Raw genomic sequence first — 130,335 nt, 5'->3', positions numbered from 1 at the left:
GCCTTTAATAGCGTAAAGAACTATCTAGTGTCTTTGTACAGCTCTGTCTGCTGTCAGACTGCCTCACAGTATCCCTGTCATACCTGGGTCTGCTCAGTCATCGGCTGTCTGAGATTCACACTTTGCTAAACTGCTTCACACCTTTTACCTGTGAAGAAGGATGCAAGATCCCCACTGCTGTTCTCATGTTGCCCAAGCTAAGATGTGCATCCAGAGAAAGCTGTGTGTGGCAAAGGACGTGCATAATTATACAACATGTAATCTGGCACCCAGAAAGCTTATGTTTGTCTGACACATCTATTTTTAGTCATTCTTTCTGTGGGTGCTTCCTTTAGCCTCAAAGGTGTCAGGCAAATGATTCCTTTAACATGGTCCCATTTAAACTACTTGATCTGGAAAAAGAATTAGACCAAGAAATTGTTCTCAAATATTAAGTTATCTAGAGGAAAGATGCTCAATATTAAATTGGAATCAAATGATGAGTCCGTTCTCTGCCTTCATAGTCCATTACAGGGAAAGGTCACAGAAACACAGAATCACAGAATGGTTTAGGTTGGAACAGCCTTTGAAGGTCATCTGGTCCAACCCCCTGATCAAGCAGAGCCACCTAAAGCTGGTTGCGCAAGGTCATGACTAAATGGCTTTTGAATATCTCGAAGGATGGAGACTCCGCAGTCCCTCTGTGCAACCACTGCCAGAGCTCAGTCACTCTCACAGGAAAAAAGTGCTTCCTGATGTTCAGAGGGAACCTTCTGTGTTTCAGTTTGTATTCACTGCCTGTGGCCTTGTCACTGGGCACCACTGAAAGAGTCTCCTTCTATTCTTTTTTGGTATTTACATACATTGGTAAGATACTCACTACTCTCCTGCTCCAAGCCTTCTACAGGCTGAACAGCCTCTGCCCCTTTTCTCATTGGAGAGACCTTCCAATCCATTAATCAACTTGGTGGCCCAATGCTGGACGCTCTCCAACATGTGCATGTCTCTCTTGTGCTAGGGAACACTGCGCTCAGCACAGCCCTCCAGGTGTGGCCTCACCTGTGCTGAGCAGTGAGGAAGGATCACCTCCCTGGACTCACTCGCAATACTTTGCCTAATGCAGCCCAGGATGCTTTATCCCTTCTGTTCAGCAAGGGCGCATCACTGGCTCCTGTCCACTGGGACCCCCAGGTCCTTTTCTCTCAAGTTGCTTTTTTTCTTTTTTCAGCACATGGAGTTGTTCCTTTCCAGCTGCAGGACTTTGCACTTCTCCTTCTTGAACTTGGTGAGATTTCTGTCAGCCCATTTCTCCAGCCTGTCAGGGTCCCTCTGGATGACGGCACAACCCTCTGGTCAGCCACTCTTCCCTAGTTTTGCTGAGGGTACATGTTGCCTCATCAGCCAGATCATGAATGAAGATTTTAAATGGGATTGGACCAAATACTGACCCATTAGGTAAACCACTGGTTACTGGTTTCTAACTTTGTTCCACTGATCACCACACTCTGGGCCTGGCTATTCCGCCAATTTTCAATCCATCTCACTGTCTAGTTACTCAGCCCATTCATCATCAGCTTTTCTATGTGGATCTTCTGGGAGACAGTGTCAACAGCTGAAGTCAAGGTAGGTAACATCCACTGTTCTTGACAATCATCTACCAAGCCAGTTATTTCATAGTAGAAGGCTATCAGGTTGCTCAAGCCTAACTTCCCCTTGATGAAAACTTCTTGCTAGATCATCTTCTTGACAGAGCAGCCTACCATGGGATTAAAAACTATAACAACACTATCAGAACCCATCAGCAACTTTTCAAGTTTTACCCAAGGTAAGGTATTTATATATAATTAGGTATTGTGGGATCAGGCCCTTCAATAAAGAGATTTCCTTTTCTTGCATTCAGTTCTCTCAAATCTTCCATGCCATTGTTATATCCCCCACAAGACCCCTATGAGCTATTCTAGTCTCAATGGCAAATACCCAAATGACAAAATTTCTATGCTGTCTTTCATTTAAGAAACTTAAGAGACTGTATCTTGGGTGAGTCTGCATTTTAGGCAGGTTTATCACCTAAGAGATGGAAGGGTTCCAGACTCACAGTTAAATATGTAATCAGAAAACACTTAAAGCACATTTATCCCCCATTCACCTTGGGGGTAAGGGATAGTTCTTAAATAAAAAATGTTTTGAAGTCTGTAGCATTAAGACCAAGAGGTAGGAATGGGATCTTTACAACATATATCTTCAACGGGATTGAATTCGGGGGTTGTTTATACACTTTTTGAAAGATAATCTCCATATAGTGAAAATCTCATTTTACAAGGCAATTGCTTCTTGTATAGGTCTGAGATCTCTTTATGCAATGGAAACACACACAACTCATGATAAGCTTTTCTGAAATCACTACTCGTAATGCAAGGCAGATGGGACTTCTACTTCACTTGCAAAGCAATCCACAGTCTCTGCACTAACATTCACTTTCTGAGAGCTGACCTTACTGGTGGCTTGCCCCAGATGTCTGTTTGATCAGATAAGTCCAAGTGGCAAATGGACTTTGTCCTTGTTTCCAACTACAGCTATTACTGCCGCTCTGCTTTGTGGTTTTACCTTGCTGCTCATCATTTCAGTAGTATCTAAATGTCTTACAAAATATGCAGACACTAACAAAGTCCTGAGTGGATTTTGAACTCCCACTTACAGCTTTCAAAACACTTCTCTGCCCTCCTTTGGGAATGCAGCGCTGACCACTCAGTGCTCAAGAACCAAAATCGTTTATGGCCTTTAAGCTCTATAGATCATTATAATCGTTCTGAACTGTCCTCCCAAGACGATTGGAGAATACATAATAAGGACTTTTCTACCATTTTTGGTCAGATTTTATCGTTATAAAGCTATTAATGATGTCCAAGGCCTGATAAATACTGTTGTAATTTTAAAGAGGACAAAAGAAAAGTTTTATTTTTGCCTTTTAATTCACTGCTGAGTTCAGTAATTAGTCAGGAGTTTGGAGGGTGCTTTTCTGCAGTGGATTCTGAGGCCATGCAATAAAACTGCTCATCATTTTTCCATAAAATTTTACCTATGTAAGCAGGCTGTATACATTGGTGCAATATTTGCATTGGCTACAGCAAAGCAGGCATCTCTGCAGCGCTGTCAGTATCTTGTAAGAGTGGGTAATCTGACTTGTGGCTGCAGCAGATGATGGTCTTCTGATGCTCCAGCCCTTGCCTTCTGTATTTATTTTGCTCTTCTCTCTTTCTCTACCCTGTTTCTCTTTGTGGTCTTGTGCATATTAGAAATAGCATTTGGGAGAGAATAGGCAGAACCAGTCAGCAAAGACTGCTTCCAATCTTGAAGCTAATGCTGGTGCCAGTCATTGCCTTCTTGCCTGGCATTCCAGATCAGCTGCACAATGAGAAGAGTAAATTTAATTGTTAGACTGTGATCTACCTTACTCACAGCAGCCACCTCTGGAGGAGAAATGTCATGTGATGAATGGTCTGCAAAAAGGGAAATTTTGGTGCCCAGAAGGCAGTTAACACCAGAAGCTTGGAGAAAACTGGAGCTTTATGTTTTAAAGAATAGGAGGAATTCCAGAAATGTAGCCCTGGTATGTGAAAGCCTCAGGATGTAAATGACCTGAGCACATGCAACAGCTTACTCTGGTTTTGGACTAGGCAGTGGTAAGTGAAAAAAAGTAATAAACTGAAATATTCCATGCTGGAAACCAAGAGCAGAGTAAATTCTGCTTAGATTAGAAGTTAATAAAATTCTGCTTGCCTGCTGTTTACCCTCAGCTCCAGGAAAGTCTCCAAGGTGTAATTATTCAGGCCTTTCTCATGTGAGCTGAACAGACTAAAGCTGCTCACACTCCCAGAGTGGGCAAAGCACGCAGATACCTGCAGCGCTGCAAGGCTCTGTAGTGCCTGGGACCCAATGGGGCAGGGATCAAGGGAAGCTGAAGCACAACACAGAGTGGTGCCAGCAAGCATAGTCTGATAGCCACAGAGACACAGCTAAAAGCTTTTCATTTAGTCAAAGCAATGCCTTTGCTGCTTATGAAATCAATTAGAATTTATTGCTTTTTAACACAGTTATTTCTGTGATCTTAGGCTCAATATGAAGGAAATAAAACAGGGAAACTTACTACAAGGTAAAATAAAATATCGGAGCTTAATGAAAAGGTGAAGGCTTCTTTCCTTCTACTGTTTGACTAGGGGTAATCTTTCAAACAGAAGTCCACGTGTAAGACTTTAATTGAGATTCAGTAAGATAGTCACTGTATCTATTTAAATAATAAATTTAAATCATCCTGGGTCTGTACTCTCTAGATCCTCAAGCTGTGTTTACAAGGGGACACTGAAGAGCAGAGAGTGAGGGCCCCTGGTTTCCTCTGCTGTAAGCAGTAGAAGATAAAATATTCCCCCCCCACCTCAATCCAAAACCCACCAGCTCTGCTCGGGTAGCTGCGACTCGGGCAAAGCCGTGCATCCACCTGGCCTTCCTCTGCCTCTTACTCACCTCCCTGTTCACAGCCACATAGGAGACCTCTGCGACGAGTTTCCTGTCTGTGCTTTAGGGCAAAAGCATTTCCTTGTGTGGTAAGAATTAAATCACTGAAACCCAGAAATAATGTTTCAGAAATAATGCTTAAATCAGAACAAGATTTAATATGCATGACTTTTTTTAACTTATTAATAAAATTATGGAGAAGTTTATGTATAGATATGTAATTAGTACATGGTTAGTAGGTCACAGTCTGAGGAGCAATAAACATCATCCACAAGCTTCATGTGGATGTGTAAAAGAAATTCTGTACCATTTGACACATGCAGACCAATAACAGAAGTTCTCAACCAAGCAAGAGATGAAGGTGGAAGAGAAATATCAGTAGCACAAGTCAAGTCTGCATTTGTACAACATAGCTGTAACTCTAACTCTCTGTCATTGGAAGATGCAGTTGGTCTGTTACCATCAAATGAGTACAGCCCAATAAAATAGATATTATCCAAGTATTTCAGCTGTGAAGTTTCAGTTCCAGCCTACTTCTGTGTTTCAAGATAATTCAACTGAAACAAAAGTACTCACCAAGTTAATGTCACAGAGATTTTACTTTTCTCCCAAATTCCCAAATTAAAAAAGGACAGAACACAAGCTGGAACTAATGGTTCAGAAGGGGTGCATTTGCTATGCCTAATCAGAGCCAAGCAAAAGGGAATGATGACCCCAGAGCAGGTACCTGTGTCATTGAGACAGTTTAGGATGTAGGAAATATGACCAGATTAATTAGAAAAAAATAGCTGCATTGTTCAGCACTGGACATCCACAGAGAGAGGGAGTCAAATCATATATAAAACCTGAGAACAAAGGTTTTAGTGCTGAGTGTGACAGTGCAGATGGACCAACTGCTTGTGCTCATCTAGTTAGGCAACAGTGGCTGAAAAGTAATGTCGTTTGCATTGTTTTTTTGCCCAGTCTCTCTGGGGTTTTACGTATAGAGAGCCATTGCTGCTGGAAGAAGAGATAACTCAATACTTTAAAATGTATTTTATGAATTTTGCCAGTATCTGGATCAGAAGACAACCTCAAAGATATAGCCTCTGGAGCTACTGGAAGTGCTACTATTAGTAGCACCTGGGATTCTGGTAGTTGCTTTACTGTCCAGCTCTTCACGAGGAAACTCACAGAAAACAGGCACTTACTACTTCAACAAATGGTCTGCAGTCAACAACTAAACTAGACTTAGGAACTTGGAACTAAGACATGAAGAAGTTAAAAAGTCACCTGAAAAACCCAAACAAGTCTGCAAGTAGCACAAGACCATATCCTCGCCAAACTTGGCTTCACAGCTGTTCAAAGAAAGATGAAATGGGGATCATATGATTCTATGACATGAGCCCACACTGCTGAGTTTGACAGAAGGTCTTCACAGTGATTGGTATCCTCATAGGGCTACAGCCAGGCTGGTCTGCCTGGACATGAAAACAACAACATCTGGCTACCCCGCAGCAAGAACTGATGCAGTTAACCTCTTCCACATACAATGTATTGTTTTCCCCAACCCATATGTGTGGTTATGAGTAAATGTCTATAAATATCTATTCAGCTCATTAAGTAAAACCATTTCCTAGTACAGCCATGGCAAAAGAAGTTTATCAGCATACTTTGCTTGCTTTATTTTCCAGGAGTGATGGTAATACAAGAAAAATCTGCCTTTTCTCCATGAGATGACAATTGATCAGATAGTGCCCAAAGTATCGAAATAGTTAGCATCGTCTTGCTGGAATTAGGATGAGCACAAGCCTCCTGACTTTTTAAAAGACTGTGTTAGGATTAGAACATTATAATGGTGGTGAGGCACTGGCACAGGTTGCCCAGGGAAGCTCTAGCTGCCCCACCCCTGGAGATGTTCAAGGCCAGGTTGGATGAGGCTTTTAGTAACCTGCTCTAGTGGGAGGCATCCCTAACCATGGCAGGGGATTTGGACGAGAGGATCTTTAAGTGTCCCTTCCAACTCAAACCATCCTATAATTCTACCATTCTGTAATTCTAAATTAACTTAATTTGTCACCTGTTAAAATAGATGCTTAATTACTGATTTAGGTAGTGAGAAACATTAAGCCAGCACCTTTCTTGCCCCTTTCCCTCGGCTCAGCTTTACTCCTCCACTCCAGACTCTTCTCCTCACTCTGAACGGCATGGAGGGTTTTCTCTGCTCTTTCTTTAATTTGCTTTCCCAGAGGCGCTGACTGCTTGGCTGATGAGCCTCTCTGGATCCTGCCAAAGGCCCATCGTGAAGCTGGCTGCAATCAGCTGTGTCCAGCATGGGAGAAAACTTGGCCTCCCGCATTCCCACCCCTAGTATCAAAACCTCTTCATCTACACCACCAGAACAAGCCTCTGAGCAACCTGTTTTTCAGAGCAGAACATAAAGGCCTTTATGAAGAAAATTAACTCCATCCCAGCCAGACTCAGTACAGCCTGTCTCATATGCAAAGCAAGTTTCCTGCTTGGCCCTACCAGAAGTAACTTTTGAAGGTATCTGCAGAACAGCTTAGTAACAGAAACCTCCAAAGTTAGGAAGCAATTGACGGGGAGAGGGAAAAGTGATGAACCCCAATCCTGCGGGTGAGGAACTTGGCACCAAAGTTCAGCCTCAGTCCTTTCTGGGTCTTGGCTCTACACCACTGTCTATAGGGAGAGCTTACTCATTAGTGGATCTTTGTATAAATGCAATAGCACATCAGACAGTGGCATTTCCCTGCCCAGTAAGGATTAGGGCAGAGCTTCTTGTAGGTAAGGCTCAAAAACGGTGGCAGAACTGAGGGGGAGAAGTAGGTGAGCTTTGCTCACCCTCGCCTGGTGCAAGCTGCAGTGGGGGAAGGGAACCAGAGCATCCACCTAAACATCCTGGTTCTCCCCAGGGCCTCTGCACTGCCAGGCTGCACTGTTGAGGCAGGAGACTTTACTACAATGTTTAAGCTACAGATGTCCTATGGAAACGCCTGCTTGTTAGAGCCCTTTCTGGCTTCTTCCTGTGAGCTTGAAAAGCTTTGTAGCTATTAGTAAAACAAAGTCCCTAGAAAGGAAGGATGTGAATGTGCACAAGCCTAACTAAAAATGAAATTTAATTCTTCCTTGAGGGTGAAATGGAAAGCTATTACTTTCTGTGCTCCTGGAGGATGAGTTTCTGAAGAGAAGATAATTTTCTGAATTGTCTTAAAGGCTTGAAAATAAAATGTTCAGCTTCAGGTTTTATTATAGTCTCAAGGTTCAGTAGGAAGTTGCTAAAACATTTCAGCAGTGCTGATTAAACATTCCAGTGAACCTAGTGGAATTCAGTTCTGAATATAAGTCGCATAAACATTACTCTCGCTCAGCTTTCAGGAAGCAAGCAAAATAAAAGCATAGGCTTTTGCTTGGTGTTACTGGCCATGTTCAGAGGGAATGGACTTGTGCTGTATCTAGGCAATATAAAAACCAAGGCACATGCAAAGAGTGATTTGCTAAGCCAGACACTGGGCTGAGCGGAAACCCTTCTGGATTCAGCTAACAGATAACTCTCAGCTCAGCAATATAGGTGTGACTAAGGCTGCTGCATACGGCACTTCCCACTTGGTTCCCTGTAGAGAAATGTCACAAGCAAGGTGAAGAAAAGGACAAGCAGGCCACTACAAAACAAGGACAAAGAAGGAGCTTGCTCAGCATGTCGGCAAGCAACCATATGCCCAAGTTGTAATCTAGTTCTCCTCATCAGTGGATCTTTTACGAAAACATGATAACCCACTATCCTGTTTTGTAGACAAGGAAATGTACTTAGAAAGGTTAAATCAGATACAGAAGGACCTTCACCACTGCCCAGCATGGCAGGAGCAAAGCCAGGAGTGAAGTAGTAGCATTCAGTGATCCGATGACACAGCCCAGCTCTACATCCATTAGTTGATAACAGCCTTCATAATTTCCAGCTGTTAGAGCCTAAGGCTAGTGGCTTACTACTGAAAATTTCAGACTTATACCTCCTGGCAAGGTATACAAAATGCAGCCACAGGGTTTTGGTACAGGTTGCAATCTAGTTTATTTGCCAGACCTGTCACTTGAGACTTGCCATTAACTCCCCACATTGCAGACACACACACCAACCGCTGCCAGCGTTACCGGCTATACCAGAGCCTAGTGCGTGAGCCTCTGACCTCAGCAGCTGGTTTCAAAACATTGCAAGTCTCAAAGCACTACATTATTTTTACCCCTCTTTTGTACCATTTATATTTAGCTTCTAAAAATAACAATAGAAAACAGTAACCACTTGTTGCTAGTCAGTAACTATGATTGTTAGGAGCACAACTATAGAATTTACAAGAAGACAAGTATGACCAAAAAGTACTTCCCATTTTCTATTTCTGTGGGGGAAAAGTCTTGCAGACCGGCATAAAGGAAAATTATCAGAAACAACTGCCTTTTTTGTGTGTGTTCTGGTAGAAGCAGATATTCGCAGCTGTGATTAAGTCCATTCATCCTAGCTTTGTGTTAGCTGTCAGTACCAGAGCTCAGAGAAGTGTCAAATGTGTAGCGATTCCCACTGGGCACAACTTCTGCTGCATTTAACTCTGGTACGGAATAGCACTGGGAAAAAGCAACAACAAAAAAAAGCCAAAACAGGCTCAGGCTGTCAAATTTTCCCAGTAGTCTCAGCACAAAGGGGAGAGCCATTCATCCAAGCACGATAGTATACCTGATTTCAGGATGTTTTGCTTCACTAAGATCTAAAGATCTTTTAGACACCAAAACCAGGACATATGAATCATGTGAATTTTGCCATGGGCTGAGGACCTGGACAACTGGCACAGATAAATCCCAACAGGCAATGGCTGTTTCAACCTTCCCTTCAGTGCATCACTTTTTGGCTGAACCATCATCTTGCACAACTGACGTTACTCCTGGCACAAAGAAGAGCCTTTTGCCAGTGCTCTGCTACCGATGGCTCTTCTCCATTTGTCCTAAACACCAGAAGCTCCACTCAGCTCCAGATCTCCTAATCTGTACCTCCATCACCTGCCCTTTCCCTCAAGAGGTACCTGGCTCCAGACTCAGCTCTCTCCCTATATCTGTACCGCTAAACAGAAACAGCACAAAGACTTGCACAAAAACTGCAGTGGTTACATTCCCAGTACCTAGACTTGGCCCCATATGTGCTCCGTGGCCCATGTAATGCTTTGTGGCTTTAAGACATTATTGGGACAGGAGTCGTGTTTTAATTCAAGACGCCTGAAATCATGGGACTTAGACACACCACATGATTTCAGTAGAGTAATCATTTTATAGTAAGCGCTTGTGAAATATAAGTCCTTGCAGAATGGCATGAGGGCATACAGGAGGGTTTGAGGAAGCGAGGCCGGGTGGAGTGTGGTAGGAGACTGAGGAGGCAGTCAGACACCGTGCAGTGTGTTCCGTCCTGGCTGCTAGGGATGGTCTCTGAAGCATCATCCTCCCCTAGCCACTCCGACTGCCAGTTGGCGCAGCCCAGCCATAGCAGGGAGTAACCTGCCAACTAAATGATATGGATAATTACTGTCCAGTGCTTAAGCTCAATAGCGAATGTTGTTTTATTTAGCTACATAGACACAGAATCTTATATCTAAAGGCTTTCCTGGAGAAGGGCCATATCGCAGCATGAGGGAGTAGCTCCAAAAGTGCAGAAAACCTCGCTACCCCAAGACACCTAATCTCAAGAATATTTTTGCCCTTGCTTTCTCCCTCTTTCAATTCTTCTGTCAGTAAAAGTGGATATTCACAAACCAAGGATGGGGCAACTGATTCACTGCAGTCCACAGAGCATTGAGAGGGCAATAAGTGCTAGGAAAAAGCAGGATCAGAAACCACTAGTTCTGCTTTCGGAGGAGGCTCAAAGAACACAGAGGAAATCCTGCTACAAACCCTACTGCGAATAACAAGAACACCCTACAACACATGAGACTGGGTCCTGTGCTCTGTGATGTTGTTTTTAGCTCCAGTATAGACACACAAAGGACATGAGTCAGTAACCCGGATTCATCCCACCACACTTCAGTCATGTAACTTCAATCAAAGAAGTCAGGAGCTCAGTCACCTCTGGCTTTACCACCAATGGAGAGAAATCATAGAATCATAGAATAACCAGGTTGGAAGAGACCCACCGGATTATGCACCTAAATCCTCAGTTAGGTCAGTTATCTGCAGTGGAGAAGGAAGAATCTAGAAGTGAGGGGTTGTTTTTGCAATTAAAAATGATCTTTTCAGAAAACAAGGTCATAGCTGAAGGATGCAGAGCCAGCAGCGTGCTGTACAAGAATGTGCCAGTGCCTATGGCCCTACAAAGGGAACAGGCAGCAGAGAGCCTATTTTAAAAAATTACAGAATTTGATTAGATTTTTTTCCAGGCAAAATGTAAAACGCAATCAGAGTAAAGCAAGTGAAAGTTTCTTACACTTTTCCATAATCTGAAATACTGTCTGCAATTGCAGGCAAGGGAGGCATTTACAAAACCCAATGCTGTCTCTGACAGTTACTGAATAGCATTTGCAAAAAGTTTTGAGCAGTCCTTTACTTGAGAACAGACCCACCTCAAAGCAGAGCTAAGTAGGTTGCTCTGTTGCAGGTTGTCACAGATTTCCTCGCCTGGTGTCACGTATAAAAAGACCAAAAGAGGGTATTGGTATTAACACTGAATAATATATTTGGATGTTCCCTGTCATCTTTTTGATATTGTTCATACAAAAAGGTTTCCAGAAAACAACAGAATTTTTTCCAGAGGCCATCTCCACTGAAATGGGGCACTGAGTAGGAAATGGTTGTGAGAATGAATAGCAAGGCAGAGAAGCATTTTGGGCACAATGGCTTTCTACATTTTTCTTTTTCTCCAAATGCTCTCAACAGATTTGTGTTCAATTAAAGAAATTACTTACAACAAGATGATGGGGGAAGAAGAATAAAACAATTACTTTAATTATCATAAAGAATTAATAATTTGTTAGGAAAAATGTTGTGCTACTAAACTTAGTTCAGAAAATATGAAACTTTCTTCAGAGTGTCTGTTAGAGGAACTGTTCATCTGTTGAAAGATTAGCTGCAGAAAATATCCTTGTTTGAGATCAATGATACAGACCTTCATGGCCAACCCAACAAAGTTAGATTGTGTTTCTAGATACCATGGGCTAAATCTATCCTTTCACTCTAAGTCTCATCTTTGATGAAAATAAAAACATTAATATAAATTCCTCACTAAAATGGTATTTGTTTCAGACACACGGGGAATTGTTTCATCTAATGCATGTCCATTGAGGCTGGTTACATGATTTTTATACTCGCTAAACATACATATTCATATAGATTCTGGGAAATACTGGTTAAACATACATATCCAAGTAGAGTCCAAGAAACGTGTTACCCATTCATTATATTCTGAGAACTCATTATCATAGTTTATCACCCAACTCTAGTATGTGCTTCACAGTTTCTTTGTGTCTTCAGTGGCCTCTGATGGTCTTTATCTTATCTCCTTCATCATTGTGTCCTCTTGGTGAGATCAGGTTTGTTCTTTGTGTCTGCCTTTTCCTTGGCTTGGAGCATCAGTCAGAGATAAACTTATTTAAGATACACAATACTTGATTTGTTGCTTGTTTCAAATAATAAACAAGCTAAACTCCTGTTACAATCACATTCTTTCTAACTGCAAGCTGGCCAAGATTAATTTAAGCTTATTCTTATTATTGTTATTATTGCTAGGTTAATTCATTCCCTTAACATAATGATTTATTCCTTCCTTCAAAAGACAGAAGCTGACCTCATAGCTCTCCTACTAAGTTCCTCTAGACTGGATCCTGGCTGTCAAAGCAGTACTTGCGCACAGCTCCAGTAACACTAATAAGCTGTAAACCTGTTCCAAGAAGCAGGTACACATTATCTCTGCATGCAGAAATCTTCAGGTGATGTTGAGAAGACAAGATAAACTCAGTGTGCTATTAATGCCCAGAGTACACACCCTGTAGGGAGAAAGTGCTTGCAGAAGGGCCCTGGGGAGATCTAACCAGCGAGCATCAGCTGGGCCAAATCAGAGGAGCATCAAAATGGTTTTAACACTTGCTAGGAGAACATCAGCATGCTGGGAGTCACAGAAGCTATACTTGGCCCCCTTTAAGCAAGTTAAATCCCTCTGTTGAGTACAACTCGGTCTATGTCTTAGGTTTCCCTGTCCTAGGCAGCCTGTTATCTCACCTTTAGAGACACGGCACCTGCAGTGCTAGCTCTATACAGCACAGGAGAGGTGCTTTGAATCATAGAATAACCAGGTTGGAAGAGACCCACCGGATCATCGAGTCCAACCATTCCTACCAAACACTAAACCATGCCCCTCAGCACCTCGTCCACCCGCACAGAATCACAGAATCACAGAATAACCAGGTTGGAAGAGACCCACCAGATCATCGAGTCCAACCGTTCCCATCAAACACTAAACCATATCCCTCAGCACCTCATCCACCCGTGCCTTAAACACCTCCAGGGAAGGTGACTCAACAACCTCCCTGGGCAGCCTCTTCCAGTGCCCAATGACCCTTTCTGTAAAGAATTTTTTCCTAATGTCTAGCCTAAACCTCCCCTGGTGGAGCTTGAGGCCATTCCCTCTTGTCCTGTCCCCTGTCACTTGGAAGAAGAGGCCAGCACCCTCCTCTCTACAACGTCCTTCCAGGTAGTTGTAGAGAGCAATGAGGTCTCCCTTCAGCCTCCTCTTCTCCAGGCTAAACAACCCCAGCTCTCTCAGCTGCTCCTTGTAAGACCTGCTCTCCAGCCCCCTCACCAGCTTTGTTGCTCTTCTCTGGACTCTCTCCAGAGCCTCAACATCCTTCTTGTGGTGAAGGGCCCAGAACTGAACACTGAGCCCTGGGGAACCCCACTTGTCACTGGCCTCCAGCTGGATTTCACACCATTTCCCACCACTCTCTGGGCCCGGCCATCCAACCAGTTTTCCACCCAGGAGAGTGTGCGCCTGTCCAGCCCAGAGGCTGACAGTTTCCCAAGCAGAATGCTGTGAGAAACTGTGTCAAAGGCTTTACTGAAGTCCAGTCCTTTGGTAACACACAAAGCTGCCACATACCAGCAACTACCCATACAAAAATGTTCGGTGAAGAATCAGCAAGCTTCGGAGATGCTTGAGGAAGATTATTCGCAGTGCGGCTGCGGTCTGCGTTATGTCCGACTCAAGGCTCCGCTGCAGGGCTGAGCACAAAGACTGAATGGGCCAAAAATCTTATTGCAACCTTTTTTTTTTTTTTTAATAGAAAGTATACAATTTTTGAGAAAGGGTTATATGATCTGAAGAGAAACTAGAGCGTGTTTCAGTCAAATATCGTTGTAGGTAAAGCTCTGCTCCTTTTTAAAAAAATATTTTCTTCTTTGAAAAGCCAAAATATAGATAAACTTGGCTAAGGTAAAGAAACCAACAATTTCCCTGCATTCAGTGGTGAAAATCAAAAAAACCACTGAATTTTATGAATTTTATTTTTAATTAGCTTTTTCTATGGAAGGAAAATAAATTCTCACCATCTCTAAGCTGGCATTCATTTCCCCAGCAGCCTTCTAGTCCTATTCTCACTGCTATAGCCATTTTTTCTCTTCTCCTTTCACAGCTAAGATTGTCACATAAACGTGTAGAGAGCAGAGACCAGTAATAGATTTAATTGGGTTTTTTTTTCTGAGAAGCCATGTATGACCAAAAGTAATATTGAAAATAGCAAAGAAAATGGGGAAAGAAGGAAAAGTACTTTTTGTGGTTCACATCTCCTATACGCCTCTCTGTTATCAACAGCCACCACACTAAACTTTCCTAGGCTATGTATCTATTCACAGCTATAAACGTTACAGCTCCCCAGGTTCCTGATACACACATGTAACTTCCATTTCTGTAACTACCATTTTCAGGATCTGTGAAAGCATTCTGGCAATGCTTCATCTCTCAAATGTGTAAGTACAGGGAACTTCAAGTTTTTTTTCAAGGATTCAAACAGTGGAAGCTCTATGAAACAGGAAGGATTTAAAAATCTGCAGCAGTTAAAATATGCAGAAAGTTAAAAAGTGCCAATAGGGCTAAATATTGTTCAGGTGGCAAAGCGCATGTAAAGTGACTTACAGAGTTTGGAAAACTGCACTCTGTTTTTGAAAAAGCAATATAATAAAAGACAACATAACCTTTTTATCTATGTTTCATGTGAATGAACAAGCGGATAGCTTACAAAACACAAATCTCATAATCTTTCATGTGGTCAGCCTCTCCTTCAGTAGCATCTGCAGTCATCTTGGCTGAGGTCAGGTCCCCAGGGGCCGACCTTCCTTGATCTTTCTTCAGTAAAACAACTTCCGTCAGACACCAAATGCGAAAGAAAAAGTGAATATTTTCTCAGTTGCACTAGTGAAGAGGAAGAATACTGCTTGGCTCTTGAAAAATTAAACCAAATCAATCCTACAAGCCAAGCCCTCTCCCTCAAGAGCAGGGTAAAATAAAAGCAGGGTTAAAACTTGTTCCTGTTGCAAGAAGTATGAGTTAGATCTACAGTATTGGAGACTAACCACAGACAGAGATATTTAGAAGGGATAAAGTAACATTTGGTACTACATTTCCCACGGAACTCACCACACAAGGTCCAAGACAAAGTTTTGCCCAGAACATATTAGTAATTATTTTTTCAACAAATTTTACCACTCTTGTTTTGGATTTTTGTTCAATTGTGGCTTTCTCTATCAACAAGTGGAGTGAAAAGCAAGACTATCTTTTTCTGTCACTTAGCAGATAACTGTATCTTTGAATGCACTTTCATTAATTCTCACACTTAGCACTACTAGAAGAATTACCTAGCGTAGTATTGGAGGGTGTGACATCAGACTGCAAAGTGTTATTAAATCCACTCAATAACAACAGTGGTATGAAACTAAGCATTTCTCAATTCACAGCAGCAGAATGTCAAATGAGAACAGTCAGCAAAGATCAAAGCTCACTTAGAGTGATGAGGTTCTCATTAAAGGATATTGAGGCTCAGCTGGGATGTGGCCTGAATAGGCTTGCGCAGCTACTCAAAACATAACTGAAAAAAGGTACATAGCAAGCAGGGGCTGCCAGGGGCTTTGGGGCACTGAAATATATTTCCTTTATTTGATCATGTGAGAATCAGGAGATCATCCTGTGACTTGTGAGCCGTGACACACCACCCATAATTAAAAAACAGGAGAAAAAAAAATCAGAGCAATAAAAATCTGACTGGATCTGTATGTTTGAAAGTAATTGCTCACATGCCAGTGGGGGGATATACATGCTGGACAGACTTAGAATAGCAGAGATGAAAAAACAAAACCACGATTTACTGTTGTAGCCGCTAGACCACATACTTCTCAGTTACCATTACTATTGATAAATATTTTGACAGCTCTTCAGTATGATAGATTTCAAAGGGGAGGCAGAAAGCCCCTGTCATAAATATAAGATCAGCCAGAGCTCACAAGGCAGCAGAGTCAGCAAGTGATACTCTAGGAGGTTCATGGACCAACTACTGCACTCTGTGACAGGAATGGCAGAGCTGAGAGATTTGAGAAACTGATTTCCACAGGGACAAGAGGAGATGTCCCTTGGGAGGTCTGTACTGGGAACACTGCTGTAGCCCAGCTTCCCTTTCTCTGTTTTTCTAGTGGTGAAGAAAAGAGAAAAAAGTCAGCCAGATATAACTGGATCCTGAGTGGAGGCTGGTGATGAGAATCTGCTGACAGCAAAGAGTTCTAAGGCATCTATTAAAAAGGAAAGGAGGAGGCTAAAAGAGAAGTAATGGAAGTTTGAGGTGTGAAAATCTGCATGTCTGTGTATTTATATAGATGATATTAGCAGGATCTAAAAAGAAAGAGTGGAAGCTGGAAATTCCTGCACACATTTCAGAATATCACACATTCACAAACATTATACTGTGTGTGAAGTTTTGAGTTCTTTAGCATCTCCAGCAGAAGTTTGCTTTAAGTGTTGCAAACTGCTGAAGATCCAGTCAACTGACTAACAGCAAATGACAGCTGGTTTTCTTATTAAACATTATGTAAAACACTAGCACATAGGCCTGCCCTGTTAAAACCTCCCTCAGGGTACTTGGCCTCACATGTGTAAGCCTAAAGCAGCTTTTGCTGGAAGCAAATGAAGCTAGCAAATCTATACTGCAACTACAGTCGAAAGCTAAAATACTAATGAGGCTTTCACAGATGCTGCAATCAGCCACAGCAATCGTCTGGCTGCTTGGCTCCTCTTCCATTCAGGATATTTTTTGGACATAATGAATTTATGCAACTGGGAAAGACATGGCAGGAAAAGCTACAGGGACTTGTCTGCAGCAGTGTAAGCCACCTGAAGAAGGAGTCCTACTGCACTGGTGATAAGCGAAGAAGGTGGTGTTGAGACAGCCCCTCTCACTCACAGGTCTGGAGATGGTAGGAGGGGAAGAGGGAAAGAGGTGGTGATCCAGGTGCTAAGGAGGTAAAAACAGCACTAGGAGACCCACAACCCTGAAGAGGAAGAAGACAGGAAAAATACTACAGCTCAGTCTTTGAGTAGAAGGGAAATAAAAAGAAATCAAAGCCAGGCATCAAGGGAGGGAACATCAACAGAGTTTGCACACATTCATTTGGTCCCAGTCAGCTATGGAAGCACTGGGGAGGGTGCAGGTTCCTTCTGGGGAACACTCATGAAGGGTCAGGATAACCTGGCTCAGGCAACCTACCAGAAGCCTGCAGGCTCTCCAGTTATTCCTTTGGGAAGCAGGAGGGTCTTAGTCCTATTCCTCCTTTGCTACAACAGTGTTTATGCAGGTCATAAACACCGGCAGAGAGGAAGAACAGAGCCTCACTGTTCCCGTTTAAAATTCCCATATTAAACTACAACGATAACAATATTACCTTGTGTATTTTTCATCAACAGGTCTGAAAATGTTTTATGGAAGGAAAATAACCACCCATTCCCCCTCCAGAAATACAGAAGCAAACTGGTAGGTGACTTTCCTGAAGCCAGGGAGCAAGTGAAGACAGTAGGAGAGCCCTGGTTAGGGACCACTCAGCCTCCTTCCTCTTTAACCAGCGAGGAGGCCACAACTCAGAAGAAGAACCCCCTCTTTGCCACTTCAGTTCTCATGCTGGTTTGCGTATCAGAAATGACCACATGTGGCAACAGGAAAGCCAAATTAAGTACAAACTGGTTTTGCTATCAAGGATACACCTTTTACAGAGAACTCATACTAGTCCTTTGCTGAGCAAATATTTGAATGGAGTGAAACCAATTGGCAATTGTCATGTGTTATTTGCAAGTGAATACACCAGATCTTTTACTGCACTGAGAAAACAAATAATCAGGCCCCCAAATTCATGTACTTTCCCTTTAGAAAGAGCCACGTTGTGTTGTTACATCAGCAATTGAAATATGACAGGGTGCTTGTGTTTATACTCGGAGAAGTCATATACAGATTCCATCTGTTCAACATTTGGAGCAAATTTGCAGTGATTACTCAGGCTGAAAATTGCTTTGGAGTTTTGTCTGCTGTTGCTTCATTTGAAATACATCACTGATGTGGTGCCTTACTTCTGAATACACTGACACACATGTCAAAGTGGGAGGACAGCAGATGAACTTTGGCTGTTCTGATGTGCAAGACATTCAGGTGTTGTTGACACTCACAGCATGGTTCTCTCATAGGTTTTGGAGAAATCAAGAAGAGCTGAAGCTGCTGCTGAGGCGAGGAATTAATTTCCTGGAGCTTTGTCTCTTCAAACTAAGACTCATTCCACTTTGGACATGTGCCATGGGCTCTAGGACAGGGATGACAATAGCCAGTCACATCACAGAGTTGCAGCTGCATTGCTAGAAGTGGTGGCTCAGTAGTCTGATAGAGGTATCAGTTAAACTGAAGTGCAGAAGATGCCCGGCTATTCAAACTCATTGGGTACAGACCTACATCCAAGCTTTGAAGCAGCAACCTCTCTCTGAACAAGACATAGCCAAAATTCTGGATTTCACCAATATCAAGAAGGATTAAGAAACTTTGGAGTTTGCTCCAGCTTCGCTGATAGGACTCTAAATCAGCAAAATAGAGAGATGAACTTCAAATTTGATCCTCGATATGGCCAAAGAGGAAACCACAAAGCAGAAAAATTAATTTCGGTCATTCAAACATAGACAAATATGTTCAGCTGTAGCTTCAGGGAGAAATCAGAGAGGAAGAGTTTAGCTGATTGGATTTTGAACCAGAAACAACTCCTGTTGAAATGCTAGATGTTCAAGAGTAGTCACAAACAATAAGGGTCAAGCCCCACATCACCATTATCCAGCCCTTAACATCCTCGCCTGATGGGAGGCTATTCTTCCAACACTCTGCCTAGCCTGTGAGATCAAGTAGAGTAAAGCAAGATGACTAGCTACCCTAGCTAACAAATTAGTAGGATGAGAGAGTGAAAGCATGTGTTGCTTTGAGAATCAGGCTATGTGGGTGGCAAAGAGATAGGAAATGGGTTGGAGGGATTCGGTATGCATTACCAGCCCCTGATCCTCTGCAAAACTTGTTGACAATGGTACTGCAGCCAGGCAGCTTTGGAAGATGAACAGCTTGGCTGGTGGAAAAACCTGTTCTCTGGCCACCCACACCATGGAAACCAACAAGCAGTTGGCTTCAGATGGATAAAAGGTTATTTCTATGGATGAAACACCCTCAAAAATTAAGGGTAAAGTTGCGCAGTTAGGCAGTAACTGAGCCCTAGCTAACACCCAGTGACAGCAGCATGACTTGTGAGACACTGACACCATGACACCATCTGTTTATGATTTATGCTGAACAGAATGCGTTTAGAAACAGATGGGAGGTGTCAGCTTTTATCAGAATTGTTATGCGGGTGACTCTGTGGCACATTATACAGCCGAGCGCCTTACTTTCCCACGTAGTTCTATAAAGATGTTTGCATTCATAGGATCCTCATGTTACTCAGGGAATTATTCTTGCTGAACCCCTGCAGGACAGAGTCCTAGAGTCATGCAGCTGAGATAGATCTTTATTATTGTACCAGATACGTTCAAGAAAGACAGTCACTTTGTCAAGTCCAATGTTCCCAAAATAAGGTCCCAAAGTGTCTTTTTTGGGCTAGCTCTCAAGGTCAGATTTGAAACTTGCTGAGACTGTATTCAAATTTGTGATGAAGATAATCTTAGGCATCGCCATCCTTTAGCACTGCTATCATTGTTATTTTGGGTCTCAACACTGGAAAGTTTCCTTTTGCTTTGTGACTTTGTATAATTGTAAAATTATACAATTTTAATTTTAAGTTTTCGTGACTGTGGAAAAAGCTGATAAGCATAATTCTGATTCAAAATTACAGAAATGCCTGTTGGAAGGGACCCCTGGACAGCTCTTGTCTAATTTTTGCTTGAAGGAGGATCATTTCCAGCACTGGAACAGGTCAACCATGGCTTTGTTTGGCTGGGGCTTGAAACCCTCAACTTTGGAAATTGCACAATGTCCCTGGGCAGCACATTCAGAAGCTGGAAAGCAGATATAAAAAAATCCAAGCCATATATGTGCCAAGCCTGATTTATGATTTTTAAAACTAACACCTGCCATGGATACCTTCAAGAAGAGTTTTCTAGGATAGCTAATAGACCATAAGGTCAATTTCCTGTGTTATCACTGTCTGTGGACTTCCCTTAGGCCACACAGTTGTTAGGAGACTCAAGTCAATAAATATTAGATCAAAATAGCCAAAAAGAAGGCTATACATGAAGGCAACTGTTGAAAACTAAACTAATTCAAAACCCGAGTATCACATTTGTAGGAGTGCAGAGGCTTTCTAGTATTTCCACAGTAAGCTAAACTGGAAAGCCACTGCTGTGCAAGACTTTCAATCATTTCTCAGAAGCCTGACAGATTTTTTTTTTTTAACCTAATTATCCAGAGTTTTGTCCAAGCAGCAGTGGACTCAAAACTAATCTCATTTAAATAGCGTTTAATTATATCCTGAAACAAACAGGGCATGAAGCTGCTATGAGAAACCACACCAGTGGGCAGCATGGTGCAACAGTCTCCCATTGGTTTCCCAGTTTCTGGTCAGGATTTAAAATTGTGAAGGTAAGGTACAAATGTTGCTGAGTGACACAGGGCAGAAAATAAAGCCCTGTGTCTGCTCACGCGCAGTGAGAAACCCCGGGTAGTCCTACTGCAACAAGAGGCATTGAGTTTAGGTAAATGAGTGCAAGAGTGGCACAAGCCCTTCCATCTTACTTCCATGGATTACTGAAAATGTAAAATATCCGTGCCTGTGGCTATCAAGGTCTTAAACACTACGCACTTTTATATCAGTCAGTGTAAACCTGCTTTCGTGAGTGCCAAGGGACTCAGCAACAGGGCGCAAAGGCCCATCATATTTTTAAGCATGATGGATATATGTGCCAGCCCCTCAAAGTACAGTTAAGTAAATGACACGGGTATGGATCGTGTACTCCTGTGTTTAAAGGGGGCCTATAGGAAAGCGGGGGAGGGGCTCTTTATCTGGGAGTGCAGTGATAGCATGAGGGGCAGTGGTTTTAAGCTGAAAGAGGGGAGATTTAGATGAGATGTTGGGAAGAAATTTTTTCCTGTGAGGGTGGTGAGGCACTGGAACAGGTTACCCACAAAAGTTGTTGATGCCCCATACCTTGAGGTGTTCAAGGTCAGGTTGGATGAGGCTTTGAGCAACCTGAGCCACTGAAAGGTGTCCCTGCCTGTGGCAGGGGGTTGGAACCAGATGATTTTTAAGGTCCCTTCCAATCCAAACCATTCTTGGAGCATGGAAAAACCTGGTCACCTTTCGCAGGAAGCAAGGGAATGCTGCTAGTGCTTCTCAGGGCGTAGCGCTCAGGACCACCAGCACATAGCTGCAGGTCCTCACCCGTACGGAGAAAGCGAGCACCAGAGTTCTTGATTAGCTGCATGGCACCCACCAGGTTCAAGGATGGAAAGCAGCAGATGGCACAGTTGTTATAGAAACACCACCACTACTTTTTAAATTTTTCATGAAATTAATAAGGTTTTCTGAAAGGATAAGAAAATGGAGCCCTGTACCACTCTAAGCTGACACCTCTTTCCTTGACACTGTGCCTCAGGGCAGCGCTGCAGTGGGACTTGTTTTAAGGATTCTTTGTGTTCACTATATATGCAAGAAAGAGTGGATTAAGAAACAACCAGGCTTAGGCTGAAGGAGTTTTTCACGATTTTCCCTAGGCCCTGGAGAAAAACAAACACTAATTCCCAAACACTGCTCGCTTCCCACACTCTGCACTGCCTCACCTACTTGGCATTATCAGAACTGATCCTGAAAATCACCTGCCAGATCAATCGCATTAACTTACCAGGGCAAGATCCAATTTTGCACAGTAAAGACGCAGAGCCCAGGCTGGCCTGAATGCACAGATACAACAAGAGCACAGGCTCTGGTGGGGAGGACACTCGGTGAAATCCCCTGGGATTTGCTTTCTCAGTAATCAACATAGTGAATGATTTGCAACTAGGGATGGAGATATGAGAAGCAGCTACTGGCAAATAAAGGTTCCCATGTGTTTAGGGCAGAGGAGGGAGGCTGTAGCCTTAGAAGGATGCCCTCAATTCCTGCTGCCTCTATGCACAGTGCTGCTGCCAGATTGCTACCCACTCTGCTCAGCCACCAGGCTAGTTGGGTTGATGGGCATAGAAATGGGTCACCATTCAGTGCTCTCAGGGACACTCTCAAGACAGCTATGTGTGCACACTTACAGTAACACATCCAGTTTGCAGTGCAGGTGCAAAGCTGCCCTCCCTCTCCCCCTGTTCCTCCAGCACCGTCCAGTTCCCTCAGCTCAGCTTTCCGCAGGCACATAAATGAAGCACAGTCCCTGAACACCCAACACAAAGACAGGCAGCATCAGACTGCAAGAACTTTTTCCAGCCTCATCTACAACTGTCAGGCAACTTGCAGCCAGGGCAGCAGAGCTGGAACCTGACAAGGAAGGGTTTCAAACTTGGCCAAGTGTTTGAGTAGAAGGGAAATGCTTTCATTTCTTAACTTTCCCTTAAAATAATGCGCACGATCTGTTCTGGGAACACCCACCCAGTGAAAATCCCTCTGGAGGCTGCCTGCCAAAGCCTGTGAAAATCCCTTCTGGGAGCTGTGTCCGCTATTTCAGACACAGCCTGTTCATAGGAACATAAATCTGCTGTCCTCACTGATGAAGGTTATTCGAGCTGGATTTAATGTGCCTAGGCACATCTTTCTTAACTTGGCTCAGACAACCACCTGCTACTTCACGTGCATTTGTTGGTCAGTAAAGATCTCTTAATAGAGTCATCCATCCTGTTAATAGCAGCTGCAGAGACTCCCCACTACCTAGCACAGTCTAAGCGCTGCTCTCTGCTCTGCCTGAGTATTTTGCCTTGAGATTCACTCCATTTGCAGCATTATTCTACAAGTTGTCAGATCTGGGGCAGAGAATACATGATGTTTAGGAAACAAAGTAATGGAGTATGGCACAACTCCCTAAAACCATGATGGAGATGACAATTCTGGAAACCATCTGTAGAAAGCTACATGAGTACCTCTACAGTTTAAAGAGAGGGGGTTTCTTTTCCTGAACCTCCTTCTGGAAGGGGGACCAGGGATAAAGTGCTTCCTGTATGTCACTAGGGAGTCAAAACCACTAGAGGAGGATTCTGAATTCTATAGGATGCCTCACTCCACTACTCTGATTCTTATAGTAAAGAAGCAGGGTGGGAGGAGCAGGAATAAACCCATGTTTTAGCACTTCCACTGGCAACTTGTTGAATTGTTTAAAGCCAAAGGAATCCCAACATCTTTGGGGATGTCAGAACATTGCACACAAAGAACTTTGGAAGATTTGGCATAAGATGACACTGTTTTCACCCATACCCAAAGAATACTGCATGCTACCAGCCGCCCCAAGCACACTGCTATTTCAACATGCTGCTGGCACCAACTCCACCTGCTGGAAAGAACATAACGCCCCAGTTGAATAAAAATTTTCTGAGTGCAATTGCTGTATTAGAGGACTTGACTCTGCCAACATCCTTGGTGATTTCTCAAACTGCCACCCGGAATCAACTAGCGTTTTGAGGGTTTGTATCTTTCTGAATTAATTTATTGAAAGTCAATCCTTGTTCTGATGCTATGGTTTTACTCTGTCCTTTTTCTTTATAATACATCTCTTTATCCATGTATATCAGGAAAACAAAGAAATATATCAAAACCAAGAGATTTATCCTATGCTCTCAGTTTTAGGTAATTTTAAGGACAAGATCAATTAAAACTGAATTAATTTTATCTAGTTTGATACAAAGTAGATGAAATAATCACAATGGATGATTATTTGTATCTCTTGGCTAAGGCTTCTGGAACACATTACAAGCATCAGGCATAATAACCCATGTTCACAATTCCCTACTAAGGGACAATCACATACCCACATAACCATCATCTTGTGCAGAAGTACTCAGCACAGAAAATTTCACACGGTTGTTCCAGTTGTGAATCCACTATTTATAAGTCTCAGAACTTTGAGTTGGAGCAAGCCTTCACAAGATATTCAGCTTCAATTTGAAATTCTACCCAGTGGGGAAACTACCCTGTCAACTGCTGTTTGCACTTAGTTGTTAATTACCTTCACCATTTACATTTTGCATCTTACCTCCAGTGTAATTTCATTTCCAAGAGATGATGGGCTATTAGCATCCCTTTGGCTGCCAAGGAAAGCACACTCTATTAGTGGGAGTGTCACGATGTGGATGTTTATCAACTGAATAAATTATCACTTAACCTTCCCTTTAAGCTAGCCATATTTTTATCACTCTTGCATTCCTGCTTTCCAATTGATAAAGAGGAAAAGGGGTTACGGCTGAAATCTAAACAAGGCAATAGCAGAGTCAAGTGTGCCTTGCAGGATCTTGATAAACAAACCTCCTTTCTTCTAAGCACAAACTAACAAACTGACCTCTCTCCCAGTACTATTTAACAGCAACACAACAAGCTGATACGTGTTGGAAATTCCAAGTGTACAGAGATGTTAGAAGAACACATGCATCATAAAACCAATACTTTAAACAGCTAGGAAACTGTTCACTCAGATGAACTGCTACAAAGGTATCTTGTGATTCAAAGGATAAGAAATTGTTTTACCGCACATTGTGGTCAAATCAAAATTAAATATTTGAAGAAACAATTCCTTGATTTACCTAATCTGAAAATCAGCAGTAACGTCAGAGGCTTTTAAATCCTCCAGAGTGCCAAATCCATGATTTTCTAGATGTCCTACAACATATTTGCTGAAATCAAACACATTAAATCATTGGAAGTATCTGGAAAAGACTTGATTTTATCTTCTGAACTTTTCAAAATAAACTAAATGAACATTCAGTGCTCACAGATGAAAGCAAGCATGGGGAAGTTCACATAATGCTGTGCTTCTTAGATCACAAAATTGCTGGCATTTTTCCAATTTGGTGATTTGGTTTTCTTTGTATACTTTTTTTGCAACAGACAGATTAAACTCATACTTTGTGAAGATACCATTGAAACACCTTCATTAGCATTTTGCATGATTCAAAGATTTTCTCATGGCTATATACCATTGCAGTCGCTCTGATGGTCTAACAACATCAGATGTAAAATTTGTTGGTAAAAGCATAATCATTTACCAGAAAAAAACCAGATGTATTTAAGAAAAAAAAAAGGTTTCTATTTTAAAATGATATCACTTCATCTAATAAAAGAGCTGCTCCTTTTCTACCAAATTTTCAAAATGTCTTGATTCAGTTTTAACTAATTCAAATATCACAAAACTGCTTTGCAGTAGTAAAACAGAAAGGTAGTTGCGAACACATTCCTCAGAACATTTCTACCTCTGTTTACATCAAAATTTGCCTTCAAAACCGTATGGATGTTCCTCTTTCCTTATACTATTCTCAATGTGTTGTGTTTCCTAGAAGACAGAGGCTGTAAGTTTGATTCAATATTAGGAAGGATTATCTACAGTTGTAGTGCTCATTCATCAATACTAAAGATGTCATCTGTTTGCTATGTGAATAGAATTAATAGCTCTTTTTATTTTAAAAAAAACCTAAAAACGCATCCCAACTAAACAAAAACCAAACAAGCATGACATCTCCCAAGGGCAACATTAAAAATAAATTTCCTTTTGGTTAGTCTGTCACTTTTGGAAAGGCATTTAAGCTTCATCAAGGTGTGCCAGACGCTACTCTCAGATGTGGCAATCAACAGGCACAACTTCAATGCAGCACCTCACACACACAGCAAAAGGGCTTTGTTTGAATTTGATTCCACCAATTAAAATCATCAGCTTGTTGCAGGAGCTGAACTGCTGTGTAAGTAAGCTCAGAAGTAAGCCCATATGCACTAGTGAAGTCTCTGTTACTGCAGCACTTTCAGTGTTAGCATGAAATAATTATGTACATCGACTGCTGGGACATCTCCCATCTCTGGAGGATTATCAATATTGACAAAATGTTGACAATTTGATAATGAACCATTATCATTAAGGGAAAAGGAGAGAGAAATTGAAAGTAAACATCTGGTAAATGGAATTAAAAATATTCTCTTGTCACACATTATATGGGCTGAAATCACACAGGGTATCTGCTGCAGGTCTGCTGCTCAGTGTACGTGTTTTCATTGTAGGTACAAAAAGCGTTTCTCCTGTTATATCAGCATTTATTCTGATGCAACTTGGATAACTGCTCTGAAATTATTTGCTTACTGGCCACCACAATGGTGCATCATTGGTATCACTTCACATTTTTTGCCTCAAATTCCTTTCCCCTTCCTGCAATGCCCACGTAGTGACTGCCTTCTGCAACTCCAGCACTCATTCCTTCCCTTTAAAAAAGGGGCCAAGATCTTGAGTGCAATGATCCATGCTTTGCACCTCTGGAACTTATGTCATCTTGCTCACACCATACTCACTATCATCAGTCTGCAGCAATGTATGAGGACACAGGAACAAGCATTTACTGAAAAAAACCTTGAAATATCCGTTTTTGCACTTGAATATCAGATCAAATTCTTTCATACCATAAAGATAAGTTTTTATAGTCCTTTTCTAAGTTACATTATATATCAACATCAGCTGCTAGTTAAGTAGAAAAGGTCTATGTAATGTTTCAAACATCTGCTTTTTGCCAAGCAATGTGCTCAGGGAGTTTTAAGTTAGTTTGTTTATAAAACTATCATGAAGCATCCTCTCACTTACTTCTTACAGAAACCCTTAAAAATCCCTCAAGCAAACACTAAAGAACAGAAAGCAGGAAACTGACATTTTCCCCCTCCCATTTGTTGGAGGTAACCTACCTGATAATAAGCTCCCATTAAACGTTAATAAAACAAAGGTTACATAATTCACTATCCAGCAAGGACTAAGCAGGATAAAGCCAGATACTAATGATGGTTTGTTTGGGATTAATCGTAAGCATTGGATTAGTGGAGTGCTTCTTGGTATCTGCATTCCCCATCTCTTAACAGAAACTCCAACTGCAAAAGACTAGTGCCACCTTTAGATGAAAATTAGTATTAGATCTCTTGGACAATCTGATCGTCTGTTTAGTAAAATGTAATCAGAAAAGCCTGTTCTCCTTCTCTCTTTCTCACTCTCCCTTTTCCTTTTGCCTAAAAACTATAAAGAGAGAAAGAGTTCTTCCTTCATCTCAGTACTCATGTGTTACCTCATCTCCTTGGAGTTTATCCTTGGAAATATATCAGAAAGTCTCCTATTAAGCATCATGACATCTAATTAACACCCATTTGTAAACTATTTCCACAGAATTGCCAAGCATTGGCAGGGAGGTGGGGAAGCCCAGTGAAACTTGTTCTCCAAGTTTAGGGGAACTTTTACTTAAGTCTTTTTTTTTTTTTTTTGGCACTTCACCCATTTCCAAACTGTCCTCGGTTTACCTTGCTTCAGACAGACAAAAATGTTAATATCACCATCATACATCAGACCTGCAGCACCAAATTAATCTAACAAGGAACGACTGCTTCATTCTTCAGGTTCCAAGTGTGGTGTACCAGGTCTGGCTGGCTGGGAGTTCACTTTCTTTGTAGTGGACCATATCCTGCTGTGTTTTGAGTTTGTGACTAAAGTGTTGATAACATGCCAATGGTTTTGGCTGTTGCTGAATGGTGTTTGCACAGCCTCAGAGCTTTCTCGTCACTTTTCTTCCCTCAGCAGAAGTAGGCTGTGGGTCGGCAAGGATTTGGGAGGGGACACAGCTGGGACAGTTAACGCAAACCCACCAAAGGGATATTCCATACCATGTGATATTGTGCACAGTGACAGAAAACTTTGGGTAGTGGAGTGGAGCGTCTTCCAACATAGCCATTGCTCAGAGACTGTCTGGGCATCGATCTGATGGCAAGAGACGTCAAATGCACCTTTGCAGCACTTACCCCTTCCCTCTTTCACGTTTAAACTGTCTTTATGTTGACACAGGTATTTTCTTGCTTTTGTTCTTCCTATTCTCTCCCCCACACCACTGGGGGAGGTGGTAAGCAAGCAGATGTTTAGGTGCTTAATTGCTGGCCAGGGTCAATCCACCACACCAGGATCTGGAAATCTTGTTTTGGAAATAGGGACATGGAAGAATGCAGTGACTTATTTCTTAAGGCAAAATGGAATAGCATTAATGACAATCAAATCTACACCCATGTTTGGTGCTAACAAAGAGTGAAACTGTAAACTAATATCCCAGAGACAGAAAAATGATACCATTTGCTAATTGGCTCTGGTTTTCCATGTCTGTGTGGGTTTTATAATTACATGTAAGCTTCATTTGATTTCAAGGGCTCTGCTTTTATTTCTATCAGTAGTACTTTCCATTTTTTTATTGGCTGATCCCCTGGAGACCTTGCACTAGGAAAAAAAAAAGTGATCAGTCAAACGCTTCACTTCATCTGTTCAGGCATACTTCTACGGCAAAGTGAAACAGATGCCATTTAATCTACCACACACACAGGCAAGTGACAACTTGAGAAACACAGTCTGGAGTAAGTCAAATCAAAAGAAGGGACTTGTCTTGATGATTTCCCAATGCAACCAATTAAGTCCACTCCCTGCATGCTGTGTGGCCTTGTTTTTCAATTTTTTATGATTACTTTTTTCCTCACAATCCCCTTATCCCCCTCAGGGGTAAACGGACAAGTGTTTGCTTTCTGCTGTGGAAATGCTCTGATATCAATTTTTGCACCTGAATATCCATGCCCCTGCATGGCCATCCTAGTTTTAAAGCCTCTGACTGCAAAGCTGAAGAAAGTTTAGCTAACTATTTTTTTTTTTTTTTTTTGCTCTCTACAAGTATCTCTTACAACTTTAAGAGAAAATTTAGACTTAGATGCAAAAAAACTGTTTCACATATTAGCATGTAATTGAAGTGATACCACTAATACCACGTAAGCCATCAAGTAACATTTTATCGGGAAGGGGTTTATCATCTCAGTTCGATTCTTAGGCTTGTTCTTCATTTTGTCTACATGTTTGTGCGGCTCTAGCCATGAGTTGCAGCAAGGTGCCTGTTTTGTCAGAGACCATCCTTTCAAACTTACTCATCAAACCTAATTTTAGTTCCCTGCTATGACAGGAAGAATCAAAAGACAGTTGTTATATTCTAACCTTACTGTAACTCAATCATGTTGGTACCCAGCGAATTATTCACTATGCAGTCACTGTAATAAGTTTTGATAACTTGCTCCATCAGAATCAGTATCTGATTTTAAAGTCTTGTGGAAAGAAAAGTAAGCAAAGAAATCGAGAGAAAACAGCTCATCTACATGCTAACCACAACATGGGATAAGAAAAACCTCTTGCATCCCATCATTACCATCACTTTGATCAGGCTAATTTTCATATTCAGTATTTTTTATATGATCATTATGAAGAATTGTATCTATGCTGCACTGTTAAATTGCTGATTTGTACAATCCATTTACAAAGGTCATGACTACACAATTTCATACACTAAAAATCCAGAGTTTCTCCATGTGCCCAACAAGAAAGCACGAGTGCCTGTAACTTGCCACTTGAATCCAGGTCAGGTGAATATTAGGATTGCATAAGTAGCTAGAAATCACATCTTGTATATCAGCATCTCTTATTCACACTTTATTAACGTGAAAGTCAGTCAAGGAAGTAGAGCGTATATGCAACTCTGAAGTCCCTCATTTCTATCCAAACAAATTTAATACATATGCCAGAAGGAACTTTGGAGCTGCAACCATGTCCATGTATATTTAATAAAATGAACCACCAAAACAAATAGAAAATAGTCCTCTTTCCTCACCAGGCCCTGTTCCTTGGCCCTTCTAGCACTTAAAGCCACCTTTACACTTCTACCAACCCAAGGCCATATGAGTCCAGAGGACATCTCAAAATAAAAATGAAGTGACTGTGAAAGGCAGATTAAGCCATTCAACACGTACTTCACCCCTATCCTGCCAACATAAAACGGAGCAAGCAGGACCTTTCTGTCAATGCAACCCCTTTATTTTATCACTAACGCACAAGTCTGCTGTTCCTGCACAGTTTGCTTACAGTACAGCTGACATTCACTCGTGCATTTGATCACACCCAGTTTTAGTGTCATGGTGACATGACACACTCAGTGACTGATGGCTGACCACTTCACTATTCACAGCAGCACACTCTACTCACTACCTTTATGACTGCAGCCAACGAGTCTTAAAAGTAGTTGCCTTGTACTCGTCAGAATTTTAATGCAGAACCCAAAACTCAAAGGCTGGAAAATGCATCCAAAAAGCTGAGTAAACATTTGGCCAGAGGATCCAGCCCTAGCATCCCAGACTGGCTAGTTTAAAACATCAGCTGCAACAACAAGAGAAAAACATCAGTATATTTCCATCAGGTAACTCATCAGAGCATGTAGCTTACAACCAGCAGGCATTGCTCTACTAGACCTGCAATACCTCAAAGTCTAAGCATACATGGTACCAAAATGATGAGATTGTGACTGTATCACAGGATGTAAATTTCTGTATTACCTTGCCCATAAAGTCTGACATCATCTGCCCTAGCTCAGATGCTAATTTAGGCAGAAGCTCGTGGGCTGATGGTGGTCTTTGCCCCCTTTTCTCACTGACCAGGTGGGATTCTTCCTTTTCTTCAGCAAACTCCTCTGCTATGAGGAAAGGTGAAGGGGGAATTTTGTTCAGACCAGGGCTAGGAGGTGTCTGTCACAGCCAGCCCCATCTTACCTTGCAGTCTCCCTGGAACAGGTTCTGGCTTTTCAGCAGTCACATTAACTGCCCACCCTGCACAAACGTGCACTCTCCCCTATCCACCACCCTAGAAAACCACTGGGTCTTGGTCAAACATGTTTGCTAGAAAGGGTACAACAATACCAAAGAGAAGCATTAGTATCATGGAAGACCAAGGAGATGTGTAGCTAAATGTATTCTGATATTTAATGATAGGGTAGGCAATGCAACTCTAAAATTCAGTAAGACACACTGTAATACAAATTTAGGCACACAGAAATGCAAGTGAACTTCTTGTGTCTGAGGCTGTAAGTACCAGCTGAAGAAAACAATCTTTCTCTTGCAACTCTATTAGAAATCCTGTGTCTTCCAGCACTAACTCTCCATTCTTAATGCTTTGCTCTAACCATTTACCCCAGCCAGGATCTCTTGGCACACCTCCTCCAGAGCACAAAGTGCCCCACAGCTCAACAAAAGCAAAACGAAAGTCATGACTGACACTGATGATTGTTCCACATATGGTTGCAGCTCACATTGCATTAGTGTCTATTCCTAAATGACAAGCTTATCTGTCAAACCATACTGCAAGTGACACAACTAACTCAACAGCAGTTTTGTTCCAAAAAATTCCACATTCCAAGTAATTTACTTATCCTGCAGAAAAACCATACACTGCATAAGCCTTTTAAAGGCAAATCACAAATAGGATGCTTGATGAGGTCTGTAACATTGCTGAACAGTCACTAATGGCCAATTTTACTTAGAACATTTACTCAAGCCTGTAACCTCTGTCCCACTCGCCAGGTCAGTAGACCCGAAGGGCCCCTCTCAGGTGGGCAGGCACAGGCAGAATAGCCTGGTGTGAGGCACCCATGGCTGCCCTCCCCCAAGTTAGAGCCAAACTATTAAAAAAAATTAAAAAACAAAAAAAAAAGTAATCTCAGCCTACTCTTGCTCTTACACCACTGAATAAGTCAAAATATTTAAATAATATTGAAATAGAGCAGCACTAATACTTCAGCGGTCTTTGACATGAAATTGTGGAAAATCCTCTTGTGATTAACTTCGGATTTGTTTATCTGTTCTACATTTGGGATATTTCCCCCCTGCAGATTTCCATTTCTTTGAGCATATCTACCAAAATTGGGCTGCTACTGCTATGCAAATTGCTTCATTCAGATTTCTTTTTATAGCTGCTTTTGTTTCAGAGGCTCACATAACTTCCTAAGAAACTCATGCTTTAAAAATATACATACCAAAAACAAATTACCATTTTCTGCAGGAGGTTTCAAATATTTGTACAAAGGGGAGTTAAAAGACAAAAAAAAAAAATTACTCTTTTAAGTAGGGTAACAGAAGTGAGGCTTTTTAAGTTATTTGAAGATTATAATAGAGGAGTTTGTTCAGATACAGAATGCAATTTCAAACAAAAATATAATTGGCTTTAATTATGTACTTTCTCAAAAGGAGACTTCATTTTGGGCACAGAGACACACATACATCTTGCTTTTCCAAAGAAGCTTCTTTATGACCACACAGAGCTGCAACATCGCTGCTAAGACACAGCATCTGCCCCACGCCCACAAGCACAGGCTTTGCATTATGGTGCCGTACATACCACAGTGCAGAGCCAGAAAGGAACCTGAAACTGAGGAGATGAACAAGGCAGGCTAGACATGACACCCAGACACAGCACACAGAGTTAGGTTTGAATGATGAAGAATAGTCTTCACTAACATCCATCACATCATTTTTGTTTCTGGCCAACTGTAGAGTTGGTATCACAATTGAACTTTTTCTGAATTGGAATGACTTGCACTTTGTCTTTTACATTTGTATTTCTTTCCAAACATAGGGAAACACAGAGGAGGTGCTTGCAATGAAATTCATCAGTTATTCTCATCTGACTGTAGCAAGACAATGTAGTTTTCATCTCTGAACTACAATGCCTACCACCATGTTCTTTAATAATGTGTCTGGCAGCAACTGCCAGAGAGGATTCTTAAAATGAGTTATTTCTATAGATACTGAACACAATGAAGAGCACTCAAAAAAAGAAAATCTAGAACATCTTTGTTGCTTTATCGTTCAAAATGGCAAGAGAAGATTCCACGTTATGATCAGGAATTTGGAATGCAATGTTCTGAAAAGACCGTGCTGGTTTTAACAGTTCTGCACATCAAATTTCACCAGAAGTCATGGAAAAAAGGCATATTTTCCCCTCAGTTATGTTTTTCTAGGAGTAAGACTTCATGGTTCAAACACTGCATAAGTTTTCACAACTTCCACAGACTTTGTGACTCTGTTATTGGAATGTTTATTTCATGAATTGCACTAGTTTAATCAGACAGCAAAACCAAGCAGCAGTGCAGAGGCAGATGACTTCCATTAGCCCAATACCCTACTTCTCGACTAAAGAATTCCAATCAAGAGCAGCCTTCCCCAAAGAACAGCAACTCCTCTCAGTCAATATGCTACAAGTGTTGCGAGGTCATGTCCAAGCTTTCTGAGCTACCAGGACTCTACATCCTAATCTAGGCTTGATTTCAGAACTGCTACTTCCACAAGCTGAAAAGCCTACAAAAGGCAAAACAACAAAACATTGTTGGTTAAGTAAAAGAGATCACAGAAAAGACAAAAAGCAGAGATACTGAGCATCCCAGAGGAACCAATAAGTTGTCTGAAAAAGCCAGAATGTATGAAACTGTAAACTGGAGTCTCCTGCTTTACTGTACTCTTCTCTCAAGCTTTGTGCCCCTACTGAAAAAAAGCGTTTAAGACAACCATTCATCCATCCACTGTATCCACGAGTGAATGGAGACTCCTAAGGGAAAGAAATGCACAAAAAACTCAGGAGACCTGGTGCAGAAATACAGCTGATACCAAGGGAAGATCTCAGGTTCTTGTGTTTTGAATCATATCCTCCTATTTCCATAGGACACATAGGAATATGAGGCTCCTATTCACCTAAAGGACATACCTAATGCTAGCAGAACTACTCTTCTCCCCACACATTGTAGCAGATCAGAGTGAAAAACTTGTACAGATCCAACACTGAAAAGATAAAAAGGCCCTGTGCTTAAGGAGATTGCTATGCTAAAGTATTGTACACATAAATCACAAACAGGGTGAAACTGATGATCCAGAAAGTAACTCTTAGGCATATTCCACAGAAGTACAACTAGATAACCAAGTAGGAATCTGCCTGCCTTCACCACTTTCATCTTTTCCCCCTTCCCCCTTGCCTTCCCTGAAGCATATAATTCTGTCAGCATAGACAGATGTCCCATCAGACTAGACATTAAAGATTAAAGGTGCCTTGCTAGCTATATCTCAGCTGCTTACATAGAGTCATAACCTACTTACTAACTCCAGGGCTACAAGTGTGCTAGACAATGTAAAACGAGAACTTGGAGTCAGAGACAAGCAACTGACTTGACAGTTTTCAAAATAACATAAATAATGCTTTACTTCAGCAGTTCTCATCAGTCACACAAAACAAGTCAAAGCTCTGTGTAATATGAAGTGTGCTGCAATGCTGACAGAGAGAGATTTTACACTTGCACAGACATCAGTGAGAAGCAGGCTTTCAAAGTGCAACACCTTGTTCAGAGACAATCATCCACCTGCACTTTTAGAGGCACAATACACGGAAGATGTGACAGAGCACTTGCAAGAAGAAATCAAAGCTTACAGAAGTAAACATTTGGGAAATTAGTTTTGTTTTAAACAATTTTAGAAAGCTTAGTGAATTCTCTTTTTTTTAATAAAAAAGGTCAGTATCATGATGAAAAGTCATTAGAATCATAGAATAACCAGGTTGGAAGAGACCCACCGGATCATCGAGTCCAACCATTCCTATCAATCACTAAACCATGCCCCTCAGCACCTCGTCCACCCGTGCCTTAAACACCTCCAGGGAAGGTGAATCAACCACCTCCCTGGGCAGCCTCTGCCAGTGCCCAGTGACCCTTTCTGTGAAATTTTTTTTCCTAATGTCCAGCCTAAATCTCCCCTGGCGGAGCTTGAGGCCATTCCCTCTTGTCCTGTCCCCTGTCACTTGGGAGAAGAGGCCAGCTCCCTCCTCTCTACAACCTCCTTTCAGGTAGTTGTAGAGAGCAATGAGGTCTCCCCTCAGCCTCCTCTTCTCCAGGCTAAACAACCCCAGCTCTCTCAGCCGCTCCTCATAAGGCCTGTTCTCCAGCCCCTTCACCAGCTTTGTTGCTCTTCTCTGGACTCGCTCCTCATTGATTATTAGGAAGATTTTTCAAGATTTAGGAGCCCAATTATAAAAACTTGCTTTAATTCTGGATTTCATGGAATTACACTGCATATTGCAGATCTAGCTAATGAATTAAGTTGCAAAATGGTATGATCTATACAATGAACCAAAAAGCAGAAGTAAATATCATTTAGTCCAACAAGTTTCACAAAGCTGCGCATTCATAGAATCATGGAATCATGTAATAACCAGGTTGGAAGAGACCCACCGGATCATCGAGTCCAACCATTCAAAACCTTGCAGATCAATGCTTTGACCAGTGACAGCGTGTGAAGTGCCACATATATGTTCAAAGTTTATGACCAGACAAGAAATAAGACTCTTGTAATTCCTTGTTGGTGGTGTCAACCCAGCATCAGTTGATAAGGTGTAAGTTGCCAAAACCCATGTTTTGCCTTCAGTGCTCTACTCCGTTTGTATCTATCAACACCAAGCCTCATTCTAGTTTCTCTCACCATGAGACTCTATAGAGACTCTATACCCTGATACCCTAACCCCATCCTTAGCCATAACCTAAACTACAAATCAAATAAGCAAAACTATCCAGTACAAAACATTCCATAAACAACTTGCAGCTATCAAACCTAGACCTGCAGACCCTGCTGTGTCTCTCTCTGATGCTGTTCGTAACCCTAATCTGATTTTATCCTGCAGAAAAACATTCACTACTCTTTTCTTCTGACATGATAGGCTTACAGACACTGAAAGATCTGTGGGTAAAATTCTCCAGTTCCCCTTCCAAGCCTTAAACTCATGCCTAATTCTCCAGGGAACAGTGGATAAGACATACATAACTCTCAAGCAAAGTGAAACATCTCCATAGACAAGTCATCACAAATCACTTATTTCTCCTTACCTGCCTCGTTGTCTAAAGCATTTTTCCTCACTCCATCCATACCTTACTTCCAAATCAAGAATACTAAGGCAGATACCCTTCTCCAGTCTCAACAAGATGGTTAGTTTCTTCAGGCAGCTCAACTTCAAAGTATTCCCCCCAAAGCAAGAAGGCTTATTATAGCACAATTTCAAAATTGTTAGAGCACACGTTCTGACAAGCAAAGGATAATTCCATTCACAGATCAAAGAAATAACTGCATAATTTGGAAGCTATTTCTTTCTTACAAAACAATCAGCTGAACAGTCCTGCAAACAGGGGAGCAAAATTACCAAGAGTGAAGCCCTTGAGTTCTGTACTGTTAGGTATATAACCATTGGCTTGCATACACAGCTCTCACAATGCAGTCTCTAGTTGGTTTTGAAATCATGCACACGTGCATTAGAAAATGTAAGCTTCAATTCTGTATTTTCAAAAAATAATGTAAATTACCCATTTTTGCACATCATTTTAAAAGCACTCATTTTTATACAAAGAGCAGCAAGGCTACTGGTCATAGTTCAATTTTTCCAACAGATTCCTTGGAAACAAAGCTGACAAATTCCTTCACTGTATATTTTAATACCTCAGTTACAGCATAGATGTAATCTTTCTTGTTTAGTTTTTAAAGCTGACTTTTTACAGTAAGCCATCAGGTATGACATAGAACTTGTGCGCAGGAGAAATTAAGACCCCATTTTAACTAACCCATGGCAATGCACAACATTCTAGCAAAAAGGTCATTAATATATGATGGCATGACTTGATGGCTTCTCCATAATTAAGTTGTTAATACAGTAAAAGAACAGGCTACACAGAATGAATAAACAAGTGTAGATTTGCAGGATGAGGCTGTCATTCAGTTATTTAACAGGTCCTCAGTTGGGAAGGTATGGACCACACACATGATTTCTACTTTTTCCAGTTTAATGGGGTTATTTTTGCCTCCTCTGTACAAGAACCAGAAGAATTTAATGTAAGTTAAAACATCAAAAGTCTCCTCTTCCCAACAAATGGAGCACTAGCCTATGGGCTACTCAAACCACATTTTAGAAAGTCAAGAATTAATTCAAGCAATGCCCCAAAGTAATTAAAATCCTATTTCACACAAGAGCAAAAGTAGTATGTTGACACTTCCAGCAGAGAAATAAGAACTATTAAACGTGACTACTGAATTTCTATAATAAACACAAAGCTAATTATTCATCAATACACAGAAACACACAAGCTGTGCTGAAGAACTGTTGCCATCAACTCCAAGAGGAAGCAGATTAGGATCATGCTTTGCAATACCAGAGTGTTTTTTGACTGCGACAGAAACTAAATTTAGACCCAGTTACATAAAAAATACTAATAGCCTTAACACTTTTAATCAGCATAAGAGGTTTAGGGATACACAAATGATTTAAAGTCTGTTGACTAGTTTTATACTGCATTTGCAATATTGTGCATTAGTAAAATCAGGGAGATTATGAAAGAAATACTGAAGCATAATAAAATTACATAAAACATGAAAAGCAGGCTATATAGAGTGACTCTGAAGTTTGATACTAATAGAAATTTTACCAGAATACATCAAGAACATTTCTCTAGATTCCTGCAGCATGGGGGTTAACCTATCTGGGTAATGCAACCCAAGTACCCAGTAGGTTCAGAAAACAGGGGGACTCTTTCTAAAAGCAGCATTAACTCACGTCATTCTATAAAGGGCAAAAAATAAAACGCTTACTACCTTCATAACATAGCACACTGCTGATCCATGGCTAGCACAACAGCACAGAGCAATCTGGCAGGCTTTCAAATGCCAAGTCTGGCATGGTGACGGGCAATATGCTCCGCCAGCTGTGCAGTCTTTTAGGAGCTGCAAAATGGCAAAAAAAAAAAAAAAAAAATCCCTGATGATTTTTAAGGAGAGCTCTTTATTATGGCTTGCATTGCATCTGCCAATAATTTAGTAAGTCTTGATTACATCATGCTTGGGGTCCTTCCTCCATAGCAGCTGAACAAGATCTCTGTAAACAAGTAAACAAGACACAACAACATTGTCCTCATAGAAATAATTACTTGGATAAGCTACAACTGTTGCCCCAGGCATGTGGTAAAATTGCAAAAGAGGTGATAATGTTATCATACGTCCCATCTCCCAAATTTTGATCTATAATCTACACCATGAATCACAGAATCACAAAATAGTTTGGGATGGAAGGGACCTTAAAGATCATCCAGTTCCAACCCCCCTGCCATGGGCAGGGACACCTCCCACCAGCCCAGGCTGCCCAAGGCCCTATCCAACCCGGCCTTGAACACCTCCAGGGATGGGGCAGCCACAGCTTCCCTGGGCAACCTGTGCCAGCGCCTCACCACCCTCATAGTGAAGAAATTCCTCCTTCTGACTAGTCTAAATCTGCCCCTCTCCAGTTTATACCCATTGCCCCTAGTCTTATCACTACAACTTCTGTAAATGGTCCCTCTCCAGCTTTCTTGTGGCCCCTTCAGGTACTGGAAGGAAATGTTTTCAGGTTCATTTCTTGAAGCATTTGCAACAGACCAGTTTCCTAGATTCAGAATTTTTTTTAACTTGAATAGTTCATTGCACGATGTCATCTGCAAGTATTCCTGAAAAGCCCATTTCTATCACTGCATATTGGTAGATACAGAAATTAAATGGCTACCAGAGAGTCCTACTGAGTTTTAGCAATGGTTAAGTTCTATGTATGTTACATCTTTTCTTCTGAGGATCTTCCAAGAATTCTCTTGAAGTGTTTTTCTATCCAATCTGAGCGTTATTACTGATAAAAGACATTAACTACACCTTCCAGAATTATTTCTGAGAAACTCTGGTAGAAACAGCCGAGATAAATTTTATAGTGTGCTTATCTAGATGGATTTGAAAGAGAGAAAAAATATTAACTTTGAAGCAATTACTGTAAAGTATACCTTAAGGGAAGTATTATCACTGATACCTTGCTAGTTGCTTCTGAAGCTGATTGTTCTTCCTACAAAATACAAAGATCTGAAGAGGAAGCAGGATTTTCTCCAGATTAGATTAACTCCAATGGCTTTACATAAAACTACAACTTTAAACAAACCTCAATAAGAGGCTAGCTGTCAACTTCTAAGCTTTAATCTTTTTTTTCTTTGCAGGAATTCATTCTCAGTGATCGAAATTGGCTCACTCTAGGTTAGAGATCTTGTTCCAATTTACATAGCTATAAAGCAGTCAAGCAAACACCTGTGCTCTGTGTCACACCATTGTGGCTTTGAACCAGTGAGACAACTAAACCAGACTGCTTGCAGACGCGGTCACCGAGTTAAGTGGCACCTCTAAGAAAGTATCGATGAAACCACCAACTTGAGAAACTGATCACTCCAAGAGCTGTTGCTTAACAATTGTGTTGCTAAAAGTTCATTCTCCATAACTGACACCTAAATATTCTGATAAACTGATCAGCCACAAAGGAAAAAAAATATTTGGTTGTACCTAAAAAATCCTTTAGTACTTTGGAGATGGGAATAACTCATTACCTGAGAAAGTTCTGACACTGTTACTTGCCACTAAAAATTTTTCTACATCTTAAACACCAGCAAAGGCACCACAGCCATGACCACATGACAAACTCTTTCCATAAATTTCCCTGTGTAATTTTCCAAGGTCAATTTTATGAAAACTGATATTAACCTTGGACTGAGTTTGAAAGTTTGTAGCTTCTGTTTGTTGGGGTTTTTTTGTGTGTTTTTTTTTTAAACTGAAATCATAGGGTAATTAAACATTTCTTCAGAACCACAAGTCAAAAAAAAAACTTTTAGAGAGGATTTTAGCTGCATTGAAAGTAAGAAATATCTAAGAAAAGCCTACACAACAAAAACATTGTACTTGCTCATTATCAAAATTTCTATTACCAGACTGCAGCCACAAACTACACTTTTTGGCAGATGCTTAACTCACTATTATTTGGCTGCTGAACCACAGATACAGCTGATGCTGCATCACCTAAAAAGATTATGCAGAAATAGGCAGGTTATAACTGCTTAAAAGTCCTGAACTTGCTTCACTGTAATGTTTTGAGCTTCTATGGATCCTTCTTTTCAATAAAACCATGGATTATTGGAAATTCTACTCAAAAATGCAGTCATTTTCATTCTGCTTTACATCACACTGGTAATGTAACAACTATCACTGAGAATAAAATTTAAAGTGCACTGTAAAAAACCATCTTGTTCTCCCATATTATCAAACTTCCACACTTTCACTATGCATAAGAAAACATACTTGTCAATTAATAGATATTTCAAATACTTCTACTATATATTCCTCTCATCTACCACCATGAGCAAGCGTTACCGAGCTGAACAGAGCGATCAGTTTACTTATCACTGATCCGCAACCACTCTTCAGAATTTCTCTTGCAGAAACACCAAGACACCTCATAGGACACAGAGTTTAGAACTTTCCTAATGCAAATTAGTAATAATTAAAGGAATTTAGATCAATCTGACATAATGTATTCTTTCATTCCCTGGTTAACATTGGTCAAGCAGTGTGATGTATGCTAGCAGTTCACAAGTACTGCTTATCAGGTAGGGAGGATGCAATTTTAGACCATTCAAAATATGCAATGAAAAATAATTTTCTACAAAAGATTGTGGGACTATAATGGAAATGTTCATTGTCACTGGAAGGAATAAAAGTACTCTTTTAAAGATGAATACTGCTCACATCAACTTTGGCTATCTACCTGTTCTGTACTTGCAGGAAATAAGCCATGCAACAATCTCCCATTTACAAAGTAAATCCTAGTGATGCAGATTTTGATCTTTGTGTCATCTATCTTTTCCAATCAGAAGGAGTCTCAGGAGAAAAATAAATAAATTCTAGTATATACGTGTTATATATTACATACTTTATATATATAACATAATAATATATAATTGTTCAAATAAATTATAGCAGGCAGATTTTCAAGATCCTTTCGATCTAGTTTTCTTTATTCCATTTTGAACTACCATCGGTTTCTTACACAGTTTTTAGAACAAGAAGTAAAACTATTTACTGGAGACATTTCTTTATCAGATTTGACTAGGAGATCATCTTCTGCAGCAAAAAGATCTCAAATCTCTCATGAGACTGCTACTCTGACTGAAAGGCATACTACCTTTCTATTAACAGGATATTTTGAAAAGGGGACCTCCTCAAATCTAAATATTGTCCAGGGAAGAAGGAAGACTTTCAGCTTCACCTCACTAACAGTATATACTGTCAAAGTAAAATGATCAAAAATGAGACTGTCTCCCACAAAGTTACTTAACCTCAGGGTAAAGCTATGTTTAGACAATGGGGACAGCTTAGTAATTAATTCTAGACTTTTTCACACACAGAATCACACACAGAATAACCAGGTTGGAAGAGACCCACCGGATCACCGAGTCCAACCATTCCTACCAAACACTAAACCATATCCCTCAGCACCTCATCCACCCGTGCCTTAAACACCTCCAGGGAAGGTGACTCAACCACCTCCCTGGGCAGCCTCTGCCAGTGCCCAATGACCCTTTCTGTAAAGAATTTTTTCCTAAGGTCTAGCCTAAACCTCCCCTGGCGGAGCTTGAGGCCATTCCCTCTTGTCCTGTCCCCTGTCACTTGGGAGAAGAGGCCAGCACCCTCCTCTCTACAACGTCCTTTCAGGTAGTTGTAGAGAGCAATGAGGTCACCCCTCAGCCTCCTCTTCTCCAGGCTAAACAACCCCAGCTCTCTCAGCCGCTCCTCATAAGGCCTGTTCTCCAGCCCCTTCACCAGCTTTGTTGCTCTTCTCTGGACTCTCTCCAGAGCCTCAACATCCTTCTTGTGGTGAGGGGCCCAGAACTGAACACAGTTTTCAGTATTAAAATGTTCTTCAACATTCCCTTACTGTTTTGACATAGGCCTTCATATTCTACTACATAGGCATAAGAGGGAGAGAACACAAAGCTAGGGTTTACCCACAAATACTACAGACTTTGGGGATGGGGGAAGGCAAGTTTCTGCTGTTCCTGTGTCTCCAAAGCCCCTTGGCTCTTCTTAGCTCAGGAATGCGAGTTATCCAAGACTCTTGGAAGGAAATAGTTTTAAATGGTTAGTAAGCACCAAACACAGATTTGACTTGAAGTTAAATATACTTGCCCTCAAGAGCAATAGAGCAGAGTAAAAAATGGTACTCCTTACCAAATATTTACTGCTAGTGAAATAAATACAGATTGCAGTCCCATGGCAGCACTGACGTTTTGTGGAGGTAAGAGTAAATGAATCTTTCATTTCAGATACAAACAAGAATCAGATTAGTAACTCTGAAAATTACACAGAGAAGTTCAATTACTGTCAAAAGTGAACCACAGCTAAGACCAAAGACGACTAAAAAAAAACCCCAACCAAAAAAACCAATAAAATAATAATCTCTCAGAGAACTGATAGCAGACTAGGCAAAGTTCATGGGATTTTGCTTCATTCCCACACTGCTTACAAGTAATGAACACATAGCCGAGGAGCACACCTGCCACACAGCACAGCAGTAGCCTGGGATACATTTACTGATGCCCCTTCATCCCTCTCACCACCAGAATTGCCCACAAACCCCTTTTCCCACATCCCAGCACTCAGATGAGTATCACCTTGTGTGTCAGCTTTCCAGGTTTAACTTCAAGCCATACTCACGCTGAACAGGCTAAAAAAGAACCCAGACGTTTTGCTCTTACTTGAGCCTTTTCTTTAGTGATGGTACTAATTTGGCATTCTCCTCTTTACCAGAACGCACAGGAATTTAGTTACTGCTAACACTAAATCTTTGTTAAACCTAGCTGAACTTGAATCAATAGGTTAAAAAACCCAAACAAAACTTGATAGCAAGGGTTAGGATCACACTGTGTTGTCTTTACCCATTTCTTAAAAGCAGCATTATTTTAATTTGATTTCCTACAGGCTTTTTTTCTTTAAAAGTATATTACCTGTAGGCAAATGTTGACCTCTGCCCACCCTAAGCTATTAACTTAAAAGTCTTAAGGCCAATAAGGTTACATACAAAGTAACTTCATAAAAGTTCACTGGTATCAGCAACAATAGTAATAAAACAGTATTCATCAAACAAGGATCCAGCATCATATAGATTGATATTGCATTGCCACAGAACAGCTTTCTCTGAAGATCTGGCTGTCAATGTAACAGAATAACATTTTTCTACACTGCTGGGGGAAGGGAAAAAAAACAACCAAAAAGCAGTGAGCCATTCAGTCATTCCTAGCCAAAATTTTCTTTGTATAACAAAATACAATCTCCTTCAGCATTAGGTTTTCAACATTTTTACATTTAAAATACATAGTTCTAGAAGGTTTGGTTTGGTTTTTTTTTAGGGGGAGGGGTCTGTGGGCTTTTTTGGTTTTTTTTTTTTTTGTGACACAGACTTCAGTTTTAAGTTATTATTTTAAACAGAATAAATAGTCTGTAGACCAGATAGAAAATTATTTGTCAAGAATAAATTTCAAAAGTAAATTATCTTTCTGTTGATAGCCCACAGGGCTATTTTTTGCCACTTTTCCAATAGGTTTTATTTAAACATACATACAGAGAACACATATTACATTGCTGTTGTATGTAAAAACAAGCAAGCGATCCTCCACTGCCAAAGCTGGTGTGGGCATGAAAAGGAAAAAAAAGGATTAAATAAACTCTCAAGAGACTATTTGTTCACATAAGTTAATTTCCAAGAAACTCAGGCGCTCAAAACTGCGTTCATTTTCACCTAGAAGTTAAGGTCCATTCCAAGCATCAGCAGCTACATTAAGTCCCACTGTCAACTAGAATGAAAATTAGTACAAAACATGCAAATAGAACGAAACATAGCACAAAAATATTGAATAGATCACATGAAGGCAGATTTCCTGAACCTGGCTCATGAAACCCTGAACATATAGCAGTGTATGGATAAAGGCTTTAGACTTTGAAACTACTAGAGTTGCAACTCAAAAGATTTTACAGCTGGCATAATTTTGCACAATCTAGAAGTTATAAATTCTGTAAGTTTGTACTAAAGTTACTCCAAAGCACACAATTGGATTTTAAGCTGTCTGACAACATTATCTAGTCTTCTTAGGAGTCCCTTTCCAAAGTAATTTTTTGATCCTGCAGATTAATGTAGAGTATGAAATGCAGTTCTGGAGCATATCAGTAAGATGGAGCAGACAGAACATGAAGATATATCTAGATTAACACTGGGGGAAAGCTTAGGTAGTCTTGCCTTAAGTGGGCTATTAAAAACGTACTTTGACTAAGTTCCATTTAGAAAAAAAAAAAAAAAAAAAACAAAGACTAAAGACTGTCCCCTAAATGAGATTTAAAAAAAAAAAAAACAAAACCCAAACGAACAATACAAAAAACCCACAAAACAAAATAAAAGAAACCACACGAAAGAAACCAAAAAGAACAAAACCACAGGAACCTGCAGTTCCCTATCTGATTTTATTTCAGAGCAGGAGAATGACTTATATTTTGCACTCTTTGGCAGCAAATATATTAAACCAAAACATGCCTTAAGAAACTGAACCTTTCCTAAGAAATGTTTACAGTCATAAACTCATCTGTTAACGTGTTATATGGGAGACAGCAATTCATAGCAGTTTGAAAGTCAACAACATGGAATGTACCAACAGATTTATGATGAACAACAGTAGCACTTATTTACACATTCAGAGTAGTTAATTGTTCTTTGTGAATTAGATTTCTCCTGTATAAGTTAGAAAACTACAAAAAGTCAAAACTGGGAGAAATATCCATTGTCAAAGTTCAAGTAAAAACACCTTTGCAGCACTTCCCTCAGACAATAGCGTATTGCTCATACAAAAGGTCTCTTATCCTATAGAAATCCTGACAGAGGCAGCCTTCCAATCCAATGCGCCCCGTTTCAGTCTGAAACAAAAGACATGTTTCTACTTAGTATCTTCACACTAACAATAGAGATAAAATTAATTTAGAATATTATTTACCGAAGAGTTTAAGACACAGAATACCTACCCTACGAACAGCCACCAGATTGTTGCACACAAGCACTCCTCCTACAAATTCAGCTTGTATACCTTCACGCAAGAGAACTTGCTTGAAGTCAGACAGCCTTGGTTCATTCATAAACACAGACTGATGTCCAAGAACCTTTAAACAACACACACAATTTTAATACTTAGGCTTAGAAGTTATCCATCAAGGAAACATCTCCTCATTGCTCTCATATTGAGGACAAATGGAAAGCTGTCACTGAAGATGCCTCTTTGCAAGGGACAACACTGCAATGAGCTGTAATGCTGGTCAGTACATACCTCTATGACAGCTGTCACAAACCTGACCAGACTCTAGAGTTGTCTCCACATTTATCTAGCTCCTAGAACAGACTACATTTACAACTGTGCAACAGAACCTTAAAAAGCAATTCTAGGATTAGAAGGCAGTGTAGTCATTCAATGAAGAGATAAAATAATACCTACTCACATGCAAATTATTTTAATTTAAGAGTAAAGATAAATTGTTAGAAAGGTTAATGTAATGAACTCTTAAGTCGCTACTATAGAAGCAGAGACACATGAATTTCAAAGATCTGTATCTCAAGTATATGAAGTACTTTCCATAGCATCAACATAACATAAAATCCAAGAATGATTAAACACCAACTAACTTCCAAGCCTGCAAGTGCTAACTGCAAATATAAAACAATTAAAATATTATCTTCACAAATAAATGGTACTGTACGTTAGGCACTGTGAGTGGATGCAAGAGATCAACCTCGCTGCAAAGCATAAAATCTGAACAAAGAACAGTAGCAAATTTAACATGAAGAAAATTAAACATAAAAATTCAGTTTCAGTTAGGCTTTCATTTGAGTAACAACACAGTATCAAGTTCTAAGCACCTGAAAGAGACAAATGAATACTGAGCTCTTAAAAAAAGTTGAAATCAGCATAATTTCTGTACCTCATGAGGTGGCAAAGGTTCCAAAGTAGGAATGATCTCGCTCTCCTCACAGATCTCCTTGTCATCATCACCAAAGAGGCTTTTCATGGCCTTCTGTTGTGCAATGACACTAGAGTCTGAAGAAGGCATATCCACTTGCATCTCCAAGTCTTCGTCTTCCCTCAGCTCTCCCTCTTCCAAAATAACTCCAGTATCCACTTTCGAAACCCTCATGTCCAAAACACCATCTATCCAAGCCAACTCAGCATCCTTGGCTTTACAGAACTGAAGGGAGCTGACAAGAGAATCTTTTAACCTGACCTGAGTTGCACAAAAATAAAAGTACTATTAGTTTGACGGAAAACACTGAGAGTGTTCTTATTTCAGGCTTTAAAAATAAGCATTTTTCCTCTTGTTGTCTCTCCACATAGGTTTAATTCGTTCTTGGAGAGGGAAAGGCGGGAATACGTATCACAATGGCACGATGTTCTACACCTTCAAAATAGAAATTATATAATCTTCGCATCACCACTCAACTTAAAAAGCAGAGATCAATACCTTTTTTGTCTTGGTTTAAAAAACAAAAAACCTATATGACTGCAAACCAGAGTTAAACTTACAGCAAAAGAAATCAATTCCTTTTAAAACATGAGAAACCATTTTTGTGGCGCAGAAGTTGGCCTTAGTAATTTTAAAGAAAGTTTCTATAGATACATTTAGATTACTGAATACAGTTCCAAATTTAAACCCCTTAAAAAAAAACCAGCCCATAATTAATATGTTACTTTAAGAAGGGATGTTGTAAAGATCAGATTTTAAGGTGAGAAAACCATCACCTTACCCTGATTCCTCCAGGACTTTAACCGATTAAAGCCCTACTCTGAAAGGCTGCTATCCACGTGAGATTGTGCATGATCCCCATAGCAGAACCAAGGCTGCAACTGTATAGAGGATACTGCAATTAACTGCACCTGCAGCACAGCCCCCTCTAAACACACTGGAATTCTAATGCCCCGCTCATATCTGTTACTTCCTAATTCAATGTCTCTAGATACTTCATACGTTCAGAAAGCTTCAAACAGAAAACCAAACTAAGTCTATGCAGAAGATTTTTTTTAATAAAGTAGAAATTAATTTTTAAATGAAATTAAATATGAAGCAATTACAATTTTATTCAGATAAATATTTAGTGACAAATCAGAGGCATGTCATTCCTCATGCAGTAGCAATTCCCATAGCTTTAAAAAAAGCCCAAACAAACCAACAAATCAAACACAGAAAATGTTGCTGTGTAAAGATTGTCAGAATTGGATAATTTTGAATAACTGGAACTTTCCACTACTACAGCATAACAGATCTTTCTCTGGATAGAAGCAGAAGCATCTCTTTCAACAATTCCGATGTTTTTAAATTAACTTTAAAAGGACAGAAGGAATAAAGGACTAACACCTAAACTGCATTGGAGAGACTTTCTTCTAAACAACTCCAAAAGCTGGATCAGGATCATACACAACTTTCACATGCTTCACACGGATTATCCAAGTTTTCTTATTTAGAGCTTAACCATCAAAGATAAATGCAACATATTAACACAGTACAACACATTATCATAACCTCACTTTCCAAGAAACATCACATGAACTTTTGGGAGGGGAGTAAAGGTGTCTTATTTTTAACATTACCTTGCTCCTAACATTACATGTTTAGGTTCTATCTACATATGAAGGACTTCTTTTTTCTCTTGGCTCTCCAAGACTCCCTTTCAGACTCCAAAAAGAATCCTGAATTACAACTAGTGTACACCAATACTTTAAACGCAGGCATTAGAAATCCATTAAGACCTGAGTAAAGCAAACCAACGTTCCCACAGACATAAGCCTTGCCTTCTGCACTAGAGAAGAACACACTGATCTCATGTTCAAGCTTTTGAACACTTATGCATAAGCAGCGTAAGGAGAATATTCACTTAGAAGACAGAAAAAAGCTGCTAATGTTGTCAATCACACAAACCCAAGGTGACAAATAAGTAGCAACATCTCTCCTCTCCCAAATAAGAGGGCCACATCAGAAAGCCTGCCAGTACAGCTCTACTACAGTTCACAATAGTTACACAATGAATAAATTCCAGTGCCTTACCTGGTAAATATGAGTTTCGCTGGTTGCATCTACAGTTTCATGCAGCTTTGGCATGTAAACTTTAATATCTTTACCACCAAAAGCTCTGCAACATTCTGCAAGGTCCTGACTGGCCTCAGGTGGTCCGTGGACAATGATCAGTTGTCTTGGTTTCATTTGGTTAATAATTTTTTTAATTGAGTCCCCATCTGAGCGTCCTTCATAGTCAATATACGTAACTCTGGCCCTAATTTAAATTAAAAAAAAATAATCCAAGAATGATGGCTTGTAGTTCAAAAGATTAAACCTTTTGTGCTCCCAAATATTTTATTTAAAAATGGAAGATATTTTGAAATTATTCTACATTAGCAAAAGCTGTCAGCATGAAAATATATTATGGATCAGTAAAATACAGAATTGTCAAATAAATATCAGCATGTAAGGGTATGTAACACTACAAATTCTCCAGATTCACTGGGTTAGTTATCCAAAGTATGAGGTAAGAATATTTGAATAAGCTTGTCTTTTAAATATATATATATGCATACATCTGAGTATCTATGCTAACATATTATTGTATCAGTTGTTCTTCCCCTTTCACTTGTCCCCATCAGACAAGGCATAAATTGCAAATTTCTTAACAGTGAGAACCATACAGCTCTGTATCATGCTCCCAGAAAGATTAGTAAAGAACAAATTCTAATAGCTTGGAAAAAAAACCCCAAAAGCAAGACCTTTTCCACCTTCCCATTTCCAAGCTAGCCTTTTACCCAATTTGCACCATATCTATGCCACCATTCTAGTAGAACTGACGAGAACAAAGCCACTCACTTAATTTCCATGGATTCTGTTGCAGAAATACACTTGGTCGGAACATCTGATAAATCCTGGTCCATAGGCTCTTCTCCATTTGTCAAACCAGATTCTAATTTGCTTTTTTCTTCTTCTGTTGCTTGAAGTTCTGGAACTAGAAAATCCTCAGGTCTAAAGAATAAAAGGCATTTTGCTTTTAATACTCTTAAAGTAATATTATGCAATGTTGTGGTTTTACAACAAACAATGCTGACTATTACTACTGAGATGTTTTATAACTGCTATTGCCAACAATTTTATTACACTTGCCTTCAACTTTCCCACATTTGAACAGAGCTTGTTTGGAAAATATCACCTTTCTATCTCAAAAAAGAATTGTGATATCTTGGGAAATACTATCAAATTGAGATTTTCTAGCAAGTACTCTTAATGCATATAGGACAAGTATTGCCAGATTTTTCTAGGAAGAACAACGTTCTTTCCCTTCATTATAAATTTATCAAAATCACGTGTAATTTAAAGAAGAAAAAAAGTCACGTTAAGAAAAAAATTCTTCTAAGATGAAAGAGGAAAATAAGCCTGGAATAGAAATGCATCCTAAGAGGTATGAACACAGGCCAAGGATCAGCACTCTGCAGCCTCAATACTGTCATAAGCTTCTCGTGAGACTTAACACAAACAGCCCTAACTATTCAGAAGTTACTGTGGTTGGAAGAGTATATAAGAGTGGTGCAAGAGAGACAAAATAATAACTTTTATTTCTATTACTTCTATTTTTGAGTTATTTCTGAACTACTACATGCTATCATTACCAGCACATACTTGATAATCTCGCCATATTCATCCCATTTAATTCTTTCTTCAGGAGCTGGAAACATTGGATAAGATTTCTTTGCCTGTTTGAAGAAGCTTCCTTTCCGGCTACCCTCACCTTTCATCATCAAATCATGTTTGGTCTTATGTACAGTTGGCTGATCAATATCCTCTTCAGCATCACTCTCATCACTGGAATCGATATCTGCCCTGAAATGACATTCCAAAAAAAACTAGCACTTTCTTTTTCCTTTACGTTTAATATAGCAAACACACTAACTTGAAAATAACAGATGACATTAACAGACAAGGACAAGGGCAGTTTATATATGTGAGAAAGAGGTCACTGTCAAACTCAGATGAAACAGGTCTATCATAACAACAGATTAGAGACAATCATTACCAATTCCCTCAGTACCCTCAAACTAGTCTATCAAAGTTGTGATTTTCATTTATCCCTGTAAATGGCTGAAACAGCAGGATGATCACACAGAAAACTCAATTCTGACCACAACAGCAGAATGCAACAACAGCCGATATACTTACTCTTTAGACTGTTCTAATTTCTTAGCTGCTTCTTTCTTAAGTTTCTCCTTTTCTAGGTATTCTTCAAGTTCTTTTCCTTCCAACTTGACACGTTTTCTCAGCTGCAGACAGAATTGAAATTAATATTATTGTGATTAGCTGACATAATTTTAATACTGCTCCTACACACCGCTGACAAGAAAATTTGTATTTAAGTACCAATGCAAGTACAGCTTGTATGTCACATACAAGATACAATTATGCAAACATGTGGCACCTTGGTATGGCAACACAATGACAACATTATCAAGTAGTAGGCTAAGAAAAAAGCATTTCTAAATGTATCAAAATCAATTAGCTTTACAAAATTTGTTAAAACATCTTCAGAAAACATTTCTCCAATAAGTGAACACAAGTAGTCCGAGATGAGCAGTGCTGTTTTAACTTTTGTATCACTAACATCAAACCAGAAAAACCTGGCAAAGTCAAAAGCAGGCAAAACAATAGTAAGTTTTGCTTCTTGTTTTCTGAAAGTCAAACTAGAGTATTCATAGAGTCACTACGAATACTGAATTTAGTAATAGTCTAATACTGTAATTCAATGCTTTCAATCTAATCTAAAACTAAAATAAAGCTGCGTCACCAGGGTTGACATTACCACTGTGATCACAGGGAGTCCCATAACAGTGTTTAACCAGAGCAAAGTAGACACAGGTATATAAATCACTGAAAACAATTTGAAAGCATGACTAAATTTATTGTCTTCTTCTAATTCCTAGCTTTCACTTATCTTTGTAAGTCTGGTGGGACATATTATACTAATTTGACATGATTCTCCCCTCCATCCAAACCCATAGTATTTTCCAGCTCAAACAATCCACCATATTTTGTGATCTGTATGTCAACTGCAAGCAGATTTTTTTCCTATTCTGACATAAACACAAAGGAAAGCATTGTCTGAAGATAAATATTTAAAAGTTATTTCATGCTCATCTCTATGGATTATTAATTTTGCCACACAACCAACTAGCATTGTGCAGCTTCTAATACAAGGCCTATTTTTGTGTAAGTGTATCCACAATTGGTTAAACATTCAGCATATTGATTTCAAATTTCCCTCTGCCATTAAAAGCATTTTCAATTAATTTCAATTTTGCTCATATCTCCTGAGATGGTCCACAATTAAAAAACCAAAACTAAGGTACACATACAACTCTTACCTCAATATCTATAACTTTTTCAGAAGGATTATCAATCAGGAATCGTGCTAATGTTCCAGGTGTAGTGCGATAAGTTAAAATGATAGAGTTTTTGGAATCCTGGCACCATTGAATGAAAAGATCTCTAGAAAATCCACACTCTAAGTCTGGCTGACTGGCAAGAACAACTTTTGGACTCGGCACTCGAGCCAGATCAGACAAACTATGACATAAGGAGAGATGACGGAACTGAAAAGGATTGTTTCTCTTGTCTTCAAAGCACCTCATCAACTTGTCACTCATCCATTCAACCTAAAATATGTATTAAGAGAAGGTTATTCATAAGAATACAAGTTCTACAATAATGTACAAACCTGATATGATGCACAGGATGCAATATGCTACATGATTACAACAAGATTTCCCCAGCAAGCATAGAAATAATGCTAAGCATAAACAACACAAATACTCTAAGTCCTCTTTAATGGTTGTAAACTATGCTAACAAGGTCTTGTGATAAAATCAGAAATGCATATCAACAAACATGCCCACAGACATGACTGGACTCTGTGTTACTTGTGAAAGATCCAAGACACAAACACACACTACAGAATGAGGACAATACCCACCATTCAGCTTTTTTTTTTACTGTTAAAAAGAAAAACAAAATGCTTTTGCATATGTGTTCCATTACCCTGCCCATAATTACATTTTAAAATCAAAACAAACCTGTGATTTGGAGAACTCCACTACATTGTAGCTGACATTATTGAGAAGTGCGAGAGAGTAAACTCCTAATCCTGCATCTTTTGTTCTCCAGATCTGATCAAGAAGCTGAGCAAGTTCCAGAACTCTGCCTGCTGTATCCACAGCTATTAATACATTTCCATCACCTCGTAATGTCTCCAAAACATTAGCTAAGAATTCAAAAGAAAACAAAAAGATTATTATACTTTGAACCAAAATGTTTGTGGCTTGGATTTTTTGTTTGTTATCTCACACTAGCAAACAATCAAAATGAAACTGAACACAAACAAATTAAACTTCAAAAGAGGTACAAAACCAAATTGCCACCAAAATGAAAGGGACCTGGAGTTTTCTTGATAACTCTGAAGATCTCACTGCACTGATACTGCTTTTCCTTTTTTTATTAAAAAAAAACCAAAACCAAAACCCAAACAGTAAAATGAAGTTTAAAAAAGAATAAGCTGAGGAAGATCATTTAAAAATCCCCTAAGAAAGGATTAGTTGATACTAAGTAAAATACACTGGTATCGAATACAGTTCATTGTTTCCAGGAAAATGTTTAACCCACAGAATCAGTACCATCAGAAAAAAAGTAACTGAAAGTTTGTTACATTTTAATAAAGGTTCTCAGTTCAGACGCTGATGAACTCCTCACAGAAAAATCAATTTAGAGTGGCTAACAAATCACATTACTGCTATGTTCAAGCCCAAACAGAATACATACTCAGTAGCTGTTCATCCCTTTGCTTCCTCCTTGGTTGTACATAAGTAGCATTAAATGAATCTGTAATAAGCAACGAAGGCCTGCTCAACATTTCCAAGGAACATCCATTCAGATGGCTGTGGGAAAAAGGAGAAAGCTCACTTTTTGTATTTCTACTTTATAAAAAAGTATACAACAGCTAGCTTCCAGATGTGAGCACGTACAGAGATCAAACTCTTCAGTAGCTGAATGTTTCCTACTTCAAATGTACAAATACATAAAACTGAATGGAACGAAGAAACCCAGAGCTAATGCTCATCTCAAATTGATTACTCTGAATCCAAGTGAAATTAGTGGTCTAGTTAGAGCTGGAAAGGTATCACCACATCCCTACTTGTTTATCACACTCTAAATTAAGCACACCTAACACAATGTCCAAAAAATATATATTGGTAAGTTGAACTTACATCTCCCTCTTGTGGTTGAAATCAACTGCATAAACAATTTCTTCCTCTCCATCCTTGACAATCTTCCAAATTGTGCCTCCTATCATGTGGCCAGCTGGCAATGGTGTGATTGACAAACCATGTCCTTTGCCTAGAAAATTTTCAATATTTTAGGAACATTACATGTATTAAAATCCATTACTCTGAATAAGAGAGCAATTTTAAACAACTGAATGCTAAAATTGTTACTGGGGGCGAAAAAGTCAAATTAAGTATGAAAAATCAGTAACATATCTGCCCTTCCCATCTAACCAGCAACTTCAAAATTTTTTGCAATTCACTTCCATTTTGCCTCCTGAACAAGGAACCAAAGTGAAGATCACTTCTTCCCTCCACCTCCCACTGGTACTCAGATGCACCGCAGAGCTGCTGTAACTATAGACTTGAACAACAGTCAATTATACAACACATAACATGAAAATAAGTGCACCGGTGAAAGGCAGACCCCTCTCTGGGCAACACAAAATGATATTATACCAGTCACACAATGAAACTCCACACCTAAATTACACAAACTGGAAGTTTTCCAGACACAAGTTACACCTAGGAAACTCTGTTACCTTTCACTAGAAGTCTTTTTCTGAAACTTTGGTTACAACTTTACCTTTCAAGTTCACAATCTGAGAAAATTTCAGCTGTTGTATCTTATCAAAGGCTGCATCTACATCATCCAATGTAAAGAGTGTGAAATCTTCAGTATTGTGTCGAGACTAAACAAAAAAAGAAGCATAGAGCATTCAAGAACCTGAGCAGTCTACCATATGAAAGCTGTTATGTGTGAAATTATTAGCTTAAATATACCTGGTAGAGATCATACATAAACATCTGTCCCATTTTATATACAGGGATAGTTGCATAAATGGCACAATTCAACCCCATTTTTCCAACTGCATACGGAAGAGCACCAAGGTGTAAAGGGTCAGGGTGAGAAAGAAGAACAGCATCAACCTGGTGTACATGTCTACAAAAAGAGGGACAACAGAAGTTGGTGAGAGGAGCTCTGCAGTGTCATACACTTCGTCTGTTTTGAGACTACACACATAGAATGAATCATAATTAAAAGGTACAGGTATTTCCAAATGCTCCAAGTAATTAAACATGCAAGTGACTTCTGAAAACACAGTTTCAGGGTCTGGAGCACATAAGTTTCACATTAAATTCTTGATTAGAAAAACCTCAATATATACTTGATTACCAGAAACTGCAGTAACGTAACAGCCAAAATTATTATCACTGCAGACATGTTACGAATGGTCTATACAACTAAAAACATAAAACACACTACAACTTTTCTTCTGGTGACAAAGACCAAGTAATAAGACCAAGGCCACAACAATCCTTAAGTGTATAAGGATCAAATCAAGATATATTTCTTTAAAACAGGAAAGGTCAAATATACAATTTAATAAATGGGGGACACAAATTTGGGGAGGATATTCCTTTTAAAAGCAGAAGATTTTTTTCTTTTGAAGTGTTACATAACATAAGAACTCAGACTTAAAACTTATAATCTATCATGACTGAAAAACTTGAGGGTGTAGAACATATACAACAAGTAAAAGTACAAATTGGGCTGAAAGGTTTTTGTTCCCTCATGTAGTAACAGGGGCACACACATTCTTCTCGATGGCTGTTATGAAAAATGGGATTTTATCTAATTGCTTCTCAGATAAGACACTCAAAAAATTTTATGTTATCCTTAGCATGTAATAATCTCCAGTTACAAGACTTCAAGCACTAGGACAGTGTCGATGTTAGAAAAGTGAATCTATACTAGTAGCATCACAAAGCTTAGTTTCTTCCAGATATCCCCATGTTTCAGTCGAACATTGTAATCAACATTTGCATCAGCAAAGCTCCTTACTCTAAACCCGTAGAAGTCTAGTATTAAAGTTTAGACAGGTTTATTTCTTTGCAGTGCTGGGACAAATAACAGAAGCTGTTTTCCTGAACTGACAGTCTATTCAACTTGAAACAAGAGGCAAGAGTAAAACCACTTTATATTCAGCCTACATACACTAAGGATTCTTTCACTTAAAACTTAATTAATCATTCTAGATTAGTTTAAAGAAAAGGTCAGTCTCCCATAAACTCTGCTCTATGTCATGTTTATAAAAAACAGAAAACATCCAAGCCAAAGCAAACACAGAACAGTTTGACAATTATAGTTACCAGATGTAACCCATCACACTCACATGAAAATACCCCAAGTTTTTCCTGGAAATGTTACAGCAGTATAATTCCCTTCATAACAAACATACTTCCACAACAAAAAAAAACCCCAAATCTGGATTTAACATCACCATACATGTATGATTGCACAGTACTTTAAAAACTTTCAGAAAAGAACAAGACTTATTAAAAAGAAACAACAAAAGGGTACGAGCTGAACTACTTACTTCCTCAGAGAATCAATAATATCCATCGAAAAGTTTTCATCCCAGCCACAGTCCAAAAGAAAACGAAACTCATCTACTTGCAACAGATAGCAAAGGGCAGATTCCTCCTGCACCCCCGACAGCGTTGTCAGCTTGATAATCGATGTCATTTTTCCCCTCCAAGTGTTTTATCTCCAAAAGCACTGATCTGAATGGGAGAAGAAAATGTTTCATTGCCCAAGCCAAAGGAAGGGCCTACACATTCAGATCGAAATTCACATGTTTCTGAGAACACAGAGCTGTGGAAACTGTCCCATAGTGCTACTGAATATCAATTACCAGGTTCATAGACTTTTCATTGAACAGTTTGAGTTGGAAGGGACCTTAAAACTCATCCAGCTCCAATCCCCCTGCCATGGTCAGGGGCACCTCCCACCAGCCCAGGCTGCCCAAGGCCCCATCCAACCTGGCCCTGAACACCTCCAGGGATGGGGCAGCCACAGCTTCCCTGGGCAACCTGTGCCAGTGTCTCACTGCTCTCAGTGTGAAGCAATTCCTCCTTATGCCTGGTCTAAATCTGCCCCTCTCCAGTTTATACCCACTGCCCCATGTTCTATCGCTACAAGCCTTTGTAAACAGTCCCTCCCCACCTCTCCTGTGGCCCCTCAGGCCCTGGAAGGTCGCTTTAGATCGCTGTGAGCCTTCTGTAACAAAGACGGGTTTTTTACGATGTCAAAAAGGGGTCACCGGGAGCAGCGCGGGCTACAGCGGCTCCCGCGGGCCCAGCCCGGCCACTCGGCCCTGAGGGCGAGGGGAGGCGGCGGAGAGGGGAGCTCTGTGCCTGCTTGGCCCCGGGGGAGAGTGGAGGCGGCGGAGGACGAGGACGAAAACGAGCCCGGCGCTGCCCGCGCGCCTCACGCCGCCCGCCCTTCAGGCCCTTCAGGCCCCCCTCGGCGCGCGCCCGGCGGCGCCGTCCGCCATCTTGCGGGAGGCGGGCAGGAAGGGAAGCGAAGGGCGAAGGCGAAAGGGTAACGGGCGGTACCACAGCGAGGCAGCCGGGGGGGGTGGGTGTGAGGTAAGGGCCCGCTCCCCCCACTCCCCGCGCGGCCGATGGGCTCTCCCGGCTCGCTCCGCCTGTTGCCCTTGGAGGGGTCGCTGCGCTGGGCCCGGCGGCGGCGGGAGAGGTAACGGGGGGGCGGTAATCTCTTCCATACCCCTAGCAAGGCAATATCTTTATTGTTTTCGGTTAACGAATCGCCACCCGGCTCCACACCTCTCCACTCTTAATCGTGTAGTTTTGAGCTGTGGTATTGAGCCCGTCGGCTGCCACGCGCTTTTAGGCCTTGGTTTTGTGCTTCTCCACTCTAATCGTGTGGGTTTGAGCTGTGGTTTTGTGCCTGTCGGCTTTAATCCTGTGTAGGTTTGAGCTCGCAGCCCTGTGTCTTCCGTGGCGTCTGTCGTAACTTCCAGCAAGGCGCTCATCTGGAAGGCTTTGGTTAAGTGAGGCTGGAAAATGCTCCCTGGGTTTTTGGAATGTCTGTTTCCTTACCTGTCGCTTTCCCACCGAATGTACAGCTTATCTTGCAGCCTTATTACAATAGGAAGGTGTCCTTCTGCAGGGCTTTGGGTGAGATGAGGGTCTGTCAATCTCTTCTCCCAAGTGACAAGCAACAGGATGAAAGGAAACGGCCTCAAGTTCTACCAGAGGTTTAGACTGGATATTAGGAAAAAAAAAATCTTTGCAGAAAGGGCTGTCAAGTCCTGGACCAGGGTGCCGAGGGACATGGTTGAGTCACCATCCCTGCAGGGATTTAAAAGGCTGTATATGTGGCACTTAGGGACATGGGTTAGCAGTGGACTTGGCAGTGTGAGGTTAAGAGTTGGACTCGATGATCTTAATTCCAACCTAAAGGGCTTTGTGATCCTGCGATTATAACTACATCTGTAATGTTCTACTGAACAGCAAACTTATGTATCATTAAAGTGACTTTAATGAGTAAGCTACTCTAGAACATTTAAATGGAACTATTTCACCAAAGATACCTTAAAAGAGATGTTCTATTTCTCTATTTTAGGATAAAATCATATTTCCTAGGGCCAAGAGTGAGTTAGGATACTTCCTAAGAAACTTGTGTATGCGTTTGAGAACAGCACGTGCCTTGTAGGGAGCGCCTGATGCCCCTCATGTTTATTATGCTGTGGTAGGACCCTAGTAAATGTGATTAAAGGTACCAAGTATGTAACATTTGCCATCTACAGATCTATCAATAGCTTTTATTTGTTATGCTTTTTTTTTTTTTTCCTAGCGATCATGGTGAATTTTGCCCAAGCTTTGCGTGATCACTGGGTTCACATCTTCGTTCCACTAGGATTTGTAATTGGATGCTATTTGGACAGAAAGAATGATGAAAAACTGTCAGCCTTCAGAAACAAGAGCTTATTATACAGAAGGTCTGCTTTATGATGCCTCTTAAATATTTATATTTTTTCAATTATTTTCCAAAGTGCTTCTCTGATCTTTTTGAGAGTGTGAAGTTGATGAAAAAATGCTGTCAAACTATGAAACGGAAGAAAGACCTAAAAATTTGAGCAAGCATTCATGAAGGGGGTCACTAATGCCCTCTGGAAATTCGGGCTGTGGGAGTCAAAAGGATGTGTAATTCTATCAATTTGACAGTTTTGTTATAATATTTGATTTAAAGTGTCTAATTGCTGCAGTGAATTGAAACTGTAGGTGCTAGTAGATTTTATCTGTTGAAGAAAGACAAATACAGATATTAGCAAACCTTAAGACACTGAATCATATCTAAATAAACTTAGTAGAAGGGTACATGACATGAGTTAAGAAATATAACTTAAACATGTTTAATATGGAAATTAATAAGAAATTCATGTTGCTAGGAGGAAGGACTCTTAAACAAATAAAACTTCACTATTTGCTTTCTTTAAACTTTGTCCTTTCCAGAGTAGTTAACTGAGCGATGAAAGTAAGCTTATGACATAATTTACACCATTACATTAACTTCTTTTTCACTGTATAGAAGTTCTTAGTGGGTAGCATGGTGGTTTTTAAAACAAAAGTAAATTTGCATCTGCTAAATGAAATGGAATCTTGAAGGACTGAATTGAAAAATACAACTTCAAACTTCACTAGAAAATGTTCTTCCAAGGAAAACCTCTAATACGGTTCTAGAGGAGGTTTACAAATTAGGCCAGGGTGTGAAAGTGTGTACCTAACAAAATAACATTGAAAGTTTAAGTTAACTGAGGGAGCAGAACTATAAAATATACTTCAATGTAAGAATAAATAACATCTCGGGGAAGCATTTTCTGTAGGTATAGATGTTCTACTACATGCCCCTGAAGATTTTACAGGTGGGAGTATGCAGTGTCTTGCATCTAATTGTTGTTTGTGAATTAAAAATGGATAATTATATTTTTTGTTCCTAATTAGTTTTTAATTAACTAATTATTGATTTGAAATAAAATAATTTGGAAAAAGAAGGTATTTCCACATTAGTAGAGATGTGAAGCTGTCATGCTTCACATGTGAAGCTTTGGCTCCCTAGAGCTTATTAATTGTTAACTGTTGTCATGAGTTTTGGTCATGAGATCTGGAAACCTTTATTTTGTTTCTTTCTAAAACTTCAATGGGAAACAGAGTACTAGAATTTTAATTTTCAGCTTTTTAGTGGATCATAGCAAACTTCTGTGTTAAATTTAAAACTATCACAGTGCTTTTTAACGAAATACTTTTCTAAATTTGTGTCATTTTAAAACAATAACCAAGTTTTGAAAAAAATAACATCTTTAAATGTTTATGTTGGCAACTGAGGTATCTTGATTGAAGGATATGGCTATTTACAGTAACCAGTTTGGGCTTGCTGGCTGACTTCTTGGAGAGGATTTAGATTAATCAGTGCATTGCCTCCTCTGTGTCAGTTCTCCTGTTTCTGTATTGGGACATAGGGAAACAACGGGCAAAAAATCATGCTGCATAGCATAGTAGCAATGTTGTTACCAGTTTGCAGGTGGATTTCTTTTTTTAATCTGCTCTCACCTAATTCAGCTCTGAGTAAGAAATGAACATAACCCACCCCACCATTCCATTAGCACTTTTCTTCCAGCAGGTGCTGGTGAAGTTGGGCAGCACAGTGCAAAAATCCCCTCTGTTTTCACATTTTGTTCTCTTCCTACTAAATAATTAATTCTTGTAGTTAAAAGATGTAGTATTTTCCTTTCAAATCCCAAACCAGCTAGTTTGTGCTTCCATTTTTAAATGAATGGAAGTTAAGAAAAGTCAGTCCATTGAAGCTTTGGGAAGAAAAGAGGAAGTTTACCAGCACTGAAAGATTTTTGACTGACTAGGGTTGCAAGGAAAGGTGAATTTCATAGAATCATAGTGTGGTTTGCGTTGGAAGGAACCTTAAAGATGACCTAGTTTCGACCCCCCTGCCATGGGCAGGGACACCTCCCACTAGATCACGCTGCCCAAGGCCCCATCCTACCTGGCCTTGAAATTTATACTTAAATCTCAAAATTGAGGTATTCTAGGATAATTAATTATATTTATTAGCAGTTATTCTACAAAAATTAGCCTTATTTTGGTCTTGTTCCTCTCTTTTTTCTTTCTGTGCAGGGAGTTGAAGCCTGGTGAAGAAGTTACCTGGAAATAGAGGCTGCTGATGGAATGGGAAATATTTTTGTTTGACGTGTGAGATGATAAATCAGTGTAACAGGGTTATGGGTTTTATCCTGTGAGAATATGCAAAGGACGCCTGCATGTCATCAGCGCCAGTTTAATTTGCAGTCTTATTTTTGGAAGATGATTGAATTACGTGACTAATACGTGTCAAAGAGTTCCATTAGTCCATACTTCTTGAGAAACTTTATTCCCCAGTGGTCATTCTCTGGAGGCAGCAGAAAGATTTATGTAATAAAGAAAAGCTATGCAAAAATAATTGGTGTTATTGATCTGTAGGGGTTGGAATTCACTTATTGGTAGTGAATTTCTGAGCTGGCCTTCAGAGTGATGTTTAACAGACCTGGAGCACGGGCAACAGATCACAGAATCATAGAACCACCATGTTGGAAAAAACCCACCAGATCATTGAGTCCAAGCATTCCCATCAATCAGTAAACCATGCCCCTCAGCACCTCATCCACCCGTGCCTTAAACACCTCCAGGGAAGGTGACTCAACCACCTTCCTGGGCAGCCTCTGCCAGTGCCCAATGACCCTTTCTGTGAAAATTTTTTTCCTAATGTCCAGCCTGAATCTCCCCTGGCGGAGCTTGAGGCCATTCCCTCTTGTCCTGTCCCCTGTCACTTGGGAGAAGAGGCCAGCACCCTCCTCTCTACAACGTCCTTTCAGGTAGTTGTAGAGAGGAATGAGGTCTCCCCTCAGCCTCCTCTTCTCCAGGCTAAACAACCCCAGCTCTCTCAGCCGCTCCTCATAAGGCCTGTTCTCCAGCCCCCTCACCAGCTGAGCTGGCCTTCAGAGTGTTGTTTAACAGACCTGGAGCATGGGCGACAGATATTTGGATTTTTAATGGAACCAGGTTTCTTTCCAGACTTCCACCGTGAAATAGCAGCCTTGTTCGCGAAGGGCACTTGGCGCTGCTCTGAACCCCGGTGTCGGAGAGAAAGGTGTCCTTCCCGAGGGAACGGGGCAGCTGCAGGGCTGGAGCCTCCGCACCGGCAGGGGGCGCGGGTGGGCAGCGGCGGGGCCGGGGGGAGCGGGGGCGAGCGGAGCGCGGATTGGCTGGGGCGGTGGCGGAGCAAGGCGGGCCGCGATTGGCCGCGGGGCGGCGCGAGGCGGGGGCTGCGGGCGCTGACAATAAACATGGAGTCCATCTTCCACGAGCGGGTGAGCTGCGGGTTGCGCGGGGGCAGCGTGAGGCGGCGGGTCGGGCCGGGCCCGGCCCGGGCTCCCGCGGAGCAGGGGAGGGAACCCGCGGTCAGCGCCGCTCTCTGTGCCGAGCGGCCCCTCCGGGGAAGCGCGGGGGCTGCTGCGAGCGGACGGGGAGGAGCCCTTAGGGCTGAGGCGGAATGGGAAGGGGTTTAGGGGGAATAAAGTAGAAGTTGGGGTTTCTTACCTGTTCCCATAGGCTGGGGGAGGGTTGTGTGGGGTGAAACTGCCTGGAGGGAGGGTGGGACGGTGGGTTGGCCCTGGGAGTGCCAGGAGAGGGTTAGGCTGGACTTCACAGAATCACAGAACGGTTTGGGTTAAACCCCATCCAGTTCCAACCACCTGCCGTGGGCAGGGACACCTCCCACCGGACCATCCAGCCGGGCCTTGAACGCCTCCAGGGATGAGGCAGCCACAGCTTCCCTGGGCAGCCTGTGCCAGCGCCTCACCACCCTCATCGTGAAGAAATTCCTCCTTCTAACTAGTCCAAATCTGCCCCTCTCCAGTTTATACCTATTGCCCCTAATCCTATCACTACAAGCCTTTGTAAACAGTCCCTCCCCAGCTTTCCTGTAGCCCCTTCAGGTACTAGAATGTTGCTTAAAGGCTCTTCACCTAGAGGGGTGGTGGAGCACTGGAAGAGCTCCCCAGGGAAGCGGTCACAGCACCAACTCTGACAAGATTCAAGAAGCATTTGGACAATGCACTCAGACACAGGGTGTGAAATTTTGGGTTGCCCTGTGCAGGGATAGGAGTTGGATTTGATGATCCTTGACGGTCCCTTCCAACTCGGGTCGTTCTGTGAAATATAATTGCCTTTTTTCCTGGAACTCTGCCAGTGCACCTTTATTGTGTTAAGAGTAGCACTAGCTTTTATACACAGTTCTCATTGTTCTGAAATCCACAGAACCTGAGGAGTGGGCTTGCAAACTAGGTTTGAGTAGCAAAACTTGGCAAGCAATGTGGTGTTGAAGAGCTGCAGTGCAGAGGGTGAATGACGGTTTTCAGCCATTATGGTCTGTGCTGCTGTTATCTTTTGTGTTCCAGTCTTGATTTAAAATTGAGTTCGAAACAAGTGTACCTTTTTCTCAAATGGCCTAGACTGTCACATAATGAAATGATCACTTTTTTATGACTGAGCCACTTTGTAGTTTAATAACAAAATTCTGCTAAAGTTGAAATGATGGAGCATTGTACATTACAAGCTGTAAGCTGATTGCAATCTGTAGTTGCTACAGGTGTTTTTTGGGCAAGGTGCAGTCTTGGGTGCATCACTTGAAATGTAACTGCTCCCTGGTAAGTTAGTTACACAGTTATAAAGTTACACTTGAATGCCTGTTTTAAGTTGGAGTACCAAATGTTTTTATCTTATCATGATTATTCTAGGGAAAATTTAACTGAACCTCTATCTCTTTTTTTTAAGTTGTATCACTCCTGTCCCCCCTAGTGAAGTGTCCTCTTCCCAGTTCCTGTCAAAACATTTGAAGGTCTGCATGTATACACCACCCCCCTTATACCCACACATTAATGTGATTTTTTTTGTGTGTGTGTGTGTCTGGTATCTTTTTCTCTTCCAATATTAGCAAGAAGGGTCATTGTGTGCGCAACACTGTCTGAATAATTTGCTACAAGGAGAATATTTTAGTCCTGTTGAGTTATCCTCTATTGCACAGCAGTTGGATGAGGAAGAAAGAATAAGAATGGCAGAGGGAGGAGTGTCTAGTGAAGAATATAGAACATTTTTACAGGTAAAAATCTTATTTTGAAGTTGCTTAATCATGCATCTGAAGTTTTGCATTTTCAAATGTTACTAGTACAGCTTTACAGTAATTCTATAAAAAGCTACGTCATCTTACAGGTAGAAAGGTCAGCAGTTTGCCTTTTGTTTTTGTAAGTCAGTGGAGAGAGAGGAACAGAAGTTCCCATGCCTGTCTGTGCTTTAAGCACTGAGCATGTCTAACTTAAATGTTCAAGGTTTTAACTAACAAGTTTATTTGGACATTGTAATCAGCCTAACAGACTAGGACATATTTAGCTGTTGCTTTAAGTATGTACATTTTTATTTATTTTAAAAACTGAATTATTCCTGACCTTTTATGCTTACACCATTTTTCCCTTTTTTCCCCTCCCAACATCACACTGAGCAGCAGCCTTCTGTAAATATGGATGATAGTGGGTTCTTCTCAATTCAAGTAAGCGTTGCTCTATACCGATAATTTTTTTATTTGTGCTATATATGTTCTCTCATAATTTAAATCCTAATATAATGATTTAAATAATAATGTCTAGTTTATAAGCTGAGTGGGGATTTAGTGCTGGACTTTTAATTTTTCAGAGTGTTTTCCATTAAGGGCAGTGACTTGCAGTTCTTCAGTGCATGAGCCCTTAAACACAGAGTAGAAGTACAGACTCCTGAACTGTGAAATGGCACCTGCTGGCAATAAGCGTGATTTCTAAGTTGCTTCTTATGGGCACTTCAGGTGTAGAATGAGGCTTTCATATACTACAGATGAGAAGGAGACTTGAGATGGTTTTCTCAGATTATAGACTATGGAGCCCTTGACCATGGTTACAGGGTTATTACAGTCATCTGCGGAATGGAAAAAGCTGCAATGTTGACATTCCATTTTTCATAACATGTTCCAGACACTTTAGAGCTGGATATTTTTTTGTTGTTGTTTTTTTTTTTTAAGGACCACAATGGAAAAGTAATTAGTAAGAAATACTTAAACCAGAAAAACAACAAAAAACAGTATTGAACACTGAACTGGGGCTTGTGTCTAGACTAGAGCTGTAAGTGTCGCTTTGTACCTTTGGCTGTCTCCTGAGCTATCAGAGGTGCTTTTCAGTGTTCCACAATCCTTTGAGAACCTCCTTTCCTTGTGGTAGGGCAGGGCTGTTTTTCTATTCAGTGAAAAACCAGTGTGTCATTTCATGTATTCTTGATTGTGCTGCTTCAATATGGAAGCTGGAAAAAAATGCTGCCTCGTATTCTACTTCTTTTTTTCCTGTCATTGCTTTGCTCGCTTGCTACATAGTTGTCTCGCTGAAAGGCAGATGAATTGTTAATTTAAAATTTCTTACAGCATCATTTCAGATCACTTTAAAGACTGATCTGATCTTACCTGACTGATCCCCTGACAGTCTGGCGGTGCAAAATTTACTATAGTTGTTGTGGGGAAGGATGACATTGCACTGGGGGAGCAGGGAGGGCAGAACGGTACAATGAGAGCCAAGAGATGACAACTTATGAAGTATCTGTGGGAGGTGAAGTTACAGCTTTCTCTGGGGGAGTGCGCTTATTAACACATTTCAGTTAAATCCTTTGTTTGTTACTTCCCTGTAGATATAATTTGTGTGTGGATCATCACAGTTATGTTTTGAATAATGTAATTCCTAGTTTTCCTAGCAATGTTTTGAAAGCTAAGTTTTATGAAAATATAACTGTTTATAGCGGCTAAGGTGGTTGCGTTGCTTATGAATAAGTTTGACTGATTTAACTCATGAAAAGTGCTATTTTTTCACAGGTGATAAGCAATGCCTTGAAAGTTTGGGGTTTAGAACTAATCCTCTTCAACAGTCCAGAGTATCAGAGACTTGGGATCGACCCTATGTAAGACTTTTTTCATAACGGCATGCTTTCATTTTGCAGAAAATACTCTTAATCTGTGATATAAATCTTTGTTTAGAATTACTATTGCAAGCTCTATTGCATTCTGATGTTTTTATTGTCCCCCTTGTCTTTATTTTTTTTTTTCCTTTTTGGGGTGCATATGGCCATGTGCCCTCTGTGCCTTCGTAATATCTTGGTATCTGGGGCATCACAGGCATAAGGAGATTTCAGTAAAGTTGAGAACTTCCTAAATGTTAAAACAGCAGTATGAGTACTCTGTAACATCAACAGTTGTTTTACTGAAGTTTTATTATATAAGTTTAAATTAGTGATAGTGGAGAACTTAAACATTAATATACACTCCAATATTAAAGTATTTAATATTATCTATACCTTTTGTTTTTCTTTTTACAGAAATGAAAAATCATTTATTTGTAATTATAAGGAACACTGGTTTACAATTCGAAAGTTAGGAAAACAGGTGACATTCTTTTTTTTATTTAAAATTGACTTCAGAATGGGGGTGGAAAAGTGGTTGCAAGTAGACCATGTGTTGGCCTTCTGCAAACTTTTGCTGCAATTTGCGTTAATAGTGTTCCATGTTAAAAAAAAAAAAAAAAGAAAACCACACAAAAAAGGTAAATGTTTGTTACATCAAAATATGCCAGGCAGCTTTTTATGAATGCTAGCCTGGGGAAAGACCCTGGAACCAATTACCCAGTGAGACTGTCCTCTAGGGAGCTATAGCTGTGATAGACTCTGTGTGTTCTTCTCTTTGCTTTCCGGATTAAAAATAGCCAAAAAACTGCTAGTGAGGGAGTCCTAGACAACAAGTAGGATTGCTATAGAATGCCAACTTATTTTAATGCACTAAACTACTGACATTGTAAAAATAATTTTGCTCAGTTATATGGACAGTAGGTATCAGAAAAAGTTCAAATTTCAAATATATTAATATTTATGATTGCTAGTATTTAAAAGTATCCACGAGGATAAGGTTGCGTAAAGTAGAATCACGACTTTGCATTATTTTAGAAAACTTGCTGAAACAGTTGTGTTATAACCAGGAAATAGTTACTAAAGGTAAGGGAGGCCATACAAGTATATGGTACATATATAATAACTCCAGTCACATCTATGTCCCTTGTAATGCCAACGCAGTGTTTTCTTTCAGTAGCCAGTCACTGTACTGAATCATGCTGCATCAGCTTTTATACACCATAAGCTGATTTGGTGTTTGTTTTTTCAATTTTTTGGGGTTTTGTCTTAGAAAATGTTCATGAAATAAGATTTGAGATTCTACAATAGTGGATAGTATCACAGAATCACTAGGTTGGAAAATACCCACAGGATCATCGAGTCCAACCATTCCTATCAATCACTAAACCATGCCCCTCACCACCTCATCCACCTGTCTTTTAAACACCTCCAGGGAAGGTGACTCAACTACCTCTCTGGGCAGCCTGTTCCAGTGCCCAATGACCCTTTCCGTGAAAAATTTTTTTCTGATGTCAAGCCTGAACCTCCCCTGGTGGAGCTTGAAGCCATTCCCTCTTGTCCTGTCCCAGATTTCATTTTGCAAGTGGTGACTACTTTTGTTGTCACGCAGATTAAAAAAAAAAGCCACAAGAAAAAGAATCACTAGTGACTACAGAAACTAATCTCTGCTGTCCTGCTTTAGTTTAAAAGTAGAGTTGATGCGTACAGGTGATTTTTGTATGTTTGATATTGAAAAGGATGAATTGTCTCTTACAAGTACGGGAATGTTCCTCATTATATATACAACCATGTTGGGTGGAATTCTGTGAGCTGGCATTCTAGCCCAAAACATTTTAAGTTGGAGGAGGTATATCTTTTCTTGTACGTGTGGCTTGTAACCATATGAAGGCAATTCTAGGAGCAATCTGGAGAGTAATGAGGAAAGAGAGACAGAATAGGTTGATTTAGGTTTGAACTACTTCTCTTGTGTTACACTCAAAGCAAAATCAAGTTTATCAAACCTTCCTCCTCCACATCCCTACCTATAATCTGTCCATAGTACTTGCTTACATAACTTTTTATACCCTACTCCTATACTGTTGATCTTCTTACCCTTTCCAAGTGGCAAAATTAAGTGACTGAATGACAGAGTGGTGGGTGGCCATTTACTGTGTGCCAGGTGAATTATAGAATGAGCCTGACTGCAAGTGTGTGACTGCATATATGGGAGTTTGGCCACGTAAATACATTTTTGTGAGAATGGACATTGAATTCTCCTTCTGCTACCTGAAATGATGTTTCCTGGTTAAAATTGGATAATATTGAATGAATAGGGTATAAAAAAGATTCTTCAGGTTGATTGCAGCATAAATGGGGTTTTAAGGGGAGACTGTTTTGTCATCCATGTGGAATATATTTTATCTCTAGAAGTAGTTTTTTAAATGACTAGTTGTCTTCTTCAGGAACTAGAAATTATCTATGTATATTTATCTCAAGTGTCTCCTATTGTAATATATTATCCTGTACTGTCAGCATATTAAATTTGAGTTCATTTTTTGTAATTCTTAAACTTAAAAATTACCTTAGAGAGAAGTAAACCATGGTTTTCAGCATTGCCAGCTGTTAAAGGCAGCATGTTTAGTAACAGTATTTCATAGAAAGAACTCAATTTCTCTTTTCTGGATCTATTACTTTCTTAAGATACAGTATTAATTTATGAAGGGTTTCTTCCTTCGTTAGTCTCTGAACAGATTTAAAACTAGGATTAAGCAGAATTTTAGAATGATGTCTGAAATAGTTCTTACACCATTACATTTTGATTTATGTCTTTTAATCTGTTTGCCTGGTACCAGTGTTCAGTAATGGGAGAGAGCATGTAGTAATTTCCCCACTTCAGATCTTCCGTTAGCAGAAGAGTATTTGAAGGGTAACTTTTAGCAGTATAGGTACTGCACTTCAAACGGCTTTTGATTTGATAATTTGTTTTACTAGATTTATTCGGATGTTCCATCATAGAAAATGACCACAATGTAAAGAAATGGATTAGCGAGTAATCTTTATGCTAATTTGTTCTCTCAAACCTTTTTTTTCTTAATTACAGTGGTTTAACTTGAACTCTCTCTTGATGGGTCCAGAACTAATATCAGATACATATCTTGCACTTTTCTTGGCTCAATTACAACAGGAAGGTAATAGTAACTTGCAGATGTTAAATCTCATTAATTAAAGTAGGTAATAATAATTATTTATTAGAACTTATGTGTTCAGTTAACTACCCTTAGTTTTATGATTGAAAGTGAAATAACCCAAATCCTTATAATGAAAGGTAGAGCCTTACTTTGTAATAAGTTGCACATCATTGTGTTCCATATTGTATGCATTTTAGCGTGTTTATGCGTGCACCTTAATGCTGTAGACTTACGATTTATTTTTCTCAGGTTATTCCATATTTGTAGTAAAAGGTGACCTGCCAGACTGTGAGGCTGATCAGCTTTTGCAGATGATTCGGGTACAGCAGATGCAGCGACCAAAACTAATTGGAGAAGAGGCTGCACAGTCAAGAGATCAGAGGTAAGGTTCATTTCATCATAATAATGTTCAGAATGATTGGTTTCCAGGATTAACACCTATGTGGAGACAATCCCCTTAAGGCGCAATTAGAAGTACCTTTAGTGCATTATGCTTGCTACTGTTGCACACAGAAAAAGCAAGTTGGTAGAATACAAATAGTATATTTCTAAGTGGGCAAGAACTACCTTAATAAGGATTCAGTCTTTCCATGTGCAAAAAACAGTTGTATAGTGCAGATTTTTAACTTCACGATTGCAATATTTTTCCTGTTATAGTAAAATGTGTTAGCAAATCTTACCAAAATACGGTTAAAAGGAATCAATCTATAATTAAGACTGGCTTGTGCATTTTTGTCATAAGTAGAAAAGAATGAGAAACCCATATCTGAATTTCACATCGTATAAATCATACATCATTCCCCTTTGGAAGAGTTTTGCTGTAAACTTTGCGGTGCTGCTCTGTTGTGATGCACACTGCCACTATAAAATATCCTTGAAAGTGTATGAAGTACTACTTCTGCATTTATTTTAGCACATTTTCATATTGAATAAATGGCATACTGATAACAAGGCTTAAAGGTTTTCAGAGGAGTTAGTTCATTCATATTCCACTTTGTAAAGGTAAACTGATATTATGGATTGGTGGAATAAAAACAAACTACTTGGCAGTAACATGGAAAGTGCACATAGTTTACAGAGGATCTGTTGCTCTAATGTGGTCATCAGAGCTTCCTAAGGAGGAGACCACATGCACTATTTTCTGCTGGTGTTAACTGTTTAAATAGTAGTAGGTTTGAATAACATGTATTACTCCTTTTTGTAGGTGTTTTGTTCTTGAGGTTTTTCCTATCAAACAGTTCTTGTCAATGTGTGCAGAGCTGCAGGATTTTCATCTTTACAGCTGAGAGCTTGCAGCACTTTTGTGCTTTTTCATATGGAAATGAAAATGTTTGTTTATATAAGAGACTTTCACAATATAATTTTTTTCCAAAAAAACCAGTGGAGTTTAATCCGCAGAAAATATTTCCTTTAAATGTCACAGTAACAGTTAATATAATTTCTGTCTGAATTCTGTAGTAAGTGTATCGATTTCACAGGCTGCCCAGAAGTGATGTGGACCAAGCAATAGAAGTTAACCATCCTTTTGATGGAACAGGCATGTTGGATGAAGATGAAGAGAATTTTCAAAGAGCCTTGGCTCTAAGTAGGCAGGAAATTGATATGGAAGATGAAGAAGCTGATCTTCGCAGAGCCATTCAACTTAGCATGCAAGGTACAGTGCTCATCTAATTTTTTCTTACAGTGTTCATGTTGCTTATGCTTTAGGCAGCAACTGAAATCAGTTCAGTCAGTTGCTTTTTCCAGCATGTATCAATTTCTATGAAAAAACTGGCATTGAGGCATGAAAGGACAGTCCAGAATGTCCTGTAGCCATCTCCTTTTTGGTTTTTTTAAAGCTGCAGCTTTGGTGTTAGCATTTATCATTAGGAAACAAGAAGATATTGGTCAAGGGTGGCGGGAGCAAAGGGAAACAGTACCAAGATGAGGAAGAGGGATAGAATCAAGTGAAGTTAGACTAAGCGCTTATTTCTCCAACAAATCTCTCTTGTCCTCTCAAGTTTGAAGACATTTTCTTAAGCTGTATTTCATTACTAACTTCATTTTACTGTAATTAGTAGGATATGGCATGTTCTGGTTTTAGGTAGTCGTCGAAGTGAGTTCACAGGCTCATTACCACAGAATGTTCCTCAGTCGCCTCACACCAGTCAGACAGACTCACTTTCTTCAGAGGAGCTGCGAAGAAGAAGACAAGCGTATTTTGAAAAGTAAAGTAGTTGATAGAAAACTGCATGTGGAAGTACATGTCATGGTTTTTAGTGCTTTTGGGACATGGTTGGGTTTCTGACTAAGATCCATCTTAGCTCTTATCTCTTAACATGTTTTCCTAACAGCACCTGAATTGTGCTATTCCTGGGTGTTTCCTACAAAGAAAAGAAGTGTGTAAATAAGAAGGGATCTATTAGTAATGCAACATCAGTCTTGTGAAGAAAGAAAACATACATGTTATAGAATTATTTTAAATGAAACCCTGTAAATTTCTGTAATTATTTTTGCTGAAGTATTCTTTCTCTAGACTTTGCTTGGGCTAATGATGCCTCTAACGTGCATCACATGAAGCATTTTAGATGCTATTTTATGTTGCTCTTCTGGAGTACCTTCTTAATACATAGTTGAGGTATTGTTGTAGCTTTTCCTTACCTCTGTCTCCTAGTGATGAAAGATATAAAGACCAGGGAGAAATGCTATGGATTGGAGGAGTTAGACTTTGCATGGGAGGGTAAGAAATCAGGCTATCAAAATTCTGGAAAAATAGTAATGTATCTTGGAATATAATGTTGTGGAGATAGGTGTGTGAAGGTTAGCAGGGTGAATTGATTGAAGAGATTTTAGGTGCTGGGAAGTATAATGGTACCAAACTTATTACTCATGGCCTTCCTAACAATCAGTAGACTCAATACAGGCCTCATACTGATGTTAATCTTACTCTCTTATAAATTTATTAATACTTTCAGGCAGCAACACCAGCTACAGCCGCAAGATCAGACCCCGAACCTACATGATAAGCCAACTCCAAGCTCAAGCACTCCAGAAGCTGACCCAGGTATTGGTTTTTAAACTGATTTACAACACCAAAATATTTATGCTTCTTTCACCTTTGTGTTGCGCTCTGTTTCCTAACTTCCTTAGTCTGCCTACTTCCTCACTCCAGCAGCCATTGAGATTATGTCTCATAGCCATTACTCATTTTGGCAGTGAGGCAAAGGAACGCTTTCTTGCAAAGCCAGTTCTGCTTTGAATGTCAACATCCTGTTTTAAACTGAAGAGCATTACTACTGAACCATTTGAGCTTTGGCTTTGCTTTTTGTTTTGTTTGACTTCAGCATTGCAAATTGTAATGTTTTTAATGGAATTTGTGCCAACAATTTGTCATACAACTTTAAAAGTTATCTAGAAAATGTAATAACCTTGGAGTAATATTTAACAAAATTACTGGAACCAGTTTTCAGAAGAAACTAAGTCTGTTGACCTTAACAGTCTTTCAGGTATTGGTGATCCAAAATTCATGTCTATTACTTGTTCCAAACTGACCATTGTGGATGGAATGCTAAGTGCAAAATGTTCAATGATTTTAAAAAACAAAACCAAAACCTGTTTTGAGGGTGGGATGCAAACAGGTGGCTGTGGACAAAAGGAACAAGGAAAGAATTTAACTGCTGTTGAGAACTAGCTCTGTGCATTTGTAACAACTTACATGCAGTTATTTTCTTTAGGAGGTGATATGAGTGAAGAAGACATGCTTCAAGCAGCCATGAATATGTCTCTGGAATCTGTTTGAAACTACTTGAATAAGGAATAGGAGAAATGACATAACTTTTATTTTCTCCTCTTATTGTCAAAACACTAGGTCCCCATTATAATTTTACTGTGTGGGTGTTGCATAAGCAGGGTTCATTTCAGAGTTCTGGAAGCAGGAATGAAAGGGGGGATGTCAAAGTTCAGGGCAAACTGCAAATATAAAAAAGACTGCACTAATTTAGAAAACTGTAGCACTCCTACTACAGAATGTCTGTTCACGAGAGTAACTGTATTAAAGTTACTTAAACTATTCAGGTTTATAAAAATATATTCTACAATACAAAAAATATATACAAATATATTATACAAAGATAAACACATGTAGCAGCTGTAGCTTGCATTTAAAAAGCAAGTTTAAATTGTTCTGAAGAATTCTAAAGGTGCCAAAACCTAGTATCAACTGATTTCCATCAGTACTAATGGAAAAAAAGATACCAGTAATAAGTTATGATCATAAATGACGAAGCTCTATAATAAATCACTTAAAACCGGGGGAAAAAATTAAACTCTGGTAATTTATTTTTGTTATTGTTTATTCTGAGTGATTAATGCCAACTTTTCGATCCTGCTGTCCATGTCTGAAATGACCCATTCTGCAGGAGAATTCATAATTTTCATACTTTGGAATTCAACAGAAAACCTTCACTGTATTATTATGATCTAACTCCTGAATCTTTCAGTGTCTCCTGACCTTCTAACACTTTCTGGCTTTACTTTCAGTTAGAACTGTAAAATTTTCAGATCCATGTTTAAAGTAGGATTTTTGCATTGCCCTATTGTCTTTTTGCAGACAACTTGCCTTTTTTTGGTTTGATTATTGTATTTGTTTTCGTTTTCTCATGCTCTTCCTAGTTATGCCACTGTCTTTACTATAAAAGTAGCATATAGTCAGTTGGGTTAAACACATTTTTTTTTCTACCTCTTCTTGAGTCTTTTCCTCTTCAAGTTCAACCTTTCATTCTGGCTTTTCAGTAGAAAAGAGCTGTAACTGAGTCTAGGAGAAAGGAGGAGGGGATTTAGGTGCCATTAAGTCAGTGCCACACACATGAAGTGCATTCCTGCAGTCTGAAATGACCCCTGTGCAAGTAATTCTTTTAAAAATGAATATTTATGTCGGTGTGGATGTTCTTTCTGAAATGCTTTTAATGAGTGTCTGCCAGAATGTTGCAGCTTTTTCAGGAATGGCCTTTATTCACGCACCTTACAATTTTTTATCATGCTGTTTCTGATCCTGAGAAAAATTGGAGAGCAAAGTATGTGAGATAGCTTATTCTATTGGTTGTAAGACATTTGCTTTGATATCCAGGATGAATGTGTAAGAGGGTGACCAAACCTGACTTTCAGCTTCAGTGCAACAATTTGGATATGTTTCATTTTCCTAAATGGTGCTTAAAATACAAATTCTGTTTACATATAAATTATATGGAAATATGTTGTAGATAGAGTACGTAAGCTGTACTCCAGTTAATGCATTAACAGTTAGCAAAGGCATTTTGAGAATCTTTTGACGGTAATCCCAAATTTCTTTATTGAATATTCTAAAGTTACATCATTGCATAATAGTAACAATTGAGATTAGTATGAAATGAATGGTAGCTAGATCAAAATGTACATTTAGCATCAAGTAGTACTGTACATGAAAGGGCTCTTACCTCTCAGTAAAGATTTGTTTACAGCAATGATTTGATAGTTTAGGATGTTGTTATATTATACACAATTGGGCTAAATTCTGTTTTCCTTACCTGTGTGCTGAATTTCCACCAGTGTCACCAAAACCACTGGTATATGTAAAACTATTGATTTTGACATGAGACAGCATTACTTTTTAGAAACTGATTTTAGATTTTGTCTTTATTAAATAATCCTGTCATGCACATTATAATTAATACCTGTGATGTCTCAAATTAATGCAGTTAAACAATGGCTTTAAAAGTTCATGTTTGCATGTGCCATTTTGAAATGCTATATTTTTCAGGATGTAATTACTGCTTTCAGTTTAAAATTTCTATGAAACTGAAAACAGGAAAGGAATCTCTAAAGCACTGAATTATTTCTTTGCTCATCTGTAAATCATCCACACTTTAAATTCCCTTCTTTTGTTGTGCCATAAACTGATTCTGAAATAAGATTCTCATTTTTATAAGTAAGTATAGGCTGTTGATTTGATACCAGTACTTGGAACTTGGACCTTTTATTCTGTTATAAAAATATAATAAAAGTATATTATTTCTATAGCTATATAGTGTAAAAAAAAAATCTAAGCCCCTTGAATAGCATTAACTTTTAACCTGTGACAAGTACATGTTTTTATAATCAGTAGAGCATGGAGGTTTGTATTTGAACTTTCATGTTGCTTTGTGAGTTACTTCATCACCCAAGTGTTTTCACATATAAGAAATATAAAGCAGCAGTGCCTGAAAAGCACAACTGTGTCAGTCACTACAGGGCTAACCATATTCCTTTCTCTGTAGAAACAGTGGCACTCTACAAATACTGATTTGATATTTAGAGTAATGTCAAGCTTACTGGAGTAAACGTATCTGCCTAATCAAGGAGTGAAGAGGTAGCAATTTAAGTTATGTACATTAATTGCTGTGACAGAAGTGTCTAATACTAATTGTTGACAGTGCATATTCTATAACCCAAACCTGAAGTTCAAATTGTGTGGACCTGCCAAGAAGCTGTCAATAAAAAGCCAATCTCATTTTTTTGGTGTGCGTTCTTTCAGTGATAAACAGTTTTCAATGTGGCTGAACTATGCTCATAAGGCGTTTACTAATTTAGAGCCTATTCCTAGTGTTATCTATTCTGTCAAGCTGAAGTTTTTTTTTCCTCGCATTGTAGCTTTAGGCCAAAGTCCCCTGTATAGGAGTAGACATTGATTTTTTTATTTTTTTTTTTTTTTCTTATAGTATGATATTTGAGGGAATATCAGGCTTCAGTCAATCAGTGGATTTTTACCATCTTCCTCATGGTGAATGGTCCGTGTTATGTATTTGTGTTTTCCTGCCTATAGAAATCAAACGGGTAGAGGGAGCGAGTGGTACATTAAATATCTTCCAAAATGAGTTCTGTAAGTGTAATTCTGTAAACTGCTTTCATGGTCTTCTAGGAGCAAGAGGAAAAAGTGTGGTAATGCAGTCATGCTTGAGTGCAATCCTTTTTGGGCACAACAGGTATAAATATGGGCTATTTAAATGCTTATGTTTTCTTGGGCTTAAAACTAATCTGATACAATACTGGCTTACTCCCTAGCATTTCTGTTCCTTGTGCCCTTCAAACAACTTCAGCAAGTTTAAATGTAATTTTAATGTACTGTACTTTTATTAAATATTTTTTCATATTTAATAACTTTGCAGACTTCTTAAAAATAACCAATACAAATTTAAATCTCCAATGTGTTTTACTGTTGGACTGTTATTTCTGTTACAAATCTAAGCCCAAGTGGTGTTCCCCAGGGCTGGTTCTTTTTAATGTATTTATTGGTGATCTGGATGTGGGGATCGAGTGCACCCTTGGTAACTTTGCCAACACATCAAGTTGTGTGGGAGCGTTGATGTGCTCTACAGAGGAATCTGGACAGGCTGGATTGGTGGCAAAGGCCAATTGTATGAGATTCAACAAGGCCAAGTGCCAGGTCCTGCACTTTGATCACAACAACCCCATGGAATGTTACAGGCTTGGGGAAGTGTCTGGAAAGCTGCATGGCAGAAAAGGATGTGAGCCTGCTGGTTAACAGCTGTCTGAATACAAGACAGCAGTGGGCCAAGAAGGCCAATAGCATTCTGGCTCGTATCAGAAATGGTGTGGCTAGCAGGAGCAGTGAAATGATTCTGTTCTGGTACTTGGCACTCGTGAGGCTGTGCCTCAAATACTGTGTTCAGTTTGGGGCCTCTCAGTACAGGGAAGACATTGAGGTGCTGGAGTGTGTCCAGAGAAGGGCAACAAATCTGGTGAGGGGTCTGGAGCACAAGTTTTGTGAGAAGTGGCAGAGGGAGGCAGAAAGGAGTCATTATTGGTCTCTGTAACTACCTAACAATGAGGTTGTAGTGAGGTGGGTGTTGGTCTCTTCTCCCAAGTAATGCACAAATAGGATGAGAAGAAATGGCTTCAACTTGCTTCAGGGGAGGTTTTGATGGGATATTAGGAAAAATTTCTTCACTGAAAGGGCTGTTGAGCACTGGAACAGGCTGCGCAGGCAAGTGGTTTAGTCACCATCCCTGGAGGTATTTAAAAAACATGTAGATGTGGCAGCTAAGGACATGATTCAGTGGTGGACTTAATGATCTTAAAAGGTCTTTTCCAACCTAAATGAGTCTGTGATTCTATAAATTGTTGGGGAGTTTAAAATGGCTTCTGCACACGTCTAGTAACCAATTCTGTCTGTATCTTACATGACTATTGTCATTTGCAAGCCACTTTATTACTATATTACAAAGCTGACAATTGGGCTCTTAAAAATGAACAAGAACATAACAATTCTAAACTAACATTTTCTAGAATTTACTTATTCTAATGATGAAACATACAAATGGTGGCCTGTTTTTTGTTTGAGAAATGCGTGGAACAGGATTGGAGAACTCTAGAACTCTGACTTACAAAGATGTATTATTATTAATGTTACCAGCACACACTTCTAAAAACTGAAAAAATAATCCAAGGAAAAGAAAAGTTGAAGATGAAACTTTTTTTTAAGAGCTTAGATATAAAACCATGTTGTTCACTTAGCAAGCCATTCCAGTCTTGCATGAAACAAACTTAACTCCTGGGAAATCTTCGTAGTTACTCACAAATAATTTTTAAAAAAATAAGGTTCAATAGGTAATACCTGTATACCCATTCCTCACATACGCAGCGTCATTTCTTCAAGTAAGAACCATGCTTCATGTTAATACATCTGAACTGTCCCAGTCCAAATATTCAGTTCTTCAGTTTCAGATTAGTAGCTTCTTTGTGTTGTATCCGGGTTTGCATCTTAAAAGCATGAGCTGTTTTGCAATAAACTTTTTTCACCTGCATATACACATTCTGCCTTATATGAATTTCTCACGAGTCTGAAATAATCCCCTCCTCCTCCAATTGCAGTTCTTCAAAATGCTAAAGTATTTGTGACTTTTCTACTGCTTTTACCAAATTAAAATGTGTAGACTTTATTTCCTTAAGCACATAACTGTTATTACATTTAGGGATTTTTACACCACCAACCCTCCAAGTCTCCCTGTATGAACAGTGGATTTGGGAGGGTAAACTTTGAAAACAGAAAAACTTTGAACAGAAAGGGATGTAATATTTAAATACCACTGCACAAAGAAAAAGGAGAAAAACTTTGATATTGTCTTTAAAGCATGCAAGCATTGGTAAAATTTGGGGTTTGCTACATGAAAATCTAAATGTACAAACCAGCATAGAGTTAGGATTTTGTAAAGGAATAACTTTTCATCTCTTGCCTAATAGTTGTGTATTTCAGAAATGATTTTCAGTAATAGATTTAACTGCTTTCAGTATTATGTCTTTGGCTTTGGATTCCTATACATTTTTTGTCTCTATTTTGTGTACATAAAGTATATAATACTGAAAAGATTTTAAAAAGAAAAGCTGAAATGCTTTGTCATTGTTTTGACTGGAAAATGGCAGTGCTGTTTGATATCTTGAAAATGCTCTCCAAATAAGCACAAATATATATGGTTGTATTTGATATCACTTTTTAAAATAAATACGATTACAGCTTCTAATGTTTCTCTCTTGACCTGAGTATTTGCTTTCCCTTATATGTGGATTGGGCACAGAATCATCAAGCTTTAAAATCTCATCTTTGGTACCACTGGGCTTTGCACCAGATGTTGTGTATAAACATTAGCAGTGGGGTGATTTTCTGTTGCTCATAACTGACATTTCATCATCTCTTTTGTTGTTTCATCGTTGATATTCCAAAATTTATGTAAAGATTCCTGTTAGGAAGAAAGCTGGTGCTGATCATAAGTATGGTAGAGTCTTAAAAACTGTATGCTTTCTAATGTTAAAATAAGCTAATATTTGCTGTTTTCCTACCAGAATACACATTCTTTTTGTGGCACAGTGCGCTGGTTTTGTAGCTTAGTCAATCCACAGTGTGTACTGTATGATTTCTGTGGACCTTTATCAACAGTAGATGAAGCTGGTCAGCTAAAAAGGGTGTTGCAATGCTACATGGTCAGTTTCTCATTTTTCAAGAGCAGTAATTAAAAAAACTAGGAGAAAAAGCCCCCCTGGGCAGCTTTATTGACTCCTTGCCTTACTTGGTATTATAAAATGAACCACAATAGGGGACATTTTTATCATCTCTACGTATTCTTAGAAGTCTGGAGGACCTCCCTAATATTATTTGAAAAATGTTAAGACATAAAAAAGAATTAACTAAATGCTACTGGAAAAGATAACACCTCTGCTACTTCCTGTAGACTTAAAATTTTTGCTAAAACAAACTATGGTATAGGGTGTTTTGAGTGTTATAAACATTTAATCACCATTAAACCTAATGTTTAAAATTAACAAGACCAATTAGGACACGTGTTTATGTTTCATGCTGTATCACAGCACTAATACTTCCTACAATTCTGGTGCCTGGTTGGGTTTCCTTGAGCTAGAAATGGATTTGAAGTAGTGTGTGATTGGTTTTATTATGGATAATTTTAAGGGTGGTAAATATACCATTCAATTTGAAATCTGGTAATGTGTAAACCCAATATAAAAATTGTTCACTGAAGAAGAGAGAAAGCAATCTTCATAAGAAAACTATTGAAGCTGACAGATATTTCTGTTACTTCTAAATTCTAAACTTTACCACGTACTACACCCACCCTCAAAGTTGCCTCTGAGAGTGGACAGTAAAACAAAAAGGCAAGCCAGTATTGCAGGCCAGCTACAAACCCCTCACACCAAGGTGCTGCAAGTTACAGTTTGGGAAACAACAAACAGGTTTTTTTCCATAGCTGCCCGGTAATGTTTGTCAGCTCGTAACTCCAGAGCATGTTTCATGCCTGCTGCATTCTCAGCTCCTCTCAAAAAATGTTCAGATTTCACCTGTGAAATGCTCTTTCTTCTTAGCTTCATTCTACTTTTGATGTGGTGCTTTTATCTTCATAGGTGGTTGTTAATTCAAAAATAGTAATGAGCTGGCTGCCCTGTGTTTTCTTCCATTTTGGCGATTTTTTATATCAGTATTGTCTTAATGTTTCAATACTGCATTTCCTGTAACCGTGCAGTGCTCCTTGTTGTCCTTAATACCTCAGTTAATCAAAAACAAAAAGAATTTTGTATCAGACCAGTGTTGGGGTTGTGGCTGGAAATCCAATGAAGCATCCATCACACCTACATCCAATGCAGAAAGGGCCTAGTGCTTCAGGAACTTTTGTAAAAACACAGATTCAAATACGCATTTTTACAAAACCATCCCTGGAGGCGTTCCAAGGCCAGGGCTTTTATCAACCTGGTCCAGGGAGAGGTGGCTGGTGGTGGACATAGGTGCTCTTTAAGGTCCCTTCCAACTGTAAGAAACACTTATTCGCTGGTAAAATATTAAAAAGGAGAAAGTCTTTGAAGCAAAGACAGTAATATTTTTATTTTACAATTCAGCGCTAAATTGGATGTCCTTCAAAAAAAAGGCATGCCATCTTACAAAAGCAGTGGGTATACATACTAGTCTTGGATAAAGAACCGTGTAAGTCCTTAAAGAATGTTTATTTTTTTTAGGTTATCCAACCACATCTGGAGACTCCCCAGGTTATCTCCTGCCCCAAGACAACTGCATCTCACAAGTCAAATAAGCACATCAATAAATTCTCGCAGCCCTAAGACAGGTTATCTCTTGACCTAAACCAGCTACATCTTACAAGACAATTAAGCTATCAAATTCTCACAACACTGAGGGAGTGTTTATGCTTTCAGGTTATTTACCTAAGTCTGGAGATTGTTTGCATATTACCTCTTGATACAAGACACATTTATATTACAAGATAATTAAACATACAAACCAGCTGCGGCAAAACTTATCAATTAATTCTCACAAAACCCAAACCATGCTACAATTTCATTATTCTATGAAATAAAAAATGTTTTCAGTCTTATAGCAGTTGTGTTACCTGAAATCAGTTTAAAAAACCTCTCAAAACAATGTATTTTGTTTAGAGAAGAGACATTGCTTATATCCTTTCCATATCAGAGAATCAGAATCATAGCAGGGTTTGGGCTGGAAGGGATCTTGAAGACCATATAGTTCCAGCCCCCTGTGATGGGCAGGGACACCCTCCACCAGACCAGGTTGATAAAAGCCCCATCTAGGTCTTGAACACCTCCAGGGATGGGGCATCCACGACTTTTCTGGGCAACCTGTGCCCGTGCCTCACCACCATCATCATGAGAAAGAATGTCCTTCAGGTAATCCTTAAAGAAACCCAAATTCTCCCCGATACCCCTTTCCTTGTTTCAACATGCTTTCAACCCTGAGTTGATTAACTACTGTGTTCATCATTTTCTTAAGACCAAGTGCCTGCACCCTAGGCAGAGGCTGGGACATTCATAGATGTTCAGTGTCTGCACCCCTGGGCAGACATCATAGAATTATAGAATAGTTTGGGTGGGAAGGGACCTTAAAGATCACCCAGTTCTAGCCCCCTGCCACGGGCAGGGACACCTCCCACCAGCCCAGGCTGCCCAAGGCCCCATCCAACCTGGCCTTGAACACCTCCGGGGATGGGGCAGCCACAGCTTCCCTGGGCAACCTGTGCCAGTGCCTCACCACTGTCACAGTGAAGAATTTCTTCCTTATGTCTAGTCTAAATCTGCCCCTCTCCAGTTTATGCCCATTGACCCTAGTCCTGTCACTACCAGCCTTTGCGAACAGTCTCTCCCCAGCTTTCTTGTGGCCCCTCCAGGTACTGGAAGGTCTCTGTAGCTTCTCCTCAGAACCTTCTCTCCTCCAGGCTGAACAATCTCAACTCTCTCAGCCTGTCCTCGCTGGAAGGTGCTCCAGCCCTCTGATCATCTTTATAGCCTCCTCTGGACCCGTTCCAACAGCTCCATATCCTTCCTATGTTAAGGATTCCAGAACTGGACACGTGCTCCAGATGAGGTCTCACAAGAGAGGAATAGGGAGGCAGAACCCCCTCCCTCGCCCTGCTGGCCACGCTGCTCTCGATGCAGCCCAGGACACGCCAAGCACCGCCAAGTCATCGGGATGTTTATAAAGATAAGCGGGTAAGCAAGGTACAAACTGCACTCTCACCCCCTCGGGTCGCGGTCAGGAGCCGTTTCGTTCCCCACGCAGATCGGTGCGTGCGACACAGGCAGCCGGACGCCCCGCCCCCCGCCCCGCTCCACCGCTTTCCCGGCATCCCCCGCGGCCGCGGGGCGCTCTGGCCACCGGCGCCGCTGTCGATGGTGCCGGGCGGGGTTATCATGGCGGCCGTCGAGGTGGCAGGGGCGGGAGCTGCTGGAAGCCGCCGCTGAGGCGGGGGGCGCCGTCACCGGTCAGCCGGGGCCCAGCAGGAGCAGAGACCCTTCCTTAGCGAGGAGGCGGCCGCAGGCGCGGGGCCGAAGCCCTCCGAGCGGCGGCCATGGCGTCGTGGCTGGGCGGGCTGGGTTCGGGGCTGGGGCAGTCCCTGGGGCAGGTGGGGGGCAGCCTGTCCTCGCTCACCGGGCACATCTCCAATTTCACCAAGGACATCCTGATGGAGGGAGCCGAGGAAGTGGGCGGTAAGGGGCGCCGGGCCGGCCGGGGGCGGCTCTGTGTGTCTGAGTCTGTGTGTGTGTCGAGGGGGGAGTGGGTATCTGTTTGTCTGTGTGTGTCTGTGTGTACCGGCGGAGTGGGTTCGGGAGGCAGCCTTTCCCTTCCATCCCCTCTCCCCGGGGATTAGCAGCGGCGGGGCCGGCCGTGAGGGGAGAGCAGAGCCGGCCGGGTGCTTTTTCAGGCGGGCTGCTGGCTTTCTGCCGTGATTTTCCTGATGATTCCGCCTTTGCGACTTCAGGATGTGGAGGATAAGCCGTATTCCCAGGCTGTAACAGCAGAGGTAAACCTGTTCCGGGTTTGTTATTTGGAGGTTTAGGAACTGTATGAAGCGTTGTGTCGATCAGTAAGGAAAGCACGCAAACACTGCTCTTCTTCCATTCTGCTTGCTTAGTTCATCTAAAACTCCGTCTGATGAGCTGCTTTTAACGCAGTTTCATAAAACTACAGAGTAGTGTTGGTACAGAGGGTGTTTTGCGACTCATCTGATTCAAGTCTGACGTGTCCCACAGGCAAAGGGCCAGAATTTCTGATGTTTTTGTAATTTATATTTCAGTTCAGCCCAGGGAAACGAGTGCTGCTGTTCTCCTATAGCTGAGGAGGGGGACATGGCCCTTACTTTATAGGGATCAGAAGCTGTGATTGTTTACATTTAAAACAGAAAGTTGAAACAAAAAAAAGCTGAGACATCAAAGTAGAATAGTGATTTAAGTAAGAGCAAATTTATTTTAGACTACAGTCTTTTTTTTTGTTTTTAATGATGCCTTTTTTTACAGGTTTTTGAGTCTTGATTTTTTTTCTAGTAAAGCAATTGAGTAACGTGGTGGTAAATATCAATAAGGTGACACCACTAGTGTTGTTTGACAGCTTGAAACTAACTTCTTGGAAGAAAAAAAAAAGCACTCTTGAAACAATGTTAAGAATGGCAACCACAAAGAACAGCTGAGATTTCTGGATACTCATCTTAAATGTGAAATTAAATAGTTCTGCTTTCTTTGCAACTTCACCACTATGAAGCATTGTGGAAGTATTACATAAATCATCTTGGCAAGCTGATTCTACCAATCTCATATGGATGGGGGGTTTGGTATGCTGGTAAAAAGCGCAGAAGAGAGAAATTTATTGATAACTGTGTAGTTAACATCTTTTCACTTTTCTGAAAGACTTGCTTAGAAGTGTTTTAAATTCAAAAATCCATGTTAGTTTAGTTTGGAAACTTAGTTGCTGCTAAACGGTAGTTGTCTAGTGCGTTTGTTTTGCCTTTCTAAAAAATAAATTGAGGTTCCAATTCACATATTTGTGCTTTAGTTTGTGCAAAAGAGATGTGCTAATGTTCAGTAGTTAATTCCAGATGTACTTGGATGCTGGATACTGCTGTGAACAACTTCTCTTCCTTAAAAATTTCATAGTAGTGGGGTTTTATGGATTACTAGCCTTGAGGATGTAACAATCTAGTGGCGTCTCAGTACCCCTCTGTAAGGACCTTTAAATACCTTGTGGCTTAAAGAAAGCTTTTCAAGCAGTTCCTTACATTGTTTTTAAAAAGTTTCATAGTTTTCTCACATTTCCTTGTTTTTACTATTATCCCTTACATTCCCTGCCATCTAAACTGAAAGTGGTGTTTGTGGGTTACAGACTTTAACATCTTCAGTTTAGCACTTTTCATGGGTAGATAGTTGCCTCTGCAGCACCTGAGCTGCATAAGTTTTAAACAACACATAGAAAATGATGCAATACACTATTTACTTGAAAAATATATTTATTTCAAACCTTGGAAAATTTTCAGGCATGCTTTATAGTCTATTCAGGATGATTTGTCATTAATAAAACGAACAGTGGTATCCATTAAAAGTGGGAGATAAGAGAAGTAAACAGAGCTGTTTGAGGAGGGCTGATCGTTAATGGAAGAGTATCCCAGGACAGAATTGTGTGCTTTTTTTATTGGATAAGCTGGTATGGCTGATTGTATCAGCCTTGTAGATAGCAGCGAGTCTTACGGGGAGTTTGTGCTTTTATGTGGGAGGCGAAGTTGGTGTTTTGTTGTGTGAGTTATTTTGTGGTTTTTATTGGGTTTGGATGAGTTTTTTTTCCTGAAAATTTAGCCACTGTTGAGTGTATTTTATCAGACTAATTCTTGTTTTGAAACTTCAAGTGAGATTACTGAGAAAAAATCAACTGTTATGTCAGGGGCAAAGTCCTAAATAAAAAACAGATTCAGTGACATGAAATAGTCAAATAAAAACTTTTCATTTCCCTTATTTTAAAGCTTAAATCCATACTTTTCTGTTAGCTTCGTGATCTGACTTAAAGACTAGATAAGAGAACTAAATTAAGTTCAGAAAAACTCTCTGATCTGAAAAAGCAATTCTGGTGTGGTGTTCTGATAAAAGCAGCTTTTGACATTTACCTAGGAATGAACATTGAAACAGTCTGAAGTAAGATACTTCTTTGTAACCATCGTCTTAACTGATTTCTGCTTAACAGATTAAAGTAATTTAATACAAATGAAAATTTTCACCTTCTTTCAGATGCAGCAACAGAACTCCATGTGTCCAATTATAGACTCAGAGAAACAGAAAGTATTAATGCAGCACTGAAGTTGGAAGTAAGAAATTTCTGCATACTACTGTAACTAAAAGCGATAAATAACATTTGTTTCTTGTAAAGGTAAAATACTGCACTGGAGTTGCTTGTCCCTGGGTAAATATAGAAACAAGGGTGACAGTGTTTTTAGAATGTGGCTCTTTTTTTGGAGACAAACTGGTGCCACACTTAGGGGGGCACATTTTGTTTATGGAAGCGTGCATGTGGTGCAAGTTTTTTTCTCTTGCTAAATGCTGTCACAAGGACTTGGACTGCAGCAATAGGCTTGGTGCTGAAAAGCTTGCAAATGCAAAAACCTTTTTATTGGCTACAATTTATGAAAACTTAAAAGTTCATAGCATTTCACATATGACCACAAATAAAAGCACATCTAGAATGCCCAGTTATTCTGGACAGCATGTCTTTTACCGCAAGCTTCAAGGTATTGTATGCAAGTTCCCTGATACAGTTCTCTGGTCATTTTGTCATAGCTAGAGGTGCTTGTGCTTTTCCAAAACTAGTAACAAATCCCACATGCCCTTCTGGAAAGTAACTTTGTGTACTTTTACAAAGGACTTGTTGGTCTTGTGATTTTTATTTATGGCTGTAAACCAACAACTTCTATGTATGTCTTCAGCCCTTAAGAGCATTGAGAAGTAAAGATAGTATTTTGGGGAAGTAGCTGTCCTGCTTCTCTTTCTAGACTGCTATTGTCCCGTGGCAGAGGGAGAATATTGGACTGTATGGATATTAGCTCTGATTTGGGCTCTGTGGCTGTTATTAAATTTCACCTGTGGATCATGCCAAGAAATAATTCAGCCCTGTACTTTTTCTTCTTGGCATTTACTTCTGGTCACCACAGACCTTTTTCAGCTAAAAATTATAAAAATGGAAAGCTTGAATGTGAATGTGATTTTGGGCCCAACAATAGAAGTTACCGTGTGTTTTGAGCGAAATAACATAAGAAATCTGTGCAATTTAATTTTTTTTACTGTTCAGCAGACTTGCACTTTGTGACTGTTCTGAATTTACCAACATTCATCTATTATTTTTGCTAGAACGAGAGACTGAAAAAGCTTTGCAGTGATTTAGAAGAAAAGCATGAAGCGGCGGAGCTTCAGATAAAGCAGTTATCTATAGAGTACCGAAATCAGCTTCAACAGAAAGAGGTAGGATACAGAATAAAATATTTGAGTAAGTATGTCCAATGAATATATGCGTTATGCGGTTTATCTCTTTGTCACGGTATCTGTGCTCTTTCAGTGGAAGTATTGGTCACAGTTAAAGTCTCTTGGTTTAATGTAGACACCAAGAGACTAAGACATATATTTCATTGAATCATACAATATTATCAGAGATTCCAGGAGATAGTTGAGACAAGAGAAAACTCTCTGGGAATGTAGTGGATATATCAGAATTTCTGTTGTTTATGGAATCACTGTGAGGAAGGACAGTTAAACTGCTTTGTACTTCTGATTCAGTTATCATTAAGGATGGCAACATGGGCAAATTCTCATTTGAAGAAGTTACATTGTCTGTGGTTATCATAATTATTTATCTTAACATATACAATTAAAGAGGACATAACTAGCTTTTTGTAATTTGAGAAATTTCCCTTCGTGATAGAAATACCAGCTTTATAACTTGTTGTGTTACACAAGAATTTCATTGCCTTTTAAATGAAGAAAGTTGTCAGTATGCCTAGAATTACACAAAAGAAGTTTTATTTTTGCTTTATTTGTAGGTGCATGTGGGAACTAGAGGAAACAGAATTTTGACATATACAGATTTCTACTTAAGTGCAGTAACAGAGTTGTTATGAGAAAATTGCATGCAGCTAATTTCAGTTTATCATAAATAAGTCATTTTTCAATACACAGAGTTGTTAAATGTAGAAGAAATCAAATGTAACATGTGGTGCTCTCCCAGTTATTTATATTGCTTAATTTTCATATCTGAGTACCCACTTTAAATATGTAAATTGCTTGTACAACCGGTTAGCCTGAACCTTGCTATAGTACTTGGGTATCTTGGCTGCTGAAAAATTCAGCTGAAGTTTTACTTATCTGGAAACTGTTAAAACTTTTAATGTGTCCGTGTGTGAGATACTTTGTAAAACATCAGATAAGACTGCTTGTCTCCATTAGGAGAGTGGGATTTTTTTCCTTTTTAGTGAAAGTGATTGGTAATTTGTGCTGGGTAGTTTGGTCACATTTCACAAGGGGTAAAGTAGAGTGTATTTTGGTATTCTTCTTATTGAAATGATTCATTGTATTCTGTATATTCAGGTGGAAATCAGCCATCTAAAAGCAAGACAGAATGCGTTGCAGGAACAACTGCAGAAAGTACAGAAGGCTGCTCAGTCAGCACAGTTGGGAGCTGGTGTTTTGCCACCAGCCACTACATCAGCTTCCTACGTTCCAGCGGTCAAACATTCCTTGGGTTTTGAAGGAGATGTCGTGGATTTTGGAGATGTAATCTGGTCACAACAAGAAATAAACAGATTGTCCAATGAAGTTTCTAGGCTTGAATCTGAGGTTGACCACTGGAAGCAGATTGCACTGGTGAGTGGTTTCCCTCTATCTTACCCTCTACTCAGATTAGTGCTGTCATTGCATTTGGTGTTTTTGGAGTGGGTCTTCAAAGTTTATGCTGTGCAATTTCTAGAAGCAGCATGATTTGGTGGAAAAGCTGAAACCTAATGATCTTTTAGTTATTTTCTTGCTGTCACATGACTAGGGACACATTCAGTGACTAATTTCCAAGTGCTTTTTCTTGATGCTTTTATGTATGACTCATCAAGTTATGAAAAAGGTTCCATAAACATGTACCTAGAATACTACTTCAGGGTTTTGTTTTTATGCAGCCTTTCAATAAATACTTTTCTTATACTTGACTGTGATATCGATTGTTTATTGACAGTGCATTGCTGTTCAAAGTGATAGTTGGACACTTGCATACTGGTTTTACTTACTCTTCTCTCAGTCCTCTGTCAGTTGTAATTCATAGTCTGCTGAGACAAGAAATAATCTAATCTTTCAATTTTTTTTTGATACGAGTCATCTTTTTTAAGCTATAGCCTGTTTCAGAGGTATACTTTTCACATACGGAAATATTGAAGTGAAATTAAGCAACCTTGTCTTATAACACCCCACACTTATATATTTGCATGCAATAATAAAGATCCATAGAAACTTAGTATGTTTCTTTTAAAATGTCTCTGTCTTTTTTTTGATCAAAATTACTGTAGATTTGAATTTTGCTTCATGTTAGCTTTGATGTTTTCTACTTTTGATTATTCCTCAGTTGAGAAAGTGCTTACTTGAAAAATACACAGTTTTATCACAGTTTTCATATGGATGATTTTTCTTTTCTCAGTCTTCTAAAGTGCAAGGGACAAATGATGCTGAGCAAAGTGAAATATGCAAACTGCAAAATGTTGTTAAGGTAAGATGACAAGTTTGACAGACTAGGCTTTTCTTATGCTTTATTCCTGATGGTTTTGCATGTCGTCACCTGACTTGTGAATGTACTTAAAATATTCACAGCTAGAGCTCTTGGGTATTCTCTCCTAAAAATGCATGTGAATCTATAATTGTGCCACTGATTGAAATGCTATTGTGCTATATTTAAAAACAGTTATTCTGAGAAAGGGAGAGGAGGGTGCTGGCCTCTTCTCCCAAGTGACAGGGGACAGGACAAGAGGAAATGGCCTCAAGCTCCGCCAGGGGAGCTTTAGGCTGGACATTAGGAAAAAATTTTTCACAGAAGAGGTCATTGGGCACTGGAACAGGCTGCCCAGGGAGGTGGTTGATTCACCTTCCCTGGAGGTGTTTAAGGCATGGGTGGACGAGGTGCTGAGGGGCATGGTTTAGTATTTGATAGGAATGGTTGGACTCGGTGATCCGGTGGGTCTCTTCCAACCTGGTTATTCTATGATTCTATGATGTGATGAATATAGTACATAAGCTTAAAAGAATGACATTAGTATTCATGAGGTCAAATCACTTTCAGAAGCTGTTGATGACCTATGAGCCTGAATTATAGATAAACAACACAATTTATTCTTATTTCTCAGAAACATCTTACCTTTTTTCATTGAAGATGCAAAGTATGGATTTGAATGCTATCCCCGAAAGTTACTGGAAGCATGTGCTTGCACTTCATGTAATAGAGTTGTGATCTCTCTCTATGTTGGTTTAGTATTTGCTGTTGTGTAGACCGTAACATTTGTGTAAATGTATTTTTAAAAGCAATATCTTTTAACATGTTTAAAAAAAAAAGACCAAACCAACAGGAGCCAAGAAACTTGGCCTGTCCTGTGAGAAATCATTTAATAAATCCCTTAGAAAAAAATTTTACGCTACTAAAACTTTCTTCTTCATTTTTTCTTTCTTAGGCCTCTGTACTGTACTTTACCATTCTGTTTCTCTGATTATATTTTTAGGAGCTCAAACGGAATTTAAGTCGAGAAATAGATGAACACCAACATGAACTTGCGGTATTGCAGGATGCACACAGGCAAAAGCTAGTAGAGATAAGTCGTCGACACCGAGAAGAGCTGAGTGAATATGAAGACCGTATTGAAGAACTTGAGAATCAGTTACACCAAGGTTTTTATTACCACATGCTTGCTTTTTTATGTAATGTAAGGTGAATTTTGGTTAAAGCATCAAACACGTATGTGACAGTGTAATGGGATATCAAATACATGATGTTTAGGAATTTGAACTTCAGCTTCATATTTAAGACACATGTCCTAGTATCATATTCACTGTGGTTGGCTTGAAAACTAGAATGATAGCATTTCAGAGAATGATAGTATTTCTTCTTCTAATGTATATCAGTTGAGAGGGTTGTTTTCTATATGTATCAAGTGTAATGCTCCGAATTCTACACTTCTGTTTTTTAAGCTTGCACTGAATAGAGGTGTGGACAAGATGTGCAAAGTTGAACATAAGAAAACCTCAACAAAAAAATAATTTTGGTGAGAAGTACTATATGCCAATTGGGTTACTTGACCAAAGCTCAAGGGTTACTGTAGGGACCATGGCTTAATTTGTAGTGTGATTGTAGGAGAAGCTCAGTAGTCCTCACAAGGAGCTTTTGGTTGTCTTATAGGCATTTCATATTCAATTAAAACGGTCATGTCAGGTTTCCTTTAAGAGGCTTCTTTGCATAAATGTTTAAGATTTGCTTGTAAATCTCTCTTTTATTATCTGTTAAAACTTGAACTTCTGAAGAGTGTGTACTCTCCTTTTGGAAAGAGAGATCCATTTTATTCTTGGAAAGATGGGAAATACTTTCACAGTCTCTTAATTTTCTATGTAGTACAGGTAGGGAATTTACTTCTTAGAACCAGGTGCCTGTTAAGATGTAATCTTTTACTGCGTATATGGACACCAGCAGGACTAGTTTAATTAAGTCAAAGGTGGGAATCCTATGTCTTTTTTACACATTACTTGTAACGCAATAAATACTGCTCACAGTTCTTCAGAGAATCGCAGAATGGTTTGGGTTGGAAGGGACCTTAAAGATCATCCAGTTCCAAAACCCTTGCCACAGGCAGGGACAACTCCTACTGGATCTGGTTGCTCAAACCCCCATCCATCCTGGCCTTGAACAACTCCAGGGATGGGGAAACTATCTCTGGGTCTCCCCACCCTCACAGGAAAACATTTCTTCCTAAGATCTCATCCGAATCTCCCCTCTTTAAGCTTAAAACTGTTCCCTCTTGTCCTGTCCCTGCACTCCCTGATCTAGAGCCCCTCCCCAGCTTTCCTGGAGCCCCTTTCATACTGGAAGGCTGCTATGGGGTCTCATGATGTCAGAAGAGTGAAATTATTATTAACTTTTTTGTTTCTCTGCCTAGTAAAGGTTTGGAGACATCAGTGATGGAGAGAGATCTCGCGTTTGTGCGTAATCCATCTTCTCCAAGCCAGTGCAGAAGTGTATGGGGCAACAACTGTTCTGACAGCTGTACCAGCATTTCACTCTTCATATTTCCTAGAACAGGAGTCCCAAATCTCTCATTAGAACACTGCACATATTGACAGAGAAATTGCCTGCTGGATGTTTCCACTCCCGTTCCCTGTTTCAAAACCATCACCCTGCCCCAGCAGCAATCACCATCCATAATGATGGAAACTGCAGAAATGCCTTTCCCTGAACAACAGGAAATATTTAAAGTACTTTTACCTTGCTTTATGCTCTCCACATAAATAAACAAATCTTTTAAGAACTAGAGGATTTTATATTTTTATTTTGTTGGTTCTGATTGACAACATTATACACATTGGGCTGGGGAGAAGTGTTTGAGCTTACCATGAAATGAATTCATAGGCAGTGTGCTTTCACTTAACTCTTTTTTTTTCTCCTGTGTATTTTTGATTATACCTTTTTATATTCTGTAACTTTCCTGGAAATTACATTGTGTGGATTGCATAGAACTATGAATGTCATGGTAGTGTGGTGGATCTGTAAAAATATCGTTTCTGCAAAATGAGATCTTCAGGTGAAAAACTTTGTGCATAATTTAGGAAACAATGTACTAATCTGTAGCAAATTATTCTCTGTCAGCCATTTAGCAAACATTTGAATTTGAACTAAATTGTAAAAAGGAATTTGGCATCAGGGTGAATTAGATGTGGTTTGATAAATTATTCTCAGAAAATTGAGGGATTCCAAATCCTGATAGATTAGATTGTCATCTTCCCATCAAAAGAGATGGGGGGTCAAGTATGTTTTAACTGTGAACAATGTCTATCTTACATACTTACCTTATAAAATTACTTTGAGCCAGGGATGGGTAAGTATCTGAAAAGCTGCTTATCAAACCAAGAATGTGTATAGCATTGTTTCACATGCTAATTTTGTTTCTGTTAGCTTTCTGTTAATGATAATGTTTTTAGTTTAGACTATCTCCCTCTGAAGGTGTGGGAGAAGAGGCTTTTTAAGCCAAAGGTCTTCAGTGCTGCCCTTGGTTAATATTGCAAACAATCTTTTTTAATTTTTAGGTGGTGTGAACGCTGATGCCATGAGTGACTCTAAAATTACTGAACAGAAAAAAATTGCTCAGAGTCTAGAAGGGGGAAAAGTAGAAGAGTTGCACGTGGTAAAGGACCTGGAAGATGAAATAAGAAAATTAAATTTGAAATTGTCTTCTGCCAAAGAAGAAAATGAAATTCTTCTGAAAGAGCAAGAATTGGCCAAGGTGGAAAAAATCCAAGTGACACAAGAATATGAAAAACTTAAATCTGACTTTAGTGTGCTTCAAAGTTCTGTGGCAGAGCAAGATGCTCTCCTGAAAGAAAAGGAGAAGAATCTCCAATCAAAGACATCGCTACCAGAAGATGTTGTCAGACTACAGCAAGCACTGTTAGGTACAAAGATGATGATTTTCTAATTATTTTTTTTTTTTTTAGATTTTTTTTTTTAGTTTGTAGTATATCTTCTCAAGTTTTCACTTCTAATGCTCAGAATTTATTTTAAGAATTTGGAACTGAATATGAGAATGCATACATTTTGAAGGTTGCTGCTTTAGAAAAGAGTTGGCCATTGAGGTAAGGCTAAGCAGAAAAGGTGACATAACTAGGACTAGTGTGATTACCATAGAGGTTTCTGATTAGGTAAGTAATCATGTCTGACAGATGTTTGGTAGGTTTACCTTTCTTTAAAAATGAATAAGCCTCAATATAAATTTGTTGAAATTCTAAAAATACACTTTTCATCTGAGAAAGCAGTCTGTTGCTGATATCTTCTTAAAGGAACACTGAAGCATATCTGTTTAAGTAGTATATCTGTACGTGGAAAATGCTTTAAGGTTGCATAACTGACACACTGCAGTATCAAAGTCATCCTGATGCAGACTCGGTTATAAAAACAATTCTCTTGGTGGTGGTGATTGGTAGTGTATTTGATTCTTTTACAGCACTGATGTTCATCATCACAAAATACTGTGAAACTATTCTGTTATGTGCAGCCCAGTTCTGTTGGGGCAAGGTGGGAGAATTTTTTTTTTGTTGTTGTTGTTTGGAAAGTAGTAAAATTATGCATTTTTTTGTTTTCCTTTATAGAAGCAGAAAACGAAATAGCAAGACTTTCAAGTTTAAATCAGGTAAACCAAGGAAAGGTAAAGCAATTTCTGTATTAAGCCAACAAAACAGTTCGTAACAAAAGTAACTGATGGAAAACACACATTCGGGCACTATGGATGTGATGGAAATCATGCTATTCTGGGTTTTTTTGAGCTTTCATGCATACTTCTACGTAAATAAGTTTGTAATCAAGGAAATGATTTTGATTATTTCTGTAATTACATGTGCAATTGTAGAAATTATACATTTTGACTTGTGACACTCCCCATTGTACTCAGTTAAAGAAAATTAGTGGAGTTCTACCTATGCCATTGCTATTTCTACATTTTTAAAGCATTAATGGTATATTCTCTGAAATTTGTCATTTTTACCTGATCTGCTTTGTCACGTTTTGGTTTTGACACTGTTGTCAGTTGTAAAATACCTCTCTTATTCCATGTGGTACTTAAATAACCCTACATTTCATCTTACTGATGAAGTTGAGCAGTAGAACACTGAGTTCTCTGAAACACGCCTTTAGTTTTTGGCAAAGTTGGCTTATTCCTTTATAAACTCAGGCTTGAGAGATTTGGCTTAGTTTACTTTGTATCCGGTAGTATTTTTTAAGTCGCATCTTCTGTGTTTTGCATGCATTCAAGAGTTCCCATGGCGTTTTTCATAGTGTTGTTATTCAGATGCCTGCGATTCCTGTCGCACCATGCAGTATGCTATGTGTTTAGGGTATCTCTTCAAGCTGTAATAGTATCCTAGTTGTGGGTCTGTACCTCAGAGGCAGATATAACTGCTTGTCAGACTGTGGCTTTTTGTGCATAAGTTTATAAATTGTGCTTCTGAACTTAGTGATGAGTAAGTTAATGTGTGTGTATGTATGTGCGGTAGAGACAAATATTTCACAATATATTCCAGTTTTTGTATCCAGTTTTTAACCAGGATAATAGCCACATAGGCTTAGAGATTACAACATTAAAATGCATGCTCTGCTTTATATATTGCGGGGGGCGGGGAAGAAACCATTTCTAATCTAAACAGTTCCTGAATTTCAGCGAGGTAGTCTAATATTTAGAATTTTTTTTTTTTAACTTTAGGGGAGACTTGAGAAGGAGCTGACAAGTGCACCGCATAAAAATGAGAATATTCTTTCTGCGAGTACCGAAGATCAGAATTCAGAATTAAGTCAGTTAAGACATGATTTGGAAAGGAAAGAACATGAATTAAATGAAAGTATTGCTGAAAGAGAAACATTAATAGGAGAGTTGGAAGAACTAGACAAGCAGAATCAAGAAGCTACTCAGGTAATAAGTATTGCGACTAGTTATTGAACTGCTGAATTAAATGTTTAGATTGGTGTGTGCATGTTTATCTTTTAAGTTGATCTTTTAACCTAAATAGCAGGGAAATATAAGTTATGTTCTGAGGCTTAAAAAGAATATTGGTACCAGTGTTTGTCCATGTCTGTTGTTTCAGTGCAAAATTCTCAAGTGCAAGAAACGCACTTGTTGTGGACAAAGAAGTAATACGGCATGTGAGTCATCCATAAGGGACGGCTCTTTCCAAAGTCCAGTTAAATCCTGATTTTTTTCCTTGCAACAATTTTGATGTTTTTTTATCCTGCTAATATTTTGACTTCTGTCTTACGATGTTGTGCATAATGTGAATGATTTTTTTAAAAAAATTCATTATTTTTAATTATGTTTTATAATTATGTTACTTTATTACAAGCTCTTCATAAAGGCAGCATTTGTGGAGCAAAATGGTCACCGCATAAGTGATCAAAATGGAGTGATTTCTTTTTGTTACTGTTCTGAAATATTTGACCTGTAAACATATAGTTGCAAGCCATGTTGCTGCCTACCCATTCCAACTGCCCTGACAAATTCTGACACCTCTTTTTCTTAGGTAGTTCTCTTTTTATACCTTGATTTTTAGGTAGTTAGGTTTATTTGAGGGTTCTTGTTTTTAGTGAATGTAATCTATTTGATATTTAGAATCATAGAATAGTTAGTGTTGGAAGGGACCTTAAAGGCCATCCAGTTCCAACCCCCTGCCATGAGCAGGGACACCTCCCACCAGCCCAGGCTGCCCAAGGCTCCATCCAACCTGGCCTTGAACACTTCCAGGGATGGGGCAGCCACAGCTTCCTTGGGCAACCTGTGCCAGTGCCTCACCACCCTCAGCATGAAGAAATTCTTCCTAATGTCTAGTCTAAATCTGCCCCTTTTTGGTTTATACTCATGCCTCTCTCCCGTTTATACCCATTTAGTTTTAATCAATTCAGCATTGACTAGTTGTTCCTACCTGCCAACCTATGTTGGCAAGTAGGAAACATTTTTGTTTCCTCTCAAATTTTTTTTTAATTGTTCAGAGAATTAAAATTAATTGAGTGCGTAGTTTGGCTGGTTTTCCTCTCAACGGATTCTTGTTTGTGTTCATTTTAGCATATGATTACGCTGAAAGAGCAGCTGTCGAAACAACACACTGAAACAGATGGCATCATCAAACAGCTGAAATTCGACATAGATTTTGAAAGGAAGAAAGTATCAGCATTGGAAATTGAGAAGATGGAAGCTATTAAGGAGTTGGATAGTCAGAAAGAAAAACTAAGCCAGTGCTCATATGCACTTAATGATTTGCATATAAGTAAGCAGCAGCTTCAAGAGAATATTAAAGATATTCAGGAGCAATTAAGGAAAGCCCAGGACTGTAATTTGCATCATAAAAAAGAAATCAGAGAATTGCAGCAGAGACTAAAAGAAAAAGAGGAAGAACTTTCTCTATCCTTGAGCAAGTTAACAGAAAAAAGTAATCAGGAATCTAAGTACAGTTGTCAAGATCTGATTCTGGAAGAAAGAGAAGTAGAAATTGCAAAATTGCAGAATGACATTTCACAAAACAAACAACTAAATGAAGACTTGGAGAAATCTCTGTCTGATCTCAGAACAGAAAATGGAAAGCTGATAGCAGCCATCGAGGAACTAAAACAGGAGTTAAGTGAAGTAGTTTCTGAGAAAAATAAAGTTTACTTTGAGAAAGACACTGTTGTGGAGGCTTTGAAAATGGAAAAAAGACAGTTACAGAGTGAATTAAACCAGACAGAAAAGAGGCTGTTGGAACAAGCACATAAGTACGAGCAAAGTATTGAGGAATTATCAAATGCACGTAATATGGATACCACTGCCTTGCAGCTTGAACATGAACGCCTTGTTAAACTCAACCAAGAGAAAGACTTTAAGATTGCTGAACTGAAAAGGAGTGTTGAGCAGATGGAAATTGACCATCAAGAAACAAAAGAGATGTTGACTACTAGCTTAGGAGGACAAAAGCAATTGACAGAACTCATAAAAGAAAAAGAGGTATTTATTGAAAAATTTAAAAATCAAGCCTTACAGGTGAAGCAGGAACTTGAACAACATAAGAAAGTTTCAAAAAAGCAGGATGTCTTAAAACAGAACTTGGAGGAAAAAGACAGGAGCCTTGCAGTCATGAAGGAAGAAAATAATCATTTGAAAGAAGAAATTGAACGCCTTAAGGATCAGCAAAGTAGATCTACACCTGTGGTTGAGCCTAAAACTCTAGATATTATAATTGAACTTGAAAGTGAGGTAACACAGTTAAAAGTGATAAAGAATAATCTTGAAGAAGAAATAGAAGTTCTCAGAAAAACAATAGAAGATCAGAATCAAACAACAGTGCAACTTCAGCAGTCTTTACAGGAGCAAAGAAAAGAAATAGATGAGTCTAAATTTCAGTGTGAGCAAATGAATGTCACACATGAAAGACTTTCTTTAGAGAAAGATGAGGAAATAAAAAAATTGCAGAAAACAATTGAACAAATCAAAACTCAGTTGCACAAAGAGAGACAGATTATTCAGACTGATTCATCTGATCTTTTTGAGGAAACCAAGGTTCAGAGTCTAAATGGAGAAAATGGAAATGAAAAACATGACTTGTCTAAAGCTGAAATTAAAAGACTGGTAAAAGGTATCAAAGAAAGAGAGATGGAGATTAAACTTCTAAATGAAAAGAATGTTTCTCTAAGTCAGCAAATTGATCAGTTATCTAAGGATGAAGTTGGCAAACTTACCCAGATCATTCAAGAGAAAGATTTAGAAATACAAGCACTCAATGCTAGAATTTCCTCAGCTTCCTATAGGCAGGATGTTCTCTGTCTTCAGCAGCAGCTGCAAGCTTATGCTATAGAAAGAGAGCAAGTATTAGCAGTTCTAAGTGAAAAGACCAGAGAAAACAGTCAGTTAAAAACAGAATATCGTAACATCATGGATATGGTTGCTGCTAAGGAAGCAGCTTTGGTAAGGTTGCAAGAGGAGAATCAGAAGTTATCTAATAGATCTGAAAACAGCAGTCAGGACATGTCTAGAGAAACTATTCAGAATTTGTCCCGTATCATTCGAGAAAAAGATATTGAAATAGATGCTCTAAGTCAAAAATGCCAGACCTTATTGACTGTCTTGCAGACATCCAGTACAGGGACTGGTAATGGGTCAGGAGGTGTTAACAGTAACCAGTTTGAGGAACTTCTGCAAGAACGTGATAAACTAAAACAGCAAGTAAAGAAGATGGAAGAGTGGAAGCAACAAGTAATAACTACGGTTCAGAATATGCAGCATGAGTCAGCTCACCTCCAAGAAGAGTTACAAAAGCTTCAAGCACAAATTTCAGTTGAAAGTGATAGTAATTCAAAGTTACAGGTAGATTATAATGGCTTGATTCAGAGTTACGAACAGAATGAGAAAAAGCTGAGAAGTTTCAGTCAGGAATTAGCACAAGTTCAACACAGCATAGGACAGCTTCATAATACCAAAGATCTTCTCCTGAGTAAACTTGATTTGGTAACACCATCTCTGGCAATGACTTCCCCTGTTTCACAGCTTTCAGGTGTTCAGTACGGTGCTCCCGAAGTACTTAGTGATGAGTCCAAAATCCTTCAAAAGGAGTTGGAACAACTGAAAAAAAAGTTACAAGAAAGTGATTCAACTATTCGGACGCTTCAGGAAAACAATCAGCGGTTATCTGACTCTGTGGCCACAGCATCAGAAATTGAAAGAAGGAATCAAGAAGGGACTGAGTCAGAGTTGAGGCAGATCAGAGAAAAGCATGATATCTTACAGAAATTACTTAGGGAGAAAGACATTTTAATTAAATCGAAAAGTGATCAGTTACTTTCTGTGAGTGAAAATCTTAGTAACAAAGAAAATGAAAATGAGGTTTTGAAACAAGCTGTGACTAATCTTAAAGAAAGAAATTTAATTTTAGAAATGGATATTCGAAAACTGAAAGAAGAAAATGAAAATATAGTTGCAAGGTGTAGGGAAAAAGAAACAGAATTCCGAGCACTTCAGGAGACCAATATGCAATTTTCAATGATGTTGAAAGAGAAAGAGTTTGAGTCTCACTCAATGAAAGAAAAAGCTCTTGCTTTTGAGAAGCTGTTGAAAGAAAAAGAACAGGTATGTGCATTCATATTTATGGATATGTTTTAAAATTTTAAAAACATGATAATGCTTTTTTTTTTTATATATATGTAGCCATTGGATGCATTGCCCAAAATCTGTTTGTGACTTCTTACTGCATTACACTACAATAAAATTCATCCCCTGTCGAAGTTAAGAAATTGTGAAACACTGACCTGCTGTGTTTTAATCTTACCTGTTAATTGTGCAGCCACAAATTACATTTTTTCATTTCTTTGGAAATTGTTCTTAATATTTTGCTTTGGCTCTGTTGCTCATTAAGTGCCCTGTATTATTTTTACTCTGTGGTGCTCAAGCCACTGCAGAGTTGTCCAGCAGGATTAGTTTTCCAGTGTGCTTTCCTCTAGTGTTTGTCATTCCAACGTGATTGCTTCACAACATTCCAGTGAGATGAATGGATTTATGTATCTTGCTTTTATGGTTGGAGAAGCTCCACTGCAATTAAAAAAAAAAAAAAAAGATTACATAAGCTACATTAATGGTTTCTTCTCTACAATTTGATAATTTTTTTTTGAGAAAAACTGATAGTGTATGTTCAGAGAAAAGTTGCAGTGACTTATTAATTATCGTGTATGTAATTTGATGAAGAATAACTTTTAAAAAAAGAGCGAAGAATGATGTGGCATCATTGACAGACAGGTCAACAGGGTGTTGTATGAGCTGCTGCTGCTGGAGTTAACAAAGTTAGTATTCGAATATCCTCTTTGAGAAACAGGCATTAAGTACAGCACAGAAGTCTTTCGGTAGTTTTGACAAACACTTGACGGCAGAACTCCAGGATGTAGATATATTTTTGTTTGCTTTCAAGGCAGTGAATATGTCCCAGTGGGCAGTCTTTTCTGATAATTAATTCCAAACAGATGAATTCCCCTTCCCTGATCCACATTCTCTTGGTCTTGGTGGTTCTGGTCACCATTCTTCAATCTCCCCTTATACTTGTTCCCCTCCATGCATGCTGTTCTTATTCTTCCTATTGTCTTTAGCTTCGCCTTCTATTTTCAGAAGTTACAAGCATTGCCCATTATTAGACTGTGCTATTTATGGAAACCATTGTTGAGTAACTTAACATAATTTTTCCCCTTGCTATAAATATGAAGAAAACAATTCGTAGAGTCATAGAATGGTTTGGATTGAAAAGGACCTCAAAGATCATTTGGTTCCAACTCCCCTGCGATGGGCAGGGACATCACACTAGATCAGGCTGCCCAAAGCCCCATCCAGCCTGGCCTTGAATGCTTCCAATGATTGGGCATCCACAACTTACCTGGACAACCTGTGCTAGTGTCTCAGCACTCTCACATCTCTTGGAAGCATTTTTAAATCTGTGATGTAATGTATTTGGAAAAGGAAAATGTTAATTATATTTAACAATGTGTACTATGATTTTTTTTTTTTTTCTTTCGTGAGGTTTGACTTAGGACAGATATTTAGCTCTGTTTGCTCACAGAGCAAACAAAAATTCACACTCTTACTATTTTGTTATTTGTTTTGTTTTATTTTGTTCTAAGTCATGGAAATCTGCACTGTCTAGCTAAGTTCTCTGTGTTGCACTTCTTTGGTCTGTAGACTTTCACTCACTGGTGGCTTAGGATTTCAGTTTTACAAACATGAAATATTTGTCTGGACGTTTTCCTTGCACAGATTGGAGAAGTTCCTGTTACATGCTTTGTGTTCACCATGGAGAAAGAGTAAAAATAGTATTGAAACAGTTTTGTATTTTGTGTGTGTGTCAGAAGGTAACAAAAAGAATTTTACTATATTTAGTTTAATTCATAAAAACAAGTAATTAAAGCTCGTAAGTATTAGTAAGAAAAAAAAGAGTTGATTTAATTTTATCCAAACTTATTCAATGAAAGTACCTGCTTCAGAAACAATGAGTGAGAAAAAAGGTAAAGAACATGCTGAAAAGTTGCAAATAACTGAAAATACATTCATGTGTACATGCCAGTTCTGTGTAACTGACATGCATGCTCTCGCTTCTTTATATGCTAATGTAACGTTGTAGTAAACTCCATGTAAGTGTGAATATTATTCATTGAAATCCAACATATGAAAACATGACAGATGTTGCTGTGATTCATCAAAGTCCACTCTTTGTAGTGAGGTTACCTTGTGGTTTGTTTTTAAAGATTCCTTCATGTAGTTAGTTGTCTTAAGTTCAGACAAGTTGACCTATCTGGACTGGTGCTTTGAATGTGCATGAATTCATAAACGGATGTCACGAAGAATAGATTCCAAACACTGGGAAAACCGAAATCTTCACGTATCTAAGTGTTGGAGACACTATGTACATAATATATATCTGTCATCTAAAGATAAGCTGGTATCTGTTCACAGCAGCCTCTTAAGACATCATATCTGTACAGTGCCTTTTAGCAGTGACTTTTACTTTGGCTTGTAACATTTGAGTGAAATTATTTCAAAATAGTAATTTCCCCAAATGTTTTTCTGTGCTGTAGGGCCATGGTGTCCTGTCTTTTTCCTTGTTATATCAGTATTGTCTTTACCGTCTTCTGGACTAAGACACTGCCTGCTTTGATAAAACTGTTTGCCATGTTTTAAATGGTTGGTTGTGTCTTCAACAGGGCAAGACAGGAGAACTGAACCAACTACTAAATGAAGTTAGGTCAATGCAGGAAAAAGCTGTTACTTTTCAGCAAGAGAGAGACCAAGTCATGGTAGCGCTCAAACAGAAGCAAATGGAGAGCAGTGCCCTGCAGAGTGAGGTACACCACCAAATAATTTACAGTTACAAGGAAGAAAATAAAAAAAATAAGAAGTTGCATCTGTAATATTTTCTGGATTATGTTTGATAGCAATCACTTCTAAAAAGCATTTAATTAATACATATGTAATGTGCTTCAATGGCCATGTTTTGTTTGCTTAAATTATTTTTATGAAAGGTGATAGAATAAGCAACTTAAGGTATGTTCTATACAGATACAGCATTTGCGTGAGAAAGAGCAGCGACTGAATCAGGAGCTGGAGAGGTTACGTAATCATCTTTTAGAAATGGAGGACTCCTACACGCGAGAAGCTTTAGCTGCAGAAGACAGAGAGGTCAAGCTAAGAAAGAAAGTTGTGCTTTTGGAAGAAAAACTTGTGTCTTCATCTACTGCAGTGGAGAATGCCAGGTAGTCTTTTAATTTATACAGCAGTGGCAGCAGCTCTAAGTATCACAGTTAGCTATACTGGCGCTGATGGCTTCATTTTACTGAATTGCTATTCTGTGACATGCTAAGCACTTGAGAAAGGAACAAGTTATGAACTTCTGTTACTCTAAATCAGGAAGGTGATTTAAAGCATACTTGGCTGCTGTTGAGAACTCAGAAGATGTATTTGTCCTTTTAGTAGCAAGTATTAAAATACCACATCTTTGATAGTGCCTAGAACTAGAAACAACAAAAACCCCTTAAGCTATCAATTTAGTTGTCTGTCAAATAAAAAAAGATGGACTTAACTTACTTTTAAGTCAAGGCTCTATTCAGTTTGAGTGAGTCTTACACACTTCAGTGTACATGTGACCATCAGGCTTTGTGAATTGCTTTTGAGACAAGTACCCATCCTTGCTTTGTACCTGATACCAGGGAAAGTATATACTATAAGCATTGTCTTTGTAGTGTATATATATAAAGCAAAATGCATCGCAGTTCTTAGGGGTAGCAGAATCTGGGAAGCTAAAGTCAATTGCTTTTCTTATTTGTTTGCCATAATCCCAGTTTCAGTCAGAAAATGAAAATCCAAGTATTAAAGTTACTCAATGCCTATCTTGACTACTGTAATATTGTTTTGTTTAAAGGAATGTTGATTACTTTGAGCAAAAGAATTCTTTTTTCATCTTATTATAGTTGTCCAAATGAGGAATTTTTTAAATCAAAAAATATGTATGTAGCTGCAGTATTTATTTTTCCTTTAAGTGGTAAAGATGGATGCTGCTTTTAATGATCTCAGCAGAGAGATTTGAATTGAGCGGAATTTGCTGTGAAAAGTTGTGGAAAAAGTGGAAAAGTTGGGAGAAGTTTGTGTAAAAACTTTTCATCAGAATGTTTCTTAATTCTTCATCAAACTTATCAAACATCTTTCAAGAAACGCTGCTTATTTCCCACCTGCTATGCACTCTTTAAAAAGACTTGCAGAGGAGTAAATTGGGTTCATGATGCTTTTGCACAATGGGAAGTTAGATGGGGCGTTTACTAGTCACTATGGAGCAAGATATACTGACTTCTTGGAGACTTACTTTAAAAGTGATAATTGGTAGAAAGACCTATTGATTCATATTGAAGGAGACAATTAGCAAGATACAGATTCTTTTTTTGGTAAACTTGCTGTTACAGTAATGAACAGCGAAGGTTATTATTGCCTTCATTTCTATAAATTGAGCTGAAAGATTAAAAGTAGGCATTTTTGCTGGGATTTCCTGTGCTCTGTGATAACTTCTGTTATTGTCTTCATAAATAATTTATTTCATTTTCATGAAGCCATCAAGCTAGTCTGCAAGTTGAATCTTTGCAAGAGCAATTAAACCTGGTTTCCAAGCAGAGAGATGAAACTGTACTGCAGCTCACCATCTCCCAGGACCAAGTGAAGCAGTATGCACTGTCACTGGCCAACCTGCAGATGGTACTAGAGCAATTCCAACAGGGTGAGTTTTGTCAACAAGTAGTGACACTATGTTTCTGGATTAGGGAATTTGCTGTATTTTGGTGCTTTTTAAGTATTAGTTACTTGGTTTCCTTTTTAATAGTTTAAACTTCAGAATGTGGTATATTTTTATAAACCTTATAAAAGCAATTCTGGCCCCATGGAATGGCTCAATATTCCATTTATGAAATTTGAATTCCACCTCTACTTGATATGATAATGCTGAGGTTTTGCAGTTGTTACATGTTGTGAATCAAGACTGGTTTTTGTTGCTTTGTGTTTTTAACCATTTAGAAGAAAAAGCTATCTATTCAGCAGAATTGGAGAAACACCAAAAACAGGCCACAGAATGGAGGAAAAAAGCAGAAACCTTAGAAGAAAAAGTTGCATCACTGCAGGTGGGCTAAATAACAGAATCAAGGCCTGTGACTCTGGATGCCAGTTCTTGACTGTATTTTTTGGTTTTAACAGTTGTATTAAATGTTACTGTCTAAGAATGCATCAAGTTATGTAAATATCCTCTCTTCCTTGGAAGAAAGGGGGGCACTCAAAGGTCAGCAAAGTGCCATTCCTCTGCTAACCATCCATTTTCTGAGGATGCTTGCAGTCCAGTTATTCTAAAGAACAAGTGATTGCAGTCTCCCCATTTGTTTGGTTTGTTCTGTGTTGTATTAGCATAACTGTGACATATAACTCATAACTCGCTTGTCATTTTGTCCCTTTCCTGCCCTCTATTCAGAACAGTTTAGAAGATGCAAATGCTGCACTGGATGCAGCATCAAGGCTTACTGAGCAGCTTGATATCAAAGAGGAGCAGATTGAAGAGCTTAAGAGAGAAGGTAAATACTTCCCCACCCCACCCCCACCCCCTCCCCCCCGATCTCTGCTTAAAACATTCCAAGCAGCTGAGGAGACAATGCTATATTCCTAGAAACTTAGCAAAGTTTGTCTCCTGTGAGGAAAAGAGTATAATTCTATGCCACCTTTTGAGGACTTCTTTGTTAATAAAGCAAATTGGGGAAAGTAGTTAAAGGTCTTTCTCAAGAGAACGTCCTGCAGTAGCTGGTTGGGGATTTTTTTTCCCATAAATACCAAAGCTCTTGATTTAGCTCTGTAACTGTCTTGTTAAATAGTTTGTGAAATACCAAATGTCAGATTTTTCCAAAGTAACTAACTGCCATATTTGACACAGACACTGGGATACAGCGTGCTAGAGAGACATGGTGTGCAGCTGGCAAGAGACGTAGAGGGAGGAGATCTTGCACAGATAGATGTCAGGCTGTCTAAAGAGAGTATGTGGAAGATTATAGACACATCTTTAGATTGTATTTCCAGATTTCATTTCAAATAAGCTTCCTGGTTGCTCATGTTTAGAGAGATGCCTTTCATATTGTTCTTGGATTAAGTACTCTTATAGTTGATGAATTTCACTGCTTTGGTTTTGAAGACAAAACTTGGCCAGATAGTAGAGGAGTCTGAAAAGGAAGAATATTTATGTTGCGAGTTGTCGAACACTGGAATAGGTTGCTCAGACACATGGAGTGTCCATCCATGGAAATATTCAAAATACAGTTGGCCATTGTCCGGGGCAGCCTGCTGTAGGTGGCCCTGCTTGAGGAGAGGGGTTGGACTAGATGATCTAGATGTCCCAACATAAAGGTTTCCTTGATTTTGGGGTTCTGTGAATGCTTTGGGGTGTGCTTTGGGGTTTTGTTTGGTTTTTTGTTTTGTTCTTTCTCACATCACTGAAACATGAATTCTGTAAGAGGTGCATGTCCTGCTGTTTCATAAATACATCTAGCATTAAAATTGTAGGAAAGCCTAAAAAGGCAGAACAGCTCTATGTTGAAATCTGATGTAATTTCAGTGTATTTCTATTTTATGGTCTTATGCTAATTAGTCTAATCAAAGAGAAAAAAATAAGGGTATCTTCTGTACAATATATTTGAATATCAAACATCAGCTTAAAAGCTCAGATACTTATATGGAGGTGACTGAATAGCTGTATGAGCAATGTGAGGTCACTTTTTTTGTTACTGCATGAATTTTAGCCTTCGTGAGAAGGGAGGCGTAGCATGAGCTAGAGCAGGACTTAGGACTAGTAATAATTTTGCTGGATTTCTGTACTTGCATCTCAGCCCCAACGTACTTTTGTCTGCAACAAATTGAACTAAGAGGGAAAGTTACTTCTCTGTGTCTAGTTGCACGACAGCTCTGATAGGAGAGAACTTGTTAACAATACCGACGGCCAAGGGAATATTAGGCTTTTTTCTTTTTTTTTTTAATTGTCTTCATCTGTCTTTTCCTCCTCTATTTTCCCAGCTGAGTCCTACTTTCTCTTTCCCTCTTTCTGTGGGTCACCATGTTTTGCTGTTACTGCAGGATCCTCTGTTATAGCCAGGCTTTAACTGAGCACATGGGATAAATCTAAGATCAGAGGAAAACTTGTGATTGGTCCCTGAAGCGGCCCTAAAAAGGGAACTTGAAGAACAGAGATTTGCTCAGTCTCTCTAGTTACTTGACAGCTATTACTTTCTGGTTTTTTTTACCTCATGTTTGTGGGAGATTTAGGGGTGAGTGCTGTTAATTAAGGCTTGCTGCAGGAAGACCTGGAACATCATCTCTGCTGGATGCAGTGGTAACTTACTCTGAACATATATAACTGATTATTACTATTAATTATTATTACTGTTAATCTTTAGATTATAATTTGTCTTCTTCTTGAAATAAATAGTTTTTTCTTAAAGTATACTGCTTACGAGCAGGTAGTTGGTGTGAAAAGTCTTTTAAAAGTCTTCACAATTTCAGCAAGAGCTCTAGAAAAATGTTACTTTTCCACTACATAATTGAATGTATACTTAGTAAAATTTAGTTGTGTCTATGTGCAATTTGGCATTCAAGGGGGCCTTGTAGGATTGCTCCTTGAGCTCACATGTGAATTTTGCAGACTAAAATAGACTTCAAGCTGATGATACATGAATGTACAAATGAATACTGTTTGTTTTGTTTCTTTTTTTTTTTTTTTCTTTCATTTGTCCAATGTTTATCTCTGGCTACAGACAGTCACAACAGAAGTTTTCAAACACCCTGGATTGAAATTAACTTTGACATAGGCAAATATGCCATTCTTTCCATGGGGATCTCTTAACTACTGGTTAATTTTGGTTGTGAACCTTTGCATGTGAAAACAAGAGGGGCTTGAACTTTGAAAGAAAACTATATTTTATGAAGTTATTTTGTATTGACAATGATTTACTTGTTAAAAAATTGAAAGGGCATTGTTACATAAAGGAAATAGCACTTTAATGTTGTTGTAGAATAAATCAAAAATTTTATCAGAGAAAAAAAAATAAGTCCACTCTGTTTTCTCTATTTACACAAAAACCCATATAATGTCATATTGAAAATTGGCCAGCTACATTCCCAGACGCAGTTTTGTTGGCCAAATCTTTTGAAGGATTTCTTTATGAATTTTTTTGGCAGGAGAAGTGATTTTAATGGAAAAGTATAAGAAGTACCAGATGCAGTTTTCTGGATTGCCATAAATGGTTAACAAATTATTGGAGACTGTTGTAAATGTCTGGTTCACAGCAGTCCATGCTGAATTTTGGCTTATGTCTTTTTTGTTGTTCAGTCTTTTCATACACATAAAGTGCTTGTTTTAAGTCCTTTTCTGCTGTAAGATTCTATTTTAGAAGGAGATATTCCATTTAAATATGTTATAATTATAGAGTTGCTTACTAATTGTGGGTAGAATACCTGTGTACCTGTCTTAAAAAGTTTATGCTCTTTGATATAAAAATTTTTTGCCAAGAAAAACAGAAAACAGCATTTCGCTTAAAATATTAATACATTTGCTTTAAAATTTGTCATGTGACTAAAAATTGAAAAGGAAACACAAACATCTTACTTTGTAGAGCAATAGCAACGGCATGAGATTTACTCTACGCTTGCTTTCTGATGCCATTTATTTATCTTTTTGTGGCATTACTAGTTTTTAACTTTTTTAATTCCCTTTTTCTCTGTGGAGACCCACAACCAATGCAGCTTCCATGCTCCTACAGCTGTCATTGTTCCATAATTATATAATTATATGGAACAATAGATGTTTTTCTCCAAGTATTGGGGTCCTATTTAACCACATTGACAAAGTAGCATTATTTTAAGTAAGTTGAAACTATGGATTAGTTCCCCTGAGCCTGGTGTTTTGAGAGAGATGAGTGCTGAAGTGCAGTCACATTATTGGAATGGATTTTAGTCCATGTGGATGTAGTTGTTACAAGATATATTGCAGTGTACTACATAGTATTTTGTCTGGGTTTTTTTAACTTATTTTGAATAAGGAACTTAATCCGTATGTTCCATGGGTAAGAACTTTCTCAGCATGACACTAGTTATTTTATTCTATTCTATGCTCTCCAAAGTTCGTATTTGTGAAGTAAAATGTTTATATAAAGATGTGGAGTGTTTGAAAAGGTCTTTTTAGGTTGTATCCATTTCACAGCGTAGCTCTTTGATGTCCGTATGCAAAAGCTCTGTGCAGGTTCTCATGGAGTTATTGGTGTTAATTGAGAACCATATTGTGTCGTCACAGCTGTGGCATGCATTTGTTAAAAGTCACGATTGAAGATCATGTGGAAACTAGAATGGAATGTTTTTCATGCATCCCAAATGATTTGAAGAGTAGAAAACTGTATAAAAGTCACTTTTGTTATGAAGATGTTGAGGCTTTTTAGAAATTTACTACAAGATGGATACAAAAAAAAGTGTATATTTTGTGATGTTTGTTTTTTTTTTTTAAATGAGGCACTGTTAATTAGCATGAGCCCAAGAAGTGTTAAAATGGTAGGAAAATCGAGTTTATCGGCAGTCCTTCCATAGAACTTGAAGATAAGCATTCAACCTTAAAGGGACAGAGGAGAAAGAGCTCATTGTTTCTGCCTATGTAACTGTACAGTAGAGTTGGTCTTCACATGAACAGTCCATGTTATAATGTATTTGTCAAGCTTTTGCATGTGATTAAGACTTGCTTGTACTTCTGTTAGGGAAAAGGGAACTTTAAAGGTAGTATCTTACAGAACACCAGTTTGGTAAAGTTTTATTTTTGCTGTCTTGAGGTGAAGCCATTTGTAGTTTATTTTCTAAGAATTCTTTGTAACAGGTAATTATTTGTTGTCTTTAATGAGGATATTTTACAACCAGTGTTCCTGAGTCCTGTGTTTGGGGATTTAAGTGAGGAAAATTTTTCTATCATTTTTTACTCTGGTTTTTGTACAAACTTGCTTAGACCTGAACATCAGATATATTTATCCAGTTTATAGTATATCTGAGTTTTTATAAAGAGAAAAATTTGTACCTTGTTTCTTTACAATCAGAATCTTGTAAAAAAAGTTATGGCAAGTAAAGTTTGTCAGAGATTTTCTTTATTAATAGTTTTATTTTTGTGAGTTCTGTGGGAGGTCAGAGGAAGCCTGCATTACTGAGGCAGAATGATTGGGGCAATTGGATGTGTTCTATATTTGAGCTAACAAGTAATTTCTGTTAGTGGAATTTCAGAATTTTAGAGGGCTTGGTGCTGTGAAATTACTGGGCAAGAGTGAGTATGACAATACTGTGCCTTGGCTCCTTTTAATGAAATGGACTTCTACATTTGTATCTCCCTCATTAAATACTCTGATGTCATGAGGCTCAAGTGAGTCAATGTAGAAAGGTGAAATGTTATAGCACTAGTGAATGCAGAATCTAAACTCCTCTCTTACTTGTCTAGGTGGAACAGAACAGTTCATCAGACCTTCTGCAATTGATTTATTTTCTGTGTTCCTGTACTTTTGCATTGAGTATTATTACATAGATTTTAGCTTATGTTTTCAAATAATCACATATGGTTTCAAATAGCAATCACTTGTTAAGTTGGCATATTTTTATAAAACATCAAACTGATTTTGTTTTCTTTTTCTAGAAAGCACCATAACAATGTTAACAGATTTTCATTTTAAAACTTGTCTCACTAATAAATTTTACAATGAAATTTCATAGTTTTAGTTTTTGTTTATTTGCTGTGACATAATGTTTTACAGGTGAGATCAAAAAAGAAATGTTAGAAGATGTACAAAATAAACTAATGAATCTTATGAACAGCACAGAAGGAAAAGTTGACAAGTAAGTCTTTAATGAAAGACTGGGTGTACATTTTTCGTTTTCGTTCTTCACAATACAGATATGTTAGAACACAGTTGCAAGACTAGTGCATAATCAGACTTCTATATGTGATCTTGTAATTTTACTGTGATTATTTTTACAATTTTCAATCGGTTTGTTGTTGTAAATAGTAATTTTGATTAGTAAAACAAATTTGTATGTAAATTTGGCTTACTGATGTGTTAACTAGAAGTGCACTTCAGCAGCCTGAGCTCTGCTGACAGAGATAAAAGTTCTTAATGAACATTTGTTATAATGTTTAGGGTGTGAACGCCACCTTTTATGTAGCTGGCATCACCTGGGTGTAGTCTTTTTTTTTTTTTTTTTTTAAATCTCTTTACCGTTAGAAGTGAAATGGGGATAGCAAATGGGTTCCCCTGCCCCCATCCTTAAATCTTGATTTCGGACTGCACATAATTATCTGTTTAAATACTCTCCTGAGTCAAGATCTTAGAATAAACATTTTCCCTGATTGTAGTACTTGCATCAAAGCTTAGTCATGTATAATTCAGTTTTACCTTACTGCATACAATATTTCTAATACCGTCCAAATTTACAATTACTGTATAAGAAATGTTATAACTTGTAAGGGAAGGAAATTGGTGATGTACCTACCCTTTTAGTTCCTTGTATTAGATTTGTTTGCTTGGATTATTGCAAATCAGGCGAGAGTATGAGGAATGAACAGTATTACAATATCAACTGTTACATAAGAGAAGCCTGAATAACAAGCTTCCTTTGTCCTGCAGGCTCCTGATGAGAAATCTCTTTGTTGGTCATTTTCATACTCCGAAAAATAAACGTTCTGAGGTGTTAAGGTTAATGGGAAGCATCTTGGGAATAAAAAAGGAAGAACTTGATCAGGTAATACTTTGCAGAAAACTTGACCTTGTATTTGTGAAAATAGAAATTACCTGACAATAGAATGACTTACCGCTAAACTAAATGTGACTGTCTCTGCACTTCTTCCGGGGAAAGTACATGTTTTGTTCTCTCATGCAAATTATTTTTTTTTTATGTGAGAGATGCTGATCTTAATGGAATTTTTCAAAAATGTTATTTTAGTAGATTAGATCTTATTTTGCTAGGCAATGCTAATGCAGAAAGGAAGGTATTTAACTTGATGCTGTTGTCTCTAAAAGCTGTAATGTGTCAGTTACAGAAAAGTAAGCCAGTTTTATATGCACCACAAGGTATTGTGAAGAGTGTAAGGCTAATATTTTTAAATAAATAACCAGGTTTTTAGACTGCTGGTCTTTGGGAGACAGAGAATAAGGTTTTGACAGTAATTAATTTTTTCATCTGTAGGATTCCCAGATAATAAAAGTAATGAGCATGATGTTGCAGTTTTTGATCTACTGCTTTGGTTTTGATTTCCTAACTTTTTTTTTTAATATTTTCTAGTTATTATCTGAAGATCAAAGAGGAGTTACAAGATGGGTGACTGGCTGGCTTGGTGGAGGAGCTGGGTCAAAGAGTGTCCCTAATACGCCTTTGAGGCCAACTCATCAGAACATTTTTAATAGTGTAAGAATTAATCATGCATTCTCTATGCTTGAGTGGAAAAAAAATGGGACTGTTGCATATTAATGCGGATGTTTGGTTCATCAGTATGTTAGCTTCATTTACTAATGATAGTCTATCTTTTATTATTTGCTTGTTTTGTGCAATTGCTTTGATCTAAGTTTTTTTTTCTGCACTAAAACATATACAGGCATTGATGAAAGTTATACAATAGTAAACATTGGACTAATACAGGAATCCAGTTACTGTTCCACTGGTTACTGGGATCACTGACTTCTTACAGTATGGACTTTATCTTGCAAACTGACAGTTTGGAAGTTGAATACATTTGGAGTCTGGAATTCTGCAATACTGAACAGTATAGAATATCTTGATGTTGTATTTTGATGGCTGTGTTCCCATATGTCCTTTAGATTTCATTTGAAAAGCTTTCTCAGCTGCTGCAGCTAGTGCCTTTTACGTACAGCATATAAAGTTGATATTTTAAGCTTTTAAATACTTTAAAGCAGCAGTTGTCACAGCATGGTCCATGGGAACAGTTAACCTATGGAACTTCCTGTTTTGCAGACCAGCAAATAATTCACTCAAGGACAGAGCACTGAGGACTTTTTGGATTAACTTTGGGGTTTCCTTCTTCATTGAGCTAGAAAAGTACATTGACAATTGATTTCTGTAAATTGGTTTGAAGTGTAGGGATTGTTTTTTGCCTACTAAAATAATGGAGTCACCTAGGTCTCCGGGGGATTGTGGTCTGATTAACTACAGATGTAAAAGAAGAGAATTAATGCTTTTGAATGTATAGTACAAGCTTTATTAAGCAAAATTTTATCTTGTGATGCTACTGACACTTTAATCATTCCATGCTTCCTTTATTCAAGGCTTTTTTTTTTTTTCCAAGTAAAGCAAACAGTGTGATTTGCTTGAGCATGAACACAGCAAATACTGTAATGTCAGTAGCAGCATGGGATTCTTGAAACAATTAGAATCATAGAGTCATAGAATCACCAGGTTGGAAGAGACCCACAGGATCATTGAGTCCAACCATTCCTATCAAACACTAAACCATGCCCCTTAGCACCTCGTCCACCCGTGCCTTAAACACCTCCAGGGAAGGTGACTCAACCACCTCCCTGGGCAGCCTGTTCCAGTGCCCAATGACCCTTTCTGTGAAGAATTTTTTCCTAATGTCCAGCCTAAACCTCCCCTGGCGGAGCTTGAGGCCATTCCCTCTTGTCCTGTCTCCTGTCACTTGGGAGAAGAGGCCAGCACCCTCCTCTCTACAACCTCCTTTCAGGTAGTTGTAGAGAGCAATGAGGTCTCCCCTCAGCCTCCTCTTCTCCAGGCTAAACAACCCCAGCTCTCTCAGCCGGTCCTCGTAAGACCTGCTCTCCAGCGCCCTCACCAGCTTTGTTGCTCTTCTCTGGACTCGCTCCAGAGCCTCAACATCCTTCTTGTGGTGAGGGGCCCAGAACTGAACAAGATATTCGAGGTGCGGTCTCACCAGTGCTGAGTACAGAGGGAGAATAACCTCACTGGACCTGCTGGTCACGCCGTTTCTGATCCAAGCCAAGATGCCATTGGCCTTCTTGGCCACCTGAGCACACTGCTGGCTCATATTCAGTCGGCTGTCAACCAACACCCCCAGGTCCCTCTCCTCCAGGCAGCTTTCTAGACAGACTTCTCCTAGTCTGTAGCACTGCACAGGGTTGTTGTGCCCCAAGTGCAGGACCCGGCATTTGGCCTTGTTAAACCTCATGCCGTTGGACTCTGCCCAGCGGTCCAGCCTGTTCAGATCCCTTTGCAGAGCCTCCCTACCCTCCAGCAGATCGACACTTCCACCCAGCTTAGTGTCATTTGCAAACTTGCTAAGGGTGCACTCGATGCCTTCATCCAGGTGATTGATAAAGACATTGAACAGGGCTGGACCCAGCACTGAGCCCTGGGGAACCCCGCTTTGTCACTGGCCTCCAGCTGGATTTCACACCATTTCCCACCACTCTCTGGGCCCGGCCATCCAACCAGTTTTCCACCCAGGAGAGTGTGTGCCTGTCCAGGCCAGAGGCTGACAGTTTCTCAAGCAGAATGCTGTGAGAAACTGTGTCAAAGGCTTTACTGAAGTCCAGGAAGACCACATCCACAGCCTTTCCCTCATCCAGCAGCCGAGTCACTTTGTCATAGAAGGCGATCAGGTTAGTTTGGCAAGACCTGCCTTTTGTGAACCCATGTTGACTGGGCCTGATCACCCGGTTCTCTTGCATGTGCTTCATGATAGCACTCATGATCACCTGCTCCATGACTCTCCCTGGCACTGAGGTCAGACTGACAGGCCTGTAGTTTCCTGGGTCCTCCCTGCGACCCTTCTTGTAGATGCTTGTGATGCTACTGACACTTTTAAATTGACTTAAATCAATAATGGAACCATAGTGGAAATGTGTGTTATCGTTAGAGTTTGTCAATTTCTTACAAATACCACTCAGTAAGACAATAGAAAAACTGTAATTTGAAAACAAGTTTCACTGTCACTCACTAAGGATTACTTAGTACTAAGTACCAGTACAAAATTCTTTGAAGGCTGTTTGGAGGCTATTGACAGCTTTTTGGTTTATGTATGTGTATTTTTAACTTTCAATGGAGCATCAGCGAAATAGAATAACTAGTAGCCTCTTGTAGTCTTTTTCAGAATTGTTTGTGAAATTCCTTGAAACAGAATCTCGCCCAAGCCTTCCTCCACCCAAGCTCTCTGTTCATGATATGACACCTTTAGGAGCAGCAGGAACTGGTAAAACTAGCAATACTCCATCCAACAGTCAATTGCAAGGTAAAATTTGAAGGAAACTCTGAGTCTTTACACAGAACATAAATAACTAAATGTAGAATTTTCAAGGGAGTTTCAGCGAGTCTGTTTCCTCACTTGTGAACTATGAATTTGATTTCTTGCCCCCTTCCGATTTCTTACTTCTTCTGTCTTTCTTTCTTTTTCTCCCACCCTCCTCCCCACTGCTGCTATACCCAGCTTTCTAAAATCTAAATACAGAATATGAGAGGGACCAAATTCCCTTTGATACAGAAGGGCTTTAACAGCACCTGTTAGATGCTGTGTAGACAACTCTGTATTGTATACCAATCAGTCAGTCCTGATTTTCAGCATCCCTGTTAATCAGCATGGGTCTCACTTAGTGACGAGTGCAAGTAATACCAACATTGTAGTGCCTCTCTGGTATATAGAAACTGCTTGCTCAGAGAGGACTGAAATAAAAACAATTAAGTATATGGCCTGATTTGAAATCTCCAAGCTGTACATGAGTGTTAACTTTGGTATTTCTAAGGCAGGGAACAATTATGCTTATATCCCGCATGTTGAAATTAATGCACTTTTGTCTCAGTAATGTAAGATGCGAATCTTCAGTTTAACTGACCTAGTTTCTACTAGATTTTTTACATACATGTAAGACTTCACATTAATAGAGTCCTGCTCATTTCTAGAAGCTTATTTTAATTGAAACTTTTAACCGTAAACTATAAAAAACCTCAAGCCCTAAGAAAACCCCACCAATGCAAAACCCTCTGTAGTATTTAGATCTACAGAGAGGCATCTGTGCTAAAACACCCTCTTTCAATTTGCCTAAAGTAGCTGAGTGTTGCAAAATATAAATGTCAACTGTGAAATACCAGCTTACCTCTGAAAGTGTTATTTAGGTTTATTATTATAATTAGAATTAGTTTTCTTTTTACTCTTCTTGCTTGTAGTATAACAGTAATATAATGTGTAAAGTACCTTTTTTACCTGGCAAAAAAATAAACCCAGTTTCCTTGTCTGGAAGAAGTAAATTCCTGGTTCTTTTTATCCATTCAGGAGCTAAAATGCTGGCTTGTAAAACTAGACACCCATTATATATATATCCCTTTAATTGTTTACTTGAAGTTTTTTGTTTCTAGAAATAAACCATATAGTAGCCATTTTTAAGCACTGGACAGTATAATGTCCACACAGAAATGCTTTTATGAGAATTAGGATTTTTACCTGATAAAAAACCCCTTTTTTTAAAAACATAAAACCAACTCTGACTAAAATAATCTGTCCAAACAATTAGTACAATATAAGAATGTCAGTTTAGTTTCTGCTTTGTATCTGTTGTAGGAACCTTCATAACAGGTTACATTTGGAGCTGAGTGGGAATTTGATAGGGGAAGATAAGGAGGGGGCAAGTCAATTTTTAGATTAGTTCATTAATACTTCTCTCTGTTAAAACTGAAATTTTGTTAGAATTTGATTATTGAGTGAACATTAAGTTTTATGTCGAAACTAACTTATGATGGGTTGTCTGTGATGTTTATTTACAAGGGGTTTCTTGGGGCTGGCCCTGGAGAAATTGTAACTGGTGGCCTGAGATACAGACATAAGAACTGTTCAGCAAAAGAAGCAGTAGTATATGAGATCCATGATGAGAGAAAATAGATAGGAAAGTCTTTGAGAGTGTGTACAGTCTGTGGCAAGAAGAGTAATGTTCCAAAAGGAATAGTTCTATAACTCACGTGTGAACAAATGCTGTAAAATTGAGTAGACCATGAATGCTTCCTAACGACATGGGGTTTTTTGTTGTGGTTTTGGGGGCTTGGGGTTTTTTTTGTTTGTTGATTTTTATTTGTTTGTTTGTTTTCACATTTCAGATTCTGCAGTCTTAGGAACGAGCAGAAGACCAGATACAAATCCATTTCTAGCTCCTCGATCTGCAGCAGTGCCTCTCATAACACCTGCTAGTAGTTCTGGACATCTGCTTATGAAACCTATTTCTGATGCGTTGCCTACTTTTACACCACTGCCAGTGTCCCCTGATGCCAGTGCTGGTGCTGTACTGAAAGACCTCCTAAAACAATAGATGATCTTGTATCAATATGACGATATTAGCACTTTAAGGAAAATGAGAACACTATGCTGTGTATAATTCACCACAATGAGGCCTTCTGTAAAAAGTCACATACCTGTTTGCAATTGTTCCTTGCTTTTCTTTTATTTATGAAATAACCAGTGCTTTGGGAATTCTAATGGTGGCATGGGTAACTGCCTTCTTTATTGCAGGCATTCATTTTAGGCGTGGGTTAAATCTTAAACTGAGGAAAAAAAACCCAGCCTATCTTGTTGCTAGATTGTTACAAGACAAATAGAAGGATTTTTAAACCTTAGTTATACACAGAGTTTTTTCAGTTATTCATAGACAGCGTTAACTCTTTGGGGTTGAGATCTAGTTTTCCATTAAAACAATCTGCCATTGGCTGTGGGCCTTCAAGAACCAGAATTTAAAAAAACCCCAAAATCTTAAAAAAAACCCAAAATCTTTTGACTTTACAGTGTACACTAGGGCACACATCTCTTATTTAAAGTATTGGTCACATTTGGGGGCAATTTGAGGCACGTTAATATCTTTGCACAATTATTTGATTGCCTCCTCCCTTCCTCTCCCCCTACTCCCAGAGTAATGGCTGCTTTCAGCAGTCAAACCCGTGAGCACCAAGGAGTTAACTGGAAATGAAGCTTCATTTTCTAGAGGTGTCCATGTGGTGAAGTGTGGGTAATTTAGCAAAAGATAGGTTCACGTATATAAGGACACTATACTCTAATGGTATGAGGTGTATATTTGAGAGACTTTATATCTTGCAAGATTTTGTAGATGCAAATGCAGGCTTAAAGCTTGAACACATGTATAGAATTTAAAGGGAAGATGATGTTTATGTATCTCAAATGTGTAAATAGGGTTTTGGAAGACCAAGATCCAAGTCAATTATGCTGTAAATTTTGCTGTGATACATTGTGCTCTGTTTGGCAGTTAAAGAAAGAAGCTCCATACTAAAAGATCAAAGTCATCTAGCAAAAGTCATTTTCATAGTGAATCTGAGATAAAACATCTTCCATTTGAAATGTGTAATTTTTAAACATTTTTACATGCCATTCCTCGTTTAGTCAGTGTTAACTGTTGTGCGAGTTCTATATTAGAACTGTCGACCTTAACTTCTCATTTTCTTTAAGATCATAGATTAAGTTGTTGTAACAGTTATATTTAAATAAAATTAATTAATGATACTTGTACAGAATCAACGAATATAATGCAAGAGATCTTTGCATTTATTCACATAGAGGTCAAATAGTGAATTTCTTCTATTGCCTTGAAATTTAGCCAAGTTTTCTTAATTATTGTATCTACCTTAAAAACTGCTTCAGTCCCTTTTTTCCAATATGTTAATGTTTCATGGAAGACTTATGTAAATTTGGTAGTGGATTGACTATATTGAATTTTTATTTAAAATATTTTTCTCCAAGGTAATTATTTCAGCAGTTTGATTTCTGAAAGGATAGCAGCTACACATAGGATACCAAAGTAAATGCTGCTTTACATAATAAATATAATGAGAATTTGAAATTACCTCAGCTGAGAACATTTCAGTTTGGTATTTCAAAAATGTACATCTTCATTTAAACTAGACTGCAACAGGTCCCTTGTTTTTCTTTAACAAATATAAAGAAAGCTGAAATCAGATGACTTCTGTGCAGTCTCTTTTGTTCTGGTAGTTGTGCATATTTAAAGATATATAGCTGCTTCAGAATGAAGTTGCCTTTTGGTGAGCCAAAGCAGAATGAAATGTATGGTTTTTAAAGATTATGTGACTTGCATATTATAAATAACAAAAGGACTCATGGAGCTTGCTGTCCTCTGAGCAGATCTTAACTTTTTAATGCAAATTTTTCTTTAATTGCTGAGAAATTTATGTGTACATGTTTCTCTTTCAGGAAGGTTTATAAATACCAATAAATAAAGTATGGAAAAAGCATTTGGTTTTGCATGCTGTAAATCAGCTCCATTTACTTAGTAAGCTGTGGGTTTGGGGACAGAAATCTGAAACAAAGGAAAAGGTATTGAACAACTTCAGAGTTCCTCATTAAGCTACTTCAGAGAGGTATGAGGCTTTGGTTCTTAAGTCCTAGGAGCTCTGTTGAACTATGGAGAAAATCTCTGTCCTAGGGCTTATTCCACAACTATGTTGGTGGGTTTTGTTCTTTGTTAGAAATCAAATGGGCTCTGTGTTCCAGACAGTATTTTCCCACTGAAAAGTGTAGAACAATTTCATTTCCTTGTTTCTCTCGTCTTTCTTTGACTGTTTCACAGACTATTATAAAACTTCAAGATTTGTTTTGTTGAAAGATTAGCAGATGTATTTTTTCCTCTAATTTTTCTTCTGTGTTTACTTTGTGCTTGCTAACGGTTCCGTATGTATATGCCTTACCAGTTTCCCACATGTAAGTATGTGACTCATGTAGTCTATCCTGTTAATTGTGTGGTTCTTTCACACAGCAATGGGAGGGGAGGAAATTCTGTGGAATTTATGACCAGGTACAGTAGTTCAATATTTTTCTTCTTCATTGAACTTAGTTGTTCTGGTTCACCTTGCTTTTGCAAGGAAAAAAAAAAAGGAGTATTGTCCCCATAATTTTGGTCTAACAAGCTGTCAGCATCATTGGTGATAAGGTAACAGAATTCTAGTAAGCAATTAAATTTGCAGATTTCATATTAGGGCAAAAAACAAAGATTAGGATTTCCTGTTCTCGTCTTTAGATGCCTTTTGCTGTTCTTTGCTCATCCTGCATTCTGTACAAAGAGAAAGAAGTAACTGGTTGATCTAAGTGTTACTGTAAAACAATGCACGTTTTTTTTAAAAAAGTAGTCAGTCACAGCCATATAATATGTCCTGTTATAGTGACCAGATTAGTAAGTTTTCTTTTTCTAGCAAATGTCGGTTCCCAGCCTGTGTTTTATTATTGCTTCTTATTCATGTTCTTGACCTATTTTGCGTTAATAGATACTAGTAAGGCAGGCTACTTGGAACATACATAGCAGTGACTGACAAAGTGGAAGAGACAGAAGGGAAAATGCTTGCCTTGTAAGTATTTCACATTATCTAATAACTCATGGAAGCTTTGCAATTTTAAGCCTTGTTGTCATCTTACTGCCAGTTTTGATCACTTTATTGTCCCATTATCATATATATTGTCTGTTATCATATTCAATAATATTTTGGTCAACCTATTCAGTCAGACATACTTGTAAACTTGATGTCACATCTTCCCAAATGCTCTTAGTTCAGGAGTAGATTTAACTAGAATAACATGAAATTCTGTTTTGTCACCTACTTGAAGAAAATACAAACGTTTGTTTAATATGGAGAGACATCAGTATACTGTGGAAATAGTGGGGATAACTTCATGAATTCTTTCAAACAGAGAGAAGTCTCTGTCTAGTTATTCAAAGTAATCTTTGTGTCAATATACTTCTGTCAGTGTTTTAAAAAATATGTAAAATACATATGTGTGTATATAAACACACATGGTAGTGGCAGTAAGGCTTGAGGAATTAAAGCATTGTAGGTATTTGTTTTATTTTGGCTCTTTTTTTACCCTTCCATTAAATTTAGTAGTTTGTTGTCTTGAGTAGTCATCTCGGGTGGAAAGCTTTTAATTGGCTTTCTTAGGAAATAATATATAAGAATTACCAGCCTACAATTTTTTTATTATGTTATGCCTTTATATACTGCTGAATTTATTTGCAGCCCCACAAAGCTTAAACATGAAGAACAGGATTCAATAAAATATACAGGAATAGACAGCTGCTGGCATTTTATTTAAAGGGAAAACATAATTTGTATGTGATAGGTTCTTACAGCGGTAGCAGCTCTGAGTTTTGAATTGTTATGTTTGTCTCAAGCTTAAAGAATAATACAGCATTCTAAATTTCAGTACCTGAAAGCACCACCTAGCTAAGTGTGAAATACATTTTGTAGCGAGTTGTGACTAAAGCATGTCATATGCAAGAAATGTGCCTGTTTTCTGGTTGTGTTGGATCTGTTAAATGCTAATTCAGACATTTATTCCAAATTGGGAGTTCAGCTGTGCTGCTTAAACTCTCAAACATTTTGCCAAGTAGAAGAAAATTGTATCGAATAATAAAAGACTTATTTGTCTTGTAGGAAATAACAATTGGAAGATAACTGTTAATTTTTTCATACATAAAAAGAGTCATTTATCATTTAGTAAGTGCCTATATTAAGTAATTTGGGTCATTCTGTGCCTTCTTATTGAGCTTGTGGCATTGCTGATTAAATCTAATTTCTTTTTAAATGTTCACAGATGTTCTACATCACCCTTGAGCACTGATAGTGAATTAATCTTTCTCTGCTCTTGTGTTCAGATAGCCAGTAAACAGCTTCTCCCAGATTAGATTTTAAAATTAGTATCACTTGCACTCAAGTTTCTGGCAGTCTGTGCTGAATCGCCTTTGAAAAGGTTAACCTTTTTTGGTTTGTGAAAGTCAGCTAATAACTGTTACTGTGAATATCCACAGTCACACCAAAGGCCTCTTAAGCAAATTGAAAACAGCTCTTTTTTTTCTTCAATTGTAGCCATTTTGGTTTGAGTTCTTTTATGCCTTGGGTTGTTGAATGTAGTAGCGTGGTCCTAGAAGACTTGGTTTTGAGGGAAGTGAGAATAAATTAATCTGTTAAATTTAATACATTTGCATGTTAATCAGATTTAATATTGATTAACTTGACAAATTCAAAACCATTCATTGTCATAGGATCATAGAATAGTTTGGTTTGGAAGGGACCTTAAAGATCATCCAGTTCCAGCCCCCCGGCCATGGGCAGGGACACCTCCCACCAGCCCAGGCTGCCCAAGGCCCCATCCAACCTGGCCTTGAACACCTCCAGGAATGGGGCAGCCACAGCTTCCCTGGGCAACCTGTGCCAGCGCCTCACCAGTGTCATGGTGAAGAAATTCTTCCTTATGTCTAGTCTAAATCTGCCCCTCTCCAGTTTATACCCATTGTCCCTCATCCGGTCAGCACTGGCTTTTATAAAAACTACCTCCCCATCTTTCCTGAACCTGTTCAAGTACTGGAAGGTCTCCTTGGAGTCTTCTCCAAGCTGAACAACCCCAACTCTCTCAGCCTGGCCTCAAATGGAAGGTGCTCCAGCACCTTTGTAGCCTCCTCTGGACCCGTTCCAACAGCTCCATATCCTTCTTATCTTGAGGATTCCAGAACTGGACACAATACCCCAGATGAGGCCTCACAAGAGAGGAACAGAGGGGCAAAATCACCTCCCTGGACATGCTTCTTTTGATAAGATGAAAGAATAATTCCTATTTTAAAGATACAGTGTCTGTTAGGGATTGCAGCCTTGCCACAGTTGAAAAAAGGTCAAATTTGATATCTTCTCAAGCTTGCTTTGCTGGATGCACAAATGAGGAAACTTCACAGCTAACATGCCTTCAAGATCATTTCAGCCACATGCCAGTGGAGCTGAGTCCCAGAAACTGACAGCAGCTCAGATAATCACATTTCCAGTAAGCAGGTTCTGGCCACCAGTGGTAGGAGCTGCACAATGCTCTGTAGCATTGTTCCATTGTGCTGGAATTTTGTCCTAAATCTATAAATAAAGGAAAAGATGGCTACAGCTTCTCATTGAACAATAGAAGCTGTGGCCTGAGCTTTATTTCCTTATCTCAGATCACAGCAAAAGGATCCCTTGTATCCTTGTGTTGTGATTTATACTGGGAGAGACAACTTACCATTTCGGAAATGACTGGCAGACTTGAGATCCTACTGCACATAGCTGGTCTTCCTCAAACCATCAATCTGCTGTCAAATATTGGGAGTATAAACATCTTACCTTTTGAAGTTAAGGGCCAATGGTATCCTGGGGTGGTGTAGCAAGTAGGTCAAGGGAGGTTCTCCTCCCCATATTCTCTGCCCTAGTGAGGCCCCATCTGGAGTACTGTGTCCACTTTTTGGCTCCTGAGCTCAAGAAAGACGCAGAACAACTGGAGAGAGTCCAACGGACTGTTCAACAGTGCAGACAATGTGCCTCGGGCTTTGAGATGATTGTTCTTGTTACCAAGGAAGTTGTGTTCCAGTCCAGTCTCGGTACTTCATGTAGCTGCTGAACTTGTTAGCAGCGAAGAATTTTGCCTGTGTACCAGGTGGGAATTGTAATGAAAGAATTTGTATGCCAAGTTTCACAGGGAAGAGATCAGAAATGATGATTCCTTATGGCTTAGGCTAGTTTCAGCGCTTGGAATCAACCACTTCTTTTAGTGATAGAACAGTTTAAAAAGTATTAGTTTGAGAGGTTAAAGATGGTAATATTTGAGTCACGGTCAACTATTACTAGATGGCTTTGTCAATGATTGACAGAACAGAATGTATAAGCCTTGTCAGATGTGTCCTTTCAACAAGCCCTGACAGACTGCAGATCAATGATATCAGGGAAATAAGCTACTAACAAAGTTAACCAAGTGAGCAAGTCTGACCCTTGCAGTATGAACAGCCTAGAATATTTCTCTGTCTTCCTTACTATAAAGGAACCCTACTTCTGTCTGGCTACTGTTTGAGTATCAACCAGTGTCATCAAGGTAAGAGGAGTCTGACAGCTCTTCTGATGGTTAACCCCAAGGTTTTCATTTGTAACTTCATCTGCTACCTGTGTTTTCCCCTTAGTGAATTTCAAAGTGGTTGTCCAAGATGGATTGAATTGCAGCTTGGCCAGGTCTGGGGCACAGACCAGAGGTTTTACAAATCTGGGGCAGCTAGGAGCTATTTCTTTTATGTCATTATGAAAGTGTAACTATTATCCATTACTGTAGCAAAGCCACTTTGTATCTAATGTTTGCTGGTGGAATAATGAATGGCTCAAGGGATCAAGGAAAAAAAACACGTGTGTATGTTATTGTTTGGCAGCCTTCTGCAAAGGCCTCTCTATCAGGTGAGGAAAGTCAGGTGATTGATCTTGACCTAGTGAAAACAGACCAGTGGTAGCTCCTGACTCCCAAGAATGGGAAGCACTGCTGAACACCAACCCTCCAGAAACAAGAGTTATAATGCTTCAAATCTAAACTATAAATCAGGTACTTGGGAGCTAAGGACATGCTCAGGTTTTTGAGAATTTGACCTTTCGATGCTGCCCAGAGAAACAGAAGCCCATGTTAAGTTTAGCAGAAGCAACTTTTTATGCAACTAAACATGGGTACCCTGATTTATACAAATTAAGTACCCTGAAACCACGTGGTTCCTGAACAGTGGGTAGAGTATTATCAATAAAAGTATATTTAGCCTAAGCAAAGATGTGGCAACTGGATGTAAATAGTGCAACAGTAAGAGGCAGTAGCATTTTTGAGCGAATAAAAGAGAGTTGGATAAGAATATTAATTCCTAAATGGTAACATGTATAAAAAATGAGAGCTGCATACATTATTTCTCAGGAGAAGAGGTAGAACCACGAGAGTGTTCCTGAACACTTTCAGGTGCATCTGTCTGAGAAACAGCATACAGTAAGGGAAATAAAGGATTCAGCAGTCAGCTCATCATGGAGGGGGGAGCCAACCACATGAAATGTTGGTTGTAAAATTGACTTTTATGTAAAAATGTTTCCCCATCTCCTGCAACAGTTTTCTCTATTGTTATAAGGTATTCAAGAACTTGAGTAATGCTCTTCTTTTTAATAAGAGTGTTTTCGGGATTACAAGTAAGTATTAGTTGATTCTGGTTCATCCATACGTTTTGGGTTACATGCTGTGCTGTGCATCCAACACTAAATTGTACAAGGAATAAAAATATAGTAAAGAAAGTGACTTGAAAAGTAGACTGGAGCACTGAAAAATAGTCATCAAAACCGAAACTTTTTCTGGAAATAGAACTGGAAAATATTTAGACTGCACTTTGTTCTGCGTGCTCAAGGAGTGGGTGCCAATAAAAATGAAGGCAAACAGAAGACTGCCTTATTTTTGACAATAGGAGCAGGAACAGATGTGTTTAACAGTTTTCAGCTAACTTAGAAGAGGCTTATTGTGAAACTGCAAAGTCTGAGGAGTACAAGATTCTAAAGAAAACGAATGAGTCATAACTAGACTTGCCAGATCTGTCTGGACCCAAACCCAGACTCTGAATAGCACGCTGTACGCAGAGTACTTAGGATCAAGGACCTGCAGAGTGCCACGTGCAGGTGGTAGTGCCTGTGTCTTTGTAGACAGTATTTATGTCTTTACTGGGTTCTTGACAGATGATCCCTATACTGTGCTGCCCAGGACCTGTCTACTTGAACCGGAGATTCAAGGACTCCTCAACACTCCGGCTGTGATGATCTGAACTCAGTCAATGGTTCTGACTTCCTTGTAGTGGTACTGTTAGTACTCAGATGCTTTGCAGGCAATACGAAGTCTGCACTGCCCTGGCCAAATGTGGCTAGTAATCTGGTTACACGAAAGAAAAGATTTCCATCAGAAACTAAAATCATAATTGATAAAAACCCAAAGGGCCAACTTTCCAGTTCAGGAGGTATTAACCAAAACTCTGGTGAGAGGCCAAACTGAGACTGAATTGAGCCTGTAGCTCCCAGGAAGAAGGTGATGTATGCTCTGTCACAGTGACGTGGTCTTGACTTTGTGCTTGGCACTGAGCCTCATGGTTGCCCGTGGTACTGACATCTATGACTGCTACTAAAAACAGAGCGATGAGGAGAGATGGGCTTGATGCTGAGAAGTTACATTTGAAAAAGCAGTTTCACTTACCTTGGGTCCTTCCTTCTTTTCCCCCTCCTGAGTCTTCCAGAGGTATCTCCACAGACCTCCTAATGGCATTTTCCAGTGTGAAGACCTCTGGGAGTCTTGGCCACACCTAACTCAGCCTCAGTGTCCATTCCATGGTTCTTTCTTTGGGCTGCAAAATACTGAAGATTAAATTCTCATTTTAGAAAGAAACTGCAACTATTATACCTAAATTCCCAGGTTTTTGCTGAGAAAATTTTTTGTTTGCTATTTACAGGTGGCAGTTAGGAACTGGCTGGAGCCAGTTTGAATTGCATGACATAATGGAGTAAATGTAAATATCTATATACTGTGAATCAGAGCTAGTTTTTCTGAGATATGTAGTTGTTAAGGGTATTCTAAAAGAATATATAGGCCTAAAAGATAACAGTCTCCTGTGCTGTGCTACCGATTTGCCTGATACAGTGGATTTACTGTTCTGTATTTTATTGAGCATTGTATTGAGACCTGTTAATACAGTATTTTATTTGGTACCTTCTGTTCTTCTAGTACTAAGGCAATTTTGTTAGAGGTCCCACTTTGGATAAATAATTCAGCTGTTGCACACCTTCACATTTAATTCAGTAACAATGCTTATTTTCTAAATGCCAAGTGAATTCTGACGAATTTTTACTCTTCATTTTATTAATTTGTTCAGCAACCTCTTCTTTTCAACTTCAGGCAGATCCTCCCAAGTGTGATCTTTGGTGGTGGCAGTTTTACTTCTTGGGTCTTTTTAATTTCACTATGGGAACCTCTTGATGTTTCTCTAACAGATGCAGATGATGAAGAATCACTTAACTTTCTACTGGGATTTTTTTTTTCTCAGCACTGTTTCTATTCCTTGTTCATCTGTTGGCTTTGCAAACTGGCAGTTTTCCTGCACTCGGTGCATCTGAAAAAGAATTTATTGTTAGCTTTTATGCCTCTCATGATTTGTTTCTCAAACTTTCTTGGCCTACTTTTCTGTTTTTTACATTTAACCTGTCAAAGATTTTCTTCCTTTCTATTCTCTTTGTCTGGCACAACTTCAGCTTCTTTCATTTTGCTTTGAAAAAGGGCAAAACAGGGAGCGATTGCTTTATCAGGCTTCAGCAACGGGCTCTGTTAGCAGTACAAGCACCTCTGTTCCCCCCTGTACCCAAATGGACCTGTAGGCCCCAGGAACAGCCAGGCTGCTTCTGCAGGGGGAACTCCTGGTACTGCTGAGCTCCATGTGCTGCAACAACAAGGACAAGTGAAAGCAAAGACCAGCAGATTACGGCACAAATTGATTCTTTTCCTTTTTTTTTTTTTAAACTGCATCCTTTTGCAAGAGTTTGCAAGCACTGCAGTGTGTGTACAGAAGAGTTAGCAAAAAGTCACATCCCTAGCTCAGTGGGCTTGGCACCAAGAGCATTCCAGATTGCTTCCTTAAAGGATCCCCCAGTGCTGCAGAGCAGTGAATGAGTTTGAAACAGAATAGATAATGCTATTTTTATCAGCCAGCTTCGTAGCCAATTTATTTCCAGGCAGCATGGTTAACTTATACAACCCCAGAAGTAAACAGGTAAATTGTGGAATAGTACAATACCTGCTATGAAAACAGATAAATTAGGCGTAGTATTTTTTAAATGGAACAGAATTTCATAAATGTATTCTGGGAAAAGGAAAGCAGTTGTCAGTACAAACCAGTCAAAATTATCTCTCTCCTCCAATGAAAATTTTCTGACACTCCTATCTTTGTCTAACATGTAACACTGGAAATCATAAAATAAGGGAAAGATCCAAAATTGTAGGCATCTTTGGTAATTGTTCTATTGGAAAAAGAAGCCAGGTACGTATACCTATAAGAGTGAAACATGTTTAAGAAGGGGAATTTTTCCACTGCTTGAAAAGAGAAGTTCTGGAAGAAAGTACGGATGTAAAAGAATTTTCTACTCCAGATTCATCAGCAGGGTTCTGACAGGTGCTTTTAGAAAAGTAGTGCACATACCTGTGAACATTCAACATCCCCAGTGAGAGATGGCCTTTCCACAGACTTGTTTGGGTTTGCTCAGAACCTGAAGTGTTTTAATGGAAAATGCAGAATATGCTCAATGTTACAAAGGGCAATCTTTTGCTCTGGATGGAAACAAGGTGAATTGCCTAAGTGGACTAAAATAATATGAAAGAAAACAAAAAAAACCCAAAAAACAAAGAGAAGAAAGGATGCTCAACTAAACTGGGGGGATGGGGAGGAATACAACTCATTCAAATTGCAAATTCCATGTTGTGGAGATGATGTACCTGGGAGAAGATGGAGCACAGGTGAAGCAGATGTTTTATTAGCACACATGCCCCAGAAACAGGGAACACTGCCAGGTTAACTTGGAAGAGTGAACCACTGTCTCCATTCAGCTGCCTTTAATGGGCAGCCTAATGCTGTTGTGCCAGATGTGCTGGGTGTGTACAGAGTGGTACACAACTTACTAAAGAACCTGAGAAACTGCAAAAGACACTGAAGTATTACAGCATTTAAGCATAAAATAAACTGGTCTTGAACGTTTCTAAAGGAGGGTTTACTACATACTTCTAGCTGTCTAGTCGTATTTGGAGACCCATGGTTTATGTATCCCAAGCACTTGCAAAGGCCGAGTGTTGACTTGCTCCACCAGCAAAACAGACTTTAGTCTTGGTCCAGAAGTGTCAAGAGTTTTAGGTCTTTATTTATGGAAGGTCATCCTGAGCTGAAACTGGCCATAAAGGATTTACGCTTGTTATTAAAAAGGGCTGGTAAACATCTTGTCACAGGATTAAAGAGCATTGTTTTCAACCACACTGTCTAGACTGACAAAAATGCAGAGGAGAAAAGACTGCAGCCTAGCTTATGTACATGTCAATCTTATAAAATAAACACAAACACACAAAAATATCTGTCTAGTTTCAGGCAAAATGTGAATTGCAGTTACCAGAGCTGTGCCCAAGCATAAGATCCAGCAGAAAAAGAAGTAAAAGTATTAACAGTGGCTGGAACATCCTGTTCTCAGATACAACAGCTCAAGGGGCAGGTGTTGAGTGCTCAAGGACATCTTTTGTCTTTAGGTACAGGACGATATTCTATACCCTTAAATACCAGTCATTTAACGATTGAAAAACCAGGAAGAGTGTTGTATAGTAATGTAAAGGTACATGCTGAGAGCTGTCACATGCACCAAAAGTGCTGTGAGAGATTCTGTAGTTTTCCTGGGAAAGTCATAGAAAGCTTTTTGCTTGCCTGCTTGTCTTACGTTTGTTAGGGGAAAAAAGAAAAGCTCTGAACCATCCGGAAATGTTCTTCCAAGAATATTACTCTTTTTTGCCTCAGGCAGCCTTCTTAGACTTTCGTAGAAAACACTACAGGTGATCATGAACATAAAATTGGATCTCATTAAAGGTAATATCCCTGAAACAGTGTCGTACAGCAGATGGAGTTCACTGGGAGCAAGTGTAGCTGTTTGAGTTTTGTACATGCCTGCTAGATCCTACAATTCGTTATCTAAGGGCATGATTAATATGTTTTCAAAGCAGTAAAGTGGAGTCATATGCTAGTTTGTGTTTAGCATTGTTGCATTTCAGAATGGATCCAGTGGTGGTGGGTTTTCTGCTGATATCTTCTTTCCTAAAATAAATGGTGCTGTTAGGAACCAGTATCAAAGTGACCACAGATCTGTGAAGACAGTAACATCTGTAAGATGTGGATTTAGATAAAGTAAAACAAAACCTTTAAATTATCTGGCCGCCTGGTAGGTGAGAACATCGACTTATTGTTCTTGGGAAGCAGTGATACCTATAGGAGTATTGTCATCCCAAAGGAACACGTGTTTCAAACATATAGGTGACATCCCCATACAGGAGGGAAGGAAGGGATGCTGTATTGGCTCTTTTTACTGTGGATATCTCACACAGGAGGTAATTACACCATACTGAGGCAACTGAGCCCCGAGAGACAGCACCACAATAGGAACTGTGATACTTGCTCCTTCCTAAGAACAGCAGTGCAAGATGCAGATCAGCACAACATGACACCTCAGAGATTCTGTGTTCCCAGTATATTCTAGTTAGCATTGGTGATGTTTTAACAATTACATATTATGTTAATTTTCACTGTTAATTCTTGCTTATGTTATGTTTGGCTAGGAAAGTTAAATATGTGTGGAACTGTGCTTTTGAGCTCCTGGCCAAAGCCATCTGGAACAGGTTATTGCATTGTTCATGTTATGAGATGGTAATTACAGTTCAGATACTGAATAACACAGACCTCAGCTGATAACATAAGGTAGCCCATCTTTGAAAAAGGAGAGGGAATCTTAGCCAAGCACCAAGGCTCTGCAGCTGGGATTCTTTCCTGGGAAGTGAAAGAAACGAGCCATACTCATTTTCAGGCAGAATTAGGGTTTGAGAGAAATTTTCCCATGTGCTTAGTGCTATTCATGTGTCAGTAGGGCAAGACGTGCGTAGTTCAAATTGCCGCCTGTCGTGTGTTATATCAACATGTGACAATACCAAAAGCTTGGTTGTCTGGCAGTCTCCAAGCAGTCAGATCCATCTCCACAGTCAGCCAAAAGTCCAGCCTGTGAATCTCCTGAGTGCTATGAATCTCTCCTAGGTGCTACCAAAATGCAATTGTTTCCACAAATGCCCAGCAGTTGTGCCCTAGGTGTTTTACTGGCTTTGCTGGTAAAACATTTGGTTCTGTAAGGTTTGGTAGGAGCAAAATGTATGTTTTAAGCATCTAAAGCTTGAAAATAAGCCCTTAAAGTATCAGTTATTGGTACATTCCTTTAGTGAATTCATGTCTATGTGGCTGTGTAATAGATATCTAAGACTTGTCACTTTCCATGACTTTGGGCTCGCCCATATTCCTCCACACAGACCTGTGTAATTTGACTCTGCTCCCACAGTCTGACAATGCCCTTGAGAATGTTCAGAGAGGGTGAACTTCAAAAAATGAAAAGAGCAACTAGGAAGGGCCATTGGCAATATAGCTCTGGGAAAGTGTAAGTATATTTTCAGAATTAAAAAAGGAGATGTAGTGTTATAAAAGTTAGTAGACGAGGACTTGGTTTTGTGAAGCAGACCTTTTGTTCAGGAGTGCTGAGTGTTGTTAACTCTTGCTGAGTTCCTTGACCTAACTACAGCTTTTGTCCTAGCACTCACAAACTGTTAGATTGTTCTCGAGTACCGTGAGTCCCTGCTAAACCAGCATTGTGCATTATCAGCAGGAGCATGGTGTAATTCATACGTTTGGTCATCTCATCCAAGGAGGGTAGAATTAAGGTTACATGATGTAGTTTATGTGCCCCTTATGATTATATATTGCACAATTTTCAAAATCCAAGTCTTAAACACAGTTAGACCTAGGGTTTCAACCCCAGCTATGTCCAAAGCAAACTTTTAAGAACAAATTCAGTTACTTAACAGAGCCCTATCGTGTTCTGTGGACTGTCCTGCACCTCCTCATGAAGACAAAGAAAACATCAAGGTAAGCTAAATAAATGAGTGCATTTTATAACAACGGAGAATACTTGAGATCATTGAAGTGAGAGTGCTGGTAGAACTGGAGTTTAGCCACCATCTTCTGCATAAATGTTGAAGATGTCAAAGATGGTGTTGAAAGATATGTTGAATTGTCCATGTTTTTATAGGGTGAGCAACAGGGGTTTTATGTACCACAAATGTGTTCCTTCATGCATCTCTTCATATCAAAGAAAGTTGTGAGAAGGATGAGGCTGCAACTCATTATTTTGTCACTGGTGGTAGTTACAGAAAGGTACTGCAGAAATTCTACTAAGTCATAACATCAAATCCTTTTATTTAGGAAAAAGAAGTCACCGCACTGTAAATTAGCCCAGCTTGTGGTTTGGTACACTTTTTGTACTCTGCTTTTTATCTGCTCCAGCTGTCAGATGGAGACAGGAAAAATCAAAACATTTGTACAGTGTTCCTTCTTAAGGGAGCCCCTTAGGTTGTCTGGTCTGGATTCATCTCCTGTCTCCAGTGCTGGAGCATCTCTTCCAGTTGGCTGACGAATCAGAACTCTTCAGTCTGAGGCAATTCCTTGGGAGCAGACTGGTGTTGCCCTCATAGAGTGATTCTGGCATGCATATAATGATTTTTCCATGTGATGGTGAGGAAAATTGAGTGATCAGCAAGTGAAGTTATCAACAAGTATGAAACAAACTCTTCCCCCACAAACACAGATGCTCAGAGCATCT

The 130,335-nt window shown here is 39.1% G+C and overlaps 4 protein-coding genes across 8 annotated transcripts; 3 read left to right on the top strand and 1 right to left on the bottom strand.

The window, feature by feature from the left end:
• Positions 1 to 44,214: 44,214 nt before the first annotated feature.
• On the bottom strand, positions 44,215 to 56,674 carry CPSF2 (cleavage and polyadenylation specific factor 2). 2 transcript variants are annotated; one of them, XM_069858711.1, is made up of 15 exons: positions 56,368 to 56,674; positions 55,739 to 55,925; positions 54,141 to 54,300; positions 53,944 to 54,049; positions 53,301 to 53,430; positions 52,855 to 52,970; positions 52,113 to 52,300; positions 51,405 to 51,695; positions 50,206 to 50,306; positions 49,669 to 49,869; positions 48,865 to 49,017; positions 48,055 to 48,280; positions 45,940 to 46,239; positions 44,992 to 45,126; positions 44,215 to 44,886 (listed from the first exon to the last, which is right to left on the bottom strand). In XM_069858711.1, the coding sequence occupies exons 2-15, from the start codon at positions 55,885 to 55,887 to the stop codon at positions 44,794 to 44,796; spliced, it is 2,349 nt and encodes a 782-aa protein (XP_069714812.1). In that variant the 5' UTR covers positions 55,888 to 55,925; positions 56,368 to 56,674; the 3' UTR covers positions 44,215 to 44,793. The 2 variants fall into 2 exon arrangements, with proteins under 2 accessions (XP_069714812.1, XP_069714811.1); XM_069858710.1 differs by lacking the exon at positions 56,368 to 56,674 and having other exon boundaries at positions 55,739 to 56,077.
• Positions 56,675 to 56,794: 120 nt separating this feature from the next.
• Positions 56,795 to 60,678, top strand: NDUFB1 (NADH:ubiquinone oxidoreductase subunit B1). Its single transcript, XM_069858755.1, has 3 exons — positions 56,795 to 56,901; positions 58,024 to 58,168; positions 60,357 to 60,678. The coding sequence occupies exons 2-3, from the start codon at positions 58,029 to 58,031 to the stop codon at positions 60,391 to 60,393; spliced, it is 177 nt and encodes a 58-aa protein (XP_069714856.1). The 5' UTR covers positions 56,795 to 56,901; positions 58,024 to 58,028; the 3' UTR covers positions 60,394 to 60,678.
• An 821-nt stretch (positions 60,679 to 61,499) lies between these two features.
• ATXN3 (ataxin 3) lies at positions 61,500 to 77,937 on the top strand. 3 transcript variants are annotated; one of them, XM_069858658.1, is made up of 11 exons: positions 61,500 to 61,585; positions 63,211 to 63,375; positions 63,775 to 63,819; positions 65,155 to 65,240; positions 65,655 to 65,721; positions 68,320 to 68,407; positions 68,657 to 68,789; positions 69,886 to 70,061; positions 70,491 to 70,614; positions 71,362 to 71,450; positions 72,121 to 77,937. In XM_069858658.1, the coding sequence occupies exons 1-11, from the start codon at positions 61,562 to 61,564 to the stop codon at positions 72,183 to 72,185; spliced, it is 1,062 nt and encodes a 353-aa protein (XP_069714759.1). In that variant the 5' UTR covers positions 61,500 to 61,561; the 3' UTR covers positions 72,186 to 77,937. The 3 variants fall into 3 exon arrangements, with proteins under 3 accessions (XP_069714759.1, XP_069714760.1, XP_069714761.1); XM_069858659.1 differs by lacking the exon at positions 63,775 to 63,819; XM_069858660.1 differs by lacking the exon at positions 70,491 to 70,614.
• A 3,744-nt stretch (positions 77,938 to 81,681) lies between these two features.
• Positions 81,682 to 117,318, top strand: TRIP11 (thyroid hormone receptor interactor 11). 2 transcript variants are annotated; one of them, XM_069858692.1, is made up of 20 exons: positions 81,682 to 81,934; positions 84,494 to 84,570; positions 85,607 to 85,717; positions 86,837 to 87,112; positions 87,927 to 87,995; positions 88,996 to 89,161; positions 91,565 to 91,930; positions 92,624 to 92,664; positions 93,730 to 93,936; positions 95,080 to 98,109; positions 100,719 to 100,859; positions 101,074 to 101,267; positions 102,612 to 102,775; positions 103,069 to 103,172; positions 103,514 to 103,613; positions 108,852 to 108,933; positions 109,722 to 109,836; positions 110,377 to 110,499; positions 113,167 to 113,314; positions 115,165 to 117,318. In XM_069858692.1, the coding sequence occupies exons 1-20, from the start codon at positions 81,796 to 81,798 to the stop codon at positions 115,371 to 115,373; spliced, it is 5,862 nt and encodes a 1,953-aa protein (XP_069714793.1). In that variant the 5' UTR covers positions 81,682 to 81,795; the 3' UTR covers positions 115,374 to 117,318. The 2 variants fall into 2 exon arrangements, with proteins under 2 accessions (XP_069714793.1, XP_069714792.1); XM_069858691.1 differs by having other exon boundaries at positions 92,624 to 92,679.
• Positions 117,319 to 130,335: the final 13,017 nt, after the last annotated feature.

This window comes from Phaenicophaeus curvirostris, chromosome 5, assembly GCF_032191515.1.
Source record: "Phaenicophaeus curvirostris isolate KB17595 chromosome 5, BPBGC_Pcur_1.0, whole genome shotgun sequence".
NCBI lineage: Eukaryota > Metazoa > Chordata > Aves > Cuculiformes > Cuculidae > Phaenicophaeus > Phaenicophaeus curvirostris.
Note: the sequence above shows the minus strand (reverse complement) of the source record. Positions and strands in the feature narration are given on the sequence as shown.

Excerpts from the sequence above, each read along its gene's own strand:
- CPSF2 (XM_069858711.1), bottom strand. The coding sequence starts at position 55,887 with ATGACATCGATTATCAAGCTGACAACGCTGTCGGGGGTGCAGGAGGAA. Across the intron at positions 45,127-45,939 it reads AACCTTTGCCACCTCATGAG|GTTCTTGGACATCAGTCTGT; the intron begins GTACAGAAATTA and ends TGTTGTTTAAAG. Across the intron at positions 44,887-44,991 it reads ATCTGGTGGCTGTTCGTAGG|ACTGAAACGGGGCGCATTGG; the intron begins GTAGGTATTCTG and ends CTTTTGTTTCAG.
- TRIP11 (XM_069858691.1), top strand. The coding sequence starts at position 81,796 with ATGGCGTCGTGGCTGGGCGGGCTGGGTTCGGGGCTGGGGCAGTCCCTG. Across the intron at positions 103,173-103,513 it reads AAAAAGTTGCATCACTGCAG|AACAGTTTAGAAGATGCAAA; the intron begins GTGGGCTAAATA and ends CCCTCTATTCAG. Across the intron at positions 103,614-108,851 it reads TGAAGAGCTTAAGAGAGAAG|GTGAGATCAAAAAAGAAATG; the intron begins GTAAATACTTCC and ends AATGTTTTACAG.
- NDUFB1 (XM_069858755.1), top strand. The coding sequence starts at position 58,029 with ATGGTGAATTTTGCCCAAGCTTTGCGTGATCACTGGGTTCACATCTTC. Across the intron at positions 58,169-60,356 it reads AAGAGCTTATTATACAGAAG|GGAGTTGAAGCCTGGTGAAG; the intron begins GTCTGCTTTATG and ends CTTTCTGTGCAG.
- ATXN3 (XM_069858658.1), top strand. The coding sequence starts at position 61,562 with ATGGAGTCCATCTTCCACGAGCGG. Across the intron at positions 61,586-63,210 it reads AGTCCATCTTCCACGAGCGG|CAAGAAGGGTCATTGTGTGC; the intron begins GTGAGCTGCGGG and ends TTCCAATATTAG. Across the intron at positions 70,615-71,361 it reads AGACAAGCGTATTTTGAAAA|GCAGCAACACCAGCTACAGC; the intron begins GTAAAGTAGTTG and ends TAATACTTTCAG.